The sequence below is a fragment of the Oncorhynchus mykiss genome, chromosome 26, assembly GCF_057628025.1.
Source record: "Oncorhynchus mykiss isolate SJ-2025 chromosome 26, ASM5762802v1, whole genome shotgun sequence".
NCBI classification, from domain to species: Eukaryota; Metazoa; Chordata; class Actinopteri; order Salmoniformes; family Salmonidae; genus Oncorhynchus; species Oncorhynchus mykiss.
The window spans coordinates 45,660,001-45,780,000 of record NC_143047.1 but is presented as its reverse complement, the minus strand read 5'-3'; the positions used below and the strand labels follow the sequence as shown (position 1 = coordinate 45,780,000).

At 44.7% G+C, this 120,000-nt stretch overlaps 2 protein-coding genes across 2 annotated transcripts in view; both read right to left on the bottom strand.

Moving 5' to 3' along the window:
* Positions 1-27,456: 27,456 nt before the first annotated feature.
* Positions 27,457-90,453, bottom strand: LOC110526874 (CD82 antigen). The gene is made up of 9 exons (XM_036963846.2): positions 89,863-90,453; positions 65,373-65,445; positions 63,568-63,640; positions 47,936-48,060; positions 42,952-43,026; positions 37,581-37,679; positions 34,624-34,803; positions 34,127-34,210; positions 27,457-29,454 (listed from the first exon to the last, which is right to left on the bottom strand). Exons 2-9 carry the CDS (start codon positions 65,433-65,435, stop codon positions 29,377-29,379), a joined length of 777 nt encoding a protein of 258 aa, XP_036819741.1. The 5' UTR covers positions 65,436-65,445; positions 89,863-90,453; the 3' UTR covers positions 27,457-29,376.
* Positions 90,454-116,199: 25,746 nt separating this feature from the next.
* The window catches only part of LOC110526872 (tumor protein p53-inducible protein 11), a 109,945-nt gene continuing 106,144 nt past the window's right edge, over positions 116,200-120,000 (bottom strand). The window contains exon 7 of the mRNA XM_090223262.1: positions 116,200-120,000. This exon is cut by the window's right edge and continues 1,756 nt beyond it. The gene's annotated coding sequence lies outside the window, so the exon portion shown is untranslated.

Genomic DNA, 120,000 nt, shown 5'->3' with positions numbered 1-120,000 from the left:
TTTATGGAAGTGAGGTTTGGGGGCCACTCAATAAACTGGATTTTAAAATGTGGGACAAACATCCAATTGAAGCCCTACATGCAGAATTCTGTCGGAAAATTCTACAAGTCCAGAGAAATACACCAACTAATGCATGTAGGGCAGAATTGGGCCGTTTTCCAGTAATAATGAAAATACAGAAAAGATCATTAAAATTTTGGCTACATCTAAATTCAAGTCCAAATTCGAGTCTGCAATTTAAAGCACTTCAAGCCCAAGAGCTGAGCCCAGAAACGAGCCCTCTCAGTCAGATGGTGTTGGACCTCACCAACCAAGCTGACGCCAGCACTGCTTCAAAAGAAAGAATTCCAATAAGCAAAATCATGAACCAATCAAAGGAATCATATTTACAATACTGGAAAAACGAAACAAAATCCCAAAGCCGACTAAATTGCTATCTGACCCTAAACAGAGAATATGAATTGGCTGATTATCTCTACTCTGTCAGAGATACGAAGCAGAGACAGATCCTTACCAAGTACAGGCTAAGTGACCACCGATTGGCAATAGAAACCGGCAGACATAAAAAGACATGGCTACCCAAAGAGGAGCGTGTATGTGGTCACTGCATGACAGGGGAGGTAGAGACAGAGATGCACTTTCTCCTTTACTGTGATAAATATTCCTCACAAAGAGATTCATTATTCACAGAAATGACTACATATATTCCACATTTTTACAAATTGAACCCAGAGGAAAAACTAAGAATACTCATGGGCGAAGGAGCAATGGCTCCTCTTGCAGCCAAATATGTATTTTCCTGCCATAGCCTGAGGGACACTGAATAATAACATCTGCATAGTAAACAGTAACTTACTTATTATTACTATTATTGTTATTACTATAATTATTCATGTTTACTGTAGACTGTTACCATTTTATTGTTATTATTTTTGTATTTAATTTTGTATTATTATTTACTACCATTTTATATTATTATTTGCTATCATTTATCATTTTGTTACAATGTATATTGTATACATTGTTGCTTTGGCAATATTGACACAATGTTTTTCATGCCAATAAAGCAGCTTGAATTTGAATTTGAATTTGAATTTGAGAGACAGAGAAAGACAGAGAGAGAAAGACAGAGAGAGACAGACAGACACAGAGAGAGAAAGAGAGACAGAGAGACACAGAGAGAAAGAATATAGGCTCAGAGAGAAAGGTAGAGAGGATGACAGGAGAGTAGAAGGAAGTGGAGAGGTGATAGTGACTAGAGAGAGAGAGAGAGAGAGAGAGAGAGAGAGAGAGAGAGAGAGATATTATATATTATATATTCACTTTGTATGTTGTCTACCTCACTTGCTTTGGCAATGTTAACACGTTTCCCATGCCAATAAAGCCCTTGAATTGAATTTAATTGAATTGAGAGAGAGAGAGAGAGAGAGAGAGGAGAGCTGCATTCATAAAGGCTGTAGGAGCAGATCAACAAGGTGACCCAGCAGGCGGGATCATAAATCCTTCACTTTGGGCACCTCTGGTGTCTCCATCATGACACAGTCGTGTAAACACGCGATCTGGAGCATCCACAGATGTAGGCTACTGGCCCCGAGCGTCAGGATAGCAGCGAAAACAGAGTTCATAAATCTGCATTTCCAAAACGAAGACGATCACAAAAAAAACAGTTCACCTGCGTTTTAAACTAGTTCACCTGCGTTTTTCTCTCTGCCTCTCCTCATCTCTTATCTGCCTCTCATCCTCCTCTATGCCTCTCATCTTCCTCTCTGCCTTTTCTCCTCCCCTCCCCCTCCTCTCCTCTCCTCTCCTCCTCTCCCCTCTTCTCTCCTCCCCTCTCCTCTCCTCTCTCCTCCTCTCCTCCTCCTCTCCTCTCCTCTCCTCTCCTCCTTTCCTAAATTAGTCTTTATAAGGTGCAGCATGACTCACCCTTGGATTCAATCATCTCTTTTCCTTATTTTATTCCTGATAAACTATCTACTCTGCAGAGATAGAGAGGTGACCTGCAGCACAACACGGTGCAGAACACGGACGCACGCACACACATCCCCCCCTCCCTCCCTCCCTGCTTGCTACTGGCTGGTGTTATTAAATAATGCAGAAGTCTTCCTCCTCCTCCCTTCTGTTGGCCTGGGAGAAAGACAAGTCTTCCTAGAGAGCCTTCTGTTGGTCCAGGAGACAGACAAGTCTTCCTAGAGACAGCCTTCTGTTGGTCCAGGAGACAGACAAGTATTCCTAGAGACAGCCTTCTGTTGGCCTGGGAGACAGACAAGTCTTCCTAGAGACAGCCTTCTGTTGGTCCAGGAGACAGACCAGTCTTCCTAGAGACAGCCTTCTGTTGGTCCAGGAGACAGACAAGTCTTCCTAGAGACAGCCTTCTGTTGGTCCAGGAGACAGACAAGTCTTCCTAGAAACAGCCTTCTGTTGGTCCAGGAGACAGACAAGTCTTCCTAGAGACAGCCTTCTGTTGGTCCAGGAGACAGACCAGTCTTCCTAGAAACAGCCTTCTGTTGGTCCAGGAGACAGACAAGTCTTCCTAGAGACAGCCTTCTGTTGGCCTGGGAGACAGACTAGTCTTCCTAGAAACAGCCTTCTGTTGGCCTGGGAGACAGACCAGTCTTCCTAGAGACAGCCTTCTGTTGGCCTGGGAGACAGACCAGTCTTCCTAGAGACAGCCTTCTGTTGGTCCAGGAGACAGACAAGTCTTCCTAGAGACAGCCTTCTGTTGGTCCAGGAGACAGACAAGTCTTCCTAGAGACAGCCTTCTGTTGGTCCAGGAGACAGACTAGTCTTCCTAGAGACAGCCTTCTGTTGGTCCAGGAGACAGACAAGTCTTCCTAGAGACAGCCTTCTGTTGGTCCAGGAGACAGACCAGTCTTCCTAGAGACAGCCTTCTGTTGGTCCAGGAGACAGACAAGTCTTCCTAGAGACAGCCTTCTGTTGGCCTGGGAGACAGACAAGTCTTCCTAGAGACAGCCTTCTGTTGGTCCGGGAGACAGACAAGTCTTCCTAGAAACAGCCTTCTGTTGGTCCAGGAGACAGACAAGTCTTCCTAGAGACAGCCTTCTGTTGGCCTGGGAGACAGACCAGTTTTCCTAGAGACAGCCTTATTTTGGTCCAGGAGACAGATCAGTCTTCCTAGAGACAACCTTCTGTTGGTCTGGGAGACAGATCAGTCTTCCTAGAGACAGCCTTCTGTTGAGACAGGAGACAGACCAGTCTTCCTAGCCTCCTCCCAGGCCTTCTGTTGGTCCAGGAGACAGACCAGTCTTCCTAGAGACAGCCTTCTGTTGAGACAGCCTTCTGTTGAGACAGGAGACAGACCAGTCTTCCTAGAGACAGTCTTCTGTTGAGACAGCCTTCTGTTGAGACAGGAGACAGACCAGTCTTCCTAGAGACAGCCTTCTGTTGAGACAGCCTTCTGTTGAGACAGGAGACAGACCAGTCTTCCTAGAGACAGCCTTCTGTTGAGACAGCCTTCTGTTGAGACAGGAGACAGACCAGTCTTCCTAGAGACAGCCTTCTGTTGAGACAGCCTTCTGTTGAGACAGGAGACAGACCAGTCTTCCTAGAGACAGCCTTCTGTTGAGACAGCCTTCTGTTGAGACAGGAGACAGACCAGTCTTCCTAGAGACAGCCTTCTGTTGAGACAGCCTTCTGTTGAGACAGGAGACAGACCAGTCTTCCTAGAGACAGCCTTCTGTTGAGACAGGAGACAGACCAGTCTTCCTAGAGACAGCCTTCTGTTGAGACAGCCTTCTGTTGAGACAGGAGACAGACCAGTCTTCCTAGAGACAGCCTTCTGTTGAGACAGCCTTCTGTTGAGACAGGAGACAGACCAGTCTTCCTTAGCCTCCTCCCAGGCCTTCTGTTGGGCCGGGAGACAGATCACAGAATGGAAGACCGTTACCTCAACTCATCAGGCCAGAGTCCAAAATGGGTTGGCGTGGTTACATGTGGTCTGCGGTTGTGAGGCCGGTTGGGCGTACTGCCAGATTCTCTAAAATGACGTTTGAAGCGGCTTATGGTAGAGAAATGAACATTGAATTATTTGGCAACAGCTCTGGTGGACATTCCTGCAGTCAGCATGCCAATTGCATTCTCCCTCAACTTCAGATATCTGTGGCTTTGTGTTGTGTGACAAAACTGCTCATTGTAAAAATGGCCTTCTATTGTCCCCAGCACAAGGTGCACCTGTGTAATGATCATGCTGTTTAATCAGCTTCTTGATATGCCACACCTGTCAGGTGGATGGATTCTCTTTGCAACGGAGAAATGCTCACTAACAGGGATGTAAACAAACTTGTGTACAAAATGTAAGATTTTAGTGAGTATGGAACATTTCTGGGATCTTTTATTTCAGCTGATGAAACATGGGACCAACACTTTACATGTTGAGTTTATATTTTTGTTTAATGTAGATTCCTCACAGTCTCAAAGGAGCTTTGATGAGGAAGAAATGGCCTTGGTGGGTAAAGATTTGGGATGCAGTTATTGGGGTTTTATCAAAAGAAGCAGGTGAGTTGGTCAGTCCATCTGTGGTTTCTAAATGTCTCCCTTTGGTGTTTTCCAGTTATCCAAGCTACGCATCTCTCTCTCTCTCTCCCTCTCTCTCTCCGTCTCTCTGTCTTTCTTTCTCTCCGTCTCTCTTTCTCTATCTCTCCGTCTCTCTTTCTCTTTCTCCTTCCCTGTCTCTCTCTCCTTCCCTGTCTCTCTCTCTCTCCTTCCCTGTCTCTCTCTTCTTCCCTGTCTCTCTCGCTCCCTCTCTCTCTCTCTCTTTCTCTCTCTCTCTGTCGCTCTCTCTCTTCTTCCCTGTCTCTCTCTCTCCCTCTTTCTCTCTCTCTCTCTGTCTCTCTCGCTCTTCTTCCCTGTCTCTCTCCCTCTCTGTCTCTCTCTCTCCCCGTCTCCCTGTCTCTGTTGTGTGATTTTATAAGGCTCTTCTGGATCTGAAGCACATATGAATATTAGGCTGTAAGCTGCTTCTCTATGACACATCAACTAAATACACATCAGAACCAGAAGGTGCAGGGAAATGGGGCAACCCATCAACTAAATACACAGCAGAACCAGAAGGTGCAGAGAAATGGGGCACCCCATCAACTAAATACACATCAGAACCAGAAGGTGGAGGGAAATGGGGCACCCCATCAACTAAATACACATCAGAACCAGAAGGTGGAGGGAAACGGGGCAACCCATCAACTAAATACACATCAGAACCAGAAGGTGGAGGGAAACGGGGCAACCCATCAACTAAATACACATCAGAACCAGAAGGTGGAGGGAAACGGGGCAACCCATCAACTAAATACACATCAGAACCAGAAGGTGGAGGGAAACGGGGCAACCCATCAACTAAATACACATCAGAACCAGAAGGTGCAGGGAAATGGGGCAACCCATCGACTAAATACACATCAGAACCAGAAGGTGCAGAGAAATGGGGCAACCCATCAACTAAATACACATCAGAACCAGAAGGTGCAGGGAAATGGGGCAACCCATCGACTAAATACACATCAGAACCAGAAGGTGCAGGGAAATGGGGCAACCCATCAACTAAATACACATCAGAACCAGAAGGTGCAGAGAAATGGGGCAACCCATCAACTAAATACACATCAGAACCAGAAGGTGGAGGGAAACGGGGCAACCCATCGACTAAATACACATCAGAACCAGAAGGTGGAGGGAAATGGGGCAACCCATCGACTAAATACACATCAGAACCAGAAGGTGGAGGGAAATGGGGCAACCCATCAACTAAATACACATCAGAACCAGAAGGTGGAGGGGAATGGGGCAACCCATCAACTAAATACACATCAGAACCAGAAGGTGGAGGGAAATGGGGCAACCCATCAACTAAATACACATCAGAACCAGAAGGTGCAGGGAAATGGGGCAACCCATCAACTAAATACACATCAGAACCAGAAGGTGCAGAGAAATGGGGCAACCCATCAACTAAATACACATCAGAACCAGAAGGTGGAGGGAAACGGGGCAACCCATCGACTAAATACACATCAGAACCAGAAGGTGGAGGGAAACGGGGCAACCCATCAACTAAATACACATCAGAACCAGAAGGTGGAGGGAAACGGGGCAACCCATCAACTAAATACACATCAGAACCAGAAGGTGGAGGGAAACGGGGCAACCCATCAACTAAATACACATCAGAACCAGAAGGTGGAGGGAAACGGGGCAACCCATCAACTAAATACACATCAGAACCAGAAGGTGGAGGGAAACGGGGCAACCCATCGACTAAATACACATCAGAACCAGAAGGTGGAGGGAAACGGGGCAACCCATCAACTAAATACACATCAGAACCAGAAGGTGGAGGGAAACGGGGCAACCCATCAACTAAATACACATCAGAACCAGAAGGTGGAGGGAAACGGGGCAACCCATCAACTAAATACACATCAGAACCAGAAGGTGGAGGGGAATGGGGCAACCCATCAACTAAATACACATCAGAACCAGAAGGTGGAGGGAAATGGGGCAACCCATCAACTAAATACACATCAGAACCAGAAGGTGGAGGGAAATGGGGCAACCCATCAACTAAATACACATCAGAACCAGAAGGTGCAGGGGAATGGGGCAACCCATCAACTAAATACACATCAGAACCAGAAGGTGGAGGGAAACGGGGCAACCCATCAACTAAATACACATCAGAACCAGAAGGTGCAGGGGAATGGGGCAACCCATCAACTAAATACACATCAGAACCAGAAGGTGGAGGGAAACGGGGCAACCCATCAACTAAATACACATCAGAACCAGAAGGTGCAGGGGAATGGGGCAACCCATCAACTAAATACACATCAGAACCAGAAGGTGGAGGGGAATGGGGCAACCCATCAACTAAATACACATCAGAACCAGAAGGTGGAGGGGAATGGGGCAACCCATCAACTAAATACACATCAGAACCAGAAGGTGGAGGGGAATGGGGCAACCCATCAACTAAATACACATCAGAACCAGAAGGTGCAGAGAAATGGGGCAACCCATCAACTAAATACACATCAGAACCAGAAGGTGGAGGGGAATGGGGCACCCCATCAACTAAATACACATCAGAACCAGAAGGTGGAGGGGAATGGGGCAACCCATCAACTAAATACACATCAGAACCAGAAGGTGGAGGGGAATGGGGCAACCCATCAACTAAATACACATCAGAACCAGAAGGTGGAGGGGAATGGGGCAACCCATCAACTAAATACACATCAGAACCAGAAGGTGGAGGGGAATGGGGCAACCCATCAACTAAATACACATCAGAACCAGAAGGTGCAGAGAAATGGGGCAACCCATCAACTAAATACACATCAGAACCAGAAGGTGGAGGGGAATGGGGCAACCCATCAACTAAATACACATCAGAACCAGAAGGTGCAGGGAAATGGGGCAACCTATTTCAGGTGGATTGAAAAGGTGTTTCAGATACACTCTTAGCAACAACAAAAAGGTTCCAAAACTTTTTTTTATTTCCCCCTTTTTGGTTCCAGGTAGAACCGTGTTAGATTCCTAGGGTTCTACCTGGAACCAAAAGGTTTTCTTCAAATGGTTCTTCTAAGGTTCTTCTTTTAGGTTCTAGATAGCACCTTTTTACTCTGAGTGTATACAGAGGACGGTGTAACTGTCGATGAGAGCAAACAGAGAGTAACGTTGAAAAGAAGAACCCCGTGTCAGACCAAGCTGGAAGGAAAAGACTGATCTAAATCATCTCTGAATACAAATTACTGTTTTGTTTTGGCTCGTTTCACCAATGGTCCTGCCAGGATTCCATCTCCAAATGTTCCAAAGGAAACCGTGTTCCACTACGTGTTCCGTGTTCCACTACGTGTTCCGTGTTCCACTACGTGTTCCGTGTTCCACTACGTGTTCCACTACGTGTTCCGTGTTCCACTATGTGTTCCGTGTTCCACTACGTGTTCCGTGTTCCACTACGTGTTCCACTACGTGTTCTGAGTTCCACTACGTGTTCCGTGTTCCACTACATGTTCCACTACGTGTTCCGTGTTCCACTACGTGTTCCGTGTTCCACTACGTGTTCCGTGTTCCACTACGTACTACGTGTTCCACTACGTGTTCCGTCTTCCACTACGTGTTCCGTCTTCCACTACGTATTCCACTACGTGTTCCGTGTTCCACTACGTGTTCCACTACGTGTTCCGTGTTCCACTACGTGTTCCACTACGTGTTCCGTGTTCCACTACGTGTTCCGTGTTCCACTACGTGTTCCGTGTTCCACTACGTGTTCCACTACGTGTTCCCCGGTGGGCCAAATGTATTCAGACCATTTGACTTGTTTTTAACATTATGTTATGTTACAGCGTTATTCTAAAATTGATAAATACATTTTAAAAAATCCTCAGCAATCTGCACACAATACATAATGACATCACAATACCCCATAATGACATCACGATACCCCATAATGACATCACAATACCCCATAATGACATCACAATACCTCATAATGACATCACAATACCTCATAATGACAAAGCAAAAACAGCTGGGTTTTAAAACATTTTTGCAAATGTATTACACAGTTTGCTATGAAACTCGACATTGAGCTCAGGTGCATCCTGTTTCCATTGATCATCCTTGAGATGTTTCTACAACTTGATTGGAGTTCCCCTGTGGTAAATTCAATTGATTGGACATGATTTGGAAAGGCACACACCTGTCTATATAAGGTCCCACAGTTTACAGTGAATGTCAGAGCAAAAACCAAGCCATGAGGTCAAAGGAATTGTCCGTAGAGCTCCAAGACAGGATTGTGTCGAGGCACAGATCTGGGGAAGGGTACCAAAACATTTCTGTAGCATTTAAGGCCCCCAAGAACAAAGTGGCCTCCATCATTGTTAAATGAAAGAAGTTTGAAACCACCAAGACTCTTCCTAGAGCTGGCCGCCCTGACAAACTGAGCAATGGGGGAGAAGGGCCTCGGTAAAGGGAGGTGAACCTAATGGTCACTCTGACAGAGCTCCAGAGTTCCTCTGTGGAGATGGGAGAACCTTCCAGAAGGACAACAAATTCTGCAGCACTCCACCATTCAGGCCTTTATGGTAGAGTGTCAAATGGCTTGGAGTTTGGAGCCAAAGGGCACCTAAAGGACTCAGACCATGAGAAACAAGATTCTCTGGTCTGATGAAACCAAGATTGAACATGCCGTCATGTCTGGAGGAAGCCTGGCACCATCCCTACGGTGAAGCATGGTCATGGCAGCCTCAGGCTGTGGGGCTGTTTTTCAGTGGCAGGGACTGGGAGACTAGTTAGGATCGAGAGAAAGATGAACGGAGCAAAGTACAGAGAGATCCTTGATGAAAACCTGCTCCAGAGCGCTCGGGTACCTCAGACTGGGGCGAAGGTTCACCTTCCAACAGGACAACGATCCTAAGTACACAGCCAAGACAACGCAGGAGAGTCTTCGGACAAGTCTCTGAATGTCCTTGACTGACCCAGCCAGAGCCTGGACTTGAACCCGATCTAGCCTCTCTGGAGAGACCTGAAAATAGCTGTGCAGCGATGCTACACATCCAACCTGACAGAGCTTGAGAAGATCTGCAGAGAGGAATGGGAGAAACTCCCCAAATACAGGTGTGCCTAGCTTGTAGCATCATACCGCAGAAAACTCAAGGCTGTAATCGCTGCCAAAGGTGCTTCAACAAAGTACTGAGTAAAAGGTCTGAAAACATATGTAAATTAGATATCTTTTTTTTTAATACAAAAATGTCTAAAAAAAAACGTTTTTTTCTTTGTCACTGTGGGGTGAAGATTGTGTAGATTGATTAGGGGGAAAAGCTATTGAAACCATTTCAGAATAAGGCTGTAACGTGACAAAAATCACTGTGTAAAAAGTCAAGGGGTCTGAATACTTTCCAAATACACTGTATAGGGAAAAGCCCGAGACGAGGGGTGCGTGCCCATGTAGTGGATAACCTGTCTCTGTCAATGAACTCACATACTGCTCCCCTGTCAGTAGTGACAGCCCTGCCGTTTCTCCCTCCACACACACACCAACACATACCACATACCCAACCTGCAGCTGTGTGATGGATAAGCCCTGACAGCCCGGCCCACCGGAGGAGGAAGTGGAGGCAAGAAGAAGTCTGTGAGAGGGAAGGAAGGTGGCCCACCGGAGGAGGAAGTGGCGGCAAGAAGAAGTCTGTGAGAGGGAAGGAAGGTGGCCCACCGGGGGTTGGACAAGAACAGGGAGGAGGGGATGTGAGGAGATTAATTTACACTGATGCAGGTGGTGGTGGTGGTTCAGGGTTGCTAGATGGTGGTGGTGGTACAGGGTTACTAGATGGTGGTGGTGGTGGTACAGGGTTACTAGATGGTGGTGGTGGTACAGGGTTACTAGATGGTTGCTGCTCCAGTTTCAACTGACCTGAGCCCTAGGACCATGCCCCAGGAATACCTGACATGATGACTCCTTGCTGTCCTCAGTCCACCTGACTGTGCTGCTGCTCCAGTTTCAACTGTTCTGCCTTATTATTATTCGACCATGCTGGTCATTTATGAACATTTGAACATCTTGACCATGTTTTGTTATAATCTCCACCCGGCACAGCCAGAAGAGGACTGGCCACCCCACATAGCCTGGTTCCTCTCTAGGTTTCTTCCTAGGTTTTGGCCTTTCTAGGGAGTTTTTCCTAGCCACCGTGCTTCTACACTTGCATTGCTTGCTGTTTGGGGTTTTAGGCTGGGTTTCTGTACAGCACTTTGAGATATCAGCTGATGTACGAAGGGCTATATAAATAAATTTGATTTGATTTACTTTAGACCACTACTATAAACCACTACTTTAGACCACTACTATAGACCACTACTATAGACCACTACTTTAGACCACTACTATAGACCACTACTTTAGACCACTACTATAGACCACTACTTTAGACCACTACTATAGACCACTACTTTAGACCACTACTATAGACCACTACCATAGACCACTACTATAGACCACTACTATAGACCACTACTTTAGCTCACTACTTTAGACCACTACTTTAGACCACTACTTTAGACCACTACTTTAGCTCACTACTTTAGACCACTACTTTAGACCACTACTTTAGCTCACTACTTTAGACCACTACTTTAGCTCACTACTTTAGCTCACTACTTTAGACCACTACTATAGACCACTACTTTAGACCACTACTTTAGCTCACTACTTTAGACCACTACTTTAGACCACTACTTTAGCTCACTACTTTAGACCACTACTTTAGCTCACTACTTTAGCTCACTACTTTAGACCACTACTTTAGACCACTACTTTAGACCACTACTTTAGACCACTACTTTAGACCACTACTATAGACCACTACTTTAGACCACTACTATAGACCACTACTTTAGACCACTACTATAGACCACTACTATAGACCACTACTTTAGACCACTACTATAGACCACTACTTTAGACCACTACTTTAGACCACTAACCTAGACCACTAACCTAGACCACTACCATAGACCACTACCCTAGACCACTACTTTAGACCACTACTTTAGACCACTACTATAGACCACTACTATAGACCACTACTATAGACCACTACTATAGACCACTACTTTAGACCACTACTTCTGACCACTACTTTAGACCACTACTATAGACCACTACCCTAGACCACTACTATAGACCACTACTATAGACCACTACTATAGACCACTACTTTAAACCACTACTATAGACCACTACTATAGACCACTACTATAGACCACTACCCTAGACCACTACTATAGACCACTACTTTGGACCACTACTTTAAACCACTACCCTACCCCACTACTTTAGACCACTACTATAGACCACTACCCTAGACCACTACTATAGACCACTACTTTGGACCACTACTTTAGACCACTACTATAGACCACTACTTTAGACCACTACTTTGGACCACTACTTTAGACCACTACTTTGGACCACTACTTTAGACCACTACTATAGACCACTACTTTAGACCACGACTTTGGACCACTACTATAGACCACTACTTTAGACCACTACTTTGGACCACTACTTTAGACCACTACTTTGGACCACTACTTTAGACCACTACTATAGACCACTACTTTAGACCACTACTTTGGACCACTACTATAGACCACTACTTTAGACCACTACTTTGGACCACTACTTTAGACCACTACTTTGGACCACTACTATGGACCACTACTTTAAACCACTCCTTTGGACCACTACTTTAGCTCACTACTTTAGACCACTACCCTAGACCACTACTTTAGACCACTACTTTAGCTCACTACTTTAGACCACTCCTTTAGACCACTACTTTAAACCACTCCTTTGGACCTCATAGATTCAGCCCTTGGGGAGGAAGTGAATAGTTTACCTTGACTCAGGATGGAGTTGTGAGTTCTCTCCAGACTGAAGACAGTGAGCGAAGGGGCAGATGTTGAGCTTTGAGACACAACACTATAAAGGGATAGAAGGAAGAAAATGAGAGATTTATGTTGAGTCGGAAATATGCATGTAGGATAGGATTCAGCTGGAGAGGGTGAGGAGAGGAAGTGGACATGCCTTAGACCCAGGGTGGATGTATGAGTCAGGGTCTTCAAGACTCTTCTCTCAACAGTAGCCTGTGTCAGTGTCATTGAGTTGGCTGGCTTGGTGGTGGAGTCTCCTATAGACGGGCAGCAGTAGAGACTCTTTAAAACAGTAGCCTGTGTAAGTGTCATTGAGTTGGCTGGCTTGGTGGTGGAGTCTCCTATAGACAGGCAGCAGTAGAGACTCTTTAAAACAGTAGCCTGTGTCAGTGTCATTGAGTTGGCTGGCTTGGTGTTGGAGTCTCCTATAGACAGGCAGCAGTAGAGACTCTTTAAAACAGTAGCCTGTGTAAGTGTCATTGAGTTGGCTGGCTTGGTGTTGGAGTCTCCAATAGACAGGCAGCAGTAGAGACTCTTGTCTCAACAGTAGCCTGTGTCAGTGTCATTGAGTTGGCTGGCTTGGTGGTGGAGTCTCCTATAGACAGGCAGCAGTAGAGACTCTTTAAAACAGTAGCCTGTGTCAGTGTCATTGAGTTGGCTGGCTTGGTGTTGGAGTCTCCTATAGACAGGCAGCAGTAGAGACTCTTTAAAACAGTAGCCTGTGTAAGTGTCATTGAGTTGGCTGGCTTGGTGTTGGAGTCTCCTATAGACAGGCAGTAGTAGAGACTCTTCTCTCAACAGTAGCCTGTGTCAGTGTCATTGAGTTGGCTGGCTTGGTGGTGGAGTCTCCTATAGACAGGCAGCAGTAGAGACTCTTTAAAACAGTAGCCTGTGTCAGTGTCATTGAGTTGGCTGGCTTGGTGTTGGAGTCTCCTATAGACAGGCAGCAGTAGAGACTCTTTAAAACAGTAGCCTGTGTAAGTGTCATTGAGTTGGCTGGCTTGGTGTTGGAGTCTCCTATAGACAGGCAGCAGTAGAGACTCTTCTCTCAACAGTAGCCTGTGTCAGTGTCATTGAGTTGGCTGGCTTGGTGTTGGAGTCTCCTATAGACAGGCAGTAGTAGAGACTCTTCTCTCAACAGTAGCCTGTGTCAGTGTTATTGAATTGGCTGGCTTGGTGTTGGAGTCTCCTATAGACAGGCAGTAGTAGAGACTCTTCTCTCAACAGTAGCCTGTGTCAGTGTTATTGAGTTGGCTGGCTTGGTGTTGGAGTCTCCTATAGACAGGCAGTAGTAGAGACTCTTCTCTCAACAGTAGCCTGTGTCAGTGTTATTGAGTTGGCTGGCTTGGTGGTGGAGTCTCCTATAGACAGGCAGCAGTAGAGACTCTTTAAAACAGTAGCCTGTGTCAGTGTCATTGAGTTGGCTGGCTTGGTGTTGGAGTCTCCTATAGACAGGCAGCAGTAGAGACTCTTTAAAACAGTAGCCTGTGTCAGTGTCATTGAGTTGGCTGGCTTGGTGTTGGAGTCTCCTATAGACAGGCAGCAGTAGAGACTCTTCTCTCAACAGTAGCCTGTGTCAGTGTTATTGAGTTGGCTGGCTTGGTGTTGGAGTCTCCTATAGACAGGCAGCAGTAGAGACTCTTTAAAACAGTAGCCTGTGTCAGTGTCATTGAGTTGGCTGGCTTGGTGTTGGAGTCTCCTATAGACAGGCAGCAGTAGAGACTCTTCTCTCAACAGTAGTCTGTGTAAGTGTTATTGAGTTGGCTGGCTTGGTGTTGGAGTCTCCTATAGACAGGCAGCAACAGTACAGGGTCTAGATCCCCCATAAGACAATAGACTTGGTTTATTTCCAATCAGGATGTGATTAATGGAGATGTTGACTAGGATTGTACCCCAGCTCCCTCCTCCACTCCACTGTCCTCTTTGTGAATGAATACATCCCCATCAGGCCCTTGTCCTGTTAATAGTACTACATGACTTCCTGTCTGTGTCCTCATTACCCCTCATAGTGAGGTGAAATTAAATTACTCTGAGTGTGTGTGTGTGTGTGTGTGTGTGTAAGATACAGAGCTCATCTTTCATAGAGATACTATCTACACACACACACACACACACACACACACACACACACACACACACACACACACACACACACACACTCGCCTGTTTCCTGTCTGCTGTTGTTCCTCACACAGAGAACTGCCATGATCCCATGTATGACAAACATGTCTCAGACACACACCACTACTCAACCAATCTACTCCGTTGTCTCAGACACACACCACTACTCAACCAATCTACTCTGTACTACTCAACCAATCTACTCTGCTGTCTCAGACACACACCACTACTCAACCAATCTACTCTGTACTACTCAACCAATCTACTCTGTTGTCTCAGACACACACCACTATTCAACCAATCTACTCTGTTGTCTCAGACACACACCACTACTCAACCAATCTACTCTGTACTACTCAACCAATCTACTCTGCTGTCTCAGACACACACCACTACTCAACCAATCTACTCTGTACTACTCAACCAATCTACTCTGTTGTCTCAGTCACACACCACTACTCAACCAATCTACTCTGCTGTCTCAGACACACACCACTACTCAACCAATCTACTCTGTTGTCTCAGACACACACCACTACTCAACCAATCTACTCTGTACTACTCAACCAATCTACTCTGCTGTCTCAGTCACACACCACTACTCAACCAATCTACTCTGTTGTCTCAGACACACACCACTACTCAACCAATCTACTCTGTTGTCTCAGTCACACACCACTACTCAACCAATCTACTCTGTACTACTCAACCAATCTACTCTGTACTACTCAACCAATCTACTCTGTACTACTCAACCAATCGACTCTGCTGTCTCAGACACACACCACTACTCAACCAATCTACTCTGTACTACTCAACCAATCTACTCTGTTGTCTCAGTCACACACCACTACTCAACCAATCTACTCTGCTGTCTCAGTCACACACCACTACTCAACCAATCTACTCCGTTGTCTCAGACACACACCACTACTCAACCAATCTACTCCGCTGTCTCAGTCACACACCACTACTCAACCAATCTACTCTGCTGTCTCAGTCACACACCACTACTCAACCAATCTACTCTGCTGTCTCAGTCACACACCACTACTCAACCAATCTACTCTGCTGTCTCAGTCACACACCACTACTCAACCAATCTACTCTGCTGTCTCAGACACACACCACTACTCAACCAATCCACTCTGCTGTCTCAGACACACACCACTACTCAACCAATCTACTCTGTACTACTCAACCAATCTACTCTGCTGTCTCAGACACACACCACTACTCAACCAATCTACTCTGCTGCCTCAGACACACACCACTACTCAACCAATCTACTCTGCTGTCTCAGTCACACACCACTACTCAACCAATCTACTCTGCTGTCTCAGACACACACCACTACTCAACCAATCTACTCTGCTGTCTCAGTCACACACCACTACTCAACCAATCTACTCTGCTGTCTCAGACACACACCACTACTCAACCAATCCACTCTGCTGTCTCAGACACACACCACTACTCAACCAATCTACTCTGTACTACTCAACCAATCTACTCTGCTGTCTCAGACACACACCACTACTCAACCAATCTACTCTGCTGTCTCAGACACACACCACTACTCAACCAATCCACTCTGCTGTCTCAGACACACACCACTACTCAACCAATCTACTCTGCTGCCTCAGACACACACCACTACTCAACCAATCTACTCTGCTCTCAGACACACACCACTACTCAACCAATCTACTCTGTTGTCTCAGACACACACCACTACTCAACCAATCTACTCTGTTGTCTGTCACACACCACTACTCAACCAATCTACTCTGCTGTCTCAGACACACACCACTACTCAACCAATCTACTCTGCTGCCTCAGACACACACCACTACTCAACCAATCTACTCTGCTCTCAGACACACACCACTACTCAACCAATCTACTCTGCTGCCTCAGACACACACCACTACTCAACCAATCTACTCTGCTGTCTCAGTCACACACCACTACTCAACCAATCTACTCTGTACTACTCAACCAATCTACTCTGTACTACTCAACCAATCTACTCTGCTGTCTCAGACACACACCACTACTCAACCAATCTACTCTGTACTACTCAACCAATCTACTCTGCTGTCTCAGACACACACCACTACTCAACCAATCCACTCTGCTGTCTCAGACACACACCACTACTCAACCAATCTACTCTGCTGTCTCAGTCACACACCACTACTCAACCAATCTACTCTGTACTACTCAACCAATCTACTCTGTACTACTCAACCAATCTACTCTGCTGTCTCAGACACACACCACTACTCAACCAATCTACTCTGTACTACTCAACCAATCTACTCTGCTGTCTCAGTCACACACCACTACTCAACCAATCTACTCTGTACTACTCAACCAATCCACTCTGCTGTCTCAGACACACACCACTACTCAACCAATCTACTCTGTACTACTCAACCAATCTACTCTGCTGTCTCAGTCACACACCACTACTCAACCAATCTACTCTGTACTACTCAACCAATCCACTCTGCTGTCTCAGTCACACACCACTACTCAACCAATCTACTCTGTACTACTCAACCAATCTACTCTGCTGTCTCAGTCACACACCACTACTCAACCAATCTACTCTGCTGTCTCAGACACACACCACTACTCAACCAATCTACTCTGTACTACTCAACCAATCTACTCTGCTGTCTCAGTCACACACCACTACTCAACCAATCTACTCTGTTGTCTGTCACACACCACTACTCAACCAATCTACTCTGTTGTCTGTCACACACCACTACTCAACCAATCTACTCTGTTGTCTCAGTCACACACCACTACTCAACCAATCTACTCCGTTGTCTCAGTCACACACCACTACTCAACCAATCTACTCTGCTGTCTCAGTCACACACCACTACTCAACCAATCTACTCTGCTGTCTCAGTCACACACCACTACTCAACCAATCTACTCTGCTGCCTCAGACACACACCACTACTCAACCAATCTACTCTGCTGTCTCAGTCACACACCACTACTCAACCAATCTACTCTGCTGTCTCAGACACACACCACTACTCAACCAATCTACTCTGTACTACTCAACCAATCTACTCTGCTGTCTCAGACACACACCACTACTCAACCAATCTACTCTGCTGCCTCAGACACACACCACTACTCAACCAATCTACTCTGCTGTCTCAGTCACACACCACTACTCAACCAATCTACTCTGCTGTCTCAGACACACACCACTACTCAACCAATCTACTCTGCTGTCTCAGTCACACACCACTACTCAACCAATCTACTCTGCTGTCTCAGACACACACCACTACTCAACCAATCCACTCTGCTGTCTCAGACACACACCACTACTCAACCAATCTACTCTGTACTACTCAACCAATCTACTCTGCTGTCTCAGACACACACCACTACTCAACCAATCTACTCTGCTGTCTCAGACACACACCACTACTCAACCAATCCACTCTGCTGTCTCAGACACACACCACTACTCAACCAATCTACTCTGCTGCCTCAGACACACACCACTACTCAACCAATCTACTCTGCTCTCAGACACACACCACTACTCAACCAATCTACTCTGTTGTCTCAGTCACACACCACTACTCAACCAATCTACTCTGCTGTCTCAGACACACACCACTACTCAACCAATCTACTCTGTTGTCTCAGACACACACCACTACTCAACCAATCTACTCTGTACTACTCAACCAATCTACTCTGCTGTCTCAGTCACACACCACTACTCAACCAATCTACTCTGTTGTCTCAGACACACACCACTACTCAACCAATCTACTCTGCTGTCTCAGTCACACACCACTACTCAACCAATCTACTCTGTACTACTCAACCAATCTACTCTGTTGTCTCAGTCACACACCACTACTCAACCAATCTACTCTGTACTACTCAACCAATCTACTCTGTACTACTCAACCAATCTACTCTGTACTACTCAACCAATCGACTCTGCTGTCTCAGACACACACCACTACTCAACCAATCTACTCTGTACTACTCAACCAATCTACTCTGTTGTCTCAGTCACACACCACTACTCAACCAATCTACTCTGCTGTCTCAGTCACACACCACTACTCAACCAATCTACTCCGTTGTCTCAGACACACACCACTACTCAACCAATCTACTCCGCTGTCTCAGTCACACACCACTACTCAACCAATCTACTCTGCTGTCTCAGTCACACACCACTACTCAACCAATCTACTCTGCTGTCTCAGTCACACACCACTACTCAACCAATCTACTCTGCTGTCTCAGTCACACACCACTACTCAACCAATCTACTCTGCTGTCTCAGACACACACCACTACTCAACCAATCCACTCTGCTGTCTCAGACACACACCACTACTCAACCAATCTACTCTGTACTACTCAACCAATCTACTCTGCTGTCTCAGACACACACCACTACTCAACCAATCTACTCTGCTGCCTCAGACACACACCACTACTCAACCAATCTACTCTGCTGTCTCAGTCACACACCACTACTCAACCAATCTACTCTGCTGTCTCAGACACACACCACTACTCAACCAATCTACTCTGCTGTCTCAGTCACACACCACTACTCAACCAATCTACTCTGCTGTCTCAGACACACACCACTACTCAACCAATCCACTCTGCTGTCTCAGACACACACCACTACTCAACCAATCTACTCTGTACTACTCAACCAATCTACTCTGCTGTCTCAGACACACACCACTACTCAACCAATCTACTCTGCTGTCTCAGACACACACCACTACTCAACCAATCCACTCTGCTGTCTCAGACACACACCACTACTCAACCAATCTACTCTGCTGCCTCAGACACACACCACTACTCAACCAATCTACTCTGCTCTCAGACACACACCACTACTCAACCAATCTACTCTGTTGTCTCAGACACACACCACTACTCAACCAATCTACTCTGTTGTCTGTCACACACCACTACTCAACCAATCTACTCTGCTGTCTCAGACACACACCACTACTCAACCAATCTACTCTGCTGCCTCAGACACACACCACTACTCAACCAATCTACTCTGCTCTCAGACACACACCACTACTCAACCAATCTACTCTGCTGCCTCAGACACACACCACTACTCAACCAATCTACTCTGCTGTCTCAGTCACACACCACTACTCAACCAATCTACTCTGTACTACTCAACCAATCTACTCTGTACTACTCAACCAATCTACTCTGCTGTCTCAGACACACACCACTACTCAACCAATCTACTCTGTACTACTCAACCAATCTACTCTGCTGTCTCAGACACACACCACTACTCAACCAATCCACTCTGCTGTCTCAGACACACACCACTACTCAACCAATCTACTCTGCTGTCTCAGTCACACACCACTACTCAACCAATCTACTCTGTACTACTCAACCAATCTACTCTGTACTACTCAACCAATCTACTCTGCTGTCTCAGACACACACCACTACTCAACCAATCTACTCTGTACTACTCAACCAATCTACTCTGCTGTCTCAGTCACACACCACTACTCAACCAATCTACTCTGTACTACTCAACCAATCCACTCTGCTGTCTCAGACACACACCACTACTCAACCAATCTACTCTGTACTACTCAACCAATCTACTCTGCTGTCTCAGTCACACACCACTACTCAACCAATCTACTCTGTACTACTCAACCAATCCACTCTGCTGTCTCAGTCACACACCACTACTCAACCAATCTACTCTGTACTACTCAACCAATCTACTCTGCTGTCTCAGTCACACACCACTACTCAACCAATCTACTCTGCTGTCTCAGACACACACCACTACTCAACCAATCTACTCTGTACTACTCAACCAATCTACTCTGCTGTCTCAGTCACACACCACTACTCAACCAATCTACTCTGTTGTCTGTCACACACCACTACTCAACCAATCTACTCTGTTGTCTGTCACACACCACTACTCAACCAATCTACTCTGTTGTCTCAGTCACACACCACTACTCAACCAATCTACTCTGTTGTCTCAGTCACACACCACTACTCAACCAATCTACTCTGCTGTCTCAGTCACACACCACTACTCAACCAATCTACTCTGCTGTCTCAGTCACACACCACTACTCAACCAATCTACTCTGCTGCCTCAGACACACACCACTACTCAACCAATCTACTCTGCTGTCTCAGTCACACACCACTACTCAACCAATCTACTCTGCTGTCTCAGACACACACCACTACTCAACCAATCTACTCTGTACTACTCAACCAATCTACTCTGCTGTCTCAGACACACACCACTACTCAACCAATCTACTCTGCTGCCTCAGACACACACCACTACTCAACCAATCTACTCTGCTGTCTCAGTCACACACCACTACTCAACCAATCTACTCTGCTGTCTCAGACACACACCACTACTCAACCAATCTACTCTGCTGTCTCAGTCACACACCACTACTCAACCAATCTACTCTGCTGTCTCAGACACACACCACTACTCAACCAATCCACTCTGCTGTCTCAGACACACACCACTACTCAACCAATCTACTCTGTACTACTCAACCAATCTACTCTGCTGTCTCAGACACACACCACTACTCAACCAATCTACTCTGCTGTCTCAGACACACACCACTACTCAACCAATCCACTCTGCTGTCTCAGACACACACCACTACTCAACCAATCTACTCTGCTGCCTCAGACACACACCACTACTCAACCAATCTACTCTGCTCTCAGACACACACCACTACTCAACCAATCTACTCTGTTGTCTCAGACACACACCACTACTCAACCAATCTACTCTGTTGTCTGTCACACACCACTACTCAACCAATCTACTCTGCTGCCTCAGACACACACCACTACTCAACCAATCTACTCTGCTGTCTCAGACACACACCACTACTCAACCAATCTACTCTGCTGTCTCAGACACACACCACTACTCAACCAATCTACTCTGCTGCCTCAGACACACACCACTACTCAACCAATCTACTCTGCTCTCAGACACACACCACTACTCAACCAATCTACTCTGCTGCCTCAGACACACACCACTACTCAACCAATCTACTCTGCTGTCTCAGTCACACACCACTACTCAACCAATCTACTCTGTACTACTCAACCAATCTACTCTGTACTACTCAACCAATCTACTCTGCTGTCTCAGACACACACCACTACTCAACCAATCTACTCTGTACTACTCAACCAATCTACTCTGCTGTCTCAGACACACACCACTACTCAACCAATCCACTCTGCTGTCTCAGACACACACCACTACTCAACCAATCTACTCTGCTGTCTCAGTCACACACCACTACTCAACCAATCTACTCTGTACTACTCAACCAATCTACTCTGTACTACTCAACCAATCTACTCTGCTGTCTCAGACACACACCACTACTCAACCAATCTACTCTGTACTACTCAACCAATCTACTCTGCTGTCTCAGTCACACACCACTACTCAACCAATCTACTCTGTACTACTCAACCAATCCACTCTGCTGTCTCAGACACACACCACTACTCAACCAATCTACTCTGTACTACTCAACCAATCTACTCTGCTGTCTCAGTCACACACCACTACTCAACCAATCTACTCTGTACTACTCAACCAATCCACTCTGCTGTCTCAGTCACACACCACTACTCAACCAATCTACTCTGTACTACTCAACCAATCTACTCTGCTGTCTCAGTCACACACCACTACTCAACCAATCTACTCTGCTGTCTCAGACACACACCACTACTCAACCAATCTACTCTGTACTACTCAACCAATCTACTCTGCTGTCTCAGTCACACACCACTACTCAACCAATCTACTCTGTTGTCTGTCACACACCACTACTCAACCAATCTACTCTGTTGTCTGTCACACACCACTACTCAACCAATCTACTCTGTTGTCTCAGTCACACACCACTACTCAACCAATCTACTCTGTTGTCTCAGTCACACACCACTACTCAACCAATCTACTCTGCTGTCTCAGTCACACACCACTACTCAACCAATCTACTCTGCTGTCTCAGTCACACACCACTACTCAACCAATCTACTCCGCTGCCTCAGACACCACTACTGTGTTCTCTCTGTGTATGTAGCTGTAACATGTGTTCTCTGTGTGTGTGTGCGTGTGTACTCTATGTGTGTTTTATCTGCTATAGCTAAAGGTGTACATAAGGTGTATATTTTTTTAATCTGTTTTCTAAATAATTATACTTCTTGCATCAGTTACCTGATGTGGAATAGAGTTCCATGTAGTCATGGCTCTATGTAGTACTGTGGAATAGAGTTCCATGTAGTCATGGCTCTATGTAGTACTGTGGAATAGAGTTCCATGTAGTCATGGCTCTATGTAGTACTGTGGAATAGAGTTCCATGTAGCCATGGCTCTATGTAGTACTGTGGAATATAGTTCCATGTAGTCATGGCTCTATGTAGTACTGTGGAATAGAGTTCCATGTAGTCATGGCTCTATGTAGTACTGTGGAATAGAGTTCCATGTAGTCGTGGCTCTGTGTAGTACTGTGGAATAGAGTTCCATGTAGTCATGGCTCTATGTAGTACTGTGGAATAGAGTTCCATGTAGTCATGACTCTATGTAGTACTGTGGAATAGAGTTCCATGTAGTCATGTCTCTATGTAGTACTGTGGAATAGAGTTCCATGTAGTCATGGCTCTATGTAGTACTGTGAAATAGAGTTCCATGTAGTCATGGCTCTATGTAGTACTGTGGAATAGAGTTCCATGTAGTCATGACTCTATGTAGTACTGTGGAATAGAGTTCCATGTAGTCATGGCTCTATGTAGTACTGTGGAATAGAGTTCCATGTAGTCATGTCTCTATGTAGTACTGTGGAATAGAGTTCCATGTAGTCATGGCTCTATGTAGTACTGTGAAATAGAGTTCCATGTAGTCATGGCTCTATGTAGTACTGTGGAATAGAGTTCCATGTAGTCATGGCTCTATGTAGTACTGTGGAATAGAGTTCCATGTAGTCATGGCTCTATGTAGTACTGTGGAATAGAGTTCCATGTAGTCATGGCTCTATGTAGTACTGTGGAATAGAGTTCCATGTAGTCATGGCTCTATGTAGTACTGTGGAATAGAGTTCCATGTAGTCATGGCTCTATGTAGTACTGTGAGCCTCCCAGAGTCTGTTCTGGATCTGGGGACTGTGAAGAAGAGATCCCCCCCCCTGGTGGGATGTCTCATGGGGTATGCAAAGGGTGTCCCAGCTTGTCTCGTGGGGTATGCAATGGGTGTCCCAGCTTGTCTCGTGGGGTATGCAATGGGTGTCCCAGCTTGTCTCGTGGGGTATGCAATGGGTGTCCCAGCTTGTCTCGTGGGGTATGCAATGGGTATCCCAGCTTGTCTCGTGGGGTATGCAATGGGTGTCCCAGCTTGTCTCGTGGGGTATGCAATGGGTGTCCCAACTTGTCTCGTGGGGTATGCAATGGGTGTCCCAGCTTGTCTCGTGGGGTATGCAATGGGTATCCCAGCTTGTCTCGTGGGGTATGCAATGGGTGTCCCAACTTGTCTCGTGGGGTATGCAATGGGTGTCCCAACTTGTCTCGTGGGGTATGCATGGGTATCCCAACTTGTCTCGTGGGGTATGCAATGGGTGTCCCAGCTTGTCTCGTGGGGTATGCAATGGGTATCCCAGCTTGTCTCGTGGGGTATGCAATGGGTGTCCCAACTTTGTGTTCAGCTGTTTGAATGGACAGACTCACGTCAATGCCTCTCACAAAGACAAGTAGCCAATGCAGTGAATCTCTCCTCTACTTTGAACCAGGAGAGATTGACATGCATGTTATTGATGTTAGCTCTCTGAGTACATCTAAGGGCCCAGCTGTGCTGCTCTGTTCTGGGCCAACTGGAATTCGCCCTTGTTCTATTTTGCAACACTCGACCATATGACTGGACAGGAGTCCAGGTGGGATAAAACTAGAGAACTGTAGGACTTGTTTAGTTGATAGTGATGTCAAGAAAACCGAGCAGCACTTTATTACAGACAGACCTCTTCCCCATCTTAGCTTGGGGCTCCCAAGTGACGCAGCGGTCTAAGGCACTGCATCTCAGTGCTTAGTGGCATCAATACAGACCCTGGTTTGATTCCAGGCTGTATCACAACCGGACGTGATTGAGAGTCCCGTAGGGAGGCGTACAATTGGCCCAGCGTCGTCCAGGTTAGGGTTTGGCCCGGGGGTAGGCCGTCATTGTGAATAAGAATGTGTTCTTAACTGACTTGCCAAGTTAAATAAAGGTCAAATAATAACATTTTTAAATTATAATAATATATGAGCCAGAAAGGCTCATAGTGTGAAAGTGATTGTTTTTCTAGAAGCTGTGCTGCACCATCTCCCCCGTGGGCCAGTTGCCCAGCAATTAGAGTTCAACCAATGAGCTTCGTCCCCTCGCCGTATGAGTGACAGCTAGTAATAAGCATACGATGCATCCCGCAGCAGAGCGAGAGACAGAGCAATGACGCGGGGCACAAATCTGACCACATTTTGCGACGTACTACGCCATTTTCAGGGACCACTTTTGGCTCGTGAGCCACTACTTTCACTATCTTTTAAAAAAAAGTATACAAATGTACCAGAGAATCTCTTCTTTAACCTCGATGTCAACTTGTTGTAACATCGCGTTGCTGTTTTCAGCTGTATAGATCATGTATTTAGGATGTTTACAGTTTCTTTTGATTGAGATTTTTTTTTTACAAAAAAGTGAACTGATTCACTGTGACAGCCCCAACACATACAGTATACCATACAAGACATATACTACTAGTGGAATGAACTGATTGACAGCCCCAACACATACAGTATACCATACAAGACATATACTACTAGTGGAATGAACTGATTGACAGCCCCAACACATACAGTATACCATACAAGACATATACTACTAGTGGAATGAACTGATTGACAGCCCCAACACATACAGTATACCATACAAGACATATACTGCTATATACTACTAGTGGAATGAACTGATTGACAGCCCCAACACATACAGTATACCATACAAGACATATACTGCTATATACTACTAGTGGAATGAACTGATTGACAGCCCCAACACATACAGTATACCATACAAGACATATACTGCTATATACTACTAGTGGAATGAACTGATTGACAGCCCCAACACATACAGTATACCATACAAGACATATACTACTAGTGGAATGAACTGATTGACAGCCCCAACACATACAGTATACCATACAAGACATATACTACTAGAACACAAGCACATGCTATCCCTCCAACACACAGTGTACATGCATGCACAATGCTCTCACAGACAAGGGGCAACGTCCTCCAACTGACCATCATCAAGGAGCAACGTCCTCCAACTGATCATCATCCAGGGGCAACGTCCTCCAACTGATCATCATCCAGGGGCAACGTCCTCCAACTGATCATCATCCAGGGGCAACGTCCTCCAACTGATCATCATCAAGGGGCAACGTCCTCGAACTGATCATCATCAAGGGGCAACGTCCTCCAACTGATCATCATCAAGGGGCAACGTCCTCCAACTGATCATCATCAAGGGACAACATCCTCCAACAGACCGTAGATCATGGAGGAATGCTGGAATGAAGACTCACAGACAGTTTGTGATCAGAGTCCTATAGCCCCCCCTACTGGATGAACACTAACAGCTGGGAAGGAGACCATCACCATGAGCTGGCACAACGTCTACATTACATCTACAGGGGCGTTGGGCCAGGAACTGAGAGGTTGCTGGATCGTTCTGAGCAATGCAGTAAGCCAACTGTTCCCCCCGGGCTCTGATGACGTGGACGTCGATTAAGGCAGCCCCCCCCCCCCCCCCCCCCCGTACCTCTCTGACTCAGACGGGTTGGGTTAAATGAGGAAGACACATTTAAGTTGAAGGCATTGAACTGAAATGAGTCTTCCACCTTTAACCCAACCCCCTTCTGTTGGCCAGCGAGTGGGAGGGTTTTCAGAGGTTAAATTAAATGTATTCGGTATGCACAAGGGAACCCACACACCTGCAAAGCCCATGACACCTGTCTAAAGGTACTGTAAGTCTGAATGAGGAAAGGGGAAATACCTAACCTGGGGGGTAGAAACTCCTGTCCTCCTCATCTGGATCCTTTCCAACATGGACACTTCTTCTGGACTCTCTCTGACTGGTGTTCAGCGCATCTTTCCAACATGGACACTCCTTCTGGACTGTCTCTGACTGGTGTTCAGCACATCTTTCCAACATGGACACTCCTTCTGGACTCTCTCTGACTGGTATTCAGCACATCTTTCCAACATGGACACTCCTTCTGGACTCTCTCTGACTGGTATTCAGCACATCTTTCCAACATGGACACTCCTTCTGGACTCTCTCTGGCTGGTGTTCAGCGCATCTTTCCAACATGGACACTCCTTCTGACTGGTGTTCAGTGCATCTTTCCAACATGGACACTCCTTCTGACTGGTGTTCAGTGCATCTTTCCAACATGGACACTCTTTCTTCTGGACTCTCTCTGACTGGTGTTCAGCGCATCTTTAACCATTAAAACACTGGGGACTTCTACTAGTCTCCTCTTCCTGTTTGCTGTGTGTGTGTGTGTGGTGATAACGTGTGAATTGTGTCCCTGTCTCTTACTGGTTCTCTCTAACTGGATAGTTGTACCTATATCTGAACCGCCACTTCTTTTGGCGACCACCATATTCTCTTTTTCAGGGGGAATAGCATGCTACATGTTTCTCAGATATGATTCTCTGGAGAAATCGACAGACACATATAAGTCAGTCTTATTCAATGTTTATTGACCAAATCAAAACAGAGTCAATGGGGGTGAGTATACGTCGACTGATCAAGCTAGTAGACAGAAGTTCATCAAGTTCTAAATTAATAGTCCTACCGGTAAAAAAAATAAAAAATGACTCCAAGGTCAAAGGTTATCAAATCAGACAACAAAACAAAAGAGGAAAAGCCTAAATATAAAACAAAAACCTTAATTCAATGTTAAAAAATATACATGAATTTCATTCGGAATGATTTACTGTACATAAAGAATTTCTGGTCCAAAATGGATCTTTTCTCAAGAACAAAACGGACGTTTCTCTTCTTAACAAAAAACAGAACCCAGCTTCTGTTATTTAAATTTGCTCTTCACTCACAGAAAAAGGTCAGGGTCAGGGTTAAAACAAAATGGTTCATTTCTTAACGAAACACGTATGTTTGTCTTCTGAAGGAAAATTAGATATTTACGTGAAAGCCGTCATCACAAAAAAAAGATGAAAAGCTTCAGAGTAACTCACAACCCGAAAAGATGCCACAATCAACATAAAATTCATAACAAAGTATTCCGTTTGTCATCAAAAGATAATTGTAAACTGAGACTTTCTTTGCCACTATGGGAGGGGGATAATTAAGAGCGCAGCCCCTTTAAGAGCAGTCATTCACAAGGGGGATAATTAAGAGCGCAGCCCCTTTAAGAGCAGTCATTCACTAGATTCAGCAGAGGGATGATTTGTTTCTTGAGCGGATGGTGCCGGAACACAAATCATTTGTAGACTGAAAATTGACCTCAAGAAGACCAAATAGATATAATATTTAACTTAAAAACTTAATAATTTCAAAGCTTGCTTAGATTTGTATACAGTCACATATATCCCTCTGTTACGCGTGGGAATACTATAGAACAGATTTACATATATATATATATATATATATATATATATATATCTAGCTCAGAAAACGTAGGGCAGCAAATAATATCCCCTGTGGGCCACCAGTCGGGGAAGCCCCCCCCCTACGGGCCAAGCCCCCCCCCCCCCCCTTACTTTAAAGTAGCAGAATCTTGGTCCTCTTTAGTATCTCATTATTCCTATTACTTTAAACAAAATTATCAAGAAAAATATCAAAACTGCACCAAAAAAAAAATGAAATACATGGAAAAGAAAACATATACAGATACATGAAAAAAAAACGCAGATTCAGAGGCTCACGAAATACCAAACTAAATTATATACAAGGTACTACAACAAACAAAAATGCATAACTCCTCACTGAACACGGAAGAACAGAAAAAAAAAAAAAAAAACGTTGTTTATTTCCCAGGAGTCCAATAACCCGAACTCTTCATCTTCTAGTCAGGTCAACTCAATAACAACCGTAGACCGAACTTGAGATCTGTGAACGCAACTCACATTTTCACAAATCTCCAATTGAAAATCTCAAATTTTTACATTTTCAAAACATGAAAGTTACCCATGCATATATGAAGTTAGGATTGGACCCTATGAGAGCTGACAAACAACGCCGATCACGATTGATTCCTGATGATAAAATTGATCTTTCCCCAGAAGTCAAGGATGTGGTAGACTGCATCTGCCGAGGGTAGGAGACGACCCTCCATCTCTTTCTACATCCTCGTCTTCTCTGTCCTCTCTTCACGCTTCCTGTCCTCACTTTCTCCACATCTCTCTTTCCTGTTTGTCTCTGTGACCCGGTCTGCTCTCGTCTTCCTCTCTAATCCATAACTACAGTCTCTAAAGTGCTCCGATGGAAACTGGACTGAGAGAAAAGACACAAGTGCCTCCCCCCAAAAATACAAACAAAAACAAAAAACAAATTAAACAAAAAAATGAAAGCAAATAAACATTGAACGCGCGCGTGTGTGTGTGTGTGTGTGTGTGTCATAGCGTCCCCCGTCATCATCTTCAGTACTTTGGCACTTTGGTGTAATCCTCAGTGTGTACGCTCTTACACAGCCCTATGGACAGGATCATACCCAGGAGCTGTGGAAAGCAGAGGGTAGAGGTCAGAGGTTAGAGGTCAGGTTAACAGTATCACTACATCTAAAGCCTCTCAGGAGGGTTCTCTCAATAGCTGTGATCAATGTACGCTCCTGTAGCAGGAAGTGTCCTCATACATTGAAAAACAAGAGCTGCTGTCTTGGAAGTCACGTGGATTAAGTCAGAGGTCAGAAGCTGTTTCTGACGGGCATTTATTCCTCTTAATGATATATATCTGTCTGGCTGAGAGACCTGTCTGGCTGAGAGACCTGCCTAACCGATTCTATAGAATGTATATGTTGTTCTGGTCCTATAGAATGTATATGTTGTTCTGGCCCTATAGAATGTTGTTCTGGTCCAGTAGAATGTTGTTCTGGTCCAGTAGAATGTATTAGTTGCTCTGGTCCTATAGAATGTTGTTCTGGTCCAGTAGAATGTATATGTCATTCTGGTCCTATAGAATGTTGTTCTGGTCCAGTAGAATGTATATGTTGTTCTGGTCCTATAGAATGTATATGTTGTTCTGGTCCTATATAATGTACATGTTGTTCTGGTCAGGTAGAATGTATTAGTTGTTCTGGTCCAGTAGAATGTTGTTCTGGTCCAGTAGAATGTTGTTCTGGTCCAGTATAATGTTGTTCTGGTCCAGTATAATGTTGTTCTGGTCCAGTAGAATGTTGTTCTGGTCCAGTAGAATGTACATGTTGTTCTGGTCCAGCAGAATGTATTAGTTGTTCTGGTCCTATAGAATGTTGTTCTGGTCCAGTAGAATGTACATGTTGTTCTGGTCCAGCAGAATGTATTAGTTGTTCTGGTCCTATAGAATGTTGTTCTGGTCCAGTAGAATGTATATGTTATTCTGGTCCTATAGAATGTTGTTCTGGTCCAGTAGAATTTATATGTTGTTCTGGTCCTATAGAATGTATATGTTGTTCTGGTTCTATAGAATGTATATGTTGTTCTGGTCCTATAGAATGTATATGTTGTTCTGGTCCAGTAGAATGTATTAGTTGTTCTGGTCCTATAGAATGTTGTTCTGGTCCTATAGAATGTATATGTTGTTCTGGTCCTATAGAATGTATATGTTGTTCTGGTCCTATAGAATGTTGTTCTGGTCCAGTAGAAGGTATATGTTGTTCTGGTCCTATAGAATGTACATGTTGTTCTGGTCCAGTAGAATGTATTAGTTGTTCTGGTTCTATAGAATGTATTAGTTGTTCTGGTTCTATAGAATGTTGTTCTGGTCCTATAGAATGTATATGTTGTTCTGGTACAGTAGAATGTATTAGTTGTTCTGGTTCTATAGAATGTATTAGTTGTTCTGGTCCTATAGAATGTATATGTTGTTCTGGTCCTATAGAATGTATATGTTGTTCTGGTCCTATAGAATGTATATGTTGTTCTGGTACAGTAGAATGTATTAGTTGTTCTGGTTCTATAGAATGTATTAGTTGTTCTGGTTCTATAGAATGTATTAGTTGTTCTGGTTCTATAGAATGTACATGTTATTCTGGTCCTATAGAATGTTGTTCTGGTCCTATAGAATGTATATGTTATTCTGGTCCTATAGAATGTTGTTCTGGTCCTATAGAATGTACATGTTGTTCTGGTCCAGTAGAATGTATTAGTTGTTCTGGTCCTATAAAATGTACATGTTATTATGGTCCTATAGAATGTTGTTCTGGTCCAGTAGAATGTATATGTTATTCTGGTCCTTTAGAATGTTGTTCTGGTCCTATAGAATGTTGTTCTGGTCCTATAGAATGTACATGTTGTTCTGGTCCAGTAGAATGTACATGTTATTCTGGTCCTATAGAATGTTATTCTGGCCCTATAGAATGTTGTTCTGGTCCAGTAGAATGTTGTTCTGGTCCAGTAGAATGTACAGGTTGTTCTGGTCCAGTAGAATGTATTAGTTGCTCTGGTCCTATAGAATGTTGTTCTGGTCCAGTAGAATGTATATGTTATTCTGGTCCTATATAATGTATATGTTGTTCTGGTCCTATATAATGTACATGTTGTTCTGGTCAGGTAGAATGTATTAGTTGTTCTGGTCCAGTAGAATGTTGTTCTGGTCCAGTAGAATGTTGTTCTGGTCCAGTAGAATGTTGTTCTGGTCCAGTATAATGTTGTTCTGGTCCAGTATAATGTTGTTCTGGTCCAGTAGAATGTTGTTCTGGTCCAGTAGAATGTTGTTCTGGTCCAGTAGAATGTACATGTTGTTCTGGTCCAGCAGAATGTATTAGTTGTTCTGGTCCTATAGAATGTTGTTCTGGTCCAGTAGAATGTATATGTTATTCTGGTCCTATAGAATGTTGTTCTGGTCCAGTAGAATTTATATGTTGTTCTGGTCCTATAGAATGTATATGTTGTTCTGGTCCTATAGAATGTATATGTTGTTCTGGTCCAGTAGAATGTATTAGTTGTTCTGGTCCTATAGAATGTTGTTCTGGTCCTATAGAATGTATATGTTGTTCTGGTCCTATAGAATGTATATGTTGTTCTGGTCCTATAGAATGTTGTTCTGGTCCAGTAGAAGGTATATGTTGTTCTGGTCCTATAGAATGTACATGTTGTTCTGGTCCAGTAGAATGTATTAGTTGTTCTGGTTCTATAGAATGTATTAGTTGTTCTGGTTCTATAGAATGTTGTTCTGGTCCTATAGAATGTATATGTTGTTCTGGTACAGTAGAATGTATTAGTTGTTCTGGTTCTATAGAATGTATTAGTTGTTCTGGTTCTATAGAATGTATTAGTTGTTCTGGTCCTATAGAATGTATATGTTGTTCTGGTCCTATAGAATGTATATGTTGTTCTGGTCCTATAGAATGTATATGTTGTTCTGGTACAGTAGAATGTATTAGTTGTTCTGGTTCTATAGAATGTATTAGTTGTTCTGGTTCTATAGAATGTATTAGTTGTTCTGGTTCTATAGAATGTACATGTTATTCTGGTCCTATAGAATGTTGTTCTGGTCCTATAGAATGTATATGTTATTCTGGTCCTATAGAATGTTGTTCTGGTCCTATAGAATGTACATGTTGTTCTGGTCCAGTAGAATGTATTAGTTGTTCTGGTCCTATAAAATGTACATGTTATTATGGTCCTATAGAATGTTGTTCTGGTCCAGTAGAATGTATATGTTATTCTGGTCCTATAGAATGTTGTTCTGGTCCTATAGAATGTTGTTCTGGTCCTATAGAATGTACATGTTGTTCTGGTCCAGTAGAATGTACATGTTATTCTGGTCCTATAGAATGTTGTTCTGGTCCAGTAGAATGTATATGTTATTCTGGTCCTATAGAATGTTGTTCTGGTCCTATAGAATGTTGTTCTGGTCCTATAGAATGTACATGTTGTTCTGGTCCAGTAGAATGTACATGTTATTCTGGTCCTATAGAATGTTGTTCTGGTCCAGTAGAATGTATATGTTATTCTGGTACTCTAGAATGTTGTTCTGGTCCTATAGAATGTTGTTCTGGTCCTATAGAATGTATATGTTGTTCTGGTCCTATAGAATGTATATGTTGTTCTGGTCCTATAGAATGTTGTTCTGGTCCAGTAGAATGTATATGTTGTTCTGGTCCTATAGAATGTTGTTCTGGTCCTATAGAATGTACATGTTGTTCTGGTCCAGTAGAATGTATTAGTTGTTCTGGTTCTATAGAATGTATTAGTTGTTCTGGTTCTATAGAATGTTGTTCTGGTCCTATAGAATGTATATGTTGTTCTGGTACAGTAGAATGTATTAGTTGTTCTGGTTCTATAGAATGTATTAGTTGTTCTGGTTCTATAGAATGTATTAGTTGTTCTGGTCCTATAGAATGTATATGTTGTTCTGGTCCTATAGAATGTATATGTTGTTCTGGTCCAGTAGAATGTTGTTCTGGTCCTATAGAATGTATATGTTGTTCTGGTACAGTAGAATGTATTAGTTGTTCTGGTTCTATAGAATGTATTAGTTGTTCTGGTCCTATAGAATGTATATGTTGTTCTGGTCCAGTAGAATGTTGTTCTGGTCCTATAGAATGTTGTTCTGGTCCTATAGAATGTATATGTTGTTCTGGTACAGTAGAATGTATTAGTTGTTCTGGTTCTATAGAATGTTATTCTGGTCCAGTAGAATGTTGTTCTGGTCCTATAGAATGTATATGTTGTTCTGGTACAGTAGAATGTATATGTTGTTCTGGTCCTATAGAATGTTGTTCTGGTCCTATAGAATGTATATGTTGTTCTGGTCCTATAGAATGTATATGTTGTTCTGGTCCTATAGAATGTTGTTCTGGTCCAGTAGAATGTTGTTCTGGTCCTATAGAATGTATATGTTGTTCTGGTTCTATAGAATGTATTAGTTGTTCTGGTCCTATAGAATGTATTAGTTGTTCTGGTCCTATAGAATGTATTAGTTGTTCTGGTCCTATAGAATGTATATGTTGTTCTGGTCCTATAGAATGTTGTTCTGGTCCTATAGAATGTATATGTTGTTCTGGTCCTATAGAATGTATTAGTTGTTCTGGTCCTATAGAATGTATATGTTGTTCTGGTACAGTAGAATGTAATAGTTGTTCTGGTCCTATAGAATGTTGTTCTGGTTCTATAGAATGTATTAGTTGTTCTGGTTCTATAGAATGTATTAGTTGTTCTGGTCCTATAGAATGTATATGTTGTTCTTTACCTCGATGACAGCCACTCCCAGGCAGACCCCCAGGATCACTCCAACGTTGGCAAACAGCCAGCTCTCTACACTGGAGTTACAGCCCTAAGGGACAGAAGGACAGACAGACAGACAGACAGACAGACAGACAGACAGAGAGAGCGACAGACAGACAGAGAGAGCGACAGACAGACAGAGAGAGCGACAGACAGACAGAGAGCGACAGACAGACAGCGACAGACAGCGACAGACAGCGAGAGCGACAGACACAGACAGACAGCGACAGACAGCGACAGACAGACACAGTCCAATATATTAACAGATGAGGGTGGTGTTGAGTGATGTTCATGTTGTAAGTAATTCAGTGATGGAGTCAAACACTGTGACCATATTTCAATGGAACAGACTTCCATGGAGTACTGAAACACGTGTAGCACAATGACAAGCCTCTAATGTAGGAGTGTTCTCTCAATCAATCAACCAATCAATCAATCAACTTATATATGAAGAGGTCTTACCCTGTCGTAGACGGGCCAATCAAGTGACTGCGCCTCACAGAAACCACTGTCGAAGGAGGAGTTGTTACCCTCAACCAGAGACACGTTCTGACAGGAACACGGGAACAACAGCTGGGAACTGTTCACTATGACAGCATTAGCATGCCAGTCCATAAGACCACTCCATCCACAACACTCCATCTGGAGAGAGAGGGGGATGGACGGAGGGAAGGAGAGAGGGGATGAGAGAGAGAAGGGGGAGGTAGAGAGAGCGAAAGGGGAGACATAGACAAAGAGAGAGTGATGAGAGAGCGAGAGAGTGGGGGAGAGAGAGCGAGAGAGGGGGGAGAGAGAGCGAGAGAGGGGGGGAGAGAGAGGGGGGGAGAGAGAGCGAGAGAGGGGGGGAGAGAGAGCGAGAGAGGGGGGGAGAGAGAGCGAGAGAGAGAGCGAGAGAGGGGGGGAGAGAGTGTGAGAGAGGGGGGAGAGAGAGAGCGAGAGGGGGGAGAGAGAGAGCGAGAGAGGGGAGAGAGAGAGCGAGAGAGGGGGGGAGAGAGAGCGAGAGAGGAGAGGAGTGATTAAAGGTAGACAATAATAGAGAGGAAACATGTCCAGAGAGAGAATGAGAGGGGAACCCCAAGAAGTCCAGTCGTTTTTCAGATAGATCAACGCTGACTAGCAACCCTATACTGTAAGTATTGTTTTACAATGAACTTAGGACAATGTTGAAGCTGCTGAAGGCATTTACAAGGAGCTGAGAGGTGGAGTTTTCTCCACTTCCTTTATTTGAAATCACCTTTTCCAGACGGACGGAGCTTTAAGAGCGTAAAGGCCGTCGTGTCCATTTCTAACAGCTGTGGTTTGGCTCCACTGAACAATCCCTTTCTAACCGCTGTGGTTCGGCTCCACTGAACAATCCCTTTCTAACAGCTGTGGTTTGGCTCCACTGAACAATCCCTTTCTAACCGCTGTGGTTCGGCTCCACTGAACAATCCCTTTCTAACAGCTGTGGTTTGGCTCCACTGAACAATCCCTTTCTAACAGCTGTGGTTTGGCTTCACTGAACAATCCCTTTCTAACAGCTGTGGTTCGGCTCCACTGAACAATCCCTTTCTAACAGCTGTGGTTTGGCTCCACTGAACAATCCCTTTCTAACAGCTGTGGTTTGGCTCCACTGAACAATCCCTTTCTAACAGCTGTGGTTCGGCTCCACTGAACAATCCCTTTCTAACAGCTGTGGTTTGGCTCCACTGAACAATCCCTTTCTAACAGCTGTGGTTTGGCTCCACTGAACAATCCCTTTCTAACAGCTGTGGTTTGGCTCCACTGAACAATCCCTTTCTAACAGCTGTGGTTTGGCTCCACTGAACAATCCCTTTCTAACAGCTGTGGTTTGGCTCCACTGAACAATCCCTTTCTAACAGCTGTGGTTTGGCTCCACTGAACAATCCCTTTCTTACAGCTGTGGTTTGGCTCCACTGAACAATCCCTTTCTAACAGCTGTGGTTTGGCTCCACTGAACAATCCCTTTCTAACAGCTGTGGTTTGGCTCCACTGAACAATCCCTTTCTAACAGCTGTGGTTCGGCTCCACTGAACAATCCCTTTCTAACAGCTGTGGTTTGGCTCCACTGAACAATCCCTTTCTAACAGCTGTGGTTTGGCTCCACTGAACAATCCCTTTCTAACAGCTGTGGTTTGGCTCCACTGAACAATCCCTTTCTAACAGCTGTGGTTCGGCTCCACTGAACAATCCCTTTCTAACAGCTGTGGTTTGGCTCCACTGAACAATCCCTTTCTAACAGCTGTGGTTTGGCTCCACTGAACAATCCCTTTCTAACAGCTGTGGTTCGGCTCCACTGAACAATCCCTTTCTAACAGCTGTGGTTCGGCTCCACTGAACAATCCATTTAGATGTCTTTTATGACGTGCGTCAAATGACACAAGTCTAATTTCTGTACAGAGAGCCTTATACCCGCCTCACCACCCGCCTCACCACCCGCCTCACCACCCGCCTCACACCCTAGACTTCTTACATCAGACGGTTTGTTTCACTTCAGGAAACTGACAATTATTTTCAATTGAACGGATAAGATTCATTGTATTTTATTACATTTTACACCACTTGACCGTAAAAACTACAGGTCCTGTTAAACCTCTTTTGGTCGACGGGTGTGGTGACTTTACCGTAAAAACTACAGGTCCTGTTAAACCTCTTTTGGTCGACTGGTGTGGTGACTTTACCGTAAAAACTACAGGTCCTGTTAAACCTCTTTTGGTCGACTGGTGTGGTGACTTTACCGTAAAAACTACAGGTCCTGTTAAACCTCTTTTTGTCGACTGGTGTGGTGACTTTACCGTAAAAACTACAGGTCCTGTTAAACCTCTTTTGGTCGACTGGTGTGGTGACTTGACCGTAAAAACTACAGGTCCTGTTAAACCTCTTTTGGTCGACGGGTGTGGTGACTTTACCGTAAAAACTACAGGTCCTGTTAAACCTCTTTTGGTCGACTGGTGTGGTGACTTTACCGTAAAAACTACAGGTCCTGTTAAACCTCTTTTGGTCGACTGGTGTGGTGACTTTACCGTAAAAACTACAGGTCCTGTTAAACCTCTTTTGGTCGACTGGTGTGGTGACTTTACCGTAAAAACTACAGGTCCTGTTAAACCTCTTTTGGTCGACTGGTGTGGTGACTTTACCGTAAAAACTACAGGTCCTGTTAAACCTCTTTTGGTCGACTGGTGTGGTGACTTTACCGTAAAAACTACAGGTCCTGTTAAACCTCTTTTGGTCGACTGGTGTGGTGACTTTACCGTAAAAACTACAGGTCCTGTTAAACCACTTTTGGTCGACTGGTGTGGTGACTTTTGAACTGGTTGGAATTGACCTCCGTTGCAAGTCAAAATACCCCCCCCTCCCCCCGTAGTTCTAAATGGTTAGAGTTAAGGGAAGATGATCCTAGATCTGTGCTCTCCTCTCACCGTCCTCTGTATGTAATCCCAGGCCTGCTCGGTGGTGCTGTTCTTGCCAGGGTAGTTGCTCAGGATCTGGGTCACGATGTTGGACATCTCCTTATTTAGCTGAGACAGAGAGAGACAGAGAGACACAGAGACAGACGAGAGAGAGAAAAGGGGGGGGGGAAACCAGTCAGTAAACCAGTCATTCAATGAGTCAAATCAGACAGCCAGTGTTGGTTTCTAAACTACTCTAAAAGTTTCTAAACACAAACACAAAACCTGGAGAGAAAATACAATGCCCAGAACTAGAGATACAAATCAGTTGAATAAATCTGAGTAAATTCCTGTAGAAAAATATCCCTGACTATTGAAAACTAGCATTGTTTTGTAATGTGTAGATGTTACGGCTCCCACTCATCTCTGACCCCTCCCACTCATCTCTGACCCCTCCCACTCATCTCTGACCCCTCCCACTCATCCCTGACCCCTCCCACTCATCCCTGACCCCTCCCACTCATCCCTGACCCCTCCCACTCATCCCTGACCCCTTCCACTCATCTCTGACCCCTCCCACTCATCCCTGACCCCTTCCACTCATCCCTGACCCCTCCCACTCATCCCTGACCCCTGCCACTCATCTCTGACCCCTCCCACTCATCTCTGACCCCTCCCACTCATCTCTGACCCCTCCCACTCATCCCTCACCCCTCCCACTCATCTCTGACCCCTCCCACTCATCTCTGACCCCTCCCACTCATCTCTGACCCCTCCCCTTTCCTTCTCTGTTGAATCAGGGCAGATAAAGAGGCTCTCTCTCCCAAATGGCACCCTATTCCCTTTATAGTGCACTACTTTTAACAAGGGTGTATAGGGCTCCAGTCAAAAGTAGTGCACTATATAGGGAATAGGGCTCCAGTCAAAAGTAGTGCACTATATAGGGAATAGGGCTCCAGTCAAAAGTAGTGCACTATATAGGGAATAGGGCTCCAGTCAAAAGTAGTGCACTATATAGGGAATAGGGCTCCAGTCAAAAGTAGTGCACTATATAGGGAATAGGGCTCCAGTCAAAAGTAGTGCATTATATAGGGAAAGGGGCTACATTTGGGTCAGAGTTTTTTTCTGCCACCCTAAAAGCTTTCAGGTGTGTGTCGTTAAAGAGCAGAGCGACAGGAAGTTCATGTTCGATGGTTGTTGAAACGCGTTTATTGAACCAGGAAGTCTCATTGAGGTCAGAAGGGAGACCTGGCATGTCTTCCTATGGTGAGACATGTGCTCTCTCAAGGAGCCTTTCCAACATTCCTCGCTTCCCATCTCCTCACTTCCTATATCCTCACCTCCTTCTCAACCGTAGGCCCAGCGGCGGGCCCAGCGGCGGGCCCAGCGACGGGCCCAGCGGCGGGCCCAGCGGCGGGCCCAGCGTGGTTAGCTACATGATTTGAACATGTCTGTTGTGTTGAAATGCTTAGTTATAGTGAACAGAGTATTACTGAGAAATCAGATCTTGTTTAAAGTACTGAAGCAGCAACATGTCCAGTCTTGTCCATCTGGCAGAGAGGCTGCAGCCGCCGGCTGATGCTGTAAAATCCCATTGGAGACGCACATCTGGAGAGGCCTCAGTGTGGTGGTAGGGAGAGGCCTCAGTGTGGTGGTAGGGAGAGGCCTCAGTGTGGTGGTAGGGGAGGATCATATCTCCCTTCCTACCTACCTAAATCCCTGAAGCTGGAGACGCACATCCTCCCTCACTAACTTTAAGCATCGGCTGTCAGAGCAGCTCACAGATCACTGTACCTGTACACAGCCCATCTGTAAATAGCCCATCTGTAAACAGCCCACTCAACTACCTCATCCCCATACTGTTATTATATATATTCATCCCAGTATCTCTACTTACACATTCATCATCTGCACATCTGTCACTCCAGTGTTTAATTGCTAAATTGTAATTACTTTGCCACTGTGGCCTATTTATTGCCTTACCTCATTTGCACTCACTGTATATAGACTTTTCTATTGTGTTATTGACTGTAAGTTTGTTTTACTCCATGTGTAACTCTGTTGTTGTTTGTGTCGCACTGCTTTGCTCTATCATGGCCAGGTTGCAGTTGTAAATGAGAACTTGTTGTCTACCTGGTTAAATAAAGGTGATCTGATCTACCTGGTTAAATAAAGGTGATCTGGTCTACCTGGTTAAATAAAGGTGATCTGGTCTACCTGGTTAAATAAAGGTGATCTGGTCTACCTGGTTAAATAAAGGTGACCTGGTCTACCTGGTTAAATAAAGGTGATCTGATCTACCTGGTTAAATAAAGGTGATCTGGTCTACCTGGTTAAATAAAGGTGATCTGGTCTACCTGGTTAAATAAAGGTGATCTGGCCTACCTGGTTAAATAAAGGTGATCTGGCCTACCTGGTTAAATAAAGGTGAAATAAAATTTAAAAAATGAATGTTAAATGTTAGATCCAGACTTGGTTCTATTTCAGATCCAAAAAGCAGGAAGCTTCAGGGAAGCTTCTGTCCCAAACAGCACCCTCTTCCCTAAGTAGTGCACTACTTCAGGGATAATATCTATGGCTGTCCCAAACAACACCCTCTTTCCTATATAGTGTACTACTTCAGGGATAATATCTATGGCTGTCCCAAACAGCACCCTCTTCCCTAAGTAGTGTACTACTTCAGGGATAATATCTATGGCTGTCCCAAACAGCACCCTCTTCCCTAAGTAGTGCACTACTTCAGGGATAAAATGTATGGCTGTCCCAAACAACACCCTCTTTCCTATATAGTGTACTACTTCAGGGATAATATCTATGGCTGTCCCAAACAGCACCCTCTTCCCTAAGTAGTGTACTACTTCAGGGATAATATCTATGGCTGTCCCAAACAGCACCCTCTTCCCTAAGTAGTGCACTACTTCAGGGATAAAATGTATGGCTGTCCCAAACAGCACCCTCTTCCCTATATAGTGTACTACTTCAGGGATACATCAGGGATAATATATATGGCTGTCCCAAATGGCATCCTCCTCCCTAAGTAGTGTACTAGAGTGAAGAGGGTGCCGTTTGGGACTCACACAACATTTGTGTCTGAGAGGTGGATTTCAGCTTTACGGCGTTTCCTAGTCAGATGTTTCCCTTCAGGTCCACTGGGAGAGAGTGTGTGTGTGTGTGTGTGTGTGTGTGTGTGTGTGTGTGTGTGTGTGTGTGTGTGTGTGTGTGTGTGTGTGTGGTTGAGGTGGCTGAACCAAGCCAAACTATCCTATCCAGCCAGGATGGGTTCTGTTCCATTACAAGTCTATATCTTCTGCTACAATCTGCTAGGTCATTCCAAACCAGCTAGAAAGTTATAGAAGGTGTGTGTGTGTGCATGTTTCTCCAATTATCCACATCTGTGTTCACACATCCCTCCAGCTGGTGTGAGTGTGTTCCTACGAGCAGCAGTCACCTCTCTCTCTGACCCCTCTCCTCACCGACACACACCTCTCTCTCTGACCCCTCTCCTCACCGACATGCACACCTCTCTCTGACCCCTCTGCTTACTTCCTCTCATTGACAGACACACACCTGGCCAGGCTTTCCTCTGGTCCTCCTGGGGCCAAGGCCTCCTTAAACAATAATCACCACCACTACACTAGTGCCTAGTTCCATATGTGTTATTTCATTTTGATGTCTTCCCTATTATTCTACAAGTCTATGTTGTTCTGGTCCTATAGAATGTATATGTTGTTCTGGTCCAGTAGAATGTTGTTCTGGTCCTATAGAATGTTGTTCTGGTCCTATAGAATGTATATGTTGTTCTGGTCCAGTAGAATGTACATGTTGTTCTGGTCCTGTAGAATGTTGTTCTGGTCCTATAGAATGTTGTTCTGGTCCTATAGAATGTATATGTTGTTCTGGTCCAGTAGAATGTATATGTTGTTCTGGTCCTATAGAATGTTCTTCTGGTCCTATAGAATGTATATGTTATTCTGGTCCAGTAGAATGTATATGTTATTCTGGTCCTATAGAATGTTGTTCTGGTCCAGTAGAATGTATATGTTGTTCTGGGCCTATAGAATGTTCTTCTGGTCCTATAGAATGTATATGTTGTTCTGGCCCTAGAGAATGTATATGTTGTTCTGGTCCTATAGAATGTTGTTCTGGTCCTATAGAATGTACATGTTGTTCTGGTCCAGTAGAATGTTATTCTGGCCCTACAGAATGTATATGTTATTCTGGCCCTACAGAATGTATATGTTGTTCTGGTCCTATAGAATGTATATGTTGTTCTGGTCCAGTAGAATGTACATGTTATTCTGGTCCTATAGAATGTTATTCTGGTCCTATAGAATGTTATTCTGGTCCAGTAGAATGTATATGTTGTTCTGGTCCAGTAGAATGTATATGTTGTTCTGGTCCAGTAGAATGTATATGTTGTTCTGGTCCAGTAGAATGTATATGTTATTCTGGTCCTATAGAATGTATATGTTGTTCTGGTCCTATAGAATGTTGTTCTGGTCCAGTAGAATGTGGTTCTGGTCCAGTAGAATGTATATGTTATTCTGGTCCTATAGAATGTATATGTTGTTCTGGTCCTATAGAATGTTTTTCTGGTCCAGTAGAATGTATATGTTATTCTGGTCCAGTAGAATGTATATGTTATTCTGGTCCAGTAGAATGTATATGTTGTTCTGGTCCAGTAGAATGTATATGTTGTTCTGGTCCTATAGAATGTTGTTCTGGTCCAGTAAAATGTATATGTTGTTCTGGTCCTATAGAATGTGGTTCTGGTCCAGTAGAATGTATATGTTATTCTGGTCCTATAGAATGTATATGTTGTTCTGGTCCTATAGAATGTTGTTCTGGTCCAGTAGAATGTATATGTTGTTCTGGTCCTATAGAATGTATACGTTGTTCTTGTCCTATAGAATGTATGTGTTATTCTGGCCCTATAGAATGTATATGTTATTCTGGTCCTATAGAATGCATTAACACAGCTTTTGGTAGCGTGTTCTGACTGAAAGTAATAAGGTGTAATCAGTCTCAGAACAAGGTGTTGTCTCAAGGGTGTAGTGAGTCATTTTCTTCAGAACAGGTTGTGTTCAGGTGGGTTCAACATTCTGGAATGTCCAGGTGCACAGACACACCGTGTAGAACAGACATGTAGTCTAGTGGTTCAGAGCAGCGGCCGTTAAGAGCTTTGGGCCAGTAACCAAAATATTGCTGGTTCGAATCCCCGAGCTGACTAGTTAAAAAAATCTGTCGATGTGCCCTTGAGCAAGGCACTTAACCCTAATTGCTCCTGTAAGTCACAGTGGATAAGTGTGTCTGCTGAATTACAAAATTACATACTTTTCTGACATTTCTCTTTCCTGAACTCGACCAACAACAGGTGTAAACAGGAAGTGACATCACTCACCAGGTCCTTCTGGAAGTAGATGAGTACACCGGCTGCCACCTGACCAATCAGAATCAGCAGCAGGCAGGTGAAGTACTGGGGAGGAAGAGAGGATCATGGGATATATGAGATGACATCACCGTGGCAACAGTCCATCATAACAATGCATAAACACATCCACCCAAACACCCGACACCATCCCCTGCAGCATCGTTCAGACATCATCCCCTGCAGCATCGTTCAGACATCAACACCACTTTGCCTTCAAATATAAATGCATTATGTATTCAACTATGTACGTAAATAATTGACTAGGATGTGAACTTCCACATCATCTCCTAGACGCTGCTACAATATCCAACAGGAACAGCCACAGGGCTTTATGTTGCTACAATATCCAACAGGAACAGCCACAGGGCTTTCTGTTGCTATAATATCCAACAGGAACAGCCACAGGGCTTTATGTTGCTACAATATCCAACAGGAACAGCCACAGGGCTTTATGTTGCTACAATATCCAACAGGAACAGCCACAGGGCTTTCTGTTGCTACAATATCCAACTGGAACAGCCACGGGGCTTTCTGTTGCTACAATATCCAACTGGAACAGCCACGGGGCTTTGTGTTGCTATATTATCCACTGGAACAGCCACAGGGCTTTCTGTTGCTACAATATCCAACAGGAACAGCCACAGGGCTTTATGTTGCTACAATATCCAACTGGAACAGCCACAGGGCTTTATGTTGCTACAATATCCAACAGGAACAGCCACAGGGCTTTCTGTTGCTATAATATCCAACAGGAACAGCCACAGGGCTTTATGTTGCTACAATATCCAACAGGAACAGCCACAGGGCTTTATGTTGCTACAATATCCAACAGGAACAGCCACAGGGCTTTCTGTTGCTACAATATCCAACTGGAACAGCCACGGGGCTTTCTGTTGCTACAATATCCAACTGGAACAGCCACGGGGCTATGTGTTGCTATATTATCCACTGGAACAGCCACAGGGCTTTCTGTTGCTACAATATCCAACAGGAACAGCCACAGGGCTTTATGTTGCTACAATATCCAACAGGAACAGCCACGGGGCTTTCTGTTGCTACAATATCCAACAGGAACAGCCACAGGGCTTTATGTTGCTACAATATCCAACTGGAACAGCCACGGGGCTTTATGTTGCTACAATATCCAACAGGAACAGCCACAGGGCTTTATGTTGCTACAATATCCAACTGGAACAGCCACGGGGCTTTCTGTTGCTACAATATCCAACTGGAACAGCCACGGGGCTTTCTGTTGCTACAATATCCAACGGGAACAGCCACAGGGCTTTATGTTGCTACAATATCCAACTGGAACAGCCACAGGGCTTTCTGTTGCTACAATATCCAACTGGAACAGCCACAGGGCTTTATGTTGCTACAATATCCAACTGGAACAGCCACAGGGCTTTCTGTTGCTACAATATCCAACTGGAACAGCCACAGGGCTTTGTGTTGCTATAATATCCAACAGGAACAGCCACGGGGCTTTCTGTTGCTATAATATCAACTGGAACAGCCACGGGGCTTTGTGTTGCTATAATATCCACTGGAACAGCCACAGGGCTTTGTGTTGCTATAATATCCAACTGGAACAGCCACGGGGCTTTCTGTTGCTACAATATCCAACTGGAACAGCCACAGGGCGTTCTTTTGCTATAATATCGAACTGGAACAGCCACGGGGCTTTCTGTTGCTACAATATCCAACTGGAACAGCCACAGGGCTTTGTGTTGCTATAATATCCAACAGGAACAGCCACAGGGCTTTCTGTTGCTATAATATCCAACAGGAACAGCCACAGGGCTTTATGTTGCTACAATATCCAACTGGAACAGCCACAGGGCTTTATGTTGCTACAATATCCAACAGGAACAGCCACAGGGCTTTCTGTTGCTACAATATCCAACTGGAACAGCCACGGGGCTTTCTGTTGCTACAATATCCAACTGGAACAGCCACGGGGCTTTGTGTTGCTATATTATCCACTGGAACAGCCACAGGGCTTTCTGTTGCTACAATATCCAACAGGAACAGCCACAGGGCTTTATGTTGCTACAATATCCAACAGGAACAGCCACGGGGCTTTCTGTTGCTACAATATCCAACAGGAACAGCCACAGGGCTTTATGTTGCTACAATATCCAACTGGAACAGCCACGGGGCTTTATGTTGCTACAATATCCAACAGGAACAGCCACAGGGCTTTATGTTGCTACAATATCCAACTGGAACAGCCACGGGGCTTTCTGTTGCTACAATATCCAACTGGAACAGCCACGGGGCTTTCTGTTGCTACAATATCCAACTGGAACAGCCACAGGGCTTTATGTTGCTACAATATCCAACTGGAACAGCCACAGGGCTTTCTGTTGCTACAATATCCAACTGGAACAGCCACAGGGCTTTATGTTGCTACAATATCCAACTGGAACAGCCACAGGGCTTTCTGTTGCTACAATATCCAACTGGAACAGCCACAGGGCTTTGTGTTGCTATAATATCCAACAGGAACAGCCACGGGGCTTTCTGTTGCTATAATATCAACTGGAACAGCCACGGGGCTTTGTGTTGCTATAATATCCACTGGAACAGCCACAGGGCTTTGTGTTGCTATAATATCCAACTGGAACAGCCACGGGGCTTTCTGTTGCTACAATATCCAACTGGAACAGCCACAGGGCGTTCTTTTGCTATAATATCGAACTGGAACAGCCACGGGGCTTTCTGTTGCTACAATATCCAACTGGAACAGCCACAGGGCTTTGTGTTGCTATAATATCCAACTGGAACAGCCACGGGGCTTTCTGTTGCTATAATATCCAACAGGAACAGCCACAGGGCTTTGTGTTGCTATAATATCCAACTGGAACAGCCACGGGGCTTTCTGTTGCTATAATATCCAACTGGAACAGCCACGGGGCTTTGTGTTGCTATAATATCCAACTGGAACAGCCACGGGGCTTTCTGTTGCTATAATATCCAACTGGAACAGCCACAGGGCTTTGTGTTGCTACAATATCGAACTGGAACAGCCACAGGGCTTTGTGTTGCTATAATATCCAACTGGAACAGCCACGGGGCTTTCTGTTGCTATAATATCCAACTGGAACAGCCACGGGGCTTTCTGTTGCTACAATATCCAACTGGAACAGCCACGGGGCTTTCTGTTGCTACAATATCCAACTGGAACAGCCACGGGGCTTTCTGTTGCTATAATATCCAACTGGAACAGCCACGGGGCTTTCTGTTGCTACAATATCCAACTGGAACAGCCACGGGGCTTTCTGTTGCTACAATATCCAACTGGAACAGCCACAGGGCTTTCTGTTGCTATAATATCCAACTGGAACAGCCACAGGGCTTTGTGTTGCTATAATATCCAACTGGAACAGCCACGGGGCTTTCTGTTGCTATAATATCCAACTGGAACAGCCACAGGGCTTTGTGTTGCTATAATATCGAACTGGAACAGCCACGGGGCTTTCTGTTGCTACAATATCCAACTGGAACAGCCACGGGGCTTTCTGTTGCTATAATATCCAACTGGAACAGCCACGGGGCTTTGTGTTGCTATAATATCCAACTGGAACAGCCACGGGGCTTTCTGTTGCTATAATATCCAACTGGAACAGCCACAGGGCTTTGTGTTGCTATAATATCCACTGGAACAGCCACAGGGCTTTGTGTTGCTATAATATCCAACTGGAACAGCCACAGGGCTTTGTGTTGCTATAATATCCACTGGAACAGCCACAGGGCTTTGTGTTGCTATAATATCCAACTGGAACAGCCACAGGGCTTTGTGTTGCTATAATATCCAACTGGAACAGCCACGGGGCTTTGTGTTGCTATAATATCCAACTGGAACAGCCACGGGGCTTTCTGTTGCTATAATATCCAACTGGAACAGCCACGGGGCTTTCTGTTGCTATAATATCCAACTGGAACAGCCACGGGGCTTTCTGTTGCTATAATATCCAACTGGAACAGCCACGGGGCTTTCTGTTGCTATAATATCCAACTGGAACAGCCACAGGGCTTTGTGTTGCTATAATATCCAACTGGAACAGCCACGGGGCTTTGTGTTGCTATAATATCCAACTGGAACAGCCACGGGGCTTTCTGTTGCTATAATATCCAACTGGAACAGCCACAGGGCTTTGTGAGCGACTCCTCCCTGTACAGTAGCAGTAGTTTGTAATGCATTCACACTAGCATACACTGAGTGGACAAAACATTAGGAACACCTTCCTAATATTGAGTTGCAGCCCCTTTTTGTCCTCATAACAGCCTCAATTCATCTGGGTCATGGACTCTACAAGGTGTTGAAAGCGTTCCACAGGGACTCTACAAGGTGTTGAAAGCCTTCCACAGGGTCTCTACAAGGTGTCGAAAGCCTTCCACAGGGATGCTGGCCCATGTTGACTCCAATGCTTCCTACAGTTGTGTCAAGTTGGCTGGATGTCCTTTGGGTGATGGACCATTCTTGAAACACACAGGGAAACTGTTGAGTGTGAAAAACCCAGCTACGTTGCAGTTCTTGACACACTCAAACTGGTGCGCTTGGCACCTACTACTATACCCTGTTCAAAGGCACTTCAATCTTTTGTCTTGTCCATTCACCCTCTGAATGGCACACATACACAATCCATGTCTCAATTGTCTCAAGGCTTACAAATCCTTCTTTAACCCATCTCCTCCCCTTCATCTACACTGATTTGAAGTGACATCAATAAGGGATTATATCTTTAACCTGGATTCACCTGGTCAGTCCATGTCATGGAAGGAGCAGGTGTTCCTAATGTTTTGTACACTCAGTGTAGATTTTGGAGATGCCAGCAATGTTTTAAAGATGGTTTTGACTTTAGATTTGTGCACCACTGATTGCGAGTTAGACCAGACAGGCCTGTGTGTGTGTGTGCCTGTGTGTGTGTGCCTGTGTGTGTGTGCTCACCAGGCCCAGCAGACAGCGGATCTCGTAGATAGCCCCCAGGCAACCCAGGAAGCCCATCAACATGGAGAGACCACCGACACCTATCAGGATGTAGGAAGCTATCTTCAGCGCTGTGGAGGACTCTTCTGTAGAGAGAAACAAAGCAACACTCTCAGGTTAGCACATTAGCATCGCTATGGTAAAAACCATATATAGGCTAGCATTTTAGCATACCTACAGTACACCATGGGGTACTCCTCTTTAGAGGTGGGAACAAGCAGACTCGTTAGCATATCTTCTGTAAACCCATATAGGTTAGCAGTATTTAAGCAGTCTGATGTAGGCTATGCACAGGCTAGCATGTTAGCATCGCTATGGTAAAAACCCTATATAGGCTAGTATTTTAGCATACCTACAGTACACTATGGGGGACTCCTCTGTAGAGGTGGGAACAAGCAGACTCGTTAGCATATCTGCTGTTAACACATATAGGTTAGCAGTTTAGCAATCGACTACTGTGCAGGCTTGTATTTAACCAGTCTGATGTAGGCTATACACAGGCTAGCATGTTAGCATCGCTATGGTAAAAACCATATATAGGCTAGCATGTTAGCACACCTACTACACAGTGACAGGCATTTTACCCTAACCCATTCATCCCTTAGCAGACACCGTGTTCTGCCTCACGTCTGACAGGTAGACAGACAGACAGTAGAATATAACAGACATCTTCCTATAAGGCAACGCATTCCCACAAAACCAAAAGGAGACCTGATCTCAAACCAAAAGGAGACCTGATCTCAAACCAGCATATCTGGTCATGGAAACAGTTCTGAGAATTCTGGCTTCTATAAAACTAAAAGTCAACTGGTGCCAGAGAGAGATTAGGTCTGCATTTCAAAATGGCACCCTTTTCCCTATATAGTGCACTACTTTGGACCAAAAAAGTTCACTTAAAAAAAACGTTAAATAGTGTGCGCTATATAGGGAACAGGGTGCCATTTGGGACATAGATTATGTCTGGCAACAGGAGGAATGATATATGTTACTCTGAGGACATTGTTCTCAGTGTGTGTGTGTGTGTGTGTGTGTGTGTGTGTATGTGTATGTGTATGTGTATGTGTATGTGTATGTGTGTGTGTGTGTGTGTCACTGCCAAACATTCTGAGGCTTCCAAAGGAAAGAGAGAAGCATGTTTCTGTGGATCACTCCGGAGGTCTGGAACCAGACGTGTGCCATCACGGAGGCCCAAACTTTCTGCAAAGCCCAGAAAAACCCACCACTGAGACACAGAGAGAGAGAGAGAGAACGGACAGTTCAACCTCATCTCAAGTATTTAGTTTAAGGAGACGTCCTCCTTGGAGACAGAGACGAGCTCCTGAGAACCCCAGAGGTTTTCACTATAATGGCAGAAACATCTGGCATTCAAATCAAACTGCAAATCAAACTGTTTTTTTGTCAGCGTAGTGTCAGTGTCAGCGTAGTGTCAGTGTCAGCGTAGTGTCAGTGTCAGTGTCAGCGTCAGCGTAGTGTCAGCGTCAGTGTCAGCGTAGTGTCAGTGTCAGCGTAGTGTCAGTGTCAGTGTCAGCGTAGTGTCAGTGTCAGCGTCAGCGTAGTGTCAGCGTCAGCGTAGTGTCAGCGTAGTGTCAGCGTCAGCGTAGTGTCAGCGTCAGCGTAGTGTCAGCGTCAGCGTAGTGTCAGCGTCAGTGTCAGCGTAGTGTCAGTGTCAGCGCAGTGTCAGTGTCAGTGTCAGCGCAGTGTCAGCGCAGTGTCAGTGTCAGTGTCAGCGCAGTGTCAGTGTCAGTGTCAGCGTAGTGTCAGCGTCAGTGTCAGCGCAGTGTCAGTGTCAGCGCAGTGTCAGTGTCAGTGTCAGCGCAGTGTCAGCGCAGTGTCAGTGTCAGTGTCAGCGTAGTGTCAGTGTCAGTGTCAGCGTCAGCGTAGTGTCAGCGTCAGTGTAGTGCCAGCGTCAGCGTAGTGTCAGTGTCAGCGTAGTGTCAGTGTCAGCGTAGTGTCAGTGTCAGCGTAGTGTCAGTGTCAGCGTAGTGTCAGTGTCAGTGTCAGCGCAGTGTCAGCGCAGTGTCAGTGTCAGCGCAGTGTCAGTGTCAGCGCAGTGTCAGTGTCAGCGCAGTGTCAGTGTCAGCGCAGTGTCAGTGTCAGCGCAGTGTCAGTGTCAGCGCAGTGTCAGTGTCAGCGCAGTGTCAGTGCAGTGTCAGTGCAGTGTCAGTGCAGTGTCAGCGCAGTGTCAGCGCAGTACAGTGCAGTGTCAGCGCAGTGTCAGCGCAGTACAGTGCAGTGTCAGCGCAGTACAGTGCAGTGTCAGTGCAGTGTCAGCGCAGTGTCAGCGCAGTGTCAGTGCAGTGTCAGCGCAGTACAGTGAAATGCTTACTTGCAAGAAATGCTTATGCAAGATGTGAAACATGGACAAATGTATATAGGTCATAGAGACAAAGCAAACTAAATACACAGAAAAAACAGTATCCTATTTCATACCATGATGAAATAGCTGTGGTTGGTTCGCGCTATACTCTAGCGTGTGACCAATGTGGAATACAGGAAGTTCAATAATGCCATGCTGGCTGATTTCTTGTTATTCTAAGCGGGATGACTGTGGCAATATTAAATATGTAAACCGCTGGATGGGAACCCTCATTCCCAGCAAAAGCAGTTTAACCAGACATGTCTCTGATTAATAGAGACAGACCCTGCAGCACATCACAGATCCCTCTCCTCATTCCCAGCAAAACCAGACATGTCTCTGATTATTAGAGACAGACCCTGCAGCACATCACAGATCCCTCTCCTCATTCCCAGCAAAAGCAGTTTAACCAGACATGTCTCTGATTATTAGAGACAGACCCTGCAGCACATCACAGATCCCTCTCATTACCGTTACTCTGACATTGGAACAGCTAGAGAACAGATCCCTCTCCTCATTACCGTTACTCTGATGTTGGAACGGCTAGAGAACAGATCCCTCTCCTCATTACCGTTACAACGGCTAGAGAACAGATCCCTCTCCTCATTACCGTTACTCAAACGTTGGAACGGCTAGAGAACAGATCCCTCTCCTCATTACCGTTACTCAAACGTTGGAACGGCTAGAGAACAGATCCCTCTCCTCATTACCGTTACTCAAACGTTGGAACGGCTAGAGAACAGATCCCTCTCCTCATTACCGTTACAACGGCTAGAGAACAGATCCCTCTCATTACCGTTACTCTGACGTTGGAACGGCTAGAGAACAGATCCCTCTCCTCATTACCGTTACTCAAACGTTGGAACGGCTAGAGAACAGATCCATCTCCTCATTACCGTTACTCAAACGTTGGAACGGCTAGAGAACAGATCCCTCTCCTCATTACCGTTACAACGGCTAGAGAACAGATCCCTCTCCTCATTACCGTTACAACGGCTAGAGAACAGATCTCTCTCCTCATTACCGTTACTCAAACGTTGGAACGGCTAGAGAACAGATCCCTCTCCTCATTACCGTTACTCAAACGTTGGAACGGCTAGAGAACAGATCCCTCTCCTCATTACCGTTACTCAAACGTTGGAACGGCTAGAGAACAGATCCCTCTCCTCATTACCGTTACTCAAACGTTGGAACGGCTAGAGAACAGATCCCTCTCCTCATTACCGTTACTCTAACGTTGGAACGGCTAGAGAACAGATCCCTCTCTCCTCTAATGTTGGAACGGCTAGGATAGCACCCCTGGGATAGCACCCGGGGGGAGTGGTGGGTGGAGGGAGAGGCACCTGGGATAGAACCCGGGGGGAGGGGTGGGTGGAGGGAGAGGCACCTGGGATAGAACCCGGGGGGAGGGGTGGGTGGAGGGGAGAGGCACCTGGGATAGAACCCGGGTGGAGGGGTATGTGGAGGGAGAGGCACCTGGGATTGAACCCGGGGGGAGTGGTGGGTGGAGGGAGAGGCACCTGGGATAGAACCCGTGGGGAGAGGCACCTGGGATAGAACCCGGGGGGAGTGGTGGGTGGAGGGAGAGGCACCTGGGATAGAACCCGGGGGGAGTGGTGGGTGGAGGGAGAGGCGAGAGGCACCTGGGATAGCACCCGGGGGGAGTGGTGGGTGGAGGGAGAGGCACCTGGGATAGAACCCGGGGGAGTGGTGGGTGGAGGGAGAGGCACCTGGGATAGATCCGGGGGAGTGGAGGGAGAGATGGGTACGACGCCTGCAGCTGGATCCCCAAAAACAAAGAAATCATAGGTTTACGTGGTGGGAGGAGAGAATGATGGTGGGAGGAGGGCGTGGGAGAACGGTGGTGGGAGGACAGCGTGGGAGGAGGGAGTGGAACTACTTAGTCAAATGTAGTGCACTATATGTAGGGAATAGGGTGCCACTTGGGACAACCAGCTTTGGAATGATCGTTAGGCTGGTTGGGCCAATTACTACCAATTAGTATCGCGATATCGATGGAGGGAAAAAAAAGTGGCCCCGCATCCTGTTCGCCCCGTGGCCTAGCATCCTGTTCGCCCCGTGGCCTGTTCGCCCCGTGGCCTAGCGGCCCGTTCGCGCCGTGGCCTGTTCGCCCCGTGGCCTGTTCGCCCCGTGGCCTGTTCGCCCCGTGGCCTGTTCGCCCCGTGGCCTGTTCGCCCCGTGGCCTGTTCGCCCCGTGGCCTAGCATCCTGTTCGCCCCGTGGTCTAGCATCCTGTTCGCCCCGTGGCCTAGCATCCTGTTCGCCCCGTGGCCTAGCATCCTGTTCGCCCCGTGGCCTAGCATCCTGTTCGCCCCGTGGCCTAGCATCCTGTTCGCCCCGTGGCCTAGCATCCTGTTCGCCCCGTGGCCTAGCATCCTGTTCGCCTAGCATCCTGTTCGCCCCGTGGCCTAGCATCCTGTTCGCCCCGTGGCCTAGCATCCTGTTCGCCCCGTGGCCTGTTCGCCCCGTGGCCTAGCATCCTGTTCGCCCCGTGGCCTAGCATCCTGTTCGCCCCGTGGCCTGTTCGCCCCGTGGCCTAGCATCCTGTTCGCCCCGTGGCCTGTTCGCCCCGTGGCCTAGCATCCTGTTCGCCCCGTGGCCTGTTCGCCCCGTGGCCTAGCATTCTGTTCACCCCGTCCCCCGGACACGTGTTTGTTTTCTAAAATCCTGTCACTGAAATTAATCCTTCTAGTCAATACTACACATTGAATTTAACTTCACACTGTATAATAGGATGCTGCATAGATTGGTTGATTGGCTCATATTTGCAAAGGCCGAGCTGTGATTGGTCTGGAGTAATGGCAGGAAGGAATATGCAAGCATAATGGTCTGTATGTCATTGTGTCAGTCAGGGGACAACACTGCATGAAACCTGCTTCACTGTTCAGTTAACACACACACACACACACACACACAACCTCCCAACTTTAAAATGTTAGGCACCAAACAAAATGTAAGGAGCAGCAGAAAGAGAGAGTTGTTTTATAGTTTAGTCTCACATTAGGCCTATATGAATCCTATATAGTTTAGTCTCCCATTAGGCCTATATTAATCCTATATAGTTTAGACTGCCATTAGGCCTATACGAATCCTATAGAGTTTAGTCTGCCATTAGGCCTATATGAATCCTACCTTGGAATCACATCTCACGAGTAGCAAACCCTTTTCCTTTCTTCCTGGACCAATCAGATGTGCCTAAACCTAGTGTGAAGTTACCAGGTTGTTAGCTAGCTAGGTAACATGACGTTGTTTGTTATCAAACCAATAATTAGCAACCTGGGATTAGTTTAAAACAGCCCGCGACGTGGTTGTGAAATTTTATCAAATGTGCACGAATCCCAGTAGAAAGAAATAAAAGATAACTTCTGGTAATATGGGTCATATAGAAAAAAAAAGAGTAGAGGGCCTAGAGAGCTCCCCTGCGGTACACCAAACTTTACATGTTTGACATTAGAGAAGCTTCCACTAAAAGAAACCCCCTGAGTTCTATTAGATAGATAAGCTCTGAATCCACGATATGGCAGAGGTTGAAAAGTCATAACACATATGTTTATCAACAACATGTTATGGTCAATAATATCAAAAGCTGCCCTGAAATCTAACAATGCAGCTCCCACAATCTAACTAATTATCCATTTCGTTCAATCAATCATCAGTCATGTGTGTCAGTGCAGTACATGTTGAGTGCCCTTCTCTATAAACATGCTGAAAGTCTGTTGTTCATTTGTTTACAGAGAAATAGCATTGTACTTGATCAAACACCATTTTTTCCCCAACAGTTTGCTAAGAGCTGGCAGCAAGCTGATAGGTCTGCTGTTAGAACCAGTAAAGGCGGCTTTACCACTCTTGGGTAGCGGAATGACTTTGGCTTCCCTCCAGGCCTGAGGACAAAGACTTTCCTCTTAGGCTCAGATTAAAAATATGACAGATAGGAGTGGCTATAGAGTCAGCTACCATCCTCAGTAGCTTTCCATCTAAGTTGTCGATGCCAGGAGGTTTGTCATTATTGGTTCGTTAACAACAATTGTTCCACCTCTGCCACACTAACTTGACAGAATTCCAACTTGAAATGTTTTTCTTTCATTATTAGTTTTTTTATGCATGAATACAATTGTTCACTGTTCGTTGTTGGCATTCCCTGCCTAAGTTTCCTGTTGGCATTCCCTGCCTAAGTTTCCTGTTGCCATTTCCTGCCTAACCCTAACCCACTTTGCCAATGAAGTAATCAATAAAATAAATTGGCAACATCAAATGGTTTTGTGATGAATAAAGCCATCTGATTGGATGAAAGATGAGGTTGAATTCTACCCATAATTCCATTTAAAGTACTCCCATTATTCTTTATATCATTGATCTTGGCTTCATAATAAAGTTTCTTCTTCTTTTAGTTGAGTTTGTCACAATTTCTCAATTTGACAGTGAACTTGTAAAGTCAACTCAGACTGGTCTGTGCTCCTGGTTATAACAGATGAAATTATACATTGTATCAACATAAAGTCAACTCAGACTGGTCTGTGCTCCTGGTTATAACAGATGATACATTGTATCAACATAAAGTCAACTCAGACTGGTCTGTGCTCCTGGTTATAACAGATGATACATTGTATCAACATAAAGTCAACTCAGACTGGTCTGTGCTCCTGGTTATAACAGATGAAATGATACATGGTATCAACATAAAGTCAACTCAGACTGGTCTGTGCTCCTGGTTATAACAGATGAAATGATACATGGTATCAACATAAAGTCAACTCAGACTGGTCTGTGCTCTTGGTTATAACAGATGATACATTGTATCAACATAAAGTCAACTCAGACTGGTCTGTGCTCCTGGTTATAACAGATGAAACATTGTATCAACATAAAGTCAACTCAGACTGGTCTGTGCTCCTGGTTATAACAGATGATACATTGTATCAACATAAAGTCAACTCAGACTGGTCTGTGCTCCTGGTTATAACAGATGAAATGATACATTGTATCAACATAAAGTCAACTCAGACTGGTCTGTGCTCCTGGTTATAACAGATGATACATTGTATCAACATAAAGTCAACTCAGACTGGTCTGTGCTCCTGGTTATAACAGATGAAATGATACATTGTATCAACATAAAGTCAACTCAGACTGGTCTGTGCTCCTGGTTATAACAGATGATACATTGTATCAACATAAAGTCAACTCAGACTGGTCTGTGCTCCTGGTTATAACAGATGAAATGATACATTGTATCAACATAAAGTCAACTCAGACTGGTCTGTGCTCCTGGTTATAACAGATGATACATTGTATCAACATGAAGTCAACTCAGACTGGTCTGTGCTCTTGGTTATAACAGATGAAATGATACATTGTATCAACATAAAGTCAACTCAGACTGGTCTGTGCTCTTGGTTATAACAGATGATACATTGTATCAACATAAAGTCAACTCAGACTGGTCTGTGCTCCTGGTTATAACAGATGAAATGATACATTGTATCAACATAAAGTCAACTCAGACTGGTCTGTGCTCTTGGTTATTACAGATGATACATTGTATCAACATAAAGTCAACTCAGACTGGTCTGTGCTCCTGGTTATTACAGATGATACATTGTATCAACATAAAGTCAACTCAGACTGGTCTGTGCTCCTGGTTATAACAGATGATACATTGTATCAACATAAAGTCAACTCAGACTGGTCTGTGCTCCTGGTTATAACAGATGAAATGATACATTGTATCAACATAAAGTCAACTCAGACTGGTCTGTGCTCCTGGTTATAACAGATGATACATTGTATCAACATAAAGTCAACTCAGACTGGTCTGTGCTCTTGGTTATAACAGGTGAAATGATACATTGTATCAACATAAAGTCAACTCAGACTGGTCTGTGCTCTTGGTTATAACAGATGATACATTGTATCAACATAAAGTCAACTCAGACTGGTCTGTGCTCTTGGTTATAACAGATGATACATTGTATCAACATAAAGTCAACTCAGACTGGTCTGTGCTCTTGGTTATAACAGATGATACATTGTATCAACATAAAGTCAACTCAGACTGGTCTGTGCTCCTGGTTATAACAGATGAAATGATACATTGTATCAACATAAAGTCAACTCAGACTGGTCTGTGCTCTTGGTTATTACAGATGATACATTGTATCAACATAAAGTCAACTCAGACTGGTCTGTGCTCCTGGTTATAACAGATGATACATTGTATCAACATAAAGTCAACTCAGACTGGTCTGTGCTCCTGGTTATAACAGATGAAATGATACATTGTATCAACATAAAGTCAACTCAGACTGGTCTGTGCTCCTGGTTATAACAGATGATACATTGTATCAACATAAAGTCAACTCAGACTGGTCTGTGCTCTTGGTTATAACAGGTGAAATGATACATTGTATCAACATAAAGTCAACTCAGACTGGTCTGTGCTCCTGGTTATAACAGATGATACATTGTATCAACATAAAGTCAACTCAGACTGGTCTGTGCTCTTGGTTATAACAGATGATACATTGTATCAACATAAAGTCAACTCAGACTGGTCTGTGCTCTTGGTTATAACAGATGATACATTGTATCAACATAAAGTCAACTCAGACTGGTCTGTGCTCTTGGTTATAACAGATGAAATGATACATTGTATCAACATAAAGTCAACTCAGACTGGTCTGTGCTCCTGGTTATAACAGATGATACATTGTATCAACAATGGAGCAGTGCAGGCAAAGTAAACAATGTAACAGAAGTAACAGAAGACTCATCAGGGTCTGCATCCCCGCTCGCCATCACGGCTGCATTAGAATATAAAACAGAGAGGAATAGATGGGCATCAACTATTACTATCATTATCATTCCTCTGGTGAAATGACTGCCACATACCTGTCATTCCTCTGGTGAAATGACTGCCACATTACTGTCATTCCTCTGGTGAAATGACTGCCACATTACTGTCGTTCCTCTGGTGAAATGACTGCCACATTACTGTCGTTCCTCTGGTGAATTGACTGCCACATTACTGTCATTCCTCTGGTGAAATGACTGCCACATTACTGTCATTCCTCTGGTGAAATGACTGCCACATTACTATAATTCCTCTGGTGAAATGACTGCCACATTACTCTCATTCCTCTGGTGAAATGACTGCCACATTACTATCATTATCATTCCTTTGGTGAAATGACTGCCACATTTCTATCATTCCTCTGGTGAAATGACTGCCACATTACTGTCTTTCTATCTTTCCTCTGGTGAAATGACTGCCACAATACTGTAATTCCTCTGGTGAAATGACTGCCACATTTCTATCATTCCTCTGGTGAAATGACTGCCACATTACTATAATTCCTCTGGTGAAATGACTGCCACATTACTATAATTCCTCTGGTGAAATGACTGCCACATTACTGCCATTCCTCTGGTGAAATGGCTGCCACATTTCTATCATTATCATTCCTTTGGTGAAATGACTGCCACATTACTGTCATTCCTCTGGTGAATTGACTGCCACATTACTGTCTTTATCATTCCTCTGGTGAAATGACTGCCACATTACTGTCATTCCTCTGGTGAAATGACTGCTACATTACTGTCATTCCTCTGGTGAAATGACTGCCACATTACTCTCATTCCTCTGGTGAAATGACTGCCACATTACTCTCATTCCTCTGGAAAAATGACTGCCACATTACTCTCATTCCTCTGGAGAAATGACTGCCACATTACTCTCATTCCTCTGGTGAAATGACTGCCACATTACTCTCATTCCTCTGGTGAAATGACTGCCACATTACTCTCATTCCTCTGGTGAAATGACTGCCACATTACTGTCATTCCTCTGGTGAAATGACTGCCACATTACTGTCATTCCTCTGGTGAAATGACTGCCACATTACTGTCATTCCTCTGGTGAAATGACTGCCACATTACTGTCATTCCTCTGGTGAAATGACTGCCACATTACTGTCATTCCTCTGGTGAAATGACTGCCACATTACTGTCGTTCCTCTGGTGAAATGACTGCCACATTACTGTCGTTCCTCTGGTGAATTGACTGCCACATTACTGTCATTCCTCTGGTGAAATGACTGCCACATTACTGTCATTCCTCTGGTGAAATGACTGCCACATTACTATAATTCCTCTGGTGAAATGACTGCCACATTACTCTCATTCCTCTGGTGAAATGACTGCCACATTACTATCATTATCATTCCTTTGGTGAAATGACTGCCACATTTCTATCATTCCTCTGGTGAAATGACTGCCACATTACTGTCTTTCTATCTTTCCTCTGGTGAAATGACTGCCACAATACTGTAATTCCTCTGGTGAAATGACTGCCACATTTCTATCATTCCTCTGGTGAAATGACTGCCACATTACTATAATTCCTCTGGTGAAATGACTGCCACATTACTATAATTCCTCTGGTGAAATGACTGCCACATTACTGCCATTCCTCTGGTGAAATGGCTGCCACATTTCTATCATTATCATTCCTTTGGTGAAATGACTGCCACATTACTGTCATTCCTCTGGTGAATTGACTGCCACATTACTGTCTTTATCATTCCTCTGGTGAAATGACTGCCACATTACTGTCATTCCTCTGGTGAAATGACTGCCACATTACTGTCATTCCTCTGGTGAAATGACTGCCACATTACTGTCATTCCTCTGGTGAAATGACTGCTACATTACTGTCATTCCTCTGGTGAAATGACTGCCACATTACTCTCATTCCTCTGGTGAAATGACTGCCACATTACTCTCATTCCTCTGGAAAAATGACTGCCACATTACTCTCATTCCTCTGGAGAAATGACTGCCACATTACTCTCATTCCTCTGGTGAAATGACTGCCACATTACTCTCATTCCTCTGGTGAAATGACTGCCACATTACGATCATTCCTCTGGTGAAATGGCTGCCACATTACTGTCATTCCTCTGGTGAAATGACTGCCACACTACTGTCATTCCTCTGGTGAAATGACTGCCACATTACGATCATTCCTCTGGTGAAATGACTGCCAGATTACTGTCATTCCTCTGGTGAAATGGCTGCCACATTACGATCATTCCTCTGGTGAAATGACTGCCACATTACGATCATTCCTCTGGTGAAATGACTGCCACATTACGATCATTCCTCTGGTGAAATGACTGCCACATTACGATCATTCCTCTGGTGAATTGACTGCCACATTACTGTCATTCCTCTGGTGAAATGACTGCCACATTACTGTCATTCCTCTGGTGAAATGACTGCCACATTACTATAATTCCTCTGGTGAAATGACTGCCACATTACTCTCATTCCTCTGGTGAAATGACTGCCACATTACTATCATTATCATTCCTTTGGTGAAATGACTGCCACATTTCTATCATTCCTCTGGTGAAATGACTGCCACATTACTGTCTTTCTATCTTTCCTCTGGTGAAATGACTGCCACAATACTGTAATTCCTCTGGTGAAATGACTGCCACATTTCTATCATTCCTCTGGTGAAATGACTGCCACATTACTATAATTCCTCTGGTGAAATGACTGCCACATTACTATAATTCCTCTGGTGAAATGACTGCCACATTACTGCCATTCCTCTGGTGAAATGGCTGCCACATTTCTATCATTATCATTCCTTTGGTGAAATGACTGCCACATTACTGTCATTCCTCTGGTGAAATGACTGCCACATTACTGTCATTCCTCTGGTGAAATGACTGCCACATTACTGTCATTCCTCTGGTGAAATGACTGCCACATTACTGTCATTCCTCTGGTGAAATGACTGCTACATTACTGTCATTCCTCTGGTGAAATGACTGCCACATTACTCTCATTCCTCTGGTGAAATGACTGCCACATTACTCTCATTCCTCTGGTGAAATGACTGCCACATTACTCTCATTCCTCTGGAAAAATGACTGCCACATTACTCTCATTCCTCTGGAGAAATGACTGCCACATTACTCTCATTCCTCTGGTGAAATGACTGCCACATTACTCTCATTCCTCTGGTGAAATGACTGCCACATTACTCTCATTCCTCTGGTGAAATGACTGCCACATTACTCTCATTCCTCTGGTGAAATGACTGCCACATTACTGTCATTCCTCTGGTGAAATGACTGCCACATTACTGTCGTTCCTCTGGTGAAATGACTGCCACATTACTGTCGTTCCTCTGGTGAAATGACTGCCACATTACTGTCGTTCCTCTGGTGAATTGACTGCCACATTACTGTCATTCCTCTGGTGAAATGACTGCCACATTACTGTCATTCCTCTGGTGAAATGACTGCCACATTACTATAATTCCTCTGGTGAAAAGACTGCCACATTACTCTCATTCCTCTGGTGAAATGACTGCCACATTACTATCATTATCATTCCTTTGGTGAAATGACTGCCACATTTCTATCATTCCTCTGGTGAAATGACTGCCACATTACTGTCTTTCTATCTTTCCTCTGGTGAAATGACTGCCACAATACTGTAATTCCTCTGGTGAAATGACTGCCACATTTCTATCATTCCTCTGGTGAAATGACTGCCACATTACTATAATTCCTCTGGTGAAATGACTGCCACATTACTGCCATTCCTCTGGTGAAATGGCTGCCACATTTCTATCATTATCATTCCTTTGGTGAAATGACTGCCACATTACTGTCATTCCTCTGGTGAATTGACTGCCACATTACTGTCTTTATCATTCCTCTGGTGAAATGACTGCCACATTACTGTCATTCCTCTGGTGAAATGACTGCCACATTACTGTCATTCCTCTGGTGAAATGACTGCCACATTACTGTCATTCCTCTGGTGAAATGACTGCTACATTACTGTCATTCCTCTGGTGAAATGACTGCCACATTACTCTCATTCCTCTGGTGAAATGACTGCCACATTACTCTCATTCCTCTGGAGAAATGACTGCCACATTACTCTCATTCCTCTGGTGAAATGACTGCCACATTACTCTCATTCCTCTGGTGAAATGACTGCCACATTACGATCATTCCTCTGGTGAAATGGCTGCCACATTACTGTCATTCCTCTGGTGAAATGACTGCCACACTACTGTCATTCCTCTGGTGAAATGACTGCCACATTACGATCATTCCTCTGGTGAAATGACTGCCAGATTACTGTCATTCCTCTGGTGAAATGGCTGCCACATTACGATCATTCCTCTGGTGAAATGACTGCCACATTACGATCATTCCTCTGGTGAAATGACTGCCACATTACGATCATTCCTCTGGTGAAATGACTGCCACATTACGATCATTCCTCTGGTGAAATGGCTGCCACATTACTCTCATTCCTCTGGTGAAATGACTGCCACATTACTGTCATTCCTCTGGTGAAATGACTGCCACATTACTGTCATTCCTCTGGTGAAATGACTGCCACATTACTGTCATTCCTCTGGTGAAATGACTGCCACATTACGATCATTCCTCTGGTGAAATGACTGCCACATTACTGCCATTCCTCTGGCGAAATGACTGCCACATTACTGTCATTCCTCCGGCGAAATGACTGCCACATTACTGTCTTTCTATCATTCCTCTGGTGAAATGACTGCCACATTACTGTCTTTCCTCTGGTGAAATGACTGCCACATTACTGTCATTCCTCTGGTGAAATGGCTGCCACATTTCTATCATTATCATTCCTTTGGTGAAATGACTGCCACATTACTGTCATTCCTCTGGTGAATTGACTGCCACATTACTGTCTTTATCATTCCTCTGGTGAAATGACTGCCACATTACTGTCATTCCTCTGGTGAAATGACTGCCACATTACTGTCATTCCTCTGGTGAAATGACTGCCACATTACTGTCATTCCTCTGGTGAAATGACTGCTACATTACTGTCATTCCTCTGGTGAAATGACTGCCACATTACTCTCATTCCTCTGGTGAAATGACTGCCACATTACTCTCATTCCTCTGGAAAAATGACTGCCACATTACTCTCATTCCTCTGGAAAAATGACTGCCACATTACTCTCATTCCTCTGGGGAAATGACTGCCACATTACTCTCATTCCTCTGGTGAAATGACTGCCACATTACGATCATTCCTCTGGAAAAATGACTGCCACATTACGATCATTCCTCTGGTGAAATGGCTGCCACATTACGATCATTCCTCTGGTGAAATGACTGCCACACTACTGTCATTCCTCTGGTGAAATGACTGCCACATTACGATCATTCCTCTGGTGAAATGACTGCCAGATTACTGTCATTCCTCTGGTGAAATGGCTGCCACATTACGATCATTCCTCTGGTGAAATGACTGCCACATTACGATCATTCCTCTGGTGAAATGACTGCCACATTACGATCATTCCTCTGGTGAAATGACTGCCACATTACGATCATTCCTCTGGTGAAATGGCTGCCACATTACTCTCATTCCTCTGGTGAAATGACTGCCACATTACTGTCATTCCTCTGGTGAAATGACTGCCACATTACTGTCATTCCTCTGGTGAAATGACTGCCCATTACTGTCATTCCTCTGGTGAAATGACTGCCACATTACTGTCATTCCTCTGGTGAAATGACTGCCACATTACTGTCATTCCTCTGGTGAAATGACTGCCACATTACTGTCATTCCTCTGGTGAAATGACTGCCACATTACTGTCATTCCTCTGGTGAAATGACTGCCACATTACTGTCATTCCTCTGGTGAAATGACTGCCACATTACTGTCATTCCTCTGGTGAAATGACTGCCACATTACTGTCATTCCTCTGGTGAAATGACTGCCACATACCTGTCATTCCTCTGGTGAAATGACTGCCACATTACGATCATTCCTCTGGTGAAATGACTGCCACATTACGATCATTCCTCTGGTGAAATGGCTGCCACATTACTCTCATTCCTCTGGTGAAATGACTGCCACATTACTGTCATTCCTCTGGTGAAATGACTGCCACATTACTGTCATTCCTCTGGTGAAATGACTGCTACATTACTGTCATTCCTCTGGTGAAATGACTGCTACATTACTGTCATTCCTCTGGTGAAATGACTGCCACATTACGATCATTCCTCTGGTGAAATGACTGCCACATTACGATCATTCCTCTGGTGAAATGACTGCCACATTTCTGTCATTCCTCTGGTGAAATGACTGCCACATTAGTATGTGTAGTTTGATAAACTTACGCAGGATGACCATGAAGCTCTCATTGTCCAGAAGGACCCACAGTCCGAACCCCATGATGAGGGCGCCAAACAGCTGCAGAGGGGGAGAGAGAGAGAGGGGGAGAGAGAGAGAGGAGAGAGTGAGAAGGAGAGAGAGGAGCGAGAATTGTTTTTATTTTTTTTATTTCACCTTTATTTAACCAGGTAGGCAAGTTGAGAACAAGTTCTCATTTACAATTGCGACCTGGCCAAGATAAAGCAAAGCAGTTCGACAGATACAACAACACAGAGTTACACATGGAGTAAAACAAACATACAGTCAATAATAAAGTATAAACAAGTCTATATACAATGTGAGCAAATGAGGTGAGAAGGGAGGTAAAAGGCAAAAGGCCATGGTGGCAAAGTAAATACAATATAGCAAGTAAAACACTGGAATGGTAGTTTTGCAATGGAAGAATGTGCAAAGTAGAAATAAAAATAATGGGGTGCAAAGGAGCAAAATACATAAATAAATACTTAAAATAAATAAATACTTAAATACTTAAAATACTTAAATACAGTTGGGAAAGAGGTAGTTGTTTGGGCTAAATTATAGGTGGCTGAGAGAGGAGCGAGAGAGAGAGAGGAAGGAGAGAGAGAGGAAGGAGAGAGAGAGGAGCGAGAATGAGAGAGAGAGAGAGAGGAAGGAGAGAAAGAAGAGCGAGAATGAGAGAGGAGCGAGAGAGAGAGAGAGAGTCAATACAAAAATGTTAAATAAGACAAGCTCAACTCCTTACTAAGTTCTGTAAATGAGTCTTTGGGTGCTGTTGGCCAGGAGTAATGTTCCATAGACAACCATCTACATCAGTCCTGTTCCATTCTAGTTTCTCTACATCAGTCCTGTTCCATTCTAGTTTCTCTACATCAGTCCTGTTCCATTCTAGTTTCTCTACATCAGTCCTGTTCCATTCTAGTTTCTCTACATCAGTCCTGTCAGTAGTGGTGTTTATCTACATGTTAGTAGTGAGATCACACCATACATTCACAGTGTAACTTAAAAGCCTTAAGCTCTGGATCACACTTAATTTACTCTGTTCAGAGATGGAATGATGGATGGTAGAGAGAGAGGGAATGATGGATAGTAGAGAGAGAGGGAATGATGGATGGTAGAGAGAGGGGGGGGGATTGTGGGAGCCTTGGACTGAGCGGATGAGTATCTCCGTGGTAACCAGGCCACAATCACTTAATCTGCTCTCTAATGAAGAAACCAGGGGGAGAGAAAGAGAGGGGTGGAGGGGGAGGGGGGTGAGAGGGAGAGATAGAGGGGGAGAAAGAGGGCATGAGAGAAAGAGCAAGAGAGAGCTAGAGGGAGAGCGAGAGAGGGGGCATGAGAGAGATAGAAAGCAAGAAAGAGAGCGAGAGAGTGAGCAAGAGGGCAAGAGAGAGAGCGAGAGCGAGAGGGCATGAGAGAGAGAGAGAGAGCTAAAGGGAGGGAGAGAGAGAAAGAGAGAGAGCGAGAGCAAGAGGGCATGAGAGAGAGAGAGAGAGAGCTAAAGGGAGAGAGAGAGAGGGAAAGAGAGAGAGCGAGAGTGAATGATGTCAGAGAATGAGAGAGTGAAACAAGAGGACAAAGGATGACAGAGTAGTTGGTGTGTGTTGATGAGTTCACATTCCCTCCCACCGACTCGACCTCAAACCGGTCCAACAGGGCAATAGAGCCGTGGCGGTCATGTCATATCGATCAGACGGTTATTGTCATGCACGGGTTTCATCCACTCAGAGGAGAGGCTGAGGTCCTGCACTGTATAGGCATGTTATCTGTGTCTGGGAAATGAGATACTTACGAAGAAGAGGACATTGAACAGGAACAGGAAGTACTTGATTGCCTTCATGCAGCCTTTCCCCATTGTGATCGCTCTGTGAACAACAGAATACAAAAATATTCAGTCATATTTTATTTGAAGAGTACTTAAGCATTAATATGATAGGATCATGAAGATACAAATCACAGGTCAGGTCAGACATCCCTGTGGTCGACGGAAGAGTTTAACACAACAAAGTACAGAGGGGACATGATCCACATAGTGTGCGTCTGGATTTGCTGGTGTGAGAGGCCTACAGTATAAGTGGTGACAGATGTCTGGAACCCCCTGACCTGCTGGCTAAGCTGCTGAGATGATAGGGACCTGGATCCCTAGGAGACAGATGCCTGACCTGACCTGCTGGCTAAGCTGCTGAGATGATAGGTGCCTGGATCTCTAGGAGACAGATGCCTGGAACCCTCTGACCTGCTGGCTAAGCTGCTGAGATGATAGGGACCTGGATCCCTAGGAGACAGATGCCTGACCTGACCTGCTGGCTAAGCTGCTGGGATGATAGAGACCTGGATCTCTAGGAGACAGATGCCTGGAACCCCCTGACCTGCTGGCTAAGCTGCTGAGATGATAGAGACCTGGATCCCTAGGAGACAGATGCCTGACCTGACCTGCTGGATAAGCTGCTGAGATGAGAGACCTGGATCCCTAGGAGACAGATGCCTGGAACCCCCTGACCTGCTGGCTAAGCTGCTGAGATAATAGGGACCTAGATATATAAGAGACAGATGCCTGACCTGACCTGCTGGCTAAGCTGCTGAGATGATAGAGACCTGGATCTATAGGATTACTGATAGACAACCATCCATTGGTGGGGAAAAAGTACCCAAGTATCATACTTGAGTAAAAGATTCCTTAATAGAAAATGACTCAAGTAATAGTGAAAGTCACCCAGTAAAATACTACTTGAGTAAAAGTCTAAAAAGTATTTGGTTTTAAGTATCAAAATATAAATCATTTCAAATTCCTTTACATTAAGCAAACCAGGCGGTATGATTTTGTAGTTTAAAAACAATGTACAGACAGTCAGGGGTTCCTGACTCCAACATCATTTACAAATAAAGCCGTTGTGTTTAGTGAGTCCACCAGATCAGAGGCAGTAGGGATGTTCTCTGTTTAGTGAGTCCTCCAGATCAGAGGCAGTAGGGATGTTCTCTGTTTAGTGAGTCCTCCAGATCAGAGGCAGTAGGGATGTTCTCTGTTTAGTGAGTCCTCCAGATCAGAGGCAGTAGGGATGTTCTCTGTTTAGTGAGTCCACCAGATCAGAGGCAGTAGGGATGTTCTGTTTAGTGAGTCCTCCAGATCAGAGGCAGTAGGGATGTTCTGTTTAGTGAGTCCTCCAGATCAGAGGCGGTAGGGATGTTCTGTTTAGTGAGTCCGCCAGATCAGAGGCGGTAGGGATGTTCTCTGTTTAGTGAGTCCGCCAGATCAGAGACAGTAGGGATGTTCTCTGTTTAGTGAGTCCGCCAGATCAGAGACAGTAGGGATGTTCTCTGTTTAGTGAGTCCACCAGATCAGAGGCAGTAGGGATGTTCTGTTTAGTGAGTCCTCCAGATCAGAGGCAGTAGGGATGTTCTGTTTAGTGAGTCCACCAGATCAGAGGTGGTAGGGATGTTCTCTGTTTAGTGAGTCCTCCAGATCAGAGACAGTAGGGATGTTCTCTGTTTAGTGAGTCCGCCAGATCAGAGACAGTAGGGATGTTCTCTGTTTAGTGAGTCCTCCAGATCAGAGGCAGTAGGGATGTTCTCTGTTTAGTGAGTCCACCAGATCAGAGGCAGTAGGGATGTTCTCTGTTTAGTGAGTCCTCCAGATCAGAGGCAGTAGGGATGTTCTCTGTTTAGTGAGTCCCCCAGATCAGAGGCAGTAGGGATGTTCTCTGTTTAGTGAGTCCACCAGATCAGAGGCAGTAGGGATGTTCTCTGTTTAGTGAGTCCACCAGATCAGAGGCAGTAGGGATGTTCTCTGTTTAGTGAGTCCACCAGATCAGAGGCAGTAGGGATGTTCTCTGTTTAGTGAGTCCACCAGATCAGAGGCAGTAGGGATGTTCTGTTTAGTGAGTCCTCCAGATCAGAGGCAGTAGGGATGTTCTGTTTAGTGAGTCCTCCAGATCAGAGGCGGTAGGGATGTTCTGTTTAGTGAGTCCACCAGATCAGAGGCGGTAGGGATGTTCTCTGTTTAGTGAGTCCTCCAGATCAGAGACAGTAGGGATGTTCTCTGTTTAGTGAGTCCGCCAGATCAGAGGCAGTAGGGATGTTCTCTGTTTAGTGAGTCCACCAGATCAGAGGCAGTAGGGATGTTCTCTGTTTAGTGAGTCCTCCAGATCAGAGGCAGTAGGGATGTTCTCTGTTTAGTGAGTCCTCCAGATCAGAGGCAGTAGGGATGTTCTCTGTTTAGTGAGTCCCCCAGATCAGAGGCAGTAGGGATGACCAGGGATGTTCTCTGTTTAGTGAGTCCACCAGATCAGAGGCAGTAGGGATGTTCTCTGTTTAGTGAGTCCACCAGATCAGAGGCAGTAGGGATGTTCTCTGTTTAGTGAGTCCTCCAGATCAGAGGCAGTAGGGATGTTCTCTGTTTAGTGAGTCCACCAGATCAGAGGCAGTAGGGGATGTTCTCTGTTTAGTGAGTCCACCAGATCAGAGGCAGTAGGGATGTTCTCTGTTTAGTGAGTCCCCCAGATCAGAGGCTAGTAGGGATGACCAGGGATGTTCTCTGTTTAGTGAGTCCTCCAGATCAGAGGCTAGTAGGGATGACCAGGGATGTTCTCTGTTTAGTGAGTCCTCCAGATCAGAGGCAGTAGGGATGATCAGGGATGTTCTCTGTTTAGTGAGTCCTCCAGATCAGAAGCAGTAGGAACGACCAGGGATGTTCTCTGTTTAGTGAGTCCTCCAGATCAGAGGCTAGTAGGGATGACCAGGGATGTTCTCTGTTTAGTGAGTCCTCCAGATCAGAGGCAGTAGGGATGATCAGGGATGTTCTCTGTTTAGTGAGTCCTCCAGATCAGAGGCTAGTAGGGATGATCAGGGATGTTCTCTGTTTAGTGAGTCCTCCAGATCAGAAGCAGTAGGAACGACCAGGGATGTTCTCTGTTTAGTGAGTCCTCCAGATCAGAGGCTAGTAGGGATGACCAGGGATGTTCTCTGTTTAGTGAGTCCTCCAGATCAGAGACAGTAGGGATGACCAGGGATGTTCTCTGTTTAGTGAGTCCTCCAGATCAGAGACAGTAGGGATGACCAGGGATATTCTCTGTTTAGTGAGTCCTCCAGATCAGAGGCAGTAGGGATGACCAGGGATGTTCTCTGTTTAGTGAGTCCTCCAGATCAGAGACAGTAGGGATGACCAGGGATATTCTCTGTTTAGTGAGTCCACCAGATCAGAGGCAGTAGGGATGACCAGGGATATTCTCTGTTTAGTGAGTCCCCCAGATCAGAGGCAGTAGGGATGACCAGGGATGTTCTCTGTTTAGTGAGTCCCCCAGATCAGAGGCAGTAGCGATGACCAGGGATGTTCTGTTGATAAGTGTGTGAATTGGACCATTCTCCTGTCCAAATGTAACAACTACTTTGGGTGTCACGGAAAACGTTTGGAGTAAAGAAGTACATTATTTTCTTTAGGAATATAGCGAAATAAAAGTTGGCAAAAATATAAATAGTCAAGTACAGACACGCCCAAAACTACTGAAGTACTTTACACCACTGCAACCAGCAACACAACCTGCATCAGACTGTACAACCAGCAACACAACCTGCATCAGACTGTACAACCAGCAACACAACCTCCATCAGACTGTACAACCAGCAACACAACCTGCATCAGACTGTACAACCAGCAACACAACCTGCATCAGACTGTGCAACCAGCAACACAACCTGCATCAGACTGTACAACCAGCAACACAACCTGCATCAGACTGTGCAACCAGCAACACAACCTGCATCAGACTGTACAACCAGGAACACAACCTGCATCAGACTGTGCAACCAGCAACACAACCTGCATCAGACTGTACAACCAGCAAAACACAACCTCCATCAGACTGTACAACCAGCAACACAACCTGCATCAGACTGTACAACCAGCAACACAACCTGCATCAGACTGTACAACCAGCAACACCATCTCCATTAGACTGTACAACCAGCAACACAACCTGCATCAGACTGTACAACCAGCAAAACACAACCAACAACCTGCATCAGACTGTACAACCAGCAACACACAACCCCAACAATCTCCATCAGACTATACAACCAGCAACACAACCTCCATCAGACTGTACAACCAGCAACACACAACCAACAACCTCCATCAGACTGTACAACCAGCAACACAACCAACAACCTCCATCAGACTGTACAACCAGCAACACACAGCAAAGTGAACAGCGAGCACAACAATCAATCTACCACAGCATGAAGCGGCTGGACACTGGTCAAACATCGGACTGAACTAACACTGGTCAAACATCGGACTTAAAACGGTCCCACAGCCAAGAGGCCCGAACGTGAATATATATATTGAAACAAGGCTGTTCCATTATGTTGACTAGTCAACATAAGACCAGTTTACTGCCATGTGAGCGATGTGTTCGAAGAGCCCCTTTAGCCACAAGACAGGCCAGTCGTTACGGTGGTCTGTGAGTCAGACAGTTAAACCAGGCTAAACGGTCTCAACACACTGTTTAAAAACACAGGGACACACACAGTGGAAAACATGACAGGGCTGTAATATAGAAGTGGACACCAACTTGCACACCAAGGATGCATCCTAAATGCCACCCTATCCCCTATATAGCGCACTACTGTTGACCAGGGTCCTATATAGCGCACAACTGTTGACCAGGGTCCTATATAGCGCACTACTGTTGACCAGGGCCCTATATAGCGCACTACTGTTGACCAGGGCCCTATATAGCGCACTACTGTTGACCAGGGCCCTATATAGCGCACTACTGTTGACCAGGGCCCTATATAGCGCACTACTGTTGACCAGGGCCCTATATAGCGCACTACTGTTGACCAGGGCCCTATATAGCGCACTACTGTTGACCAGGGCCCTATATAGTGCACTACTGTTGACCAGGGCCCTATATAGTGCACTACTGTTGACCAGGGCCCTATATAGTGCACTACATTTACACCAGGGCCCTATATAGTGCACTACATTTAGACCAGGGCCCTATATAGTGCACTACAGTTGACCAGGGCCCTGTATAGTGCACTACATTTAGACCAGGGCCCATAAGAGAAAGGGAGGCTATTTGTAAAACCTCCATGAAGAATGAGGGATTCTCCAGACACTGCAACTTCGCCAGCTACAGCGCTGACTCGCCAGCTACAGCGCTGACTCGCCAGCTACAGCGCTGACTCGCCAGCTACAGCGCTGACTCGCCAGCTACAGCGCTGACTCGCCAGCTACAGTGCTGACTCGCCAGCTACAGTGATGACTCAATGTTAAGTTATGGGCATTTCCATGTAAAAGGACCCATGAGCACCAACATGTAAAGTTCATAGGAGCATGTCAAAATTGGGTGACAAATGAAAGTGAACCCACTGGGCGTCAATTCAATGTTTATTCCACATGGGTTCAACTTATGCCGGAGAAATGATGAATGAAATGATGAAATGATGAAATGTAAAGCGGCCTTTTCAAACAGCTCTTACATTAAAAAGGGCGTTATTATACAATTTTTCAAATTCAAAATTTTCAGTGTTATTCCAACCTCTTAAAACACAGGAATATCTTGTTTTTGACTGCACTGGGCCTTTAAAAAAGGTACTAGAAATAAAGTGGATTCAGAAAGTATTGGTACCCTTGATAAACATGAGCAAAAACCACTGCATAAAATAAATGTAAAATACTGAGCTATATTGTATTATTTTATACTAATACTCAAAAAGTTAGGGGTCAAATAGATTCACTTCCCTTGATTTCAATAGCTCACTTTGTGAGGATCAGGGCACAGACTTTTTCTAAAATGTTTTCTGAGATTGGAGAACACATTGGGAGAGATGTTCGACCATTCCTCCATACAGAATCTGTCCAGAACCTTGATCTCCTTCGTCTGAGTTTACGAACTTGTCCTTGTTCAATTCAAACCGCAGGTTTTCAAATGTGTCTCAAGGTCTGGAGACTGAGACAGCCATTGCAAAAATGTTGATTGTGTGGATTCATTTCTATGTGGATTTAAAATGTGTTGCTTGGGGTTATTGTCTTGCTGGGAGATCCACTTGCGGCCAACTGTCATTCTCCTGGCAGAGGAAACCAGGTTTTTTGGCAGAAATGTCCTGGTACTGGGTACAGTTCATGATGCTGTTGACCTTAACAACAGCCTCAGGACCGATGGAAGAAATATATCCCCAAAACATCAAAGATCCACCACTATATTTTTTACAGTAGGTTCGGGGTTTATTCTCATTTCGACAACCAAACCCACCGCTTGGCCAAAGAGCTCTATTTCCATCTCATTGGACTAAAGCACCAGTTCCAAATCCCGTGCCAATAACGTTTAGTAAACTCCAGGCGTTTACATTTGTTGGATGACAAGAAAATAGTGTTCTTATATTTAGTTTTAGCAGAAATTCTTTGCCTTCTTTAAGATGAAGAAATATGACCTAGTATTTTTGTCATTCTGTTACCCAACCTGCACTGTTCTTTAAGATGAAGAAATATGACCTAGTATCTTGGTCATTCTGTTACCCAACCTGCACTGTTCTTTAAGAGTAAATGTGTTTTTGTAAAAAATGTTCAGTGGAAATAGTTAAAAAGTAGTCCTCGTGTAAATGTTGTTCGGTTTGTTCAACGTTGCAATCAAATATATATATATTTTTAAAGCTTATACTTGAAAATTCTGAGTCTAAGCATCAATTTGTTATCGTGGAATTACCCTTCATCAATCACAGGTCTATATAAAAGTTCAAGAGCGAAGACCAAAGACCTAAAACAGTGAGGGTCCGGGCTATTGTCCCCCGACCACAATATTGGACGCAAATTGTTACATTTTCCAAAAATTCTCTATGTTAAAAACGCCACCGTTCACCGCCACCCAGCAGGTGAGCGTGAACTCACCGCGGCCTCCGCTGCTTTTGGTCATTCGTCTTTGCGGCGCGTCTCTTCTCTTAGCGGTGCGTCTCTTCTCTTAGCGGTGCGTCTCTTCTCTTAGCGGTGCGTCTCTTCTCTTAGCGGTGCGTCTCTTCTCTTAGCGGTGCGTCTCTTCTCTTAGCGGTGCGTCTCTTCTCTTAGCGGTGCGTCTCTTCTCTTAGCGGCGCGTCTCTTCTCTTAGCGGCGCGTCTCTTCTCTTAGCGGCGCGTCTCTTCTCTTAGCGGCGCGTCTCTTCTCTTAGCGGCGCGTCTCTTCTCTTAGCGGCGCGTCTCTTCTCTTAGCGGCGCGTCTCTTCTCTTAGCGGCGCGTCTCTTCTCTTAGCGGTGCGTCTCTTCTCTTAGCGGTGCGTCTCTTCTCTTAGCGGCGCGTCTCTTCTCTTAGCGGCGCGTCTCTTCTCTTAGCGGCGCGTCTCTTCTCTTAGCGGTGCGTCTCTTCTCTTAGCGGTGCGTCTCTTCTCTTAGCGGTGCGTCTCTTCTCTTAGCGGTGCGTCTCTTCTCTTAGCGGCGCGTCTCTTCTCTTAGCGGCGCGTCTCTTCTCTTAGCGGGCATATCTCATATCCAGAAAGGCACAGTGACTAAGGTCAAATGAAGTCTCCTAGACTCTAACCTCAAAACTGCTGTTGATGACATTATGGCAGTGATTTATTTATCATCTGTTAAGTTCTGTAACATTATATAGTAGAGAGGCTATATAACACAGTAGAGAGGCTATATAACACAGTAGAGATGCTATATAACACAGTAGAGGGGCTATATAACACAGTAGAGGGGCTATATAACACAGTAGAGGGGCTATATAACACAGTAGAGGGGCTATATAACACAGTAGAGGGGCTATATAACACAGTAGAGGGGCTATATAACACAGTAGAGAGGCTATATAACACAGTAGAGGGGCTATATAACACAGTAGAGGGGCTATATAACACAGTAGAGGGGCTATATAACACAGTAGAGGGGCTATATAACACAGTAGAGAGGCTATATAGTCTACTATCTAATACTAACAAGTGAGTGATTCAGACCATTATATCCGGATGAGATCAGGGCTCCGTCTCCAAGACGAAGTGAAAGCAGAGAGAATAAAGGGTCATCTCTTTTAAAAAATGTTTTGTCTCCAACCTCATTGGTTAATAAAAACACACTTTCAGCGAGTTCAGTAGCATACAGACTGTACACAGCGTATCAAATCGACCTTGTGTGTGTGTGTGTGTGTGTGTGTGTGTGTGTCAGACATCTGTCGTCATTCAAAGAGGCCGTAAACACATTGCTACACACATCTTACAGAAGACCCATCAGTAGTTTAACACACTACCGTAGCCGACCAATCACAGACCAGGTCCCGCATTCAAAGGTTCTCGGAGTTAGGAGTGCTGATCTAGGATCAGTTTCTGTCTTTTAGATCAGAATGATACAGGACAAAACGGACAGGGGGACCTAGTCCAGGATCAGTTTCTGTCTTTTAGATCAGAATGACAGGACAATATGAACAGGGGGACCTAGTCTAGGATCAGTTTCTGTATTTTAGATCAGAATGATACAGGACAATTTGAACAGGGGGACCTAGTCTAGGATCAGTTTCTGTCTTTTAGATCAGAATGATACAGGACAATATGAACAGGGGGACCTAGTCTAGGATCAGTTTCTGTCTTTTAGATCAGAATGAACAGGACAATATGAACAGGGGGACCTAGTCTAGGATCAGTTTCTGTCTTTTAGATCAGAATGAACAGGACAATATGAACAGGGGGACCTAGTCTAGGATCAGTTTCTGTCTTTTAGATCAGAATGAACAGGACAATATGAACAGGGGGGCCTAGTCTAGGATCAGTTTCTGTCTTTTAGATCAGAATGAACAGGACAATATGAACACTGAAGAGGCACAGTCCCTCCTCCTCCTCTCTCCTAACCCCTCCTCCTCTCCTAACCCCTCCTCCTCTCTCCTAACCCCCCCCTCCTCTCTCCTAACCCCCCCCTCCTCTCTCCTAACCCCCCCCTCCTCTCTCCTAACCCCCCCCTCCTCTCTCCTAACCCCTCCTCCTCTCTCCTAACCCCTCCTCCTCTCTCCTAACCCCTCCTCCTCCTCTCCTAACCCCTCCTCCTCCTCTCCTAACCCCTCCTCCTCCTCTCCTAACCCCTCCTCCTCCTCTCCTAACCCCTCCTCCTCCTCTCCTAACCCCTCCTCCTCCTCTCCTAACCCCTCCTCCTCCTCTCTCCTAACCCCTCCTCCTCCTCTCTCCTAACCCCTCCTCCTCCTCCCTCCTAACCCCTCCTCCCTCCTAACCCCTCCTCCTCCTCCCTCCTAACCCCTCCTCCTCCTCCCTCCTAACCCCTCCTCCTCCTCCCTCCTAACCCCTCCTCCTCCTCCCTCCTAACCCCTCCTCCTCCTCCCTCCTAACCTACACTAACCCCTCTTCATCTCTTTTCTTCCACCTCATCATGTTATTTTCCCTTCTCCAAACCGTAAAGTATCCCAGGAGCCTCCAGAGCAGAGGGCTTTAGGATCATATGACAGCCTTTCCAAATGGCACCCTATTCCCTATGTAGTGCACTACTTTTGACCAGGGCCCATAGGGCACTACAGTGTTTAGGGAATAGGGTGCCTTTTGGGACACAGGCCTTTTCTTCTGCTTTCACTTCAGGGTGTCAACAAACAAGTCAGTTCAGTTTCTCTCTCTCTCTCTCTCTCTCTGAACTTGCTCTTTTTTCCCCTACTAGTTGTTCTGCTTCTCCTCCCCTGTTTCTATCTGTACCAGGCACTACTGAGAGAACACATTGGGGTTGGCTGATACAACACTCAGTAAAGTGAGATAAGAGTGTATGAGAGGGAGAGAGAGGGGGGGGAGAGAGGGAGAGGAGGGGGGAGAGAAAGAGAGAGGGAGAAGGGGAGGAGGGGAGAGAGAGTGAAAGAGAGAGAGCGAGAGCGAGAACGAGACAGAGAGCGAGAATGAGAGAGAGAGTGAAAGCACTGGGTCAACAATCAGAGTTTGAAGTCAGAGTGAGAGCTTGCAGGTCACTTTGCTTCCACTTTCTGTCTACATGTGTTTGCATCAGAGGCGGTTGGTGCCGTTTATGACGAGGGAGGATTCAACTCTTTTTTTATGAGCATTACAGCATATTGGATGACTGTCATTCGTACTTCGTACTCCATTCACCCAGTTCAATATAACATTGATAGGGTTTAGGTTACTACATGATACTCTAATTGTCCCTATACCCATCATGAGGTTGCTACAACCAGGCCTAAACCCTATACCCATCATGAGGTTGCTACAACCAGGCCTAAACCCTATACCCATCATGAGGTTGCTACAACCAGGCCTAAACCCTATACCCATCACGAGGTTGCTACAACCAGGCCTAAACCCTATACCCATCATGAGGTTGCTACAACCAGGCCTAAACCCTACACCCATCATGAGGTTGCTACAACCAGGCCTAAACCCTACACCCATCATGAGGTTGCTACAACCAGGCCTAAACCCTACACCCATCATGAGGTTGCTACAACCAGGCCTAAACCCTATACCCATCATGAGGTTGCTACAACCAGGCCTAAACCCTATACCCATCATGAGGTTGCTACAACCAGGCCTAAACCCTACACCCATCACGAGGTTGCTACAACCAGGCCTAAACCCTACACCCATCACGAGGTTGCTACAACCAGGCCTAAACCCTACACCCATCACGAGGTTGCTACAACCAGGCCTAAACCCTACACCCATCACGAGGTTGCTACAACCAGGCCTAAACCCTACTGATATGTATAATCAGGTGCAAGTCCTTACTCATTTTTTATTTAAATTTGCCACTGCTCAACCAACAGCCTGTCGATCCCAACAAATCGACCAGTCGACTAAACAGGGTAAAATGGGCCTAAACTAAAAGGAAAAGTAAGGATATTCTAGACTAGATCTACACTGTTTCTAGACCAGGGATGGGACACTGATGGGGATGGGGGCCACAAGAAAATTAAAAACTCATCAGGCTGCTGTGGTTCGTGGGTCTGAAAACCCACATCCATTTTTTTTTTGTTTTCATGATATTCCAAATGCCTGTAAAATCGCAAGAATCTAGTTTTGTGTTGTTCATGTTTCTGAGCGTTTAGGTGCTGGTTCTCATGTTGTCTTTTTGGTCTCGTCTCCTTTGTTTCTCTGTGCATCTTCCCATTTACACCAGAGATCTGGAAATAAATGACGAGATGCTCATGTCTCCGCCCGAACAATGGGAATTGCTGTCCCAAAGGCAGAAAGGCAGGCGACAAGCTTAGGTCCAAAACAAGCCCATATAAATGCATTGGGGTGACTGTGGACAGATTTTGGAGTAAAACCTCTTGCTTCGCCTCTTCCTCTATGATTTACACACAACCCCTCCCCTCACCCCAAGCCCCTCCCCTCACACCAAGCCCCTCCCCTCACACCAAGCCCCTCCCCTCACACCAAGCCCCTATTAGATTATTGTTGTCTGTTTGAAATACAGTGTATTTGACCTTTCATTGTACAACGCTTATTTAGAGAAAACATATAAATAAAATACCTAGATGTGGTGAATTGCCCAGAAGTTAAAAATAAATCAAAACAAAAACATTGAGATATGATTTTTTTAGGCCATATCATATCACCCAGCCCTAATTCTACTCATTTTGCCATGGAAGAGAGAGAATAATTAACAGTTTTTACAGCTCATTCCCTACAATTCTACTAATTTTGTCACGGGCTGGAGGCAAACGTTTTGCAGTTTTTAAATATGATAACTGATGATCAATGGACTCCACCCCAGTCGGTAGTTAAACCATGCTCGCGACACGTTTAGACTAACGCTCACTACCCACGTTTAGACTAACGCTCACTACCCACGTTTAGACTAACGCTCACTACCCACGTTTAGACTAACGCTCACTACCCACGTTTAGACTAACGCTCACTACCCACGTTTAGACTAACGCTCACTACCCACGTTTAGACTAACGCTCACTACCCACGTTTAGACTAACGCTCACTACACGTTTAGACTAACGCTCACTACACGTTTAGACTAACGCTCACTACACGTTTAGACTAACGCTCACTACACGTTTAGACCAACGCTCACTACACGTTTAGACTAACGCTCACTACACGTTTAGACTAACGCTCACTACACGTTTAGACTAACGCTCACTACACGTTTAGACTAACGCTCACTACACGTTTAGACTAACGCTCACTACACGTTTAGACCAATGCTCACTACACGTTTAGACCAACGCTCACTACACGTTTAGACCAACGCTCACTACACGTTTAGACCAATGCTCACTACACGTTTAGACCAATGCTCACTACACGTTTAGACCGATGCTCACTACACGTTTAGACCGATGCTCACTACACGTTTAGACTAATGCTCACTACACGTTTAGATAGATGGCCCCTAGAATAATTCCCCCCCCCCCAAAAAAAAAAAAAAAATGGCTGACTGCTGATGCAAAACCAATCATCTAAAATGTCACGTTGTGTATTCTATTATTCTAAATGTCAACAGTAAGTTGAGACCCCGACTGAGTTCACCTCCGCGGGCCTACAGTTGCCCATCCCTGATTTAGACATAGTGTGTTTAAGGGAATAAGAATCTGCTTTTGTTTACAGTATGTGTGTGTGTGTCAAGACACGATACTTACTGCTGTGCCACTGGACTCCTCTTCAAAATGTTAGTCTCTTTCCCCCCCCCCGGTAACATAGAAACTTAAAACTAGGAGGAAGTAAGGACATTCTATGAGATACTGTATCTGGAGCGCCTACAGAGAGATAATGAAAGAATGTGCTTCTGTTTGTGTGTTAAAAAGGTGAAATGTACAAAGATACGATAACTTCTGACATTAGCTGTTCCGTCTGCAGGGTGACATTAGCTGTTCCGTCTGCAGGGTGACATTAGTTGTTCTGTCTGCAGGGTGACATTAGCTGTTCTGTCTGCAGGGTGACATTAGTTGTTCTGTCTGCAGGGTGACATTAGCGTTCATTCTGACACACACGATCCCGTGCACAACTTAGACACCGACTCCTTTCACACCCCTGAGCTGGTTAGAGCCGTGCAGGACAAGACAATTTAGTTTCTGGAATGGCTATATACAGTCGAAGTCGGACGTTTACATACACTCTGTCTGTCTGTCTGGAGTCACTCTGTCTGTCTGGAGTCACACTGTCTGGAGTCACTCTGTCTGGAGTCACTCTGTCTGGAGTCACTCTGTCTGGAGTCACTCTGTCTGGAGTCACTCTGTCTGGAGTCACTCTGTCTGGAGTCACTCTGTCATGTTTGGCTATATATTTGTTAGATGTGTGTATACAGTTGAAGTCGGAAGTTTACATACACCTTAGCCAAATAAATTTTAAACCCAGTTTTTCACAATTCCTGACATTTAATCCTAGTAAACATTCCCTGTCTTAGATCAGTTAGGATCACTACTTTATTTTAAGAATGTGAAATGTCAGAATAATAGTAGAGAGAATGAATTACTTCAGCATGTATTTCTTTCATCACATTCCCAGTGGGTCAGAAGTTTACATAAACTCAATTAGTATTTGGTAGCATTGCCTTTAAATTGGGTCAAACGTTTCAGGTAGCCTTCTACAAGCTTCCCACAATAAATTGGGTGAATTTTGGCCCATTACACCAGCTCTGTCAGGAGGAACGGAGTCAGGTTTGTAGGCCTCCTTGCTCGCACACGCTTTTTCAGTTCTGCCCACTAATTTTCTATGGGATTGAGGTCAGGGCTTTGTGATGGCCACTCCAATACCTTGACTTTGTTGTCCTTAAGCCATTTTGACACAACTTTGGAAGTATGCTTGTGGTCATTGTCCATTTGGAAGACCCATTTGCAACCAAGCTTTAACTTCCTGACTGATGTCTTGCGATGTTGCTTCAATAATTCCACTTAATTTTCCTCCCTCATGATGCCATTCATTTTGTGAAGTGCACCAGTCCCTCCTGCAGCAAAGCACCCCCACAACATGAAGCAGTGGCTTCTTCCTTGCTTAGCGACCTTTCAGGTTATGTCGATATAGGACTCGTTTTACTATGGCTATAGATACTTTTGTACCGGTTTCCCCCAGCATCTTCACATCTTCACTTGCTGTTGTTCTGGCAATTATTTTGCACCAAAGTAGGTTAATCTGTAGGTGACAGAACGTGTCTCCTTCCTGAGCGGTATGACGGCTGCGTGGTCCCATTGTGTTTATACTTGCATACTATTGTTTGTACAGATGAACATGGTACCTTAAGGCATTTGAAAATTGCTCCCAAGGATGAACCAGACTTGTGGAGGTCTGCAGTTGTTTTCTGAGGTCTTGGCTGATTTCTTTTGATTTTCCCATGATGTCAAGCAAAGAGGCACTGAGTTTGAATGTAGGCCTTGAAATACATCCACAGGTACACCTCAAATTGACTGAAATGGTGTCAATTAGCCTATCAGAAGCTTCTAAAGCCATGATGTAATTTTCTGGAATTTTCCAAGCTGTTTAAAGGCACAGTCAACTTAGTGTATGTAAACTTCTGAGCCACTGGAATTGTGATACAGTGAATTATAAGTGAAATAATCTGTCTGTAAACAATTGTTGGAAATATTACTTGTGTCATGCACGAAGTAGATGTCCTAACCGACTTGCCAAAACTATAGTTTGTTAACAAGAAATTTGTGGAGTGGTTGAAAAACGAGTTAAATGTGTAAGTGTATGAAATCCTCCGACTTCAACTGTATAAAATGTTGTGTTTATTAGTAGCAAATAAGTAGGCAAAACAAATATGTTTAAATTGGACAAATCAGTGCTGTAGGGTTGTCACTCTTCCAGTATCTTGATACCAGGAAGTAAGAAAGTAAGGAAACAAAGACATGCAGGGGACTTCATTTCAGGAAAAACACTCCTAGTGTTGGAAGGAAAACACTCCTAGTGTTGGAAGGAAAACACTCCTAGTGTTGGAAGGAAGACACTCCTAGTGTTGGAAGGAAGACACTCCTAGTGTTGGAAGAAAAACACTCCTAGTGTTGGAAGAAAAACACTCCTAGTGTTGGAAGAAAAACACTCCTAGTGTTGGAAGAAAAACACTCCGGTCCGGTAGTACGGTCACACTCCGGTCCGGTAGTACGGTCACACTCCGGTCCGGTAGTACGGTCACACTCCGGTCCGGTAGTACGGTCACACTCCGGTCCGGTAGTACGGTCACACTCCGGTCCGGTAGTACGGTCACACTCCGGTCCGGTAGTACGGTCACACTCCGGTCCGGTAGTACGGTCACACTCCGGTCCGGTAGTACGGTCACACTCCGGTCCGGTAGTACGGTCACACTCCGGTCCGGTAGTACGGTCACACTCCGGTCCGGTAGTACGGTCACACTCCGGTCCGGTAGTACGGTCACACTGGGATTGTGACAACCCTTCTTCTCATGTGTCGAGTCAAAGAGGCTGAGTGTGGACATGTTTAACACCAGTCTCATTAGTCACTCCCATCCTACAGGCTGTCATCAAACATCATTCTAATGGCTTGATAATGAAGCTAGAATACAGGCTTCCCCTGTTAGAGGACAAATCACACACACACCCCGTTTTAATGGAGCGGTCGTCCACTTGAACGAGCCTGTTCTCCAAGCAGGGCAAGGTTAAGTTTCATCAGCGTTCAGCTGGTCTAGCCAGTCTCTGGTTAAGACTACACACAAACTGTTCTCCAAACCCACACAGCACGTCCCTTAACACCTGCCCTCCTTAACAAAACCCGTGCACTCACTGGCCCCCCTCTTCTACATCTCTCTCTCACACACACACACACACACACACACACACACACACACACACACACACACACACACACACACACACACACCATAGCCAACATCCTCCAGCAACCATCCTCTAGACAGAGAGACAGACAGGCCAGGACAGGGCCCCGCTTTGAGTTGGCCACCAAAACAAAGGCAGCTTTCAGCCACTCTGATCCCTGAACAAAAGGAGAAACTCAACACGGAGAGGAGAGGAGGAGAGAGGGACCAGCCGTACATTCAAACTGCGTTCCCCCAGATAACACCCTATTCCCTATGTACCGCGCTACTTTGGACCGGGGGCGCATAGGGCTCTGTTCAAAAGTAGTGCACTACATAGGGAATATGGCGTCAGTTGGGACACAGGCCTCTTCACTACAACAGCAGACCGATATGAAAGGATGTCCCTTTCTCACCAGAACAATGGTTAGTTATGACCAAGTGACCAGAGGCTGTTTTTAAAGGGGTTTAAACTATCCCTGCCTGGTTGAGGTATCTGGCCTGGGAGGACCAGAGAAACAAGGGGGTTGAGGTATCTGGCCTGGGAGGACCAGAGAAACAAGGGGGTTGAGGTAACTGGGCTGGGAGGGTCAGAGAAACAAGGGGGTTGAGGTATCTGGCCTGGGAGGACCAGAGAAACAAGGGGGTTGAGGTAACTGGGTTGGGAGGAGTAGAGAAACAAGGGGGTTGAGGTAACTGGGCTGGGAGGGTCAGAGAAACAAGGGGGTTGATGTAACTGGGCTGGGAGGGCCAGAGAAACAAGGGGGTTGATGTAACTGGGCTGGGAGGACCAGAGAAACAAGGGGGTTGAGGTAACTGAGCTGGGAGGACCAGAGAAACAAGGGGGTTGATGTAACTGGGCTGGGAGGACCAGAGAAACAAGGGGGTTGAGGTAACTGAGCTGGGAGGACCAGAGAAACAAGGGGGTTGATTTAACTGGGCTGGGAGGACCAGAGAAACAAGGGGGTTGAGGTAACTGAGCTGGGAGGACCAGAGAAACAAGGGGGTTGATGTAACTGGGCTGGGAGGACCAGAGAAACAAGGGGGTTGAGGTAACTGAGCTGGGAGGACCAGAGAAACAAGGGGGTTGATGTAACTGGGCTGGGAGGACCAGAGAAACAAGGGGGTTGAGGTAACTGAGCTGGGAGGGTCAGAGAAACGAGGGGAGTGTAGGGTGAGGATCAGAAAGGGGGTGAGAGAGGGGGGGTTAGAGGTGTCAACAGTGAGGGGTGCTGCCTGGACTTGTCAGCAGTGTGAGCCCCAACAGTCATGAGCACCCTGGCCATAGGGCTCTGGTTAAAAGTAGTGTAATATATAATGGCACCCGGGCCATAGGGCTCTGGTTAAAAGTAGTGTAATATATAATGGCACCCTGGCCATAGGGCTCTGGTCAAAAGTAGTGTAATATATAATGGCACCCTGGCCATAGGGCTCTGGTTAAAAGTAGTGTAATATATAATGGCACCCTGGCCATAGGGCTCTGGTTAAAAGTAGTGTAATATATAATGGCACCCGGGCCATAGGACTCTGGTTAAAAGTAGTGTAATATATAATGGCACCCTGGCCATAGGGCTCTGGTTAAAAGTAGTGTAATATATAATGGCACCCGGGCCATAGGGCTCTGGTTAAAAGTAGTGTAATATATAATGGCACCCTGGCCATAGGGCTCTGGTTAAAAGTAGTGTAATATATAATGGCACCCTGGCCATAGGGCTCTGGTTAAAAGTAGTGTAATATATAATGGCACCCTGGCCATAGGGCTCTGGTTAAAAGTAGTGTAATATATAATGGCACCCTGGCCATAGGGCTCTGGTTAAAAGTAGTGTAATATATAATGGCACCCTGGCCATAGGGCTCTGGTTAAAAGTAGTGTAATATATAATGGCACCCGGGCCATAGGGCTCTGGTTAAAAGTAGTGTAATATATAATGGCACCCTGGCCATAGGGCTCTGGTTAAAAGTAGTGTAATATATAATGGCACCCGGGCCATAGGGCTCTGGTTAAAAGTAGTGTAATATATAATGGCACCCTGGCCATAGGGCTCTGGTTAAAAGTAGTGTAATATATAATGGCACCCTGGCCATAGGGCTCTGGTTAAAAGTAGTGTAATATATAATGGCACCCGGGCCATAGGGCTCTGGTTAAAAGTAGTGTAATATATAATGGCACCCTGGCCATAGGGCTCTGGTTAAAAGTAGTGTACTATAAAGGGAATAGTGTGCCGTTTAGGTTGTACCCCTGAACTCCACTGATGGTAACAGAACTAGTTTGAATCTCCCAGATAACTTAATTAAAGACTCCTTCTGTGACGTTCCCATGACAACCGACTGGGGGAAAAGGGGGGGGGGGGGGGTGATGGGGAGGGGTGTTTGTCTGAATGAGGGAGGCTCCTGCTGAGAAAGAAGTCTCACGCTTGGCCCCTCCTAAACCCAAACCCCCCCCCCCCCCCCCTCACGGCCCGCCCGCCCCGCCCCCACTGGTAGAGCAGCCGGTGATGGGTGGGCCCGCCCGCCCCGCCCCCACTGGTAGAGCAGCCGGTGATGGGTGGGCCCGCCCGCCCCGCCCCCCCCGGTAGAGCAGCCGGTGATGGGTGGGCCCGCCCGCCCCGCCCCCACTGGTAGAGCAGCCGGTGATGGGTGGGCCCGCCCGCCCCCACTGGTAGAGCAGCCGGTGATGGGTGGGCCCGCCCGCCCCGCCCCCACTGGTAGAGCAGCCGGTGATGGGTGGGCCCGCCCGCCGCGCCCCCACTGGTAGAGCAGCCGGTGATGGGTGGGCCCGCGCGCCCCGCTCCCACTGGTAGAGCAGCCGGTGATGGGTGGGCCCGCCCGCCCCGCCCCCACTGGTAGAGCAGCCGGTGATGGGTGGGCCCGCCCGCCCCGCCCCCACTGGTAGAGCAGCCGGTGATGGGTGGGCCCGCCCGCCCCGCCCCCACTGGTAGAACAGCAGGTGATTGGTGGGCCCGCCCCACTGGTAGAACAGCTGCCCACTGGGAGAGCAGCCTGTGATTGGTGGGCCCGCCCCCACTGGTAGAGCAGCTGGTGATTGGTGGGCTTGATTCATTAACAGTTCATGCAGTCTACCACTAACAAGCCTAGAAAGCAAGTAACCTCAGTCCCAGACTGGAACCTAGAATACATGAACAACATCTCAGCAGATATTACAGGTTCTATGAACAAAGTCTGACACACCACCTACAGCGTCAGTGTGACACACACACACGGAATGCAGGCAAACTGCAATCCCGTTCATAAGAAACTGTTTGAAATGATTTACTGCGTGAGAGTCTAAAACACCACTTAAACTGTCTGTACTCTGAGCTTTTCCATCAGAAAGGACCCATGAGCACCCAGAAGCCTTTATACACAGAGAGGGCACGTCCCCCCCTCACCCCCCCCTAAGATTTGTCCTCGATTCAGCTTCAGCTGAAGCCAGCTTCATAAAATTGCTATCAATCAAGTTAGAGTAGTTATCTTGTCTAACTATCTTAGCTGGGATGCCTGCTGGCAAGCTTGGTAGACTTCAGAGAAAAAGCAAGCTTTAACTAAAATGTAGTGAATAACTCACATTCCTTTCAGTCTTTCACCCAGATTTGAGCAGAGGTGCACAGAAGCATATTTATCTTCTTTAATATAAAATAACCACCAGACAGGAGGATATAGATTAGCTCCAAGAGGTGTGCTTAGATATGCAGAAAAATAGACATTCAAATCCATAAATTATGCATTTCTGTTAATTACAGATCAGGGGCCAATTATGTCATTTTGTTTCCGTAATTCCTGTTAACGGGGGTAAATCCACTTCACGTACTGTAGTTCAATAACCCCCAAAAACAATATATAGATATTTTCTAACTCAAGGCGCCAGGACATAGCTGACAGACAGTTCTATCTTCAGACATCTTTAAATCTTAATTCAGAGCAGATATTTAAAAACAGGGTGTTGGAGAAAATGTTTGAATCTTAATTCAGAGCAGATATTTAAAACAGGGTGTTTGAGAAAATGTTTGAATCTTAATTCAGAGCAGATATTTAAAACAGGGTGTTTGAGAAAATGTTTGAATCTTAATTCAGAGCAGATATTTAAAAACAGGGTGTTTGAGGGAACGTTATCATGAAACCCAGAGGGAGATTTGACTGTAATTCTGTTACCAAAGTCTACCTCAGCACAGTTCTTCCACTAAGTTAGTTTTTGCTACATTTACCAGCGACAACTTGTTCAACGTAGTCCTTGTGCAGAGACTTGTGTATGGTTTGATAAACTTTCAAATAAAGTTTGTGTTTGGCATATATTTTAAAGTTTTAAAAAAGTCTAAGCGTAATTTGGTTAGCGTGGAATTGCCCACTCGTAGTACAACGATCCCCTTCAACACACAATTCACAATCAACTTAACTTGATAGCTAACTAAAAAAAGACACATTAATTTATATTTATTCTGGGTATGTGAACAGATCTTAAGGGTTGGGCCAGTAACATCTATGTTGGCCACATCTTTCCTTCCATCTCTAAAACACAGAGGGGAAAAACCCCACAAAGTCCAGCGAGGTGATCAGATCAACAACTCTGAAGTAAAAGTGAAAGAAAGTCTCTCACAGCCAGTCATCTCTGGCATCGATGAGAGAGGCATGTCCACACTGGGAGGCAGGAGGGGGCAAGGCATGTCCACACTGGGGGGGCAGGAGGGCAGGAGGGGGCAAGGCATGTCCACACTGGGGGGGCAGGAGGGCTGCGGGGGGGGGGGGGGCAGGAGGGGGCAAGGCACGTCCACACTGGGAGACTGGCCAACTGATGTCATCGGTGTACTCAGCACCCACCCACTAATGTGATACCAATCACACACACACAGCTAGCTCTGCCCACCAGTCTCACACACACACAGCTAGCTCTGCCCACCAGTCACACACATCTAGCTCTGCCCACCAGTCACACACACACACAGCTAGCTCTACCCACCAGTCACACAGCTAGCTCTGCCCACAAGTCACACACAGCTAGCTCTGCCCACAAGTCACACATAGCTAGCTCTGCCCACAAGTCACACATAGCTAGCTCTGCCCACAAGTCTCACACACACACAGCTAGCTCTGCCCACCAGTCACACACATCTAGCTCTGCCCACCAGTCACACACACACACACACACAGCTAGCTCTGCCCACCAGTCACACACACACACAGCTAGCTCTACCCACCAGTCACACAGCTAGCTCTGCCCACCAGTCACACACAGCTAGCTCTGTCCACCAGTCACACACAGCTAGCTCTGCCCACCAGTCACACACAGCTAGCTCAGCCCACCAGTCACACACACACACAGCTAGCTCTACCCACCAGTCACACAGCTAGCTCTGTCCACCAGTCACACACAGCTAGCTCTGTCCACCAGTCACACACAGCTAGCTCTGTCCACCAGTCACACACAGCTAGCTCTGTCCACCAGTCACACACAGCTAGCTCTGTCCACCAGTCACACACAGCTAGCTCTGTCCACCAGTCACACACAGCTAGCTCTGTCCACCAGTCACACAGAGCTAGCTCTGTCCACCAGTCACACAGAGCTAGCTCTGCCCACCAGTCACACACAGCTAGCTCTGCCCACCAATCACACACAGCTAGCTCTGCCCACCAGTCTCACACACACACAGCTAGCTCTGCCCACCAGTCTCACACACACACAGCTAGCTCTGCCCACCAGTCTCACACACACACAGCTAGCTCTGCCCACCAGTCTCACACACACACACATCTAGCTCTGCCCACCAGTCTCACACACACACATCTAGCTCTACCCACCAGTCTCACACACACACATCTAGCTCTGCCCACCAGTCACACACATCTAGCTCTGCCCACTAGTCACACACACACACAGCTAGCTCTGCCCACCAGTCACACACACACACAGCTAGCTCTGCCCACCAGTCACACACAGCTAGCTCTGCCCACCAGTCACACACAGCTAGCTCTGCCCACCAGTCACACACAGCTAGCTCTGCCCACCAGTCACACACAGCTAGCTCTGCCCACCAGTCACACAGCTAGCTCTGCCCACCAGTCACACACAGCTAGCTCTGCCCACCAGTCACACACAGCTAGCTCTGCCCACCAGTCACACACAGCTAGCTCTGCCCACCAGTCACACACAGCTAGCTCTGCCCACCAGTCACACACAGCTAGCTCTGTCCACCAGTCACACACAGCTAGCTCTGCCCACCAGTCTCACACAGCTAGCTCTGCCCACCAGTCTCACACAGCTAGCTCTGCCAACCAGTCACACACACACACACACACACACAGCTAGCTCTGCCCACCAGTCACACACACACAGCTAGCTCTGCCCACCAGTCACACACACACAGCTAGCTCTGCCCACCAGTCACACACACACACACACACACACACACACACACACACACACACAGCTAGCTCTGCCCACCAGTCACCCACACACACACACAGCTAGCTCTGCCAACCAGTCACACACACACAGCTAGCTCTGTCCACCAGTCTCACACACACACACACAGCTAGCTCTGCCCACCAATCACACATATGATATGAAACAAGACTGATAGTCTGTTATAGAGAGGAGATATGAAACAAGACTGATAGTATGTTATAGAGAGGAGATATGAAACAAGACTGATAGTATGTTATAGAGAGGAGATATGAAACAAGACTGACAGTCTGTTATAGAGAGGAGGAGATATGAAACAAGACGGATAGTCTGTTATAGAGAGGAGGAGATATGAAACAAGACTGATGGTCTGATACAGAGAGGAGATATGAAACAAGACTGATAGTCTGTTATAGAGAGGAGATATGAAACAAGACTGATAGTCTGTTATAGAGAGGAGGAGATATGAAACAAGACTGATAGTATGTTATAGAGAGGAGATATGAAACAAGACTGATAGTATGTTATAGAGAGGAGATATGAAACAAGACCGACAGTCTGTTATGTTGACAGTTACATACAGTGCTACTAGTATGTAGGTTGAGTGCTGTGTGTCTGTATCTGTGTGTGTTAGAACAGCTACTGTAAACACACACACTAGTCTGATGCTGTCCTAAAGGTCTCCTCTGCTTCCCCCTGACCTGCTACTAAGTTGAGTCCCGAATGGCAAACTATCCTGTATATAGCACCCTACAGGGCCTGGTCAACAGTAGTGTACTATGTAGGGAATAGGTAGTACTAGTAGTGTACTATGTAGGGAATAGGATGCCATATGAGACACAGGAAAAAAAAAACTCTCCAGCAGGGAGATGGTTTTGAACACACAGTCTCTGCTTTAGCCATCACTGGTCTGGTAGAAACACGTTCCTAAACAACCTCTGTTCTGGGGCCCGTGTTCAAAACAGGAGCGCTGATCTAGGATCAGGAGCCCTCTCTCTCTCTGTCCATGTAATATTATCCATTACAACGATAAGACCAAACAGATGTGAGATCAGCCTTGAGATAATATAATATACATGGCTCCCTGCCCAAAACGGTGAACGCTGCGTGGAGAAGTACTTGGCAGCATGTTCCACGTGTCGGAAGTATCATCTACACTATAGAACGTGTGGAGGTCAGTGGCTGGAAGGACTCCACACTGTTCAACCCTCCGTTTTAGTTTGAACGTTCAGACACAATATCAAAGACAACAGGAAGGAATGGAACTCATACCAACGTGGGAGAACATTCTAGACCAGCTAATGGAAGAAGAAAAACCAGAACAGATGCGTTATTTTTTTTTCCATAACAATAAAGATAAACCCTGAAGTCTGTCAGAGACGGAAAAAGGCATGTTTCAGACTTCCATATTCAATTTCACAATTTAAAAAAAAAAACACCTCTCAAATATATATATATATATAACACTACAAGAGACGTTGCAATGTTGAACAACAAAGTGTGTATATTTTGTATATATTTTGTATCATGATGCATCAACAATGATTCAGTATATAACTTCACTACAGATGTATCCACATCATCAGGAGAACAGACGTTATGGTTAGAAAGTTCCAATGCCTGGGATACGACTGGTCTCAATTACAGACGTTATGGTTAGAAAGTTCCAATGCCTGGGATACGACTGGTCTCAATTACAGACGTTAGTGTTAGAAAGTTCCAATGCCTGGGATACGACTGGTCTCAATTACAGACGTCAGTGTTAGAAAGTTCCAATGCCTGGGATACGACTGGTCTCAATTACAGACGTTAGTGTTAGAAAGTTCCAATGCCTGGGATACGACTGGTCTCAATTACAGACGTTAGTGCTGGAGTCCTGGTGTTCAACCAACAGTTCCACATACGCACGCCACATCAGCAGTAACTGATGAAAACACAGGACCATTGCTTTAACCTTTCCAACGTTTATATCCCCCCCGAATTCTGTTTAAATTCATCATTCTACATACACTCCCATTCCACTTTTCTCTTCCAAAGGGCTCATCAAAATGTCAAGCGTGTCACCCCCAAAAACAATTGCGCTTCTATCCAAGGAAAAACGTAGGCTAACCATTTGCAAAAAAAACTACAAATCATATTGTGTAATACCAATGCGCAAAGTTTGCCTGGTATAATTACTTACGGTTTGGCGTAAAGTTTGTAGGGGGGGAATAAAAGTTGGTGCAACGGAGTGGTCGGTCTCCTTGTCCTGTTGTGTGTGAGCTGTCTCTGTCTGTTGGACTTTGGACTGATAATAACAAAGCCAAGAGTGATCAACACGACGCGGAGCGGAGCGCGGACGGGACCGAGAAGAGTGGAGATCCTAGCTCTAGTGCCGGGCGTTACGTAACCAGCTGTTAACTTTTAGAAAGGCTCAGCGTCAGCAACAAGCATGTTAGTGTAACGGCTCGGAACAGAGCGAGGGAATCCTCTGCAGTCTCCCACCATTTTAGCGAGCCTGCGCGCAATGCCCTTCTTTAACCCCTAAATCCCCGTGACGCTCGAGCGTAATTATCATGTCTGTATAGAACAAACATCAGATGCATTGATTGGGTAGGCCTACAGACTGAAATTGTATTTCTTTCGTATAGCATTGCACGTCGACCTACATTGAGGTATAATAAATCGACGCGGATGATGAGGTGAAGAGACGTTTGACTTTATAGATGGGTTTTATTGCAGGTTGGAAGTAGGTTGATGCTGTCGGTAGGGGCTATACTGTCATGAAACCATTAAGCTGTGGCCCCAAAGCTGCAGCTACTAATAGCAACAATACCCCGTGGCGCAGAGTCTATTCCGACCATCTCATTGGACAGATAAAGGCAGAGCCCCCTTGATCGGCAGGTAGCCTAGTGATTAGAGCTTTGGACTAGTGAAAGGTTGCAAGATCGAATCCCCAGAGCTGACATGGTAAAAATCTGTCGTTCTGCCCCTGAACAAGGCAGTTAACCCACTGTTCCCCTGAACAAGGCAGTTAACCCACTGTTCCCCTGAACAAGGCAGTTAACCCACTGCTCCCCTGAACAAGGCAGTTAACCCACTGCTCCCCTGAACAAGGCAGTTAACCCACTGCTCCCCTGAACAAGGCAGTTAACCCACTGCTCCCCTGAACAAGGCAGTTAACCCACTGCTCCCCTGAACAAGGCAGTTAACCCACTGCTCCCCTGAACAAGGCAGTTAACCCACTGCTCCCCTGAACAAGGCAGTTAACCCACTGTTCCCCTGAACAAGGCAGTTAACCCACTGCTCCCCTGAACAAGGCAGTTAACCCACTGTTCCCCTGAACAAGGCAGTTAACCCACTGCTCCCCTGAACAAGGCAGTTAACCCACTGCTCCCCTGAACAAGGCAGTTAACCCACTGTTCCCCTGAACAAGGCAGTTAACCCACTGTTCCCCTGAACAAGGCAGTTAACCCACTGTTCCCCTGAACAAGGCAGTTAACCCACTGTTCCCCTGAACAAGGCAGTTAACCCACTGTTCCCCTGAACAAGGCAGTTAACCCACTGTTCCCCTGAACAAGGCAGTTAACACACTGTTCCCCTGAACAAGGCAGTTAACCCACTGCTCCCCTGAACAAGGCAGTTAACCCACTGTTCCCTGAACAAGGCAGTTAACCCACTGTTCCCTGAACAAGGCAGTTAACCCACTGTTCCCTGAACAAGGCAGTTAGCCCACTGCTCCCCTGAACAAGGCAGTTAACCCACTGTTCCCCTGAACAAGGCAGTTAACCCACTGTTCCCCTGAACAAGGCAGTTAACCCACTGTTCCCCTGAACAAGGCAGTTAACCCACTGCTCCCCTGAACAAGGCAGTTAACCCACTGTTCCCCTGAACAAGGCAGTTAACCCACTGTTCCCCTGAACAAGGCAGTTAACCCACTGCTCCCCTGAACAAGGCAGTTAACCCACTGTTCCCTGAACAAGGCAGTTAACCCACTGTTCCCTGAACAAGGCAGTTAACCCACTGTTCCCTGAACAAGGCAGTTAACCCACTGCTCCCCTGAACAAGGCAGTTAACCCACTGTTCCCCTGAACAAGGCAGTTAACCGACTGTTCCTAGGCCGTCATTGTCAATAAGTATTTGTTCTGAACTGACTTGCCTAGTTAAATAAAAAATCCACACATATGGTATCATCTCATTGGACAGATAAAGACAGATGATCCACACATATGGTATCATCTCATTGGACAGATAAAGACAGATGATCCACACATATGGTATCATCTCATTGGACAGATAAAGGCAGATGATCCACACATATGGTATCATCTCATTGGACAGATAAAGGCAGATGATCCACACATATGGTATCATCTCATTGGACAGATAAAGGCAGATGATCCACACATATGGTATCATCTCATCGGACAGATAAAGGCAGATGATCCACACATATGGTATCATCTCATTGGACAGATAAAGGCAGATGATCCACACATATGGTATCATCTCATTGGACAGATAAAGGCAGATGATCCACACATATGGTATCATCTCATTGGACAGATAAAGGCAGATGATCCACACATATGGTATCATCTCATTGGACAGATAAAGGCAGATGATCCACACATATGGTATCATCTCATCGGACAGATAAAGGCAGATGATCCACACATATGGTATCATCTCATTGGACAGATAAAGGCAGATGATCCACACATATGGTATCATCTCATTGGACAGATAAAGGCAGATGATCCACACATATGGTATCATCTCATCGGACAGATAAAGGCAGATGATCCACACATATGGTAACATCTCATTGGACAGATAAAGGCAGATGATCCACACATATGGTATCATCTCATTGGACAGATAAAGGCAGATGATCCACACATATGGTATCATCTCATCGGACAGATAAAGGCAGATGATCCACACATATGGTATCATCTCATTGGACAGATAAAGGCAGATGATCCACACATATGGTATCATCTCATTGGACAGATAAAGACAGAACGAACCCCCATGATGATCCACACATATGGTATCATCTCATTGGACAGATAAAGGCAGATGATCCACACATATGGTATCATCTCATTGGACAGATAAAGGCAGATGATCCACACATATGGTATCATCTCATTGGACAGATAAAGACAGATGATCCACACATATGGTATCATCTCATTGGACAGATAAAGACAGATGATCCACACATATGGTATCATCTCATTGGACAGATAAAGACAGATGATCCACACATATGGTATCATCTCATTGGACAGATAAAGACAGATGATCCACACATATGGTATCATCTCATTGGACAGATAAAGACAGATGATCCATGATGATCCACACATATGGTAACATCTCATTGGACTGATAAAGACAGATGATCCACACATATGGTATCATCTCATTGGACAGATAAAGACAGATGATCCACACATATGGTATCATCTCATTGGACTGATAAAGACAGATGATCCACACATATGGTATCATCTCATTGGACAGATAAAGGCCGAATCCCCATGATGATCCACACATATGGTATCATCTCATTGGACAGATAAAGGCAGATGATCCACACATATGGTATCATCTCATTGGACAGATAAAGACAGATGATCCACACATATGGTATCATCTCATTGGACTGATAAAGGCAGATGATCCACACATATGGTATCATCTCATTGGACTGATAAAGGCAGATGATCTCCACACATATGGTATCATCTCATTGGACTGATAAAGACAGATGATCCACACATATGGTATCATCTCATTGGACAGATAAAGGCAGATGATCCACACATATGGTATCATCTCATCGGACTGATAAAGACAGATGATCCACACATATGGTATCATCTCATTGGACTGATAAAGACAGATGATCCACACATATGGTATCATCTCATTGGACTGATAAAGGCAGATGATCCACACATATGGTATCATCTCATTGGACTGATAAAGACAGATGATCCACACATATGGTAACATCTCATTGGACTGATAAAGGCAGATGATCCACACATATGGTATCATCTCATTGGACTGATAAAGGCAGATGATCCACACATATGGTATCATCTCATTGGACTGATAAAGACAGATGATCCACACATATGGTATCATCTCATTGGACTGATAAAGACAGATGATCCACACATATGGTATCATCTCATTGGACTGATAAAGGCAGATGATCCACACATATGGTATCATCTCATTGGACAGATAAAGACAGAACCCCCATGATGATCCACACATATGGTATCATCTCATTGGACAGATAAAGACAGATGATCCACACATATGGTATCATCTCATTGGACAGATAAAGGCAGATGATCCACACATATGGTATCATCTCATTGGACAGATAAAGTTAGATGATCCACACATATGGTATCATCTCATCGGACAGATAAAGGCAGATGATCCACACATATGGTATCATCTCATTGGACAGATAAAGGCAGATGATCCACACATATGGTATCATCTCATTGGACAGATAAAGACAGAACGAACCCCCATGATGATCCACACATATGGTATCATCTCATTGGACAGATAAAGGCAGATGATCCACACATATGGTATCATCTCATTGGACAGATAAAGGCAGATGATCCACACATATGGTATCATCTCATTGGACAGATAAAGACAGATGATCCACACATATGGTATCATCTCATTGGACAGATAAAGACAGATGATCCACACATATGGTATCATCTCATTGGACAGATAAAGACAGATGATCCACACATATGGTATCATCTCATTGGACAGATAAAGACAGATGATCCACACATATGGTATCATCTCATTGGACAGATAAAGACAGATGATCCATGATGATCCACACATATGGTAACATCTCATTGGACTGATAAAGACAGATGATCCACACATATGGTATCATCTCATTGGACAGATAAAGACAGATGATCCACACATATGGTATCATCTCATTGGACTGATAAAGACAGATGATCCACACATATGGTATCATCTCATTGGACAGATAAAGGCCGAATCCCCATGATGATCCACACATATGGTATCATCTCATTGGACAGATAAAGGCAGATGATCCACACATATGGTATCATCTCATTGGACAGATAAAGGCAGATGATCCACACATATGGTATCATCTCATCGGACAGATAAAGGCAGATGATCCACACATATGGTATCATCTCATTGGACAGATAAAGGCAGATGATCCACACATATGGTATCATCTCATTGGACAGATAAAGGCAGATGATCCACACATATGGTATCATCTCATCGGACAGATAAAGGCAGATGATCCACACATATGGTAACATCTCATTGGACAGATAAAGGCAGATGATCCACACATATGGTATCATCTCATTGGACAGATAAAGGCAGATGATCCACACATATGGTATCATCTCATCGGACAGATAAAGGCAGATGATCCACACATATGGTATCATCTCATTGGACAGATAAAGGCAGATGATCCACACATATGGTATCATCTCATTGGACAGATAAAGACAGAACGAACCCCCATGATGATCCACACATATGGTATCATCTCATTGGACAGATAAAGGCAGATGATCCACACATATGGTATCATCTCATTGGACAGATAAAGGCAGATGATCCACACATATGGTATCATCTCATTGGACAGATAAAGGCAGATGATCCACACATATGGTATCATCTCATTGGACAGATAAAGGCAGATGATCCACACATATGGTATCATCTCATCGGACAGATAAAGGCAGATGATCCACACATATGGTAACATCTCATTGGACAGATAAAGGCAGATGATCCACACATATGGTATCATCTCATTGGACAGATAAAGGCAGATGATCCACACATATGGTATCATCTCATCGGACAGATAAAGGCAGATGATCCACACATATGGTATCATCTCATTGGACAGATAAAGGCAGATGATCCACACATATGGTATCATCTCATTGGACAGATAAAGACAGAACGAACCCCCATGATGATCCACACATATGGTATCATCTCATTGGACAGATAAAGGCAGATGATCCACACATATGGTATCATCTCATTGGACAGATAAAGGCAGATGATCCACACATATGGTATCATCTCATTGGACAGATAAAGACAGATGATCCACACATATGGTATCATCTCATTGGACAGATAAAGACAGATGATCCACACATATGGTATCATCTCATTGGACAGATAAAGACAGATGATCCACACATATGGTATCATCTCATTGGACAGATAAAGACAGATGATCCACACATATGGTATCATCTCATTGGACAGATAAAGACAGATGATCCATGATGATCCACACATATGGTAACATCTCATTGGACTGATAAAGACAGATGATCCACACATATGGTATCATCTCATTGGACAGATAAAGACAGATGATCCACACATATGGTATCATCTCATTGGACTGATAAAGACAGATGATCCACACATATGGTATCATCTCATTGGACAGATAAAGGCCGAATCCCCATGATGATCCACACATATGGTATCATCTCATTGGACAGATAAAGACAGATGATCCACACATATGGTATCATCTCATTGGACTGATAAAGGCAGATGATCCACACATATGGTATCATCTCATTGGACTGATAAAGGCAGATGATCTCCACACATATGGTATCATCTCATTGGACTGATAAAGACAGATGATCCACACATATGGTATCATCTCATTGGACAGATAAAGGCAGATGATCCACACATATGGTATCATCTCATCGGACTGATAAAGACAGATGATCCACACATATGGTATCATCTCATTGGACTGATAAAGACAGATGATCCACACATATGGTATCATCTCATTGGACTGATAAAGGCAGATGATCCACACATATGGTATCATCTCATTGGACTGATAAAGACAGATGATCCACACATATGGTAACATCTCATTGGACTGATAAAGGCAGATGATCCACACATATGGTATCATCTCATTGGACTGATAAAGGCAGATGATCCACACATATGGTATCATCTCATTGGACTGATAAAGACAGATGATCCACACATATGGTATCATCTCATTGGACTGATAAAGACAGATGATCCACACATATGGTATCATCTCATTGGACTGATAAAGGCAGATGATCCACACATATGGTATCATCTCATTGGACAGATAAAGACAGAACCCCCATGATGATCCACACATATGGTATCATCTCATTGGACAGATAAAGACAGATGATCCACACATATGGTATCATCTCATTGGACAGATAAAGGCAGATGATCCACACATATGGTATCATCTCATTGGACAGATAAAGGCAGATGATCCACACATATGGTATCATCTCATCGGACAGATAAAGGCAGATGATCCACACATATGGTATCATCTCATTGGACAGATAAAGGCAGATGATCCACACATATGGTATCATCTCATTGGACAGATAAAGACAGAACGAACCCCCATGATGATCCACACATATGGTATCATCTCATTGGACAGATAAAGGCAGATGATCCACACATATGGTATCATCTCATTGGACAGATAAAGGCAGATGATCCACACATATGGTATCATCTCATTGGACAGATAAAGACAGATGATCCACACATATGGTATCATCTCATTGGACAGATAAAGACAGATGATCCACACATATGGTATCATCTCATTGGACAGATAAAGACAGATGATCCACACATATGGTATCATCTCATTGGACAGATAAAGACAGATGATCCACACATATGGTATCATCTCATTGGACAGATAAAGACAGATGATCCATGATGATCCACACATATGGTAACATCTCATTGGACTGATAAAGACAGATGATCCACACATATGGTATCATCTCATTGGACAGATAAAGACAGATGATCCACACATATGGTATCATCTCATTGGACTGATAAAGACAGATGATCCACACATATGGTATCATCTCATTGGACAGATAAAGGCCGAATCCCCATGATGATCCACACATATGGTATCATCTCATTGGACAGATAAAGGCAGATGATCCACACATATGGTATCATCTCATTGGACAGATAAAGACAGATGATCCACACATATGGTATCATCTCATTGGACTGATAAAGGCAGATGATCCACACATATGGTATCATCTCATTGGACAGATAAAGGCAGATGATCCACACATATGGTATCATCTCATTGGACTGATAAAGACAGATGATCCACACATATGGTATCATCTCATTGGACAGATAAAGGCAGATGATCCACACATATGGTATCATCTCATCGGACAGATAAAGGCAGATGATCCACACATATGGTATCATCTCATTGGACAGATAAAGGCAGATGATCCACACATATGGTATCATCTCATTGGACAGATAAAGACAGAACGAACCCCCATGATGATCCACACATATGGTATCATCTCATTGGACAGATAAAGGCAGATGATCCACACATATGGTATCATCTCATTGGACAGATAAAGGCAGATGATCCACACATATGGTATCATCTCATTGGACAGATAAAGACAGATGATCCACACATATGGTATCATCTCATTGGACAGATAAAGACAGATGATCCACACATATGGTATCATCTCATTGGACAGATAAAGACAGATGATCCACACATATGGTATCATCTCATTGGACAGATAAAGACAGATGATCCACACATATGGTATCATCTCATTGGACAGATAAAGACAGATGATCCATGATGATCCACACATATGGTAACATCTCATTGGACTGATAAAGACAGATGATCCACACATATGGTATCATCTCATTGGACAGATAAAGACAGATGATCCACACATATGGTATCATCTCATTGGACTGATAAAGACAGATGATCCACACATATGGTATCATCTCATTGGACAGATAAAGGCCGAATCCCCATGATGATCCACACATATGGTATCATCTCATTGGACAGATAAAGGCAGATGATCCACACATATGGTATCATCTCATTGGACAGATAAAGGCAGATGATCCACACATATGGTATCATCTCATCGGACAGATAAAGGCAGATGATCCACACATATGGTATCATCTCATTGGACAGATAAAGGCAGATGATCCACACATATGGTATCATCTCATTGGACAGATAAAGGCAGATGATCCACACATATGGTATCATCTCATCGGACAGATAAAGGCAGATGATCCACACATATGGTAACATCTCATTGGACAGATAAAGGCAGATGATCCACACATATGGTATCATCTCATTGGACAGATAAAGGCAGATGATCCACACATATGGTATCATCTCATCGGACAGATAAAGGCAGATGATCCACACATATGGTATCATCTCATTGGACAGATAAAGGCAGATGATCCACACATATGGTATCATCTCATTGGACAGATAAAGACAGAACGAACCCCCATGATGATCCACACATATGGTATCATCTCATTGGACAGATAAAGGCAGATGATCCACACATATGGTATCATCTCATTGGACAGATAAAGGCAGATGATCCACACATATGGTATCATCTCATTGGACAGATAAAGACAGATGATCCACACATATGGTATCATCTCATTGGACAGATAAAGACAGATGATCCACACATATGGTATCATCTCATTGGACAGATAAAGACAGATGATCCACACATATGGTATCATCTCATTGGACAGATAAAGACAGATGATCCACACATATGGTATCATCTCATTGGACAGATAAAGACAGATGATCCATGATGATCCACACATATGGTAACATCTCATTGGACTGATAAAGACAGATGATCCACACATATGGTATCATCTCATTGGACAGATAAAGACAGATGATCCACACATATGGTATCATCTCATTGGACTGATAAAGACAGATGATCCACACATATGGTATCATCTCATTGGACAGATAAAGGCCGAATCCCCATGATGATCCACACATATGGTATCATCTCATTGGACAGATAAAGGCAGATGATCCACACATATGGTATCATCTCATTGGACAGATAAAGACAGATGATCCACACATATGGTATCATCTCATTGGACTGATAAAGGCAGATGATCCACACATATGGTATCATCTCATTGGACTGATAAAGGCAGATGATCTCCACACATATGGTATCATCTCATTGGACTGATAAAGACAGATGATCCACACATATGGTATCATCTCATTGGACAGATAAAGGCAGATGATCCACACATATGGTATCATCTCATCGGACTGATAAAGACAGATGATCCACACATATGGTATCATCTCATTGGACTGATAAAGACAGATGATCCACACATATGGTATCATCTCATTGGACTGATAAAGGCAGATGATCCACACATATGGTATCATCTCATTGGACTGATAAAGACAGATGATCCACACATATGGTAACATCTCATTGGACTGATAAAGGCAGATGATCCACACATATGGTATCATCTCATTGGACTGATAAAGGCAGATGATCCACACATATGGTATCATCTCATTGGACTGATAAAGACAGATGATCCACACATATGGTATCATCTCATTGGACTGATAAAGACAGATGATCCACACATATGGTATCATCTCATTGGACTGATAAAGGCAGATGATCCACACATATGGTATCATCTCATTGGACAGATAAAGACAGAACCCCCATGATGATCCACACATATGGTATCATCTCATTGGACAGATAAAGACAGATGATCCACACATATGGTATCATCTCATTGGACAGATAAAGGCAGATGATCCACACATATGGTATCATCTCATTGGACAGATAAAGGCAGATGATCCACACATATGGTATCATCTCATCGGACAGATAAAGGCAGATGATCCACACATATGGTATCATCTCATTGGACAGATAAAGGCAGATGATCCACACATATGGTATCATCTCATTGGACAGATAAAGACAGAACGAACCCCCATGATGATCCACACATATGGTATCATCTCATTGGACAGATAAAGGCAGATGATCCACACATATGGTATCATCTCATTGGACAGATAAAGGCAGATGATCCACACATATGGTATCATCTCATTGGACAGATAAAGACAGATGATCCACACATATGGTATCATCTCATTGGACAGATAAAGACAGATGATCCACACATATGGTATCATCTCATTGGACAGATAAAGACAGATGATCCACACATATGGTATCATCTCATTGGACAGATAAAGACAGATGATCCACACATATGGTATCATCTCATTGGACAGATAAAGACAGATGATCCATGATGATCCACACATATGGTAACATCTCATTGGACTGATAAAGACAGATGATCCACACATATGGTATCATCTCATTGGACAGATAAAGACAGATGATCCACACATATGGTATCATCTCATTGGACTGATAAAGACAGATGATCCACACATATGGTATCATCTCATTGGACAGATAAAGGCCGAATCCCCATGATGATCCACACATATGGTATCATCTCATTGGACAGATAAAGGCAGATGATCCACACATATGGTATCATCTCATTGGACAGATAAAGACAGATGATCCACACATATGGTATCATCTCATTGGACTGATAAAGGCAGATGATCCACACATATGGTATCATCTCATTGGACAGATAAAGGCAGATGATCCACACATATGGTATCATCTCATTGGACTGATAAAGACAGATGATCCACACATATGGTATCATCTCATTGGACAGATAAAGGCAGATGATCCACACATATGGTATCATCTCATCGGACAGATAAAGGCAGATGATCCACACATATGGTATCATCTCATTGGACAGATAAAGGCAGATGATCCACACATATGGTATCATCTCATTGGACAGATAAAGACAGAACGAACCCCCATGATGATCCACACATATGGTATCATCTCATTGGACAGATAAAGGCAGATGATCCACACATATGGTATCATCTCATTGGACAGATAAAGGCAGATGATCCACACATATGGTATCATCTCATTGGACAGATAAAGACAGATGATCCACACATATGGTATCATCTCATTGGACAGATAAAGACAGATGATCCACACATATGGTATCATCTCATTGGACAGATAAAGACAGATGATCCACACATATGGTATCATCTCATTGGACAGATAAAGACAGATGATCCACACATATGGTAACATCTCATTGGACTGATAAAGGCAGATGATCCACACATATGGTATCATCTCATTGGACTGATAAAGGCAGATGATCCACACATATGGTATCATCTCATTGGACTGATAAAGACAGATGATCCACACATATGGTATCATCTCATTGGACTGATAAAGACAGATGATCCACACATATGGTATCATCTCATTGGACTGATAAAGGCAGATGATCCACACATATGGTATCATCTCATTGGACAGATAAAGACAGAACCCCCATGATGATCCACACATATGGTATCATCTCATTGGACAGATAAAGACAGATGATCCACACATATGGTATCATCTCATTGGACAGATAAAGGCAGATGATCCACACATATGGTATCATCTCATTGGACAGATAAAGGCAGATGATCCACACATATGGTATCATCTCATCGGACAGATAAAGGCAGATGATCCACACATATGGTATCATCTCATTGGACAGATAAAGGCAGATGATCCACACATATGGTATCATCTCATTGGACAGATAAAGACAGAACGAACCCCCATGATGATCCACACATATGGTATCATCTCATTGGACAGATAAAGGCAGATGATCCACACATATGGTATCATCTCATTGGACAGATAAAGGCAGATGATCCACACATATGGTATCATCTCATTGGACAGATAAAGACAGATGATCCACACATATAGTATCATCTCATTGGACAGATAAAGACAGATGATCCACACATATGGTATCATCTCATTGGACAGATAAAGACAGATGATCCACACATATGGTATCATCTCATTGGACAGATAAAGACAGATGATCCACACATATGGTATCATCTCATTGGACAGATAAAGACAGATGATCCATGATGATCCACACATATGGTAACATCTCATTGGACTGATAAAGACAGATGATCCACACATATGGTATCATCTCATTGGACAGATAAAGACAGATGATCCACACATATGGTATCATCTCATTGGACTGATAAAGACAGATGATCCACACATATGGTATCATCTCATTGGACAGATAAAGGCCGAATCCCCATGATGATCCACACATATGGTATCATCTCATTGGACAGATAAAGGCAGATGATCCACACATATGGTATCATCTCATTGGACAGATAAAGACAGATGATCCACACATATGGTATCATCTCATTGGACTGATAAAGGCAGATGATCCACACATATGGTATCATCTCATTGGACTGATAAAGGCAGATGATCTCCACACATATGGTATCATCTCATTGGACTGATAAAGACAGATGATCCACACATATGGTATCATCTCATTGGACAGATAAAGGCAGATGATCCACACATATGGTATCATCTCATCGGACTGATAAAGACAGATGATCCACACATATGGTATCATCTCATTGGACTGATAAAGACAGATGATCCACACATATGGTATCATCTCATTGGACTGATAAAGGCAGATGATCCACACATATGGTATCATCTCATTGGACTGATAAAGACAGATGATCCACACATATGGTAACATCTCATTGGACTGATAAAGGCAGATGATCCACACATATGGTATCATCTCATTGGACTGATAAAGGCAGATGATCCACACATATGGTATCATCTCATTGGACTGATAAAGACAGATGATCCACACATATGGTATCATCTCATTGGACTGATAAAGACAGATGATCCACACATATGGTATCATCTCATTGGACTGATAAAGGCAGATGATCCACACATATGGTATCATCTCATTGGACAGATAAAGACAGAACCCCCATGATGATCCACACATATGGTATCATCTCATTGGACAGATAAAGACAGATGATCCACACATATGGTATCATCTCATTGGACAGATAAAGGCATATGATCCACACATATGGTATCATCTCATTGGACAGATAAAGACAGATGATCCACACATATGGTAACATCTCATTGGACAGATAAAGACAGATGATCCACACATATGGTATCATCTCATTGGACAGATAAAGACAGAACCCCCATGATGATCCACACATATGGTATCATCTCATTGGACAGATAAAGGCAGAACTCCCATGATGATCCACACATATGGTATCATCTCATTGGACAGATAAAGGCAGAACTCCCATGATGATCCACACATATGGTATCATCTCATTGGACAGATAAAGACAGATGATCCACACATATGGTATCATCTCATTGGACAGATAAAGGCAGATGATCCACACATATGGTATCATCTCATTGGACAGATAAAGACAGATGATCCACACATATGGTATCATCTCATTGGACTGATAAAGGCAGATGATCCACACATATGGTATCATCTCATTGGACTGATAAAGGCAGATGATCCACACATATGGTATCATCTCATTGGACTGATAAAGGCAGATGATCCACACATATGGTATCATCTCATTGGACAGATAAAGGCCGAACATCCATGATGATCCACACATATGGTATCATCTCATTGGACAGATAAAGACAGATGATCCACACATATGGTATCATCTCATTGGACTGATAAAGGCAGATGATCCACACATATGGTATCATCTCATTGGACAGATAAAGGCAGATGATCCACACATATGGTAACATCTCATTGGACAGATAAAGGCAGATGATCCACACATATGGTAACATCTCATTGGACAGATAAAGGCAGATGATCCACACATATGGTATCATCTCATTGGACTGATAAAGGCAGATGATCCACACATATGGTATCATCTCATTGGACTGATAAAGGCAGATGATCCACACATATGGTATCATCTCATTGGACAGATAAAGGCCGAACATCCATGATGATCCACACATATGGTATCATCTCATTGGACTGATAAAGGCAGATGATCCACACATATGGTATCATCTCATTGGACTGATAAAGGCAGATGATCCACACATATGGTATCATCTCATTGGACTGATAAAGGCAGATGATCCACACATATGGTATCATCTCATTGGACAGATAAAGGCCGAACATCCATGATGATCCACACATATGGTATCATCTCATTGGACTGATAAAGGCAGATGATCCACACATATGGTATCATCTCATTGGACAGATAAAGGCAGATGATCCACACATATGGTATCATCTCATTGGACAGATAAAGGCAGATGATCCACACATATGGTATCATCTCATTGGACAGATAAAGGCAGATGATCCACACATATGGTATCATCTCATTGGACAGATAAAGGCAGATGATCCACACATATGGTATCATCTCATTGGACAGATAAAGGCAGATGATCCACACATATGGTATCATCTCATTGAACAGATAAAGGCAGATGATCCACACATATGGTATCATCTCATTGAACAGATAAAGGCAGATGATCCACACATATGGTATCATCTCATTGGACAGATAAAGGCCGAACCCCCATGATGATCCACACATATGGTATCATCTCATTGGACAGATAAAGGCCGAACCCCCATGATGATCCACACATATGGTATCATCTCATTGGACAGATAAAGGCAGATGATCCACACATATGGTATCATCTCATTGGACAGATAAAGGCAGATGATCCACACATATGGTATCATCTCATTGGACAGATAAAGGCAGATGATCCACACATATGGTATCATCTCAGAAAGCATGGCCTTTCAACTCTCTCCAATATCCAGTCTGTTTGTTGTAACATTCCACTCTAAGCATTTATTGATTTTATTTTTTATTTTATTTTTCCATTATTTTACCAGGTAATAGTTGACTGAGAACACGTTCTCATTTACAGCAACGACCTGGGGAATAGTTACAGGGGAGAGGAGGGGGATGAATGAGCCAATTGTAAACATAGCATGCCAAGGAGTGTAATGAACGTTAAGTACCCAGGCTAGGGTTAATGTTCTTTAATGAGTGTAATGAACGTTAAACAGACAGGTACCCAGGCTAGGGTTAATGTTCTCTAATGAGTGTAATGAACGTTAAGTACCCAGGCTAGGGTTAATGTTCTCTAATGAGTGTAATGAACGTTAAACAGACGAGTACCCAGGCTAGGGTTAATGTGCTAATGGATCTCTAAGGAGTGTAATGAACGTTAAGTACCCAGGCTAGGGTTAATGTTCTCTAAGGAGTGTAATGAACGTTAAACAGACAGGTACCCAGGCTAGGGTTAATGTTCTCTAATGAGTGTCATGAACGTTAAACAGACGAGTACCCAGGCTAGGGTTAATGTGCTAATGGATCTCTAAGGAGTGTAATGAACGTTAAGTACCCAGGCTAGGGTTAATGTTCTCTAATGAGTGTCATGAACGTTAAACAGACGAGTACCCAGGCTAGGGTTAATGTGCTAATGGATCTCTAAGGAGTGTAATGAACGTTAAGTACCCAGGCTAGGGTTAATGTTCTCTAATGAGTGTAATGAACGTCAAGTACCCAGGCTAGGGTTAATGTTCTCTAATGAGTGTAATGAACGTTAAGTACCCAGGCTAGGGTTAATGTTCTCTAATGAGTGTAATGGACGTTAAACAGATGGGTACCCAGGCTAGAGTTAATGTTCTAACGGAGTTACATGTACAGTGAAGAGATGTAGCAGACGTTCTCTCAGAGCCTGGTGTTTGACCTTCCTCAATGTCACAAGTACTACTGAAGGTTCAGCTTCATGTGTTCCTCTCACACAATAACACAAAGGACTCGGTCTGATAGGTGTGTTCGTAACCAAGCGGGAAGGGGGTATTTACCAGCATACGACTGGGGGAAAACCCCCACACTGAACGCCCCTCCAACTGATAATTACTAGTGGGGGAAACTCATAATCTCTGAACTCCTGACTCCTCCCACATGCTGACCTCTGATGTCACATACTAAGGAAATTACCTCTATAGCAACATTATTTGGGGGGCATTTAAATGTAACAACAAAACATTATTTATAAAAAGCAATGTATCAATGTGGTTTTTGAACGTTATAATTTGTTTACAAGCATGATGGCTGTACTGTTAGATTACGGTGGACGCGGTTTGTCAGCCAATCAGCGTATCTGAACGAGTTCAAAACACGTGAATGCATCCAATCCAACTGGTATTTAACACTTCACAACTGGTAATTACCACTTTCCCACTTGGTTAATGAACGCAGACACAGACATCCTATTAAAAGACATCATTCTGTCGGTCAGAGAGGTTGGAATGTTGGAAACCAAGAGAAGGGGGTCCCCCCCCCCCCCACCCCACCCCACCCATGGAAATAGAATGATTCTATTGGTCATCATCATGATCATTGTCATTGTATGGGCTGGCTAGCCCTGCACCGTGCGCTACGCAGTGACACATAGTAGCACTTAGTGACAACAGAGAGAAGCTACACAGGAGAGGCCACTGTACTCAGCCTTGCATGCTACCATGCACCAGGCCAGGCGGCTAGCTGACACCATCCACTGTTGATTGACCTGCCTGGGTAGAGTAGTGAGGTCAGGCTCAGACCAGGGCCAGGCCAGGCAGCTAACCAACACCCTCTACTATTGATTGACCTGCCTGGGGGGAGGGGGGGGGGGGGGGGGGGCAGAGTAGTGATGTCAGGCTCAGACCAGGGCCAGGCCAGGCAGCTAGCCAACACCCTCCACTATTGATTGACCTGCCTGGGGGGGGGGGGGGGGGGGGGGGGGGGGGCAGAGTAGTGATGTCAGGCAGGGCATTAAATAACACAATACAATCCTCCAATCACCTCCAACGTACACAGATGGTACATACAGCATGGCGCTATACTTGTGGTTCAATGGGCTGCTGTGTTCTATCGCGGTAATGTAGGATGGTATGAAATGGTCCAGGACAGGGCTCTCTGGTCCCTACAATGGAGAACTGTGTCTGTTACATAGGCTCCTGTCTGTCTGTCTGTCTGTCAGTCAATACACACTACTGAACAGGCCTCAGGTTCCTCTAGAGCAGAGTTGTTCATAAGCTGTGTGTCTTTACCACCCTGTCAGAGAGCCTAACAGCCACGAGGGTATTTGTAACGAGTCCCTCATCTCATCAGTGACCTCTTCTCCCACTCTCGCTCCTCTTCTCTCTCTCTCGCTCCTCTTCTCCCTCTCTAGCTCCTCTTCTCCCCCCTCTCGCTCCTCTTCTCCCTCTCTCTCGCTCCTCTTCTCCCTCTCTCGCTCCTCTTCTCCCTCTCTAGCTCCTCTTCTCCCCCCTCTCGCTCCTCTTCTCCCTCTCTCGCTCCTCTTCTCCCTCTCTCGCTCCTCTTCTCTCTCGCTCCTCTTCTCCCTCTCTCGCTCCTCTTCTCCCCCTCTCGCTCCTCTTCTCCCTATTTTGCTCCTCTTCTCCCTCTCTCGCTCCTCTTCTCCCCCTCTCGCTCCCTTTCTCCCCCTCTCGCTCCTCTTCTCCCCCTCTCGCTCCTCTTCTCAGACAGATTATTTAACTTATAATTCACTGTATCACCATTCTAGTGGGTCAGAAGTTTACATACACTAAGTTGACTGTGCCTTTAAACAGCTTGGAAAATTCCAGAAAATGATATGGCTTTAGAAGCTTCTGATAGGCTAATTGACATCATTTGAGTCAATTGGCTAATTGACCTTTAAATTGGAGGTGTACCTGTGGATGTATTTCAAGGCCTACCTTCAAACTCAGTGCCTCTATGCTTGACATCATGGGAAAATCAAAAGAAATCAGCCAAGACCTCAGAAATAAAATTGTAGACCTCCACAAGTCTGGTTCATCCTTGGGAGCAATTTCCAAACGCCTGAAGGTACCACGCTCATCTGTACAAACAATAGTACGCAAGTATAAACACCATGGGACCACGCAGCCATCATACCGCTCAGGAAGGAGACGCGTTCTGTCTCCTAGAGATGAACGTACTTTGGTGAGAAAAGTGCAAATCAATCCCAGAACAACAGAAAAGGACCTTGTGAAGATGCTGGAGGAAACAGGTACAAAAGTATCGATATCCACAGTAAAATGAGTCCTATATCGACATAACCTGAAAGGCCGCTCAGCAAGGAAGAAGCCTCTGCTCCAAAACCGCCATAAAAAAAGCCAGACTACGATTCGCAACTGCACATGGGGACAAAGATCGTACATTTGGAGAAATGTCCTCTGGTCTGATGAAACAAAAATAGAACTGTTTGGCATAATGACCATTGTTATGTTTTGAGGAAAAAGGGGGAGGCTTGCGAGCGGAAGAACACCATCCCAACCGTGGAGCACGGGGGTGGCAGCATAATGTTGTGGGGGTGCTTTGCTGCAGGAGGGACTGGTGCACTTCACAAAATAGATGGCATCATGAGGGAGGAAAATTACGTGGATATATTGAAGCAACATCTCAAGACATCAGTCAGGAAGTTTAATCTTGGTTGCAAATGGGTCTTCCAAATGGACAATGACCCCAAGAACACTTCCAAAGTTGTGGCAAAATGGCTTAAGGACAACAAACTCAAGGTATTGGAGTGGCCATCACAAAGCCCTGACCTCAATCCTATAGAAAATATGTGGGCAGAACTGAAAAAGCATGTGCGAGCAAGGAGGCCTTACAAACCTGACTCAGTTACACCAGCTCTGTCAGGAGAAATGGGAGAAAATTCACCCAGCTTATTGTAGGAAGCTTGTGTGAGGCTACACGAAATGTTTGACCCAAGTGAAACAATTTAAAGGCAATGCTACCAAATACTAATTGAGTGTATGTAAACTTCTGACCCACTGGGAATGTGATGAAAGAAATACAAGCTGAAATAAATAATTCTCTCTACTATTATTCGGACATTTCACATTCTTAAAATAAAGAGGTGATCCTAACTGATGTAAGAGAAGGAATTTGTACTAGGATTAAATGTCAGGAATTGTGAAAATGTATTTGGCTAAGGTGTATGTAAACTTCCGACTTCAACTGTTGGCAGTGTCCCAAATTGTGCCCTATTCCCTCTAGTGAATAGTTCACTACTTTTGACCAGAGCACTATGGGCCCTGGTCAACACTAGTGCACTAAATAGGGAATAGGTTGCCATTTGGGATGCAGCCTTAAGTCATTTCCCCCCCATAGTGACCTCTATGCCCTCTCTGTCTTACTCATAGAAACAGAGTTCTACTAACATTCTAGAATTCCATGTGTTACTCATAGAAACAGAGTTCTACTAACATTCTAGAATTCCATGTGTTACTCATAGAAACAGAGTTCTACTGACATTCTAGAATTCCACGTGTTACTCCTCCTAGTGACAGTGACTTTCGACGGCATCGTACTGGCAGAGATCGTGGTGTATTCAATCCCACTACTCCAGATTCTCCACTTGCAAACTTCCTGCCATTGATTTAAAAGTATTGCATTGGTGGAAGAATTGGCTGGAGGGAGTTTCCGCCATTGTTAAATCCATGTTTTACAGAGATCGTGGTGTATTCAATCCCACTACTCCAGATTGTTAAATCCATGTTTTACAGAGATCGTGGTGTATTCAATCCCACTACTCCAGATTGTTAAATCCATGTTTTACAGAGATCGTGGTGTATTCAATCCCACTACTCCAGATTGTTAAATCCATGCGAGAAAATGTGCAAATTAATACTTTGGGTGAAGAGAGAATCAGGACGCAGCCTTTCTCTCCCTGCTCTCCCACTAGGGAACTTCTGTTGAGACTTAATGAACAGAAACACGACCATACTACCACACAGTCTAGTGTTGTGATGCCGGGAATAAAACAAAAACATTGTCCCGGGGCCTCCCGAGTGGAGCAGCGGTCTAAGGCACTGCGCTAGAGGCGTCACTACAGACCCGAGTTCGATCCCGGGCTGTATCACAACCGACCGTGATCGAGTGTCCCAATGAGCAGCACACAATTGGCCCAGCGTCGTCTGGGATAAGGGAAGGGTTTGGCCAAGGGGGCGGAGCTTTACTTGGCTTATCGCCCTCTAGCAACTCCTAGTGGCGGGCCGGGCACCTGCAGGCTGACTTTGGTTGTCAGTTGAACAGTGTTTCCTCCAACACATTGGTGCGGCTGGTTTCCGGGTTAAGCGGGCAGGTGTTAAGAAGGTGATTTGGCGGGTGATGTTTCGGAGGACGTATGACTTGACCTTCGCCTTAGCTCGTTGGGGAGTTACAACAAGACAATATCAGAATTGGGGAGAAAAAGGGAGGTGGTACAAATATATATTTTTAAAGGTTCCTAATATAAGTACACTGTGACACACAATGACCTCTGAACTGGGGCAGAATGTGTGAAACAATGACCTCTGAACTGGGGCAGAATGGGTGAAACAATGACCTCTGAACTGGGGCAGAATGTGTGAAACAATGACCTCTGAACTGGGGCAGAATGGGTGAAACAATGACCTCTGAACTGGGGCAGAATGTGTGTGATGTCATTTGAAGAACCTTGATGGAGACAAGATAACCCTTTCCTCTGACCTCTCCCGTTTCCATTAGTGACTGTAGGTCCAACAGCACACACACACACACACACACACACACACACACACACACACACACACACACACACACACACACACACACACACACACACACACACACACACACACACACACACACACACACACTCTCTCTTAGTTCCATCAGGACACTTTACTTTGTGAGGAAAGAGGCCTTTCCTGTACCGGAAACACAGGTAATAAAACATACAGAGGAGGGAGTCATTACTGTATTACCCATGGAGGGAGTCATTACTGTATTACCCCTGGAGGGAGTCATTACTGTATTACCCCTGGAGGGAGTCATTACTGTATTACCCCTGGACTGTTGCTGGAGGGAGTCATTACTGTATTACCCATGGAGGGAGTCATTACTGTATTACCCATGGAGGGAGTCATTACTGTATTACTCCTGGAGGGAGTCATTACTGTATTACCCCTGGAGGGAGTCATTACTGTATTACCCCTGGACTGTTGCTGGAGGGAGTCATTACTGTATTACCCATGGAGGGAGTGATTACTGTATTACCCCTGGAGGGAGTCATTACTGTATTACCCCTGGACTGTTGCTGGAGGGAGTCATTACTGTATTACCCATGGAGGGAGTCATTATTGTATTACCCCTGGAGGGAGTCATTACTGTATTACCCCTGGAGGGAGTCATTACTGTATTACCCCTGGAGGGAGTCATTGCTTTATTACCTCTGGAGGGAGTCATTACTGTATTACCCCTGGAGGGAGTATTACTGTATTACCTCTGGAGGGAGTCATTACTGTATTACCCCTGGAGGGAGTCATTACTTTATTACCCCTGGACTGCTGCTGGAGGGAGTCATTGCTGTATTACCCCTGGAGGGAGTCATTACTGTATTACCCCTGGACTGCTGCTGGAGGGAGTCATTGATGTATTACCCCTGGAGGGAGTCATTACTGTATTACCCCTGGAGGGAGTCATTACTGTATTACCCATGGAGGGAGTCATTACTGTATTACCCCTGGAGGGAGTCATTACTGTATTACCCCTGGAGGGAGTCATTACTGTATTACCCCTGGACTGTTGCTGGAGGGAGTCATTACTGTATTACCCATGGAGGGAGTCATTACTGTATGACTCCTGGAGGGAGATATTACTGTATTACCCCTGGAGGGAGTCATTACTGTATTACCCCTGGAGGGAGTCATTACTGTATTACCCATGGAGGGAGTCATTACTGTATTACCCCTGGAGGGAGTCATTACTGTATTACCCCTGGACTGTTGCTGGCGGGAGTCATTACTGTATTACCCATGGAGGGAGTCATTATTGTATTACCCCTGGAGGGAGTCATTACTGTATTACCCCTGGAGGGAGTCATTACTGTATTACCCCTGGAGGGAGTATTACTGTATTACCTCTGGAGGGAGTCATTACTGTATTACCCCTGGAGGGAGTCATTACTTTATTACCCCTGGAGGGAGTCATTGCTTTATTACCCCTGGACTGCTGCTGGAGGGAGTCATTGCTGTATTACCCCTGGAGGGAGTCATTACTGTATTACCCCTGGACTGCTGCTGGAGGGAGTCATTGATGTATTACCCCTGGAGGGAGTCATTACTGTATTACCCCTGGAGGGAGTCATTACTTTATTACCCCTGGAGGGAGTCATTACTGTATTACCCCTGGAGGGAGTCATTACTGTATTACCCCTGGAAGGAGTCATTACTGTATTACCCCTGGAGGGATCATTACTGTATTACCCCTGGAGGGAGTCATTACTTTATTACCCCTGGAGGGAGTCAATGCTTTATTACCCCTGGAGGGAGTCATTGCTGTATTACCCCTGGAGGGAGTCATTGCTTTATTACCCCTGGACTGCTGCTGGAGGGAGTCAATGCTTTATTACCCCTGGAGGGAGTCATTGCTTTATTACCCCTGGACTGCTGCTGGAGGGAGTCATTTCTGTACTACCCCTGGAGGGAGTAATTACTGTATTACCCCTGGACTGTTGCTGGAGGGAGTCATTACTGTATTACCCCTGGACTGCTGCTGGAGGGAGTCATTGCTGTTACCCCTGGACTGTTGCTGTAGGGAGTCTTTACTGTATTACCCCTGGAGGGAGTCATTACTGTATTACCCCTGGAGGGAGTCATTGCTTTATTACCCCTGGACTGCTGCTGGAGGGAGTCATTGCTGTATTACCCCTGGAGGGAGTCATTACTGTATTACCCCTGGACTGCTGCTGGAGGGAGTCATTGATGTATTACCCCTGGAGGGAGTCATTACTGTATTACCCCTGGAGGGAGTCATTACTTTATTACCCCTGGAGGGAGTCATTACTGTATTACCCCTGGAGGGAGTCATTACTGTATTACCCCTGGAAGGAGTCATTACTGTATTACCCCTGGAGGGATCATTACTGTATTACCCCTGGAGGGAGTCATTACTTTATTACCCCTGGAGGGAGTCAATGCTTTATTACCCCTGGAGGGAGTCATTGCTGTATTACCCCTGGAGGGAGTCATTGCTTTATTACCCCTGGACTGCTGCTGGAGGGAGTCAATGCTTTATTACCCCTGGAGGGAGTCATTGCTTTATTACCCCTGGACTGCTGCTGGAGGGAGTCATTTCTGTACTACCCCTGGAGGGAGTCATTACTGTATTACCCCTGGACTGTTGCTGGAGGGAGTCATTACTGTATTACCCCTGGACTGCTGCTGGAGGGAGTCATTGCTGTTACCCCTGGACTGTTGCTGTAGGGAGTCTTTACTGTATTACCCCTGGAGGGAGTCATTACTGTATTACCCCTGGACTGTTGCTGGAGGGAGTCATTACTGTATTACTCCTGGAGGGAGTCATTACTGTATTACCCCTGGAGGGAGTCATTGCTGTATTACCCCTGGACTGCTGCTGGAGGGAGTCATTACTGTATTACCCATGGAGGGAGTCATTACTGTATTACCCCTGGACTGTTGCTGGAGGGAGTCATTATTGTATTACCCCTGGAGGGAGTCATTACTGTATTACCCCTGGAGGGAGTCATTACTGTATTACCCCTGGAGGGAGTCATTACTGTATTACCCCTGGAGGGAGACAGTGTGTTGACCATTATACAGAGGAGAAGAGGCGAGAGATAGAGACAGTGTGTTGACCATTACACAGAGAAGAGAGGTGAGAGAGAGAGAGACAGTGTGTTGACCATTACACAGAGAAGAGAGGTGAGAGAGAGAGAGAGAGACAGTGTGTTGACCATTATACAGAGGAGAGAGAGAGAGAGAGACAGTGCGTTGACCATTATACAGAGAAGAAGAGGTGAGAGAGAGAGACAGTGTGTTGACCATTACACAGAGAAGAAGAGGTGAGAGAGAGAGAGACAGACAGTGTGTTGACCATTATACAGAGAAGAAGAGGTGAGAGAGAGAGACAGTGTGTTGACCATTATACAGAGAAGAGAGAGAGAGACAGTGTGTTGACCATTATACAGAGGAGAGAGAGAGAGAGACAGTGTGAGGACCATTACACAGAGAAGAAGAGGTGAGAGAGAGAGACAGTGTGTGGACCATTATACAGAGAAGAAGAGGTGAGGGAGAGAGACAGTGTGTGGACCATTATACAGAGAAGAAGAGGTGAGGGAGAGAGACAGTGTGTGGACCATTATACAGAGAAGAAGAGGTGAGAGAGAGAGACAGTGTGTTGACCATTACACAGAGAAGAAGAGGTGAGAGAGAGAGAGAGACAGACAGTGTGTGGACCATTATACAGAGAAGAAGAGGTGAGAGAGAGAGACAGTGTGTTGACCATTATACAGGGAATAGAGAGAGAGAGACAGTGTGTTGACCATTACACAGAGAAGAAGAGGTGAGAGACCCATCCAGACATTAACTCTAAACATAACAACATCACCCTCTGGAGGCGAACTACTGCACAACAGGGCTGTGTTCAGCAGGGCACAACAGGGCTGTGTTCAGCAGGGCACAACAGGGCTGTGTTCAGCAGGGCACAACAGGGCTGTGTTCAGCAGGGCACAACGACGTGGAGTGTTCAGAAAGAAACAGATGACGTTTAAATCAAAACAGGAATAACAGACAATAGGACAAGCTTGGAGATAAGAACTGTTGAGTCTTGAGAAGTTAGAGCATCGCCTGGGCATAACGAGACCACACAAAGAAAAACAGCCAGGGGAAAGAAAATATATTCATTTTATTTATTTATTTATTGTTGTTCTGTCTATACATATACAGCATGTGTCTACCTTTATGGCACAATGTACATTTAAAATAGACCCCAACAATAACACGTCATCACATTTCCTAAAGCATTGATGCCGTTCATGATGACAAATCCACCGTGGTCCCAAACGCACTGAAAGATAGAGACGTGCCTGGATGCAGAGACAGTAAACTTCCTCTATTCTAATATAAGAGATATTCAAATGGCTTGGTGTTCAGAGAAAGTTAAAATCAGATTTGATACTATACCCCCCCCCCCCAAAAAAAAAACTACATCTCTGTAGAAGTGTCAAAACAACTTTTTTATTTATTTATTTAAAGCACGTCAGATCCAACGTGTGACACAAAGTGTCCTAAACCTTCTGTTGTTTTCTGAAGAACGCTTCTAGTATGTTCTCTCTACCTCGATGCAGAAGCAACGGCCCAGTTTCCACGACCCAAAAGCTGAAGTACATCACCATTTTTTAAAAATGTACCTTTTTGATGCACTGCTGGAACATAAAATACCTGTTGAGTGGGAGGATTATACTGATACATTGTCCTGATTGATTCGTTTTCCTTGTGTCACATTATCCCAGACTGAAGAATTATCCTTCAGTCAGTCCAGCAAAAAAACATACACATGGAAGAATGTTTGAGTCCCACAAAACAAAACCAGTGTTATTGTCCTTTAATACAACATATATTACTACAGAACAAAACCAGTGTTATTGTCCTTTAATACAACATATATTACTACAGAACAAAACCAGTGTTATTGTCCTTTAATACAACATATATTACTACAGAACAAAACCAGTGTTATTGTCCTTTAATACAACATATATTACTACAGAACAAAACCAGTGTTATTGTCCTTTAATACAACATATATTACTACAGAACAAAACCAGTGTTATTGTCCTTTAATACAACATATATTAGTACAGAACAAAACCAGTGTTATTGTCCTTTAATACAACATATATTACTACAGAACAAAACCAGTGTTATTGTCCTTTAATACAACATATATTACTACAGAACAAAACCAGTGTTATTGTCCTTTAATACAACATATATTACTACAGAACAAAACCAGTGTTATTGTCCTTTAATACAACATATATTAGTACAGAACAAAACCAGTGTTATTGTCCTTTAATACAACATATATTAGTACAGAACAAAACCAGCGGTGTGTTCATCAGGAAACACAACGGGAAAAAACTGACATGAGCGTTTCTTATTGAACCTCACTGTTTCACTCTGGGTTTTTTTCTTCTGTTTTGCACCAATATGAACATGACCCAGACCAACATGAAACAGGACATTAGACAACAGTAGTCGTTCTCTGAGCCAGACCTACATGAACAGACAAAGCTGTGTGTCTTAAAATATATATCTTGTACTGCCAATTAAAGTATGTTCACTCTCTACACACAAGTTCTGCCCCTAACTCGAGGTTCCCCAAACAGGCTTATACAAGTTCTACATGACTCACGGGACTTGGTATCTACAGAAGAGACAGTCTGAAAACAACACTGTTCTCTGTCTGCAGGTACATGTTCAGTAACTAGCACATGTGTATAAGTGGCATATCGCAAAATACAAATCACCTTATTATTTGGCAATCAGATTTAAAAAGATCCTTTCCTAAACAATATTAAACCAGAGCTTTATCTGTGAACACAACGGATTTAAGTGGTTGGGGCTGAGACCAGAGCCCTATTCCCTATATAGTGGTACTACTATAGACCAGAGCCCTATTCCCTATATAGTGGTACTACTATAGACCAGAGCCCTATTCCCTATATAGTGGTACTACTATAGACCAGAGCCCTATTCCCTATATAGTGGTACTACTATAGACCAGAGCACTATTCCCTATATAGTGGTACTACTATAGACCAGAGCCCTATTCCCTATATAGTGGTACTACTATAGACCAGAGCCCTATATAGTGGTACTACTATAGACGAGAGCCCTATCCCCTATATAGTGTACTACTGTAGACCAGAGCCCTATATAGTGGTACTACTATAGACCAGAGCCCTATTATCCCCTATATAGTGGTACTACTACAGACCAGCGCCCTATTCCCTATATAGTACACTACTATAGACCAGAGCCCTATTCCCTATATATTAGTACTATTATAGACCAGAGCCATATTCCCTATATAGTGGTACTACTATAGACCAGAGTCCTATTCCCTATATAGTGGTACTACTATAGACCAGAGCCCTATCCCCTATATAGTACACTACTATAGACCAGAGCCCTATTCCCTATATAGTGCACTACTTCTGAACAGAGTCCTATGTGGGGTAAGTATAGGGGGCCATTTGGGCAGCATAAGCACCAAGCAGTCACGTTGACTGGAGTGTTGCTGTGGAGCCACAATCTAAACCCGTCAAGGTGTTTATCTAAACAGACCGTCAAGGGGCAATCTGCAGTTGAAACAATAATATATAACGTGTCCACCCCACCACTGTTTTGGTTAAAAGCTGAGGGATGGGGATGGAGATTTGTAAACACTCTCAAATTCATAGACAGAGCTATGGATGCAAGGACTGACCATCCATGATATCAAATTGATAGTTCTAACACTGTTTGAGGAGAGGGGGTATAATCAGAGCTAGATCTATGGTTCTAGGTCTAATCAGAACTAGATCTATGGTTCTAGGTCTAATCAGAACTAGATCTATGGTTCTAGGTCTAATCAGAACTAGATCTATGGTTCTAGGTCTAATCAGAACTAGATCTATGGTTCTAGGTCTAATCAGAACTAGATCTATGGTTCTAGGTCTAATCAGAACTAGATCTATGGTTCTAGGTCTAATCAGAACTAGATCTATGGTTCTAGGTCTAATCAGAACTAGATCTATGGTTCTAGGTCTAATCAGAACTAGATCTATGGTTCTAGGTCTAATCAGAACTAGATCTATGGTTCTAGGTCTAATCAGAACTAGATCTATGGTTCTAGGTCTAATCAGAACTAGATCTATGGCTCTGGGTCTAATCAGAGCTATTTCTATGGTTCTGGGTCTAATCAGAACTGCTGTATCTGTGGTTCTGGGTCTAATCAGAGCTGCTAGATCTATGGTTCTGGGTCTAATCAGAACTGCTATATCTATGGTTCTGGGTCTAATCAGAGCTGCTAGATCTATGGTTCTGGGTCTAATCAGAGCTGCTAGATATATGGTTCTGGGTCTAATCAGAACTGCTGTATCTATTGTTCTGGGTCTAATCAGAACTGCTATATCTATGGTTCTGGGTCTAATCAGAGCTAGATCTATGGTTCTGAGTCTAATCAGAGCTAGATCTATTGTTCTGGGTCTAATCAGAGCCATATATATGGTTCTGAGTCTAATCAGAGCTAGATCTATGGTTCTGAGTCTAATCAGAGCTAGATCTATTGTTCTGGGTCTAATCAGAGCCATATATATGGTTCTGAGTCTAATCAGAGCTAGATCTATGGATCTGAGTCTAATCAGAGCTATATCTATGGTTCTGAGTCTAATCAGAGCTAGATCTATGGTTCTGTGTCTAATCAGAGCTGCTATATCTATGGTTCTGGGTCTAATCAGAGCTATATCTATGGTTCTGGGTCTAATCAGAACTGCTGTATCTATGGTTCTGGGTCTAATCAGAGCTGCTAGATCTATGGTTCTGGGTCTAATCAGAACTAGATCTATGGTTCTGAGTCTAATCAGAGCTATATATATGGTTCTGAGTCTAATCAGAGCTAGATCTATGGTTCTGGGTCTAATCAGAACTAGATCTATGGTTCTGGGTCTAATCAGAACTAGATCTATGGTTCTGGGTCTAATCAGAGCTATATATATGGTTCTGGGTCTAATCAAAACTAGATCTATGGTTCTGGATCTAATCAGAGCTGCTATATCTATGGTTCTAGGTCTAATCAAAACTAGATCTATGGTTCTGGATCTAATCAGAGCTGCTATATCTATGGTTCTGAGTTTAATCAGAGCTGCTATATCTATGGTTCTGGGTCTAATCAGAACTAGATCTATGGTTCTGGGTCTAATCAGAACTAGATCTATGGTTCTGGGTCTAATCAGAGCTGCTACATCTATGATTCTGGGTCTAATCAGAGCTGCTATATCTATGGTTCTGGGTCTAATCAGAGCTGCTATATCTATGGTTCTGGGTCTAATCAGAACTAGATCTATGGTTCTGGGTCTAATCAGAACTAGATCTATGGTTCTGGGTCTAATCAGAGCTGCTACATCTATGATTCTGGGTCTAATCAGAGCTGCTAGATCTATGGTTCTGGGTCTAATCAGAGCTGCTATATCTATGGTTCTGGGTCTAATCAGAACTAGATCTATGGTTCTGGGTCTAATCAGAGCTGCTAGATCTATGGTTCTGGGTCTAATCAGAGTTGCTATATCTATGGTTCTGAGTTTAATCAGAGCTGCTAGATCTATGGTTCTGTGTCTAATCAGAG

Coding starts and splice junctions, on each gene's coding strand:
- LOC110526874 (XM_036963846.2), bottom strand. CDS start 65,435: ATGGGGAAAGGCTGCATGAAGGCAATCAAGTACTTCCTGTTCCTGTTC. Junction 37,680..42,951: donor TCTACTTCCAGAAGGACCTG/GTGAGTGATGTC, acceptor TCTCTGTCTCAG/CTAAATAAGGAGATGTCCAA. Junction 34,211..34,623: donor ATTGGCCCGTCTACGACAGG/GTAAGACCTCTT, acceptor TCTGTCCCTTAG/GGCTGTAACTCCAGTGTAGA.